Here is a 144,179-nt window from a genome sequence, read left to right on the forward strand (position 1 = left end):
AATCTAATTTTGAAAAAATAAATTAAGGTTAATTTTAGTCAGATATAGGTGCTTTCTTTTATAACAAATACTTAATGCTTATATCTTACAATAATACAATTTTATTTTTATAAATTTATCAAAAAAATATTAAATATTTTTTTTTAAAGTGGGATAAATTTATTTGTAATAAAAAATAAATTTTTAAATAATTAAAAAAACAATTTTCTAATCATATTAATTATTAATTATTACAAATCCGTGGAAGAAATGCAAGTCTGGCCAGAATAAAAAACAAACATTTATTTTCAATTTTCAATTTTCATGCATTTTTATTTCTAGCGTACTATTTATCAATATGGGCACACATATTAATTCGATTGTGAAACAAAGAAAGACAATAAGGTTGAAATCATAAGATATAAGTTCTGATATAATTTCATAATTAAAAATAATTACGTCTTATTTGTATAATCCTTTTATACACAATTGTGAATATTACAAAGAAAAATTTATTTGTACCATATATTAGGAAACTAAACGTAGCATAAGAGCATCAATAATAGGAATAAGTGCTTTTAACTAAAGAATTTTTTTTAACAATGAACACTATATATGGTTGAAAGAATATTACACTTGAAGAAGATTTGAAAAAGAAGCTCAAAATAGATTATAAAAAATAAAAAAAATAGATTTCTGCAAACTTATCGCAATATAAACAAAACGAAAATCTGAAACAAATTTAAATTATTAAAATTATCAAAATAGCATCCAATATAAATTCAATAATAATAACGTTACGAATGCCAAAGTATAAAATATCAAAAACTAAAAAAATAAGTTTTGCTAAGAATAATAATAAAACAATAAAACAATATACACAATCATTCGAATAGATTAGGATCAAAGCTATTATAATCTATAGAATATAGAATATATAAAGGATGTCGCAAGAAGTAATTTTGATAGAAAACATAGATTTATAATTAAAAATTGTAAATTTTTTATTGATTCATAAAGTATATAATATAGGATTATTGTTATGTATGGAATAGTATATCAAGTAAAATTTGATCCGATGATATCTGCATATCTAAAATCAGTGACATGTGAATGCATTTGTTTTTCAATAATCACTCGTTGATTTTCTAAAATGTGACAATTTTGTCGATTAACCAATCTATCAAGATGAAAATGAACCTCATCGCTAAAGATTTTGTTCGAAAAACTTTTATAATTTTTAAAATATTGATCAACAATGAAAATGCATTGTTTTATCGTATAGCGCTTCATTTTTAATCATCCTAAACATCAGTTGTCATACTGTTTTTTTTTCATTGGCAACATTTTTTAGCGCACAAATGACGCAAAATTCAAATCTTGCATGAATTTTGGGATATCCTTTATTAAAAAAAAAATCTAAGATTTAAGGTTATATACTCAGCAAGAGAAGCAGAAAATATTCAATGAACATAGATTCTGCAATTGATTCTTTCAATATATCGATTTATTTTTTTATAAACTTAAGATTTAATTCAATTATTACTAACATTATCAATATTAATTAATATTAATAAATATTATTTTATTATGAGACTTTGTCTTTTTGCAATGATCTTTCATTTGAGATTATCTATTAAATGAATGATTGCAGAAATTTTTTTAATAATTGAGAGATAAAATCAACTGAATTGTTTGAACTATATTTTTTATTTCAATTTGAATTTCTCGATTAATAACAAATGTCTTCTCTGTATTAGAATTTTCAATCAATGAAGAATAATAAAATCAATTTATGAAATCGGCTAAATAAAATTTACAACGCTTATTGGATGACTATAAATATGTCAACAATGACGCTCCACATAATTTTAATTTTTTAACTGTAGAATAATTATAATTTTATTGATACTACTTTGAATTGTGCTGCTATCAAATAAAATTGATTTGATCTGATGTATCGATCTGGTCGAAAATAAACGCATATTCCGTATGTTTTCTCACTAACATCGCAGAAATCGTATAATCCAATTTTTATTGTTAATTTAATTATGACGTTTTGTTCAAAAATAAATGGAAACATAGATAGTATATTGATCCAATATAACGAAAATTTACAGATAAATTTACAGATTTTTATAATTCATATTTATATTTCAAACATATTTTTTGAAACATTTTTGCGAATATAGTCAGAAAAGAATCATAAATTTTTGCAATTTCAAAATGTTTTTGTGATATATAAAGGAAACTATTATTTTTATTATTATGTGTAAAAAATAGAATTCGTTAAATTCTACAATATTCTGAAAGTTTTTAAAATAGTAGATTTAGTAAATTTACTGAAATACTACTATTGATACTTTCTGTTAGCAATTAACTTAAAGAGAAAACTTTTAATTTCTTATTAGACATTGTTAGATATTCAGATCAGCTAATTTAAATAGTTGCATTAACTTTTTCTATAATGCAGTCTTTATTGAAGCTTAACATAATATTAATAATTTTTATAGAAGTTATGCAGAAAAATGTGGAGAATTAAAAATTATTTATCATCTATCAATTTGGTAAAGCAGTTATAAAGATAAAGTATTAATATAAAGTTAATAATCAAATATAATGTTTGATATATATGAAATATAATATAATATTTAATATTTTAACAGTAAGTTTTTATTTATCTATTGTGTTATATTATGTGATTTTCCGAATAAACCAAAAATTATCTATATTTTTTCGATGTCGCTTATAAGAATATATTAATGTTCGAAATCGAAGAAAAATGTACAAAAGGTTTTCTTGTTTTTTTTTTTTTTGAGTCCTTATAGAAGATAAAAAATATTTTCGAGATATTTTATGCAAAAAAAAATTATATTATTTGTTAAAAATTATTTAATTTTTTGTATGACTTATATTGACTATTCCATGATAAATAATAATTATCGTGACAGAAAAATGTCGAATATGTGTCCAAGATTGAAATATTCCAGCATTACTCTTTAATATTTCTGTCACAGATTTTCAACTGCACTATAATTTCATTGAAACACAAATAACACAAAAGTGGAATGTTGATTTATTTAATTAATTTTTCAATTATGAAATTAATTGTTGCATTTGTACTTAATAACGCTCTACAATTTATTGTTGTTAATTTGAGCAGATCGTTGTTTAATAAATTAATAACAAATATTTTTGTTATTAATAATAATTAATAACAAATTTTTTGTTCTCTTGTTGATCGGAACCATTGGTATAATTATTGATGCAAACTGGTTATTCTAATTGAGGTTTTTCGGTTCAAAATGAGTTTGATCAAAGATTTTATTCTATCTTATATGATGTTTTCTTATATATTAACTGTATTTCTGATAATTAAAATGCTATCAAGGCATTATTTGCATGAGTTATAGAATAAATAAAATAAACATTAATTTTTCGATATATTATGATTACATGTATATAGTTAAAAAGATGGATTAATTGCGTTTATCGAAAAATCCATGTATTTTATGAATTGTAGATTATTATATCTATTAATTTTTGAACTCAAAAGACACGAGTTGCGTTATTATATTTTTTAATTATTTTTGTATTTTGTATACAACTATTAGTTTTTACAAAATCTTTTTTAATAGATTTGCTTACCGGATAATACTTTAATTTTAATAACTAAACTTTAATTTTATATATTTCTTATATATTTCTTCAATTTATTAATATTTTAATTGATATATTTTTAAAATTCATAATATTATTGAAATATCTTGCTATTTTTGTTATTGAAAACTCTTTTTAATATTTAGTTTATTCTATTAAAAAAAAATAATAAATTAGCAAGAGTATTTTATAAGAGAACTTATATTTCTAATTTCTCTAAAAAAGATAGATAAACAATCATCTATTAATTTCAGTATTTATAAAAATATTCTAAAATTATTCTTTGTTAAGTCTAGACTATTTAAACGATTTTGAATATTACACAAATAGTGCTTGAACTGATGCTATTTCTACTGTTATAGGACTATATCATGTTATAAGTTTTGAGTGAACGAATGATGATTTAATTGTTTGCTAATATTTGAGCTAATTGATGACTATAATGATTCTAACTGTACTTTGATATAAATTATATCATTGCTATATTCTATTTCTATTTTAACTAATGTAATCTAAAAAACTATTATGGCCTTTGATTTTTTCTCCAATCATTTTTCATGAAAATGCAAGAGGGATCAATAAGAGAGAATTAGAGGGACAGTTGATAGTACAGAAAGATAGTTGGAAGGCATTGGAAGGCAGTTCGGTTTCGAAGGATGGGAATTTCTTGTAAAGTTGCATCGCAACACATGAAGATCAGGATCTTTGCGCTTACTTTCACAATGATCCGTCGCAAGGCATGCAAGTGTGACTGAGATGACTATTATCTCTATTTAAATTGATCTAGAAAGCATTAGAGAATTGTACCCGTTCATAAATTACTGTTAAACTTGAAATTGAAAATATTTGAGCTATTGAAAATAAAATTCAAACTACCTGACCGCTTCATAAGTTTTGTCCTTAATATTCTCGTTATCTAATGCCAAAAGAAAATGAAAATCTCATTTTAATTATCTATATATTAATTAATTAAAAAAAATAAAAAAAATTAAAGAATATAAGAAAAAATAACCCAATATTATTATTATATTTTTAATTTATATACTTCGAGTTTAATTATACAGTTCAAGTTTTATATTAATTTATAATTATTTTTTTATTTTATTTTGATGTTTAATATAATTAATTTATAAATAAAATAAAAAAAAATATTCTTTCTATTTTTTATTCTTTCTTTCTTTTTATTTATTTAAGAAATTAAATATCCAGCATTAGGAAAATTTTCTTATGTACAAATGTTGTTAATTCTAATCAGTGATTTTATAAAAATATTTGAAACAAACAGATTAATGTCGATTCACTTATTAATTCACTCATATTTTTGCAAAGAATGGAAATATATATAATAGTGTCCTTTATAAATAAAATATAACATAATGAGATTATTGAAAATTTTGTGTAATGAGAAATTTTGAATAAAGTGTATAATCATCGATTTTTTGTTGATCTGATTTGCCAGATCTATAAATCTTTTTAAATTTTATTGATTTGTAAGTTCTTTAAAAAAAACTATTGTGCTGAAAGAGCACAAGTTCTTTTCTCTAAAAATTTCAAAAGATGTTCATACAATAACTTTTATTTTTCAAGGTTAACTCTCATTGCTATGTCGATAGCCATCTTTGAAAGTCATAAATATTCCATGATAAAACCGATTTCCAAATTTCACAATATATGAAACTGAAAATAGCTTTTCAAATCAAAATTTTTAAAGTAAGCAAAATATTAGAATGTAGTATTTTTGAAATTTTCATCCTATGATACAACGCTTTATAATCAAGGATTTTTCAATTCAAATATATAGACATTTTGAGGAAAAAATTATTAGTCTAATTTATTTGTTTAATATTTAACAAAATAGAATATCTTCATTTTTTGCGTTCACGTTTATTAAACAAATTGTAATAAATTATTTTGCGGAAGAAACGACGATACATATATTTTATTCATGATGATGCATCACTACATTTTTATTAAACCATTTCGAAATCTTTTGAATTCGTATTTCGGAGGATTGATAGAAAATCTATATCACATTTATAAAATTTAATTTAAATTTAACTAAATTTTTTTCTTTACGATACGATTAAAGATATGTATAAATCGGATTAATAAATAAGAAATATAATTAATAATAAATTAACCAAAATGATTTTATTTTTTGAATTTTTAGATGAACAAGACATAGAAAATAAAAATTTTAAATTCAAATATGAAAATATTTTGAACAAAATTCATTTAATTAATGACGAAATTTTAATATAATTTTTCAAAAGAACATGGTTTGTGACCCATAATTTCTTTGAAACTTTTTATCTTTACAATAAAAAAAAATTTGATCTTGAAATTTGATCGTGCTCAAGATCAATTTTGCGGAAACTTTTTTTACAGATCTTTACGGATCCAAATAAAATAATGTTTGTAATAATTGTAAAACATAATATTTTATATATATTCTCTATAAAGAAATGTAATATTTGAACATAATAGATCTTAAAATCTCCCAACTTATTTTATAAATTTCAGAAACTTTTATGCATTTTTTTTCATAAAACAGATTTAATTACATTTTGTAGATCTTTTTCAACCAATTTTATTTTATTTTTCTTATTATTTATTTATTTATATTTATGTATTATTAAAAAAAAGAATTTATACTATTTATAAAGTAATAACTTATACACATTAATATTATTATTAATTTAATTAGATTTATTAAGTAATTTAAGATAATTATTTTAATTAATTTTAGATAATATTAAATATTATTTAAATAATTAAATAGAATAGAACAGATTAGATAATATAAATAAATTTAATTTTATACATTATATTCTACAATTCATAATTCATGTGTTTATTCTATTTTACTGTGCCCATCTCATACAAAATTATTTTTATTTAAATATATAAATTTTTAAATAAAAAGAGAAAGTTATATAAAATAAAATAAAAATGTTAAATTTCATAAAAATATTTATAATATTTCAAACAATAATTATTTATTAATCATATTATATATTTATTTATTAATTATAAATATTATAATTGTAAATATTAAATTATTTATTTTTTTTTATAGTTAAAAACTCATCAAAATCGAATTTTATATCTAAAAAATTTATTTTAAATAATTTTTTTTATGTATCAATCGATTTTTTTTTAATTTCTTTTAAATTTATTCGTTCTTTCAAAACAAAATATTTAAAAAAATATTCAAAAACATGATATTTTAAAAAATTTTTAATCTATATCACCGCTATTTTTCTATTATATATTTTTATATATGTATAAAATATGAATTGTAAGTCATTTAATTTATATAAATAAATTCAGTAATATTTTGTATTAGTTTGTTTTTTATTTTTGATGTAATAAATTGCTTTAATATCATTAATAGATAAACATGAGAAGCATTGCACTTGATTGCATATCATCGTATCCAATTTTGAAAAAGTTCATTTTTTTAAAATGTCAAAGAAAATTATGAAATATTCAATAAAAAATATTAAAAATGATATTCAACATAAAAATATTGAAATTTCTACTATAAACATATTATCGAGCAAAAATGATGAGAATTTATTTTCTCTTTCATTTAACAAATACAATGAAAAATTATATATAGAGACAAAAATGTTCATAGGCTTTTTTAAATCGAGTAATTTTTTTAAAATTGAACCAAACGATTTGAATTTTTTTGATATGTTAAATAATTTACTTTATAACATGTAACATATGTAAAAAAAATTTTTAAATTATTAATCAGATTATGAAGAAAAAAAGAAAGTCATCATTTTTACTCTTTTATTTGAATTTGTAATGATTTAAAATAAAATCAATTTCATCAAAATCAATTGTTATGAGCTACCAATAATGCTTAAATTTATGATTTTTTTATGATTCTCGATCTATAATTATAATAAATTTAAAAAATTTTATATTTTTCGATGCTTGTAATTTTTTTATGTCAATCGATTTCGATAAAACTATATGTATAACTTATTTAGATCTATTATTAGATCTATAAAAAATATTTTTTAAATCTTTATTATAAATTTAAATTTAAAAATGCTTTAAATTTAAAAATTATGATTTTTATTTTTTTCACAGCAATTTTTTAAAATTTTAACCAGTAATTTTAAATTTTTTTTTAAATTTTTTTATCGAAAAAATTAAAATTATATTCGGCAACTTAACTAAGAGATTCGAGTTTTTTGTTAATTATTAAAATCCAATGATTTTGAATATTGTACAAATGAGAAATGAACTATGATATTACTCGAAGAACTTACAGTTATAGGACTGTACAATTCATGAATGATTTACTTTGTTTGATGGACTGACTGATTAACAGCTTACTGTGATGATTCTAACTGTACTCTGATATGAACTGTATCATTGTTGAATTGTCTTATTCTAATTGATCTGATTTAGAAGACTGTTACAAGTCTTGGTTTTTCTTTCAATTATTCTTTTCTGTGAAAATGCAAACTAAGAAGAAGTTAGAGGAACTAATAATCGCGTTGGAAGATTATTATTTCTAAGGATGGACTTATGTTTGCGTGGAGGTCAATTATAATCGCTTCAGTCAATTATAATCATTTCAGTCCGTTGCTAAGTGCGTAAATATAACTTGTAAAATGACTATTGTAGTTGCATTTCCATTTTAATTATATAGTAAGGATCTGAAAAGCGTTAGGGAATTGTACTCATTTGTAAATTATTGCTAATTACTGCTACTGAAAATGGAACCATTGAAAATAAAATATGAATTGTCTGATCGTTTCTCAGTTTTATCTTTAAGTTTCGCAGTTTTATCTTTAATAAATTATATCTTAGAAAAAAATTGAAATTATCTTTGATTTTTTTTATGAAATTAAAAACAAAAAATTTAAAAAAGAAACTTAATTATCTTTAATCTAAGGAAGAAACTTAAGAATCTTAGATTTTTAAAATTAAAACTAAATAATCATATCACTAATAATTGAAATATTTATATAATGTATTTCAATATAAATCAAATCAAGATTATACTTTTATCTCATCTAATATATATATAATTGTATATTATATAATTATATTATAAATATTTATCAACAATTATTAAAATTTATAAAATATAACTGTTGCATTTATTACAAATAAGCTTAATTCAAAATCAGTAATAAGAGATTATAATAATATTTCATATATATTTTATGTATCCAAATATTTATATAAATATAATTATCCTAAATATATTTAGGAAACACTTAAAGAATAGAAAATCTAGATTTATTAAATATAATAATCAACTGAATATTATAGAATTAATTATAAGTGATATAATTAAATCAAATTTATTAACTATTCTATATTCAGTACATAAGAAAAATATAATTGCATGCACTATTTATATATAATATATAATATTATATAATATATAATATATATAATAATATATTATATAATATATAATATATAATATATAATATATAATATATAATATATAATATATATTATTAATTTTTTACTATCAGATATTATACTATCAAAATATATTATAATCAAAATATATATTATACTATCAAAATATTATTGTCATTTAAATCAACTAAAAAAATCAACTAAAAAAAGATAGCAAAATTTGATATATTTGATTATAAATTTTATATATGCATTATTATTTAATTTATTATAAAATAATTGCATTAAAAATATTTGTTACAAAAATGTTGTATTTTGTTATTTGTAGTCTGCTTCTATATATATATTTATCCTTATAATGATGTATTCTTTCTCATTTTTTAATTATATTTCTCGAATTCAGTAATAAATGAAATAATTTTTTTGTTTTTTACAAAAAATAATTTTAATATTTTACATTATTTTTCAGATATATATTATTATTATTTATTTATTTATTCAATAAATATAAGATATAAGAATTAAGCAATAAAAAATGCAAAAAGTTAAGATTTTCAGTTTATAAAAAGAGAGAAAATTGAATTATTAATTTTGCTGAATTATTGCTAATTTTATTGAATTATTAATATTAATATTGCGATATTATCATATAAAATATCATTAAAATATAATATATTATATTATATTATTATGATATATTAATATATGTGCAATATATCTGTGCAATCAAATTTAACTTATCACTTCTAAATTTAAATGCAGATATTCATAATGATTTTTCTCATTGGAAAATAAATTACAAGTATAAATATGGTATTCTAATATATTTAAAATCATTAATTTTACACATGAATAATTTTTAAATCAATGAATTTCTAAATTTAAAATTAATATTTTTGGACTCTACTATTAAAAAATTATTAGCAATTCTTGATACTCCAAAATAATCTTAATTTAAATAATCCTTAATTTTTTTATATATTAAAATATTAAATTCATTATATATATATATATATATATATATATATAATTATAAAATACTAAAATTGCAAGGATAACAATCGCCTGGATCAACAGAACTAATATATAATATATATTTATATTTGAATGTTATATGTATAACATATTAATAATGTGTTTTCTATTTGCAGAATAAATTCATTATTGAGCATAGGATTTCTAACTTCAAGATGGGTGTTGTACAATGATTATATTTTTCTTCATATTTATAATATACATAAATTACTATTTATCTTCTTACAATATTATTTTATTACAATATATCTAATCAATATTAATATATTTTATCTGATTTTTTTTTTGGTTTTTATGATTCATCAATTCATAGTAAAATAGAAAAAGTGAAATAAAATATTATATCATTTCAAATATCATTTAAATATATTACTTCTATTCACTATAATATTTATACATTATTTATATATATATAATTATTAAAAATAATGTATATATTTAATTTTTTAAAAAAACAAATTAATTGTATTCTATATTATATTTTCATATTTATTTCTTATTTCATAATGCCAATTGACTTCCGTTATTGACAAACACAATGTTGGCAACCATGACTTGTAGATAATTAAAATTAGATGTGATTGCTGTGATATAATATGGTAATTTTTAATTTTTTTAAATTTTTATTATATAGTTTTATTTATTTTAGTGACGTATAAATTAATAATCATCAATATAATTCAATATAATTTCAAGTTTATATTAAAAACTTTAAAATTAAAAAAATAAAACTTAAATGATCAATTTAATCAATTATTTCATTTATTTATTATGAATTTTATATTACATAAATTAAGAATTATATATTTTTAAAAAATTACAATATGTTTGTAATGCACTAATTTACCAATATTATAATATATTATATTATATATTATAATTATATATTACATATATTATATGTAATAACAAACAATATTGATGTATTCAGAAATAAATTTTTTTAAAAATAAATTTTAAATAAATCTTAAGAAAATAAATAAGTAATTTTAATTAAATTACTTTGAAATACAAGAAATATAATAAAAAAATAATATATATATATTTTTTTAATTTTTTACTTCTTGAGAATCTTCAGTCTCCCAATCGCTTAAATCTTCTTCCCACCCATTATTTTCTTCAACTGTTCCTAATTCATTTAATACTGTCACATCAAATACACTTTTTATTATTTGTGGTTGTTGTACATGTAAAATTTGTGTTTTTTTTATCACAGGTTCCATATCTGTGAAATAATTATATTCTTCTTTAATAGAGTCAATTAATTTTGAATTTTTAATATCAAGTTCTGAGATATCAGATAAAATAGACGATTTTTTTGTTAATTTTAATTCAGTAGTTTTATTTTTATTTTTATTTAATACCATATCTGTAGTAATTTTCAATGTTGAATTAGGAATTGAAATATCATTAGATTTTGATTGGGATTGAGATATTTTCTTGGAAGGTTGTAAAATTTTAAGAATGTCTCCTGTTTCTTGTATATCCCAATCAGACCATGTATATTCTTCTTCGATAATTGAAGATGTAATCTCTTTTTTATCTTCACCACCGTCTGGAGATGGCCTTTCAGGTAAATCAATTATTTTTTGAATACTCATAGGAATAGTAAATTGAGCAATATTTATGCTATTGTCAATTTCGTTGTTATCTTTTAATTTATTTGGCCGTCCATCTGTAAATAACTTTCCTCTTTTTCCACCAATTACAGTTGCAGCACCTAGGATGGGAACTATATCGGCTAATGCTTTTAATGTTGCAGAAACAAGATGATCATTTGTATCTTTAATTCCAACAAGTAATTCAGGAAGTATTTGAGATTTTAATTCATCATCTTGGAATGTGTAAACAAATGAGTTAAAATGTGATAAAAGCACTAAACGTATTGATACATCTCGTATACAAAACATCTGCAACAATTTGGGCACCAAATAGACTTTAAATGTAGAAATCGAAAATAAGTTACTACTTGTCTTGTCATTTCCATCTATAAATAAAATATATGGAATCTTTTGAATTACATTAAATATAACATATTATTACTTAGTTTTACCTTTTGGTTTTAAAATAAATGGTAAAAGCTGTTCTTGAGCTGTTATGTCTAATAAAACCATTCTTGAAAGCAGTAAACGACCTAATTGTTCTGCAATAATATTTTCAGGAAATATTTTCAATTTTTTTATTAAGGTTCTGTAATATAATTAAAAATTTTAATTCAAATATAATTTTATGGAATTAATAATAATTTGTTTATACTTTTATAAAAAATATTTACCTAAAAAATATTTCTTTTTCTTGGCTATTTTTTAAAGGTAATTCATCTAAAAATGCATATATTTTCATAAAATCATGGGTGAAAAATGGATGTTGAAGTACATGAGATAATTCAGTTCGTAAAGAAGGATCTGGATTTTGCAGATTTTCTTTACAAAATTGTTTAAATTCTAAAAGACTGGGTACATCAGCTAAAATAAAATAAGATTTCCTATTCATAATTATTTTAGATAAATTACAATTTAAATTCGTATATCATTTACCTGGATCCTTTAATTTCAGTATATCTTCTGCTAAAACTCCAAATGCATATACATCAATTGTTTTAAAATTTTTTGAAATGAAAATTGTATCTTCATTAGAAGATATTGCTTTTTCATATCTATATTTTCTTATTCTTTGTAAATAAAAAGAAGTTAAATCTTTAAATTTACATAAACATTCTAATCCACCAAGTTTCCAACATCCTTCTAATGTAACATAAATGGAACTTTCACAAAGATTATTGTGAGAAATATATGCTTTCTCATGAAGAAAAACCAATGCACGTAAAATATTATATAGGCCCATGCATATTTGCAAAGTACTTTGATTTTCTATTGATTGAATTAAAGGTTTAACTTGTTCAGTAGCTAGAAAAAATTTACTACCTTTCGACCATGAAGAAACATACTTCAATATACAAGGATGTCTATATAACATTAAATTCTGAAACATATGTCTATTATTATTGTAAACAATAATTATTTATTTAATTAAAATAATATCATTAAAAAAAAACTAAAAAATGAATGTATATAATATTTATGTATAAAATTCTATAATATATGCAAAGTAATTAATATATTAACGTTAACCTTTGCAGCTTTTTCTAAAGGCGATGGACTTCCAAAATTTGCATTATAATGCAAAGATGGTTCACTGACAAATACTGAAATATTTTGTATATTATGACCATTCATATAAGCCATATAATGTATCCAAAAATCTGTTATTTCCACAGGTTGTTCATCAATTTTAAGCCCATTAAGGGCACTTTTTTCATTCCCCATTAATTTTGTTGATTTCTTGAGAAAAGGAATTTATATACACTAATTAATGATTAAAAGTAATAATTAAATAAGAAACATTTATTTTTTATTATAAAAAATTTCCTTATGATTGTTTTAATTTTTAACTTTAAAATATTTCACAGTGACGAATTATGATCAACTATTTTTGGTCTTTATGATACGATAGATGTCTCATACATGATGACTATAAGAAAATCTATTTCATCGGTTTTCTCCGTTATATTTTAAAAATATATACTTTTATTGAATTTACTATTTATTATTATTTAACATTAAAAAATATTAAATAAAACATTTTTATTTGAAAGTTATTAAGATAAATTATATTGATATAAAAATTTTTTAATTTTAAAAATATAAAAAAATCTAAAATTAGTTATCTTAAACATTGCTAAGTATTGAAAAATAATTTATAAATAGTTTATAATATTCGTTTTATTTTCATTTTTAATTATTTATATAAATTAAATTTTCAATATAAATGGATGAAAAATTATAAATATTCTATAAATTTAAAAATAGGTAGCGAGAGTCCATCATGTTATATTATTGTTTTTTGCATTTTTTAAATTTACATAAAGTGATTTATTGAAAGTATGTAATTTCATCAATTTTTTATAACATATAGATATAGTATTTAATAATATATATAATTTTGTTCAATAATTTAATTTCAAATACTGTATAAAAATACACATGCATATATTCAAAATAATAAAAATTATTATTATAATCACATTTTAACATATATTATTGTAACATTTGTATATGAATAAATGTTTATTCATCTTTTTTTAATGTTCGTTTCTAAAATATATAGCACTTCCACAAATTTTATGTTTTTTAATTATAAATAATTATAAATATATGTTAAAATACATATTTTTTTTTATTATTGAATATGATATATATATTTGTTTATTATTATTATTTAATTAAATTGTAACCGACAGACCCTTGCTCCTGCATTTATTCATATTTTTCATATAAAATCCAAAAAAAAGACTACATCGCAAGATTAAATGACAAATAGATAAATTAAATAAATTATATGTAAATTTTTAAAATATTTTCAGATATTTGCATATAAACGATTTCTGTATTATCATTTTACTTACTTATACGTCCTTGATTTTCTTCGTCATTCTTGTGTTGTCTAAATATTTATTGCTAAATTTTTACTTGTAAAAATATTATTTAATCATTACATAAAATGATAATATATGTATCATTATTAATGATATTAATAATGTTAAGAATAAAAATATTAATGAAAACTATAATGATGATTGTGATTATAAAATCGCATATTATTAATAAAAAAAATAGTGATATATTAAATTCATAATTAAGATGATAATGGATTTAATGAAAACGATTATAATGATGATTAATGGTTATTTTTTCAAATAATATCAATGTAAATGTAATGCAACAAATAAAATAGTAATATAAAATAAAATTAATAATGATATAATATAAAATAAATAATTAAAAATAATTAAGAAATTGAAACAATATTAATAAGAGAATATTATCATAATTAATAATACATTATAATAACATTAGCAGTAAGAGAAATAATGAAAATAACATTATCTGATATATTGTTGTTATGAATCATTCTAATTTAATATTAATCTTATTAATTAATAACAGAGTAATGTTATATATCACATAATAAAAAATAGAAAGATTTATACTATTATCATTGAATTAGTATCATTGAAAGATCAATTAATTTCAATGAATAATAATAATAAATTTGAAATAATAGAAAATAATATATCGTAAAATATAATTATTTCTTTTAAATTATTTTTTTTTCAAATATCTCAAACTCAATATTTAAAATTATTGAAAGAATACAAATTAAGCATATTCTATATATAAATTTTCAAATATATGCCTTTACACTGATAATACATTTCAATATATATCATTTAAATCGGATCATCAAATTTTGTATAAAAATATACAAATAAAATAATTTAATCTATTAATTAATTATTATATATAAAATATTTATAATCTATTAGTTTATGTATTATTTAATTTTAATTATTTAAACAATATCAATATATTTTAAAGGAAATAAAAATTTTTATTGATTTTTTATAGAGTTATAAAAAAAAAAAAATAAAATGCAATAAGAATATGCTATACAAATAATGAAATAGATTTGGCAGTTTCGTTTTTTAGAGTTTTTTAGAGTTTCTTCAATATAATATTATATTTTAAATATTAAATAGATTTTAAAGAAATATCATCATTCTAAAAAATTGGTAAATATTAATTTCTGTAAATACTATTATTTATTTAAAAGATTAATTTGTTTATTAGTTTCCTTTTCTTTAATAATATCATTATTATTAGGATAAAAATATCATATAATTATGATGATGATGTCGACAAGGATAATAATGATGATAAAATTGAGGTAAAATAGTTAATAGATGTAATACTAGTAATGATGATGATGATGATGATGATGATGATGATGATGATGGTGATGGTGATGATGGTGATGATGATGATGATGATGATGATGATGATGATGATGATGATGATGATGATGATGATGATGATGATGATGATGATGATATTAACAACAACAACAACAATAACAACAACAACAACAACCACAACAATAATAATAATGATAACAATAATGATAATAATAATGGTAATGATAATAATGATAATCATAATGATTATAATCATAATGATAATAATGATAATGACAATAATAATGAAATAAAATTAAAGGAAACTTTTCTGGGCATTCACATAGAATATAATAATAAAAATAATAATGTTATCAATATTAATAATAATCATGATGATGACAACAATACTACTACTACTACTACTACTACTATTACTACTACTACTATTACTACTACTACTACTATTACTATTACTACTACTACTACTACTAATAATAGTATTAGTAATAGAACTAGTGGTAGTAATAGTAGTAGTACTAGTACTAGTACTAGTAATAGTAATAGTAGTAGTAGTAGTAGGAATAATAATAGTAATAGAAATAGTAATAGTAGTAGCAATAGCAGTAATAATAATAGTAATAATAGTAGTAATAGTAATAGTAGTAGGAATAATAGTAGTAATAGAAACAGTAGTAGTAGTAGCAATAGCAGTAATAATAATAATAATAGTAGTAGTAGTAGTAGTAGTAGTAGTAATAGTAGTAGTAGTAAAAGCAATAATTTTGAAAGTAACTTTTTTGCTATAATAATAATGGATTAGTGGTAATATGTGGTAATAAATAATAACAATAGCAGCGGTAATAGTAATAACGACGGCGATGGTGATGATCATATATTATATATGTTGCAGTATAGTAATACAATAGAAATAATGATGATGATAATGATGACAATAGTATTACAAATAAAATAAAATTAAAATAAAATAATAATAGTTATCATAATAGTGCTTGAACCGCAACGAAAGCAGAGAATATACAATTCTTTTTCTACATATGTACGTTGCGACAGACAGTATTGTGATCTAGTGGAATTTTACTATACGCAAAAATTGGGCGCATTTCAAACTTCTGCAAGCGATACTTCTTGTAATTTCTTCATTTCTTCTAATAATTGATACTCTTTTTGAGAGTGGTTAGGTCATGACAATATATTCAGTACTACAAACGATTGTTGCACTATTTATTTTTCACAAGCTTCACCATGACCGCACAATATATCAATAAACGATTAATGTACACGAACTTTTTTAAATGTCACATTATATTATGGGCAGAGTCATGCAGATCTATACGACCATCGCATGAATATCCTTTTTTTTTTTGTAATTTTGATATACACAACAGTCTTCTTTATCGATCTGATTTTTTTCTTTCTTTTTTCATTTTAATAATGCTCTACAAATAGTAGCAACGGTCGTGCAATATCTTTGTTGAACTATATTTCATAAAAATCTGGTTTTAATATTATCGTATACCACAGACCGCCGTCGTGTCCATACAGAAACATAAGTCTTGTGCACGTATCTCATCTTCACAATTGATAATGTAATTAATTGGTTCGCATGATCGATTGACATCGAGTGAATATACGTTGTGCGCGTCAGTCTAATATTTAACTTTTTTAATTTATTTATTTATTTATTTTAACTGAACAACGTGTTTGTGTCCCTGATGAAAATAGTAATCCATTGGGACTTTTTTTAGATGATAACTATCCTCGATGATATCGATCAAATTTTGTTTTATTCTGGATATTTATCCTAAATCCTTGACATTTGCTGCCATTTTGCTATTTATAGTATTTTTTTCGAACAAAAACGAATGTTCGATAAAAGCGATTTGTTTGTTGAGAATTCATAAAATGTAATACATTTATGATAGTTAATTCGGAACCTTGTATAATATTACCTATCTTTTCCTTTTCAATATATCACGATTAAATTATTTTAACTAGATATGATCAAGTTATTAATACGAATTCTAAGCTCGCAAGCCGCTTTAAATCGAATATAACATCAGTTGGAATTCAATTTGCTCCACGCGTATAGTTAATCATTATCATTTACCTTTCAATCGACGTCACACCATAATGTATGATTGTAAATTGTATTTTTCAAATAGTAGATCGAATATTGTTTTTCACAATTCATTCATTTTGTTGGTTTACTTCTTCCTTATTGTCATTTTCTTGTGAATTTACGTTTGGTTTAGCGCTTCCTTGTTGAGCACCGGAATTACCATCGTTGATTTTATCATTGTGCGAATCTGTTTTTTCATTTGTATCCATTTTGACATTTCCTAAAAAGCAAAAATAAAATAATATAAAAATTTGCAATTAATTTATTTTAATTTGATTATTACTTTGATTGTTTATATAACAATTTGATAGACACGAACCTTGACCAGAATAATATTGCTGTTGCATCTTCATATTTCGTTGTTGCTGTTGTTGATGCAAATTCGATCTATGACGATTGATTTGAGATTGTTGTTGTTGTTGTTGCATGCAATTAGGTTGTTGCTGTTGTGTAGGATTATTCGGATTTGGACCCGGGGTAAATGGAACAACTGGTCTTTGAATAGGTGGTGGATATCTTTGTTGTGATGGTTGAATTCCAGCGCGAGGAGGCATACCCATACCACGTATATTTTGTTGTAAAATCTATAATAATTTTGTCAATTAGTCTTTTCTTTTCTAAATTTTTTCTTTTTTTAAAATGAATATTATATGTATATTATCTTTTTGTTAATTATTTTGTGTAATTTAAAAATCTATTATTATCAATTTTACTAAAAATTTCTATTTTTTATGATACTTTTTTTCTTTTAATTTATTATTATAGAATGATTTATTTGATTTATATGCATATTTATATTTGAAAAATTGATTTTATATAATAAAATAAATAAAAAAAATGTCAAATAAACATATGTATTTATATGTGATGAAGAGTTCAAAAAAGTTCTGCCTATGAAGAATGTGAATCTAATTGATTGTTTCTAATAGAACATAATATAATCATATAAATAAAAAAAAGTTCAAAAAAGTTCTGCCTATGAAGAATGTGAATCTAATTGATTGTTTCTAATAGAGCATAATATAATCATATGAATAGATATGTATTTCGATATAAATATATTTATTAATAAAATATTTATAATAATTTTTAAGATGTTATAAACTTCTGCATTGTTGCATTATAACTTAATTTTTAAGTTAATGATTTAAAAAAATACCACAATTTTTTTATTTTAACATATTAGATTTTTATTTTTTGAGCCATTTAAAATTTATTGCGTATTCAATGCAAATGAACGTGTACGATTTGTGAACAAAAAATGGATTTGAGATCAAAAAATATCTAGTACTTTTAAAATACGGAATTTAATACAATGATGTGGCCTATACATTATATACTAATGTGTATTGAAGTATAATACGGATCAAATATTTTCTTTAAGATTTTGATTCATGTCGAGTATATAAAAATTGATATATAATTTTAATAATTACATAAAAATTATATAAAATACAAAAAAATAATATAACGAATTATTTTAATATATTTTCTGATTCTCATAACAAAAAAATCTTGAGTGAAATACTGAATAGTAAAAATAGTACACGCAATTTTTAGGGTTGTTTAATCATCTATAATCGAAAATTAAGATATATATATATATATATATATATATATATATATATATATATATATATATATATATGTTCATATTACAAATTTTATTTATTTTAAACTATAGATTTATCGCTTGAAATATAGATATATATTTATGAATTATTCTGTATTTGTAACTTATTATATACTATGAAATAAAATTATTTTTCGTATAATGTTAGTATTGTGGATACAAGAAATATATTTATTATTTATGATTATATTATTGATGAAAGGCACATTTTCTTACCAAAGTTGATTGATTAACACCTTGATACTGTTGATATTTATGATGTTGTGTTGGACTAGGTTGTGGTTGTTGAGATGAAGATTGTTGTTTACAATTTCTTGATTTTGGAGATGGTATTTGTGGTGCTGTAAAATATTGTATATCATGTAAAATATTATCTATTGATATATATATATATATATATATATATATATATATATATATATATATATATATGATAGAAATATTTTTATCAAATATTTTTTTTTGATAGAAATTGTTTGATAGAACAGATATGATTTGACTTACTAGAACTGAAAACTGATGCAAGAACATCCTGCTGATTTCCCGATGGACTTTTTAATTGTCTAGGTTGTTCTTGTGGTTGATGTTTGCTAAGAAAAGTGGGACCTGCATTTGCTGGCCCAGGAAGTCCTCCTGTTGGATTACGAAATTGCTGAGCTGCTGCAGCTGCAGCAATTTGTAAACCTGAACTAGATAAAAAGCCTGAGCTGAAATTTTGAAGTCCAACAGGAGTAGCACTGCCAGTTGCCAAACTTTGGCTATGTTGTCCAAATCCCTGAAGTCCGTAATGAGTACCAGTCTGTTGTGTAGCACCTCCTGGCTGATAAAAACCTGTTTGTGATCCGGGAAATACATCTGAAATAAATATAATAATTATGTTAAACAGTAGCAAATGAAAACATAATAATGACAATTTGTGTATAGGATTTATTATGTAATGTACATTTCATTACTTACCAGCTGAAGTTGCGCTATAATAACTATTAGCTGAGGCTTGTACATTCGGACCAGGTCTCTGTACCAATTGGGAATTGCCCATATAACTGCCACTCACGCCGAGTACTTGATTTGGATCATATGGTATGTACGTTAACTAAAAAAAAAAAAAAAAGAAAAAAAAAGAAAAAAAAAGAAAAAAAAAAGAAAAAAAATAAACATACATATCTTGCAAATAATCTAATAAATAACTTCGTGCAGAAATTAAATAACTATTAATTATACGTTGTTTGATTAAAATAAGACGTACTGGATTTGGTTGAGGAGCAGATGGTGCTTGAAAATGAGGAGCTTTAGTTCCAATAGCTCCAATTGGTTGAGAAGATGGCTTAACACTGGCTGACATCAAGGAATTTGAAGAAGAGCTAATAAGAACTGTATTCGGATTGTTACTGAGTTGTTGACTTTGTCCAAATGGCGGAGCAGCAGCTGCTGTCTGTAAAAAATGAATGTTTTTATAATCAAATATTTGTGTATTTTAAGAAATGAAAAGAAGCACCAGAACAAGCAAATTATCAGTTCAATTGTATTTAAATATCATATTGTAATATGATTTTTTATTATATATTTGCTATATATTTTTATTATAATTTGATAATATTTTATAATATATTTTTGTATTCGATTTATATAGAAATAATCAAACTATATTTCCTATGTATCTTTTTTCTATTTTTGAATATTATTTACATACAAGATATCTCAATATTTAATAAATATTTAATAAATTTTAAAATATTAATATATAATATTCCAGAATGATTAATACAAGCGAATAATAATTGTAAAAATAAATTAGAAACAATGATATTTTATTTTACATTTCTTTTCTTTAAGTTTTATTTTTGAAAAAATCAAATTTAGAAACTTTTTCAAATATAAGTAAATTGATAGGAAATTATATCAATATGAAAATAATTAGAAAATGAAATTAGAATAAAAATTATTTAAGTTTTTCTTTAAAGTAAAATAAAATCGAAATATATATATATAACATTATATACATATATATTACATATGTATATAAAATATATATATTATATATAATAAATATATATATATAAAATATATAATATAAATAGTTATATTAGGCATTACAAAAATATAATATAGTTATAATATAGTTGTTCTATCACTAATCAAGTGATAAAAAAACAAATTTCAATTTAAAAGATCAAAGAGGACGATAAATTCTAATTAAAATATTACGATTTTAGAATCATGTTATATTTATAATGTATTTAATAAATTTTCTCATGATTTTTTCGAAAACGATATTATTAATTTTATAGAATAACTATCTATTGATTTTATATTCATTCAAGGATATAATCAAATTTATTAATTTACATATTTAATAAACTAAATAATATTTAATAAGTTATATATTAAATAAGTTATACATTTATTAAATTTCTAAATTATATATTTTTAAAAAAATATTTTTCTTTTTTAATATATTTTTGTATATATTATGACTTATTGTTCCATCTTAAAATATTTTATATATTTTTGTTATTAAATTAATTTCACTATAATAATTTATTATATATAATTGTTCTTCTATAATTTATTTATATAAATTATGATATAAAAGAATATTTTATATTCGATTTGTTAATTATTAAGATTTCTTTAAATGCAAGATAGATGTTTACTTACAATGCGATATTGCGAAAGATTGCTTTGATACATATCCGGAGTGGGTGCATTTGGCGCGTGCGGCGGAGGAGGCGGAGGTTGTTGCAAATAAACATTCTGTTGACTAAATGAATTTTGAAGAGATGGCGCATATGGTGGCGCATATTGTGTGAAAGGAGAACGGCTTTGATCTAATTGAAATGCTCCATAAAGACCTCCTGCTTGAGCTGGAAGTTGACCGGAACCAGTGTTAAATAATACAGCTGGCGGAGAAGGTATTGCAGACATGCTACCATATTGTGCAGCTTGAGAACCTGGATATTGAGGAAATTCCTGAAAAATAAAAATAAAATAATATAACTAATAGAACAACGAAAACAAAAAAAATAATATAACAAATAATATAATAAAGCATATTAAATAATTGCTAGATAATTATCTATTTATTTATATAATACAAAATTAATATTATATAAACTATAGATTCCTAAATATATATATATATATATATTTTCAAAATAATTTTGATCACCTGATAATTGATATGAGAAGGTTGTCCCGTAGAATTGAATGGAGGTGGGCTCAATGGTCCTTGAAGACTAACAGGAGGATGTCCGATAGGACTTTGACCTGCTCCGATAGAACTCGGTCCAGGAACTGTTGAACCAGACTGGCTACTACTGCTGCCCGAGGATTGTTGCTGCGGCTTCACCTGCGGGGGAACCAGCTGCGCATCAGGCAAAGAGTCAGCATCTTCCCACAGGGGACATGGTGTTTCGTTATTTTTAGTTTTCTATTTACATCACTATCAACTGCTATTTTAATCGATGCTGACAAAACAATGTGAATTTTGTGATATGATTTTCTCTTCCTTTTAAAAATTTTTTTCTGAAGTTTGGTGAAAATACTTAGGTTCATTGCTAATCGCATAAGTTTAATTAAGTAAAAAGAATCAATGATAAAAAAATGTTATTGATCAATCGAGAATGAAAGATTATTATTTAAAATCAATGATAATATAAATAACATGGATAATCTAGGAAAGAGGAAAAAATCACAATGAAGATGATAAATGACATCGATTATGAAAATGAGAATAATTGATATATAAAAAAATAAGTATTTGCTTGATATTTATATTTCCAAATTTACAAAAAAATTTAAAAATAAAAAAAGTAAGAAAAAAATGATTTTCTAATAAATGAAATAAAATTAAAATGATGCGTGTTAGCCACTTACCTTTCTGATTTTCACCATGATAACTATTATAAGAAATATTTATTTCAAATATGAACAAAGAACATTCAAATCGGTGAAAATAATAAAATGAACAAATTATAAAAAATTTTCTTAAATTTATAACAAATTTATAATTTAACATCGAGTCAATTTCTAGTGATGTAATAGTTTAAATATGCATGCATGATAACATGATATAATGTTCGCGAAATGATTTCTCACCTTGCACACATTCGTCGAAGTAGTTATTTCATTTTTCATATTATTTTGATTGTATTGTTGATGAGGGCTGTAACTATCATCAACATCTGTACTTTCAAATGCTTGAGGGAAAGTATTAGCAGTACTAACAACATTGCCATCTTCGTGTTCGACCACGGTTGGCATAGGAGGTGCATTTTCCCATACTTTTTTTACTGATGCAATTTTTAAATTAAGTTCTGCTGTAGAAGGTGAAATAGTATTTTGGCCAGTAGCCATGTGTATAGATCGAGTCATTCCTAAGCTTTTGTTTTTGTCTTCTGTTAATTGAGAAAGATCAGAATCAAAAGTGAAATCCAATTTCATATCTGCATTATCTTCATTTTTATTAAATGAAAGAGGCATTTGAATTGGCTCTTGATTTTTATCTTTTATTAAATCATTAGGTTTATTTGAAAATGCTACAGGTAAACTTTGTTGCTGTTGCTGTTGTATGGTAGTGGCGGTATTACCTTCTTCTTCTAAATCTGTACGTTTCTCAACGCGTTGCTGTTGAGTTTTCATATGATTCGGAAATTTAGTCTTTACTGCTAAATCGGAAGGACCAGCCTTGGTAGTTTTTGAATAATTTGTATTCTCAAAAATTAACGTTTGAACAGGAGGTGAAGATACGTCAGAAACTGAACTTTTTTCTAGAAGTTGATCTTTCAAACTTTTGCCAATATTTTTTTCACCACTTGGTGAATTTCGTTGACTACTATTACCAGAATTTGTTTGTTCGTTAACTTCGTGACTATGAACGTGACCATGTTCATTTTGTGTTGACAAACCTGATATCAATTGGATATCAGAAGAAACTGTTGATGGAGAATTTGATTGTAACTGACTCGTAGTGAACGGTTTATCCCAAGCATTCACAGATGGTGGAGGTGCGGGTCCAGTTGATGAATCTTTACCGAAATTATTTGATGAATTGTTAATTTTGATTGTATCATTCGCATCGGATGTGCATATTTGTTGTTGTTGTTGCTGCTGCTGCTGTTGTTGTTGTTGTTGCTGCTGCTGTTGTTTAGCTAAACGCTGTTTTTGGAATCTAGGTGCAAGTTTTTGACTTCTCGAAGTTCTATCATATTGTTTTTGTAAAATATTTGTAGGTTGTGGAATGGTTTGACCAAGCAATGGCGGTATATTTTGTACTTGTTGCAAAGAAGTTTGCTGCGAACCACCATTTGCTTTTGACTTTGAACGGTCGCGTTCTCTATCTTTTTCCTTTTCACGTTTTGCAGGTTTTGTCTCTTCTTTTGAGCCATGTCTAGATTCTTTTACGTTTTTCTTTGAACGAACTTCCTGAAAGCCATCAGAATCAACTTTATCTTCAACAATGTTAGGAACATCCTCAATACAATTATTTATTTCCATTTCACAATCGATCATTGGCTTCTTCTCTTTTCCTTGGGATCTTTTATTAATATCATTAAGAGCTTGACTAACTAAATTAGAATCGCTTAATTTTATTTCATCTAAACGATTCACTGTAGTATCTTTTGTTATCGATTTATTTGAAATCGATAAACTATTTCCAGAAGTTTGATTTCTCGATCTTCCATTTTGTATTTGAGTGGTTTGTATCAACGGCGGAATATTGTTGGAATGATTCTTCTGATTTGCGAAACTGGAATTCTGTAGATTTCGTTTTTCTGCGCCAGGGGCTCGAGATGCTGTATTGGAAGACTTTACATTTTTTTCACGATTGTTTCCTGCCTGTTCATTTCTACGTGAATGCATATTTGACGCTACAACATTTTGATTATTACCCGTGTTTGAACGAGCAGAAAATTGTTTATTACGACTGTTACGTGATTCTTTATGATCCTCTGTGTGATCTTCACTGTTCTCAGATGTAGTTTCCCAATCTTCATTTCCTAAATCTGAAGATGTTTGCTTCGATACATTACTACCACTGCCACGGTAACGTAATTCTCGATTATCTCTACCCTATAAACATAGAATAAAATCAAATATAAATTCATTTATATTAATTCATCATATTAATGAATAACATTATAGTACAAATCAAATGTTTTAACAAAAAAAATATTCAAATTATACACAATCATTTATCTTAATATTTTTGAATAAGAAATTTTGAAAGAATATTTAATTCTTATATTTTTTATCTACAATCACATCTAACGCATGAAAATAGCTTTTAAAATACGATAAAAATACGATATATATATATGTATATATCTATATTTAAAAAAATTTTTTTAAATATAGATTATGAATGCACTTCATTTTGTATAAGCAATAGCATTCCTATAGTCTAATCTAAACAATAAAGCATTCGCTATCACAACACATATATATAATAACATATATAATCAAGTAATAACTATTTCTTGAAAATTTCGAAAACTATAAGAGAACGCTAAAATTATAAGAAAAAAATATTTGGAATAACATCTTGATACATTAAGGTCACATACAAAATCATCGATATGGTGTCGTTTTTAAAGTAATTATATGAGAAACAATTTAATGTTAACCTAAACAAATATTAAAAAATTTAGAATTTAAATAGAATTATATCTTGTAAAAAAAAAAAATGAAATTAAAATAACTTTCAGATATTAAAAATCTAAATTTAAGTTAAATTTAATTATATTTTATTGCTAATTATTGTAAATATTTATTATCACTATTCAAATTTGTCAAAGCTATTTCTTATTATTATAGCTATAAGAGCATTATTATTTTGTTTAATTTAATAATAATAATAATTTATTAAAAGATAATCTATAATATAATAATAATATTTTTTATAATATTAATTGAGTTGAATAAAAATATGATTATATGATTAAAATATACAATAACAAATATTATGTTACGTTTGCTTATAATAACTTAAAAATCGATTGTTTTTCATATATATAAAAAAAAAAATTATTCAAATCGATAAATTAATCTAATTTTTTTTATTAATTTAACTCTATCGGTGCACGAAATTATTATGTCTGTCATGACATATTTCAGACGCAATATTTTGTAACGAAATATCTTTTATGTAGTATGAAATATTTATACAAATAAAAATTGTTTTGTAAATCTAAAAAAAAATTAGAAATATTTTGCTTTTCTCAATTCATTTAATTTTTTCGATAATATAAATGTTATTATTACTATATTATTATTTATTATTATTAATAAGGTTGCGATTTTTATTAAATTATTGTTAAATTTTGATAAAATCATGAAATTTTTGAATAATGAATTCTTTAGAATTTGAGAAAACTGTCGTAATGCGAAATTTATATGAAGAATATTGCATTAAAAGAAATCTCATTCAAAACATGTATTGACATTATATCAATACATATCAAATATAATCCATCGATAAAATATTGAAAATGAATATTCAAAATCATCTGATTTATATTGTGTTTGATCTTATTTTTATCGGAAAAATCTTAAAACACAATTTATTAATACACTTAGAAAAATAAGATGAAAATTAAAAAATTAAATTTTGCAATTGAATCTTTCATTATAACACGGCATTTCTTTAAAAATGTTGGCTATTTGATATCACCGCACTTGATCAGCTACTGATCGGCTTTAGCATACATATATATTCATAACTATCATTCATTTCACAATACACAGCAGATTGATACAGGTATAGCAATTTTTAGTTATCTTTAGATGAATAAGATATGATATGTTTTGTTAATAATGAGAAATGAATAAACATTCATTGTCATTATAGAAACTAACATCGACGATCATATTTTAATTAGCAAAACATTCACGTTGCCAGAAAGATGTATCGTACCAATTTTGAATTATTAACATTAAGTGGATGCATTTCTATTGAAATGCATATAATTAATATGAATATATTAAGTGATAATTGCCGATCATTTGTGATATTTATCAAGTAAACGATTATTTTTAAAATATTTATAAATATTATAATGCGATATATCATTATTTGGTCTATTATAATATCTGTTTCTGAAATAAGAATAATTATACTTTTTTATAAACTAATGTTTTTATAAATTCGTCAGAACAATGAAATAAATAAATTCTTATAAGAATAGTACATATATGTTTTGTTTTTTAAATAAAAAATTTATTGTTGTCAGGATTTTTTAAATCTTAAAAAATGGATTCATTATAATTGCAATTTAAAATTTTTACATATTTCGCAAGAAGAATGCAGACATATAAATGGCATATAGATATTTAAATGGATATTATACGCATTTATAGAGTATTCCAAAAATATTGGAAATTCCATAAGTAACATCCATAATTTCAAGTAACATTTTCCTTTGCAAAAATTTTCATTACATCTTTGTTAAGTTGTTGAGTTATTAACAAAAAACACTAGTTAATCATAGAATGCATAGTTTAATCAAATCATGAGTAGTGTTGGCTACATGCTGCTGAGCATAAACAAATCTAAGCAATATATATCGTAGAAAATATGTTGAATATAAGATATATATAGAAGATATTTTATCGATAAAAAATTATATCGAATTATATCACAAAAAAATTATAATATTCACATCTTCTTCGATTTAGATTTGATCGTGCTCGTTGCCGACAACGTGGCTCGACTTGGTTATATTCTGTGATTGTTAATCGTTAACAAAAAAGTTTTTGCAAAAAAAAAATTTTTAAAATTAACTCAAGAATCTCCAGTTTACGAATGTTCCAACACTTTTGGAACTATATGTATTTATATATATAATATATAATATATAATATATATATATATATATATAAGCAAATAAATACACGGTTTTAAAGAATACGGATTTTTCACGATTTTTGATATCGCTACGATAACAATATAATGGAAATAAAACTTTATTTCACTTTATGTGAAGCAAATTTTAATTTTATATATATATATTTTTTAATTATAATTAATGAATTTTAATTATATTAATGAAGGAAAAAAATTTTCAGGAAAAAATTTTAAACATGTATTTTTTAAAAATTATGAAAAATAAAAAAATTAAAAATAATTAAAAATTAAAAAATTTAATATATTCATTACCGTATCGAATGTATCTGAAGAAAACATAACGCTATAATTCCTTCATTCATCAAAATTATTTTCTAATTTTAAATTTAATAAATATAATAGAAATTTATAAAAAAAAAAAAGAAATTATAAATGGTATTTTAATTCCATAATGAAATAATGAAATGATTAATACATCAAAAAAAAATTTGTGTCTGTTTCTAAAGATAAACAAGATTTAATTATCAAGATTAAAACCATATCGCAAGATCTTATGCGCGTATTGTGTAATATATATACCTTAGTCAAACGAATTGAAATTTTAAGAAAAAAAAGAAAAGAAAAAAGGAGATATAAAATTATGAATATAAAATTTTAACTTCAAGTTTTTATTAGTTTTCAAGTTATTAATAAAAAAGTTTTGATGCAATATATTGAACTTCATCTACGTGGTACATCTTTAATAATATATGCATCAATCCGGTACGATCATTTATCTATTATTTTCATAAACATACAGCAGCAGAGTCCAAAATGTATATAAAAATGTCAAAAACTTATTTTTTTATAATCGAAATGATGAATATGAATATCAGCATCTTGATATTTATGAGTCATTCAATTTGTTTTATATTTTATTTTTACATTTCGTGAATTCGAAGAATTATCCCCAAGACATTTTATTAGATTTAAGACATTTTAAATTTTAATTAATTCTCATCATAAATACATTTTAAATTATTTCTCGTCATAATTCATAAGGAAATAATCAATCTATTCATCATAAATTTTAAATTACAATATAGAAATAATAGATAAACAATCGCAATATATTAACGTATACATTACCAAAAACTATATGCAGACGTAGAATATATTATATTAACACGTGACTACCGCGTCCCATATTCGGATGACGCATATTTGATTATTTATGAAAAATCTTTGTAAACATTTGGAAAAATATTCCATAGGATATATTAAAACTATTAAATTATTTATTATATATTTATTATTTATTTTTATAATTAAATAATTTATTTAAAAAATTATTTATAAAAATAAAATTTATTAAAAAATTATTTATAAAAATAAAAAAATAATTTATTAAAAAAATTATTTTGAATATATTTTGAAAATTTTAAAACATTCTATGCAAAGCTGAAGTTGATCCGGATAATTTGAACAAAAAGTTGTTGTCTTTTTTAAATTCCTTCGTGCGTTTGATCAGTCCATTTGTCGTCTTTTATCTGAATAATATAATTTGCATGCACATCTAATACTTATACTAAAATTATTTTTCTGAACGGTGATATTATGTTGAAGGTTTTGACAAGATTTTGTTGTATTTTCAAATAATCCTAATAATTTTGCAGCTAATAATTCTCTAAATTGTCTAAAATCTCCTAATTTTTATATTTTTTTTGTTGCAATTTTGTAAACTATTAAAGCATTTACAACTGAAATCCTAAAAGAAGTTGAATATCAAGTTTTCGATACCATTTGATCCCTTTTCTAATTGTATTAGCATAAGAAACTATCATCAATACAATTACTATTATCGATATTTCTATTGCAGATGCAAACAGTAATAATGAAAATAAATGATGCGTGACATCATTCTTCCAACCATCAGCGCGATTCGCATTACTAAAATATCGGTAGAAGTACTAGAGTACACTTGATACAGCGGCGCGCATGATTTGAACAAGATTTCGTTAGAAACACGCGCGGCAGTTAACATATTAAAAGTTTTTTATTAATATCTCAGAAACTAATAAAAATCTAAAGTTAATATTATATTGAGGATTTCTTTCTCTCTTCTTCTGTTTTTTCAAAATTTTAGTTTATTTAGTCAATAAGATCAAGATACATTATTTATTTATATCATCACTTTTTAAAAATTCACTCATTCATAAAAATACTAGTAAAACAAATTTTATATTGCCTTTATTTTTGTCAACCATATTTATTTATTATTCATATTATAAATAATAAAAAACAAAACTTTGTTAATTCGTTAATTCAAAAATTCAAAAATTAGCATATAGATGCTAGAAATGAAAATCAAAAATGTTAATAAATTAATTATTTTGATAAGTAAATATTTTAATAAATATACATAATTTTTAATAAGTATATATATATATATATATATATATATATATATATATATATATATATAACAAAAATATATTTCTAATATCAATAAAAAAATTTGTTTTAAATAATTTTGTATTTATTTTAATTATCAAAATTAAATATATATATTGTATATAAAATGTTTTTTTCAAATTCTATGCGATTTTCCATTTATGCGAATAATTAGCAGTTTTAACATTCGCGTTTTTAAAAATATTAATTATATTTTCGAGAACGGATTATTATTCTTTAATATTTAAAAAAATATTAAAGAATAATCAAAATTTATATTTTATGATATAATATTAAAAAAATAAATGAAATTAGAAGTTAATAAAACAAAAAATTGAAAAATGTTGATTTCAAATAATTATATAAATAAACACATAAAAGACAAAAATTCAAAAATAAAAGTCAATATTTACATTGCACATAATAAAAAATTTTAAAACTTAAAAATATTAATTAATATTTATATAAATCTTTAAACTGCTTTGATTTCATAAAAAATAATTACATACTAATATTTATGAGATCATTTAAAAAATTGAATCTTCTTTCATATCCTTAAGTTAAATTTCCTCGAAATTCATTTTACATTGAAAAAGTGAATAAAAAAATAAGGATTAAAAAAAAATTAAAAAGACTCTAAATGTTTAAAAAATATTTTACATAAATAAAACCATTATGAATTTAAAAATTGAAACATTATAAATATTTTAAATATCTTGTTGGGAACTATATTTTTATACAGATGATATATTCTTATATAGTGCTTTTTTATTCAAAATGAAATAATATGATAGAAAATATTATATATCAATTTTTTAAGAGATGGTTATAAAGATATAAAAGTATAATTTAATTTTTAAAATGTGAAAGTTATTGTACAACTATTTTTCACAACGTTACAGCAGTTTAAAAATAAATTTTTTGATGATATTTACAATTAACAGTAAATAAATTTCTGAATATTAATTAATATTTTTATTACATACAATATAGTTAATTTAATTAACTAATTAAAATTTAATTAACTTCTGTAAAAGTTTAAGTTTTTGTTTTTCATATATACATATATATATGTATATATATATATATAATAATTGCAGATTTATAATTCTTTATAGTTCTTTACAATCTAAAGATTAATCCCTAATATTTTAAATGTCTATATTCTCGAAATTTTAACTATTTTTTAACATCCATTTTTTAACTTTTGTTATTAAATAATAATAAATAAAATTTGTTATTAAATAATAATAATAATTCTCCTGTAATTATTTTGTTGTATGGATAGTTTGTATTGTAGTTGTTGTATTATATGGATAGTTTCAGAGACATTGAAGGAGATGTTATTTTTCATTCTAACTTTGAGAATTATTTTCATTCTCTACATTTATACAAATGATTGTCAATAAAAAAATATGAATCAATTTATATTATAATTATTCTTTTTTATCTTAAATTTATCTTTTTTAACTTTTATAACAGTGAAATATAGATATATTCCAAATATCATATTTTTATTATAATTGATTATATTATTATAATTGAAAATAAATTTTTACACAATTTCACTACTTTATTATCTATTACTTGTTCATTCTTAATTTAGGATGTAAAAGAATTTAATTAATTATTTTTTTTTGAATTAAATATTAAAAAAAAAAGAATCAAGCTTAAACAATATTTTTCCTATATAAGAAATAAAAAGATAAAAACTTGAGATATGCATATAAAATAATTAATACATATACAAAACTTTTAAAAAATATAATTTTTTTAAATATATGGTTGTATAAATATATATTTATATATTTAAAATAATATAATATATTTATATATTATAAATATATTTATAATATAATTATATTTATATTTATATATATATTTATTCTTTTATCTAATATTTTTTGACAATTACAACAAAAAATGTTGAATTCGAGTAATCGTACTCTGAATTTAATTTTTACGATTCTGATATTATAAAGATTTAAATGTTTAATTAAGAGCAAGTACTCTTATTTAATTATAAAATAAGAAAGAATGAAGGAATAAAAGAAGAAAGAAAGAGAATGAAAAATAGAAAATTGAATTTTTTCTTATTATTCGAAAAACTTACCCTTCTGCTTCCACTGCGAGTTCTTTTTGAGCGCGATTCATCTTTTCTTATAACTTGTATCTTTTGAGAAGAAACATTGTTGCTCGTATGATTTCCATCTTGTTTATTACAAGATTGTTGAGTTTGTTGAGATTGTTGATTCGGAGATTTTGCACGTTTTCCAGTTATTCCAGCAGTAAGTGCTTGTTGTTTCGCTATAATTTTATCATCAGTAGATTCGTTTTGTGATGATATCAAAGAATTTATTTCTTTTTCTGGAGTAGGTGTTGAAGGATTTTGTCGCAATTTTTCAGAATTTTGTTTTTCATCAATATTACGTTCAGAAGAAAAAGGACTTTTACAAGATGGAGGTCCATATCCTTCCATACGATTACCAGTAGTAGTTGTGCTTCGAATTCGAAAACTGCCTCCTCGGCCACGACGAGATGGTTCACCCGAAGGTGCAAAACCTTCACGACTCACTTTATTATCATAAGTTCGTTTTTCATTACGTTGTGATTGACAATAATCGGTTCGTTTTTCATCTCGATTAGATATTATTGCTTCACGATTACGTTCTTCTTTTTCTGTTTTTTGACTAGGTTTTGGTGATCTAACCGATTTCTTTTCTTCTTTACCAGATTCGGTCGAACCAGATACTTCATCGGCACTATTTTCTGAATCTGTATGTCCATAGGAACCACTTCTAGCAGAAGCTGGTCTAGCGGCAGTTCTAGGGCCACCTCTTCGTCCTCTTGTTTCTGGACCACGCCAACCTCGAGCATATACACTGTATGTGCTTCCCCATTGACGACCACCTCGAGAATCTCGCACTCTCGAGCTTGATCCGCCACTGCTAGTTCTGTTTCGAATATTTTTTTCTCGTTTTTCTTCTTTCATTTGTTGTTCTATTATTACATCTTCACTCAATGTATCTTCTCTTTTATCTAAATTTAATTTATCAAAATTTTGTTTCAAATCTTCCGACTCTTTATCGTTTTTAATAGATTCCAAAGTTTTTTCTTCTTCTTTTTCAAACGTTGGAGAAACAGCATCCGCCCATGCTTTTGGAGAATTATCACCTCTTTCTATTATTCTATTATTTTCGTTAACTCGATCAATTTTTCTATTCCAAACATCCATTTCTTTTTTTATCTCTAAAGAAGGTTCTTTAGCTTGATCTTTTTTGTCTTGATCAGAACTTGCCCGTTTTAATTGAGTTAAATTACGTTTCTCATTTTTTAATTCATCTGCCTCAATTCTTTCTTTAGTTACAGGCCCTAGTGGTTGCCTTCTTTCTTTTTCTCGTTCTTTTTCTCGAATATCTTCATGATACGCATCACGTTTATTTTCTTCATAATCGGCAACTTCATTTACCCAAGAAGTACAATCTCGTAATTTATGTGAATCTTCATCTCGTAAAGATGTTTTCGATTCTCGAGAAGCACGACTATCGCGAGAATCTGGTCTCTGTGGACGTTCATTGCGTTCTATTCGTTCTTCTCTCTGGGTATCGCGACGATTATCGATTATTCTGTCTTGAATGATACGTTCTTCGCGCCATTCTGAACTCTCCGATCTTTCTCTTTGATCACAATCACGATCTCGATCTCGATCTCGATCTCGATCTCGTTCACGTTCACGTTCACGTTCACGATCACGATCACGATCACGTTCACGTTCACGTTCACGTTCACGATCACGATCACGATCACGTTCACGATCACGATCACGATCACGATCACGATCACGATCACGATCACGATTATCAAAGGGATCCTATAAATAAATATAAAATATATTAAAAAAAATTAAAACAGACATTTATTATATTATTAATACATTATCAAATAAACAAATGTTATAAATAATCATAAATTTCGAAAATTTAATTAAATATTATTATATTTATTATATTATAATAATAAATTAACAAAATGATATAAAAAATAATAAAAAATTATGTACCTTTAAATAATTATCGTAATCCTTTTTGTCCTTATTATCTCTTTCTCTCACATCTCTAGCATTACGATTATCTCGAGTCTCCCTGATATCTCTAGATTCTATGTTATCCTTTAACTCTCGATCCTTATTATCATCAAAGTATCTTTCGCGTTCCCAAGAATCACGAGAATGTCTATCATCATAATCGTGATCTCTACAATTGCGAGTATATTCATCGTAATATCCGCCTGTTTTGCGTATGTCATAAGATCGATGTGTAGAATGACGATATCGATCATCTCGAAGTAGAGAGCCACGATAATCTCGAGATGGAGTTCGATCATCATCTATTGAAATGAAAATATTTGAATCTGTTCTATTTTAATGTTGTGATGCAGCATGTGATGTTATCATATTGTTGTCTACAAGTTACATTGAATATAATAAAAGGAATTTTTTTATATATAGATAGAAACAATGAAAAATATTATTTGATATATTATTATATCAAACGATTCAAAGTGAAAATATTAATTAAATAAGTGAAATTTAATTAAATTTTTTAATCACTTCAATTTTATGAAGAGCTTAAATTTGTAAACTTTTTTATATTTTCATAAATTTCAATATTTAGAATTTGAAAAATGATAAGTTTTTATCATTTAATTATCAATATATTTTTATCAAAATATTTTATATTTATATTTATATTTTAATTATCAAAATATTTTTATCAAATTTTATTGAAAATAAAAACAATATGCGCTAAATTCAAATTGATTTTCGAAAAAATTCAAATTGTATGATAATGTAGGCATTATATTATGATATAATTAATCATCTTATGATGATAAAAATTAAAACCTAATCTAACCTAATTTAAATTTTATTATGATTGAATTCTAAAATAATATCATGATGATAATTTTGCATATTTTTTTATGCAAATATAAATTAATAATAATGTATCTTTATTGAATAAATATTTATATAATTTATATAATATAAATATTTATTGTTCTGTTATGTCAATAATAAATAGATTATGATTCATAAAAGCAAATCGAAAAGAAAAAAAATTTATTACGTAATAATTAAAAATATAATAAAAAATAATTACGTAAGTTTTTAAGAAAATAGAAATTGAATATAATATATAATCAATCGATAAATTTTAAAATTTTTCAAAATTTTTTCAAAAATTAATTTTTAAATGAAAAATATTTATTTCATATTTTTTTATATTATTCTATATTTTATAATTATTTTCATATATAAAATAAAATTTTATCAATAGTTCATTTATGCATCGTAAATTAGTCAATTTTTATATTCAAAAAATTTTCAAACATGAAAACAAAATCTTGAATGAAAAAAAATTTTTTTTTAAATTTATTCTTTCATAAAAAATCTATCTTTTATATTATAAATAATAAAATATTTTGTATATTATAATATTAATTTTATCATATAAATTTTTATATCAAGAATTTTTTAATTAAAAATTAATTTGAATGATATTTTAATCCTTTAAATATTTTAAGAATTCAAGAGTTCAATCATTAAAAAATTTCTAAAAATGGGAAATTACATATAGATTAATTTTGAATCATTGAATTTCATTAAGAGCTATTTTCGATTGTATATGCTAAAATCTATAAAAATATATAAAAGATTTTAAAAATTTGAATCCCTCAAATTACAATTCAACTTCTTGTAGTACAACAAATATTTGTAAGTAATCCATATATTTTTCCAATATAAGAATGTGTGTATATATATATGTATAAGTATATATAATATACTTATATTGAAAATACATATATAGAATATAAGATTTAAATATTTTGAAAATTGTTGTTAATACTAAAAGATATAATAATTATTAAAAATAAGATACACCTCACTGATTTCAATGATATATGTTGTTAAGGTCAACATTTTAAACATCTTTTCCTTATATATAACTGCTGCTTGGTTTGAAGAACTTTTTTGAAATAATAGTAAGAATATTTTTAATATCATTTATAAGTAATTATATAGTTCAAGGGATCAATTCCAATGACTTTAATATATGTAGAGGCCATTCTCTCAATTAGGTTTTAGTCATCGTTCATTGTTTATTACTAAAAGATAATATTATATTTCATTAATATTATATATTTTTCTGACACTTTATAAATTAAAATATTAAATTTAAGTTAAATTATATTATAGTTTAGTTCTATAACGAAGACAATCTCATAGCGATCACGATTTTTATCTAATTATTTTTATCTAAATACTATTTCATGGAAGATGAATCAGGACTTTCAAGACAAATTATAAGATTATCTTTTATTAAATTTTATTAAATTAAGTTTTGATTGGATTAAAATATAGCTATACGAACGTTAAAAATTTAATGTATCTTAAAACTATTATAGTTAAAATATTTATATTTTTCATATATAACAATAAATATAATAATCAATTTGTTGAAAAGTTCTGCTTCTCTCATTAATTGTAATCAAAACTTAAGCTAAATGTATCGATGTAATGTAGGCCTTACTTCTCTAAATCGTAAATTGAATATTTCTCAGATTTTATAAACTCAAATTAATTTAAATTAATCCAAATCTAACTCAAATCCGAACATAAGCCCTAAAAAATATGTAATATTAAATAAATAGTGTCAAGAATATTTTTTTCTGAAGACTGGTGGGAGATTAACAGAGAAAAACTATTCAGAATATGATTTTGCCAACATATTTCAAGGTCACTGAAATCGATCAAATGCATTCTATTTCGATAATTAATAATATTTCAAATATTAAGATTTAATAATTTCAAAGAGTAATAATATAAAAATATTTGTCATTATTATTAAAAATATTTAAATAAATTGATTTTAATTTGCATTTTAATATACATCTTTTAATATCGTATACACAAGAAATATATCTCTAGAGGATCGATTCTAAACAATAAATTGATATATAAAAATGTTAAATGTTCATTTTTAAAATTATAAACAGTTTTACTTTACAAACCTGTATGCAGATAACATAAATAAATCTTCAAGTAGTAGTAAAATTTATAATAGTAAAATTTTGTATTTTTTTAGACTATAATATTAGAAAAATATGCTATACAAATGATAAAACTGAACTGCATTTAATTTAATAGTATAATGATATCATAATAATACAGTGTTCCATTAAATTTTTCGTTAAAAAATTTCAAAAACTAATAAAATTAAAATTAATAGGATAAAAAAATTTTATTTTTGACTAAACATCAAATATTGATATTTAAAAAATAATATTTCAAAGGAAGGAAAGAAATTACTTATTAATAAAATTATTTTTACATTGTATTTGAATTTATTTTAATCGAAAGAGTTAATGAAAATTATAGAAATATTTTTTTTTATTGCATAATCATCTTTTTTTTAAAGTCTTGACAGTTATTGTTGTATTTTCGCTTCTTTATTACACGTATATAATCTATCCTATTTTATTTAATAAATGAAATTATCTTTAGAATTATTCGTTATTAAAAAAAATGTTTCAAATAGAATTGGTTTGAAAGAAAAATAATTTATTATAATTTGTTTATATGCAAATGCATGAAAAATATATGAAGATCATTATTATAATTTAAGAATTATTATTTTTGATGCATTAATTGATGCATTTTATTTTTTACAAAAAAATATTAACTTATTTATATCAACAAAATATTAATTAAAAAATATTAATTTAATATTATAATTTGAAATTTGTATTTGTATTGTATTTTCAATTTTAATTTTTTTTCATTTAATATTTAAATTAATCTATATTATTTTATTTTTATGATTGTATTGAAATTAAAAAATAGAAATTTAAACTTGTATTTCTTCCAAACTTCTTTTTAAAAATAATTGAAATTTCTATGTATATATCAGATATAAATTGTATCGAGGAAATTATTCAGATATTTAGTTTTTACTACAGTTAATAATTTTTTTTTAAAAATTAAATGACATAATAGAACAGTTATATTTTAGTGATTGGATAATTTATGTATTAACCATACTTTCATAATCAATGATCATTTTTAATTATCATTTTTAATTACAACTAAAAATTGAAAGTCTAAAATTTTTTGGATATGAAAATATATAGTTTGATCGAAAACTTATGCTTTAAGGATAATATTTAGTAATATTTATAATCTGAATTGCGGCAAATTCATAGTTTTCGAAATAAAATTCTTGCTATTATTATATTAAATTTTATCTGGATATAAATCTATAATAAATCATATGCATCAATATGCAATCGCTACATTTCTATTATTTATATCAGTTATATCATGACAATCAGTACTCAAAATATACTAATATCACTAATATAACTATTTAATTCTATACATATCTATATGTATCAAATTTGAATATTCCACGGATTCTTCAAAATCTTCAGAAATTATTTTGAATAAAGTTATAATAATAGTGATATTAATCTTGTATTTAAAATTTATTATTGTAACTTTGATTATAATTTCAGTTTTTCAAAGCTTGTTTTATTTGATCATTATATTTTTATTTTATTATTGCATTTTGCGAATCTGTGCTTAAACTTGTTATAGATGGAAAATTTTATATAATAATATAATTTGGCAACATGACTTGCTCCATTAAACTTGTATAATGGATATATAAGTTTATCAAATATACAAACTTAATAGGACAATCACAATATTAATATTTGATATTTTCAATCGATTAGTCTTTTGTATTTTATACATTCAAATAATCGATAAAATATATAACTTGTTTCTTTTTATTTCCTATTAAATATTAGTTTTTTTTTTATTTTAATTTTAAAAATATAAAAATTAATTATAAAAATATAATTATAATAATTATAAAAATTTTAACATTTTAAAATAATGTGGCTTTTTAAGAATATATTAAATATCGTTTATTGAAAATTCATCAAAATGACGTAAAATATAAAATTTAAAAATTAGTTCTTAGAAATAATAATAAAAATATAATTGAAAATATTTATCAATTTACTTTCTGCATGATAATAAATAAGTTTTCATCAATATATGTTTTAATTTTGCATGAATAACTTTCTTTTAATATGCATATCATTTCAATAAAATAATAAAAAATAATATTATTTATTTTATTCAAATTATTATTAATTCTGGCTAATTAACTCTTCATAGACAAGTATATTTTTAATAATTATTATTTTTATTATTTTAAATTAAATTTTCAAAAAAATTTTAAATAAATATTGAAGATTTTAGTATACTATCATTTATCTCATCAAATATTTAAAAAATTCTATTTTATCCATCTTTGAAAGCAAGATCTAATTTTTATATCAGAAATAATTTTCACGCAGAAAGATATTTCACGATTAACAATTTGTTGTTCCAATAATTAAATCATATGAAAGATTTTGATTTATCCTTATGGATTTTTATGAATAAACAGACTAAATGTAGTATAAAAAATTGATCTACAATTTTTTATGAAGTATGGCACATTGAAGTAATCCAGTATAAAAGTATGATTAAGATACTGAATGTAATTAAAAATTTTATAAATAAAAAATAAATTTTTTTTATAATAATATATATATATATTATGCCTAATTTAAAAAAATCCTTTGAAAGCAATGTATTCGATTATTTTAAAACAAATATTTTATAAAAATAATTATACATATTACTTGAGTATCTAATATCAATAAATAAGATAATATAATGTAATCGAAGAAATAGATTATTTCTCCCAGAATGCTTGTGTTTAAAGAATTTCTCAACAGTATATAATTTTTTTATTTAATTTTTTGGCATAATTTTTTAGTTTTTATTAAAATATGTTGATTGTATATTTGAATTAATATATATAAGTTATTTCAAAAAATTTTAATTCAGGAATCTTACATAATTCTAGAATATATTATTAAATATTTTCTACCATTCTATCGTTCGAATAGCTAAATCAGACATATATCTAAAAAGTGTATTTAATGCAAAATTGAATTACTTATAATTTAAAAAATAACTTTATATAAAAACGTATAGTTATTAATATTTTTTTTTTGCAAGCACTAAATTTAAAAAAAAATAATAATGAGAAATTAAAAATTTCATCATTATTTTTGATATGCAACATGATGAAAGAATATATTTTTTACAAATAAATTTACAATAAAATTTAATAAAATAATAATATAATTTTTTTTAAATTAATAGTAATATTTCTTTTATATTTCATAATATCGATTCTCTTAACGAATTCAGTAAACGATCGTTATATTAACTTTATAAAAGTTAATATGTTCTCAATGGATGAAGATCAAAGTTTTCAAATGTCGAAAATTTTTATAATTTATTCGTTATTGAAAATTTATCAACAAATTACGAACAATTTAATATTTTTATTTTTTTCCCATTATTATATATTATACATAATTATGATAGATTATTGAATTTAACTCGATTAATCGAATAAAAAAAAATTTATCAATCTAAGAAAATTATGACATTGTCATTTCATAATTATTATAAATTTAAAATATTTAATCTGATTATCATCAAAAAATGATAAAACTTTTGCTTTTTTTCTTTATCTACTGCTTAAAAAAACATGAACACATTGTATATCAACAATTTTATTATTTTGATGTCTAGAATTGATCCTTTAAATATGCTATATATCTTGCATATCTTCTAATATCATATAGATATGGTATTCAGATGAAATAGATAAAAAGTTTAAAGAGCGATTCAAAATGACATGAAAAATCAAAATGAGAAAAAAAATAAAAAATACAAAAATTTCATTTAAAATTTATATGAATGAGATAGAAATAAAGAATTTATTTATATATTTAGTTTATATAGATTGATTTAAATATCATAGTATATATATATATATATATATATATATATATATATATATATATATATATATATATATATATATATATATATATATTTAATATATTTTTGTTAGAAAAATTTTACTAAAAAAAAATAAAAAATAAAAAAATTCTTTTTTTTTTTTTTTTTTTTTTTTTTAAGAAAAATGATGAATTACATTGAATATATATAACTTTTATTTTTTATTAATATTTATGAATTTTATATGAATTTTTTTTTATAAAAAAATAAATACAGCTTATACATAAAAAAAATAAATTTAATCTTTTTGATCCGAAATTTTATGAATGAATTAATTCTCTATTAATTAATTCTCATAGATTTTGACAAAATAAATAAGTCGAATGAATTTTAATAAATTCTAATTAATAAATTAAATAAATTTTATGATTTTAAATAAATATGTAATTTTTTTTATAAACAATCGCATTATATGCATTTATTTTTTTTTTCCTACTTATAAGATAAGCTATCAATAATCTTTGTTATTGAATTTGAAAATTACTATAATTTCCATTATTTTTTATTTGTGTTAAAGAAATGCATCTAAGAAAATTTTTCATATTTAATTTTCAATAATTAAAAAATAAAATATTAAACAAAATTCTTCATTTTTGTCTCATTTTGGTTTTTCAAATCATTCTTTAAATTTTCTAATTATTTCTATTAATTTTCTTCTTATTATTATCTAAACACACTTGTATACACAGTATTAATATGTTCGGATATCTTAGAAAACTCTATTTTAAAGATTAAAACAAATATAAAAATTGATATATAATATAAAAATATTAATTGAAGCTTATTTATTAGATTACAAACAATTTAAATTCATAGATAAAGAACAAAATATAATGGCGACGTAAAGATAAAGACATTCAGCTTCATTCTACTTCTATTTTGCTTCATCTAAAACTTCAAATGCTTATAACTTAATAAATAAAAACTAATAAATTTTAATCATATATCAACTTTTGTGTTTGTTTTTAGAATTGAAATAGAATTTTTAGAATTGATTCTCTAAAAAAATTTCACAAATATATTATTACTTTAGATATTTGTATGCAAAATTTTCACTGAAAAATGATTAATATTTAAACTTTTATAACTTTGTGAAAAAAAATTGAAAAATTATAACAATTTACTTAGATTGATTTTAAAACTCTACTTTTATATCCTTGATTTTTTCAAATTCTTTTTTATTGCAAAACAGAATGCGAAATTACTTTTTTCTTTTCTTTAAAAATTCAAATGACTCTAGACTCATGAAATTTATATTATTTTAAGATCATTTTATAAAAAGAAAAATAAGATTTAAAAATACAATATATTAAACACATATATATGTACATTATGTATATATATTTATGCACACAAATAAATATATACTATACAAAGTATAAGTTTTATCATGCAATCTGATAATAAATTTTAATGCCAATAATTCATTTTCATTTAAATTATAATAAGATATAAAAAAAAAATCATAGAAAAAAATTAACTTCAGTTTCATTCTTCAGTTTTGCAATAAAAAAAAAATCTTTAGAAAAATTAAATTTAGAAATGTGAAAATAAAGATTTCACCTTTTAAAATAAACATACAGATTATATTACATTTTTTTTTCACAAAGTTATAATAATTTAAATTAATCATATTTTAACGAAAATTTAATATTTCTTTAATTTTACATGCGAGTATATTTAATGAAATATATTTAAAATATATTTAAAATATATGTAAAAGTATTATATAATAAAAATATATAATAATGCCTTATTAATTATTATAAATATTTCAATTCCAAAAATTTTTTAAACTGCTTAAATGAAGCAATATTATCTTTAATCCATAATCATAATTTACCTTAATAATAAGTCATAGTACTAATAATAAGTCATCAAAACAAAAATAAAATTTCTATACTTTAATATGTCTAATATGTTTAAAATTTGTTCAATAAAAATAATATTAAATTCAATAATATTTGAATAAATTTGAATAATTATACGATAATGTAATAATTAAAAAAAACAAATATCATAAGAATAATTTTTCTATTATATTTCATGTTTTTTAATAATTCAAGAGATGAATAAAATCAAAAATTAACAGCCGATAATTCTCGAAATATTTATCTAGTATAATAATTGTTACATTTCTCTATGATAGTTAATGAGGCAGTACTAAATATGATTATGCATGCATACATTTGTATATAGTTAGTAGAAGCGATATAGTGGAATCTATAGGATGTTAATATATTTGTGGAATATATTTGAAAAATTTAGAAGTCAAAACAAATAAATGTTGATATATAAAAATATCGGTTAAATCTCATTTATTAAATTATAAACAATATAAGCTAAGAAAATTAAATAAAACAAGATAGAAATAAAACAAGATAGCAGTATAATATTCTTATTTTATCTATCTCGTTTTTAATGCAAACTTCAATTACTTTCAACTTAATAACTTTAATCAACATTTTTATATATAAATTTTTGTTTGTTTTGATTTTAAAATCAATTTTTCAAAGATGTTCCACGAATAAATATATTAATATTTTATATAAATTAAAAAAACAATACTACATTATTAAAAGCATTGTACATCATATAAAAAACAAATTGACATCTAATTTTAAACGAAGTTACTAAACATGCAAACTTTAATATCTGATTAAATATGATTATATATATGACTTCACTATTCCTTTCACTGATTATAGCTATTTAAGTTAACACCAAATGATTATTAAAAAAAGAAGAAACGAATAAATATCACTAAAATTGCACTTACTTAAAGAACTGTGATTATGAACCCATCTACCAGGATCATACTGCTGAGAGAATGGAACGGATTGGCTAGTTGATCTTTCAGTATTAGGAGAAACTCGATTAAGACCAGCATTAATTTTTTCTGCCTGTTGTTTTTGAAATCGAGGTGGTAAATTGGTTTTATAATATCGAGAAAATGAAGCATGTAGCTCACGATCTCTGATATCCCTTTGATCGCGATCTCGCTCTCTTTCACGTTCATTACGATTACTATCTTGTCTTGTAAAATTTTGTCGATCTGTTTGTCGAAAATCAGACAGTAATTGATCACGCGAATCTCTGTTGTCTTTTGGACCATCTCTACTTTCACGCAATTCACGTATATTTATAGATTTTTCATCTTTTCCTTCAGATCGTTCTCGTTCTCTATTTTCCTTTTCTCGTTCCCATTCAGGAACTGGAATCGGTACTGGTGGAACACTTATTAAACCTTTTGATTCATTAGCTTGTTTCTCTTTTAACTTTTGTTCTAAATCTTGCAATTTTTTAGCTGCCGCTTGTCTAGTTGATTCCTGATATCGTTTCTCTTCTTCTTCTTTCCGTTGTCGAGCGCGTTCAACAGCAGATGCTACTTCAACAACTTTTAGTCTGCGTCTCTCGTTCCATGCTTCATCATCTTCTACACCTGTTTTCAAAGTGAAGACGAATGTCATGAACAAACTTATGAGATATAACACAATACATAACTGGTATGAATGAAAATGAATTCAACTCTATAGATTTGCACCTAAGTCACGTAAATGTTCTGACCTCTCAAAGAATGCACCGAATGCAGTTGTGACTGACCGCTATAACTACCAGACCCGTTGGAACCACGATAATCACGGGATAAAGAACTCTGAGTCCATGAACGATGAGTTGCTTGATCTCGGGATTCCTTCAAATCTCGATTATCGTGATTATCACGATTATCACGGTTATCTCTTGTTTTTTCTTTGTCATCTATTGAATTTTCCTCTATTTTTTCTTCCTTATTGTCCTTTTTTTCATCTTTCTTCGAAGGTTCAGGATCAGGTTCATCGTCACTAAAGGTAAGTTTTTGATTATAATCAATATCATCATGTGCTGCCCAGCCAGCATCACGAGAAATATCGTCCATTCGAGTAAGATCTTCTTCTTTAATAATTGGTCGTGTAATAATTTCTTCTTCGGGAACGCGCTCGCGTTCTTGTTGACGAACAGATGGAGGAGGAAATCGTTCTGAGGGATAATTAAACCGAGGTCTAGGCCCACTAGAACTTGTGTTTGTCGGAAATTGAGAAGGAAATCCACCAGAAAAGTTCCCTCTGTACATCTGTATGTGTATTTAATATATTTATAGTTAATTCATAAAACATAGATAATATATCACTAATAAAATATATAAGCAGAACTTACAAATGGAGGAATAAGTCCTCTATAATGATGTAGATTTGGACCAACTTGATGAGAATTAGAACTTAAAGCATTTTGACTGTTTGAAGAACTATGAGGAGGGCCTCCCTGGGCCATACCCATATTGGGAGACTGGACCAAGTTCTGTCGACCGCCTCCAGATAAGTCGGTATGTCCTCCTGGTCCAGTGATATTTAAAGGGGGGGCCTGGACCCCTGAATTCCCACTTCCAGAACCAGTAGTTCCTATTCCTGCACCACTGGTTGTACGACTTCCACCTTGTATCCAACTTCCTTCCGCTAATATAATATTTATTTTATATAATATATACTTAATCTTTTCATTGTATATTATAAATTGTAATAATACAATATTATATGATTTATATATAATCGTACTTTGGGGTCGTAAACTTGGACCAGGTCCATATTGTGCATTTAATTCCCGACTTGTTGTTTGTTGTTGCTGCTGTTGATGTGACTGTTGTTGGCTTCCTACTGCAGTTCCTGAATATCAACACAAACCTCATTATGACTACATGATCATTAATTCAATATTTTATCACTTAATTTAAGATTTATAACTAATAAAATTAGTAATAATACATTATAAATTTTATCTATTATAAAATATAACTAGTTAGTAATTCTCATTGATAATATTTAAAAAAAAATTTTTTTTATAAATTAAATATACAATTAATTTTCTAATATATTATATATATTCATATTTTATGATTTTGAAATATTTATTAGTATTTTGAATATAATATTTAAGTCTTTTTTATTATATATTTTATTTTTAAATTTATTTTATAATGAAATAATAAAATTCATTTCTATTTTATTTATCTTCCTTTTTCATTTTAAGAAAATATATAAAAATGTTATTTATAACATTTAATATATTACGTTATTAACATTTAATATATTATATTATTTATAACATTAAATATATAAAAATGTTAATAATATAATAGAACTGAAAAAGAAAATTATATATAAATATATTATATAAGCAATATAAAATATTATATATTTCTCTTTATAATATGTATTTTTCATACCATCTCCAGATCTGCTCATTATTGCACTCCATGACGATTTGTTGTTTACATCGGAAGAATATGAAGACTGTGAAGTATTTTGTTGCCCTGGGAGTAATGGATGTAATGATGTTGTTGTGATAGTTCCTGCTACACATTGTGCTGTTGAAGAATTTGCCTGAGAAAAAAATAAATACATAAATATATTTATATAATGTATGAATATATATATGAATATATATATAATGAAAAAATATAAGATAAACATAAAAAAATAAATAATATAAAAAAAAAAAATAATTTTTTATGAATAAAAATTTATATGAAAAAAATATTGCTAATATTCATCATAACAATATTATAAAATAATTCTGTACATTTCTCTCATATCAATAAATAAATACTATATGTCAAAAATTATTTATCAATGTTAGAAAATTCACTTAATAAATGTTTATAAAATTACAGTAGATGTATCTGATGTGGTTACAGCTGTAGTAGTTGTAGTGGTAGTGGTAGTTGTCGACTCTTTGGTAGTAGCCCAACCACTTCCTCCACTTGGTACAAGACTGACAGCTGGATCGTTGCTGCTGTGTTCACTTTTTAAACTAGGCAGATTAGCTGGAGGTCGCCGTGCCGAAGGCACTTTTCCAAGACTTTGCATTCCATGTTTACGTGGCAATGTGTTTTTTTGTTGATGTTGTTCTAAAGATTCACCCTATAAGTACAAATCGGATACCAATTCCATTTTTCTTTAAATAATTATTTGATTTTTAATATTTTTAATATCAATAAAGATATATATATAGTAATATATACGATGAAAATATAAATTATATATACAATTAAAATATAAATAATAAAAAAAATAAATATATTAAAAAAGATAAGAAATGGAATATATACAGTAACATCCTGTTAATTGTAAAATAAAAACTAAAATACATAAATACATAATTATTTAGGGAGATATTTTGAAAAATATTGGCTTTTTTTTTTTATTTCATTTATTTTATTGAATCATAGAAAGTAAAAGAGAAAAATATTTTTAATAAGTGAAATAAAAAAAAAATGTATTTTATTTAATTTTTATTTTATGATATATTATATTTTAAATTTTTAAAGTATATATACCTCATAAACTGAAATATCAATTTCAGGAATTGTTGGAAATAATATATACATGACAATTAAACAAGTAAAAATTAAATAAAAAAGTTAATAAAATATTATTGTATTCAATAGAATTAATATATATATGTAGTATATATATTATATGTATATATATTATATTATATATATGTATAAAATTTAATATTATTGTATAAACATATATATATATATTATTGTATAAAAATCAAAGAAAAAAGAAAAGAAATGAAAAAAAATAAATTAAAAGGAAGAAAAAAAAGAAAAAAAATATTTGGCCAACTCACCCTACTCACCCGATACAAGCTATTGATGTCTAATGATTGAAACTTGGATTTTCCTTTCTCCCCCTTCGACACAAGCCCTGACAGAGTAGACATGCTGTCTGCAGGCAACCATTTAGTACCAATCAGACCCAAAGAACGAACCCTTTGTCTGAAATTATAAATAATATTTATATAGCTAATTTTGTTAATATGTTTTTATATTTTTCCAATTTTCATTATTTCATCAAATTATATTTAATAAAATAAAAATAAAAATCATATGAAAAATATTTTAAATAATTCTTTATGAAAAAAAAATGTATCTAAAGAATGAATTCTTTATCTATATGAATATATTTACTTTAAAATTCTGTATAATTTTAATCTGTTTAAAATATAATAAAAAATTTATTAATATAAATTTTTCAACAATATATAAATATCACTTATATATTAATGATATTTTTCTTCATTTAAAAGTATTTTAGATGAAAAGATTAAAAGTTTTTTAAATGAAATTATATAATTTTTTCCATCATAAATTGAAAAATAGATTGAATAAAAAATATTATTACTATTACTATTACTATAAATCTAATATTAATGTTTATAAATTTAATAACATATTTTATACTTCAATTTTAATGTCTTTTATATGATGGAAATAAAATTATGTGATTTAATTCAAAAAATTCAAGTTAATCTCTTGAGTTCATTATGAAAACAAAATATTTTTAAAATATATATAATTATTATACATCCATATCCATTTAGATGAATTATAATTAATAATTTTTTTTATGTTATTATGTTATGTTATTTATATTTTATTTATATTTTATTATGTTATGATTTATAATATTTTTTATATAATTGCAAAATTATGCTTAACATTTATAAATATTAATATATAAAAAAATATTTAATATAAAGAAAAGATATTAAAAATATAAAGTTAATTTTTTTTTTACTTTCTATATATATTAAAATGAAAATGTTAATTTATTTAAATTTTTCTCATTTTAAATTTTAATGTTTATAATTCAAATATATATATATACAATAAACAAAAAGTATAAAAAGTTCCAATTAATTAAATAAGAGGTTAACAATTGAAACAAAATTTACAAAAAAATATATATAATTTTATATATGTGTGTATATATATATATATGTAAGAAAACAAAATTAATTACAAATAATAATCATAAAATTAGACAAAAAAATAAGTGACAAATTGCTCTTCATAAATTATTAAAAAATATATATATATTAATAATATAAATACATATAAAAATAAAATTGATTGGAATAATATTTGAATATTACTAAAATAGAATATTATTAAATGAATATTATTAAAAGAGAAAAGATAACTCAATGCGTGAAATGCAAGGTAAGATGTAAAGTAGAAAGCGGACAAGTTTCACTAACTTTTATTATGAGAAGAAAAGAGATGCACGGAATATAAATTGATAAAAAATAGATAACAATCTACAAAGTAATGAATTATTTGAAATGAAATAAATAAAAATTATAATTAAAAATATATAGAATAATTGGAATATAAAGATTAAATTTAATTCCAAAATTGCGATGTCAAAATCATGAAAATTCAAAACAAAAAGATTCACGTCAAAGTGTATGTAAAATTTAATAAGAAAAACTTAATAAAATTAATAGCTTACTAAAATTTAAAAGATATTATATTATTGATATAAATCAAAAGAGAGTTTTTGAAATTAATGATCAGACGACAAAGTTAGATATGTTTCTACTTAGAAAAAAAGATTTAGACGAAGAAGTAAATCAAAGAAATATGACTTGCCTTGGTCCGCTCCAAATGGGTTTCTAATTCACAAAAGGGTTAATTCCCAGTTAAATTAATTAATGTCCGGATTGTCACGGATTACAATTATTATAAGTGTACCGCGCCTGCGAGACACAGAAACTTCTTTTCCACAATTCGTTCAAGATGGCGAATGCGCGACTTTCGGCTCTTCTTCCGCGATCAATACAATTACGTCATGCAACCAAAGAGGAGCCGTTTGCACAGACGCGCCACTCGTCTAGGTTTTCTTGTCACTCTCTTTTGTAATAAATTTCACAATTAAGTTTTTTTCTCACTTATTATATAGAATATAATTTTATATTCAATTTAAATAATATTACATATGCTTTTTACAAGTTAAACCTGTGCCACAATATTCGATATCTTTTTTTACTTAACCGTTACTTGTAGTAAGAAATGAGCGGAAGATTCAGCAGAAATAAGTGGCGCTGCTATGATTCCTTACCGTTTTGAACCAAAGTCAAGTTGGTTACAAATATTTGAATATCTTTCATAAAATAGTTTATATTTTTTATAAATGATTCAAATATATTTCTTTATTTTAAATATTTTTCAATTTTTGTTATTTTTTCTGTAATTTATTTAAATTAATATATTAATTTAAATTTAATTTCATTTATAAATATATTCATATATTTGATTTCGTTGGTAATTCTATAAATTTTCAATATGGTGGTCTTAAGTTTGCATATATACATATGTATATTTCCTTTTTTTTATATATAAGAATTTTATTCTCTAAATTAAATTAATGAATGATTACATTGAAAATGGTATGAATGTTATTTTTCTGTTATTGATTTAAATTAGTTTTCATAATTATTTTATATATATATATATTATATATATACATACATACATACATACATACATACATACATACATACATACATACATACATACATACATACATACATACATACATACATACATACATACATACATACATACATACATACATACATACATACATACATACATACATCATACATACATACATACATCATACATACATACATACATACATACATACATACATACATCATACATACATACATATATATATATACATATGTATACGTAATAATCAATTTTTACTTGCAGAGTGTAACGTTACATACTGACATTGGAGATATAAAAATTGAATTATTTTGTGAGCTGTGTCCAAAAACGTGTGAAGTAAGATTTTTTTCTTATTTTGTAACAATTTTCTTAAAATTATTTATATTGAAATAATTTTACAGAATTTTCTTGCCTTATGCGCTAGCAATTATTATGATAATTGCTTATTTCATAGAAATATAAAAGGATTTATTGTGCAAACTGGAGATCCTACACATACTGGTAAAGGTGGAACATCAATATGGAATCGTCCATTTGAAGATGAATTTAAAGAAGAATTAAGACATAATGCAAGAGGATTTGTTTCTATGGCTAATAATGGTCCAAATACAAATGGAAGTCAATTTTTTATAACATATGGGCCTCAACCACACTTAGATTTAAAATATACTTTATTTGGAAAGTAATTATACTTATTTTTAAATTTATATTAATTTTAAAGTTATTTAAATTTATTATATTTATGTAATTTATATAATTTAGTTATCAAATTAATTGTTATTTTTTAGGATAATAGATGGTTTAGAAACCCTTGAACAACTAGAAAAATTGCCGGTAAATCCAAAAAATTATAGACCTCTTACAGAAACCCGAATAAATAATGTAACTATTCATGCTAATCCTTTAGCAGGATAAATGTAAATGTATTAATTAAATTTTATAATTGTTGATTATATTTATCTTAAACTTTATAAATAATTTTTCAATAGAATTATATATATTTTAAAAATAAAGATTCATTATATATTGTTTTATCATAGTTTCAATCTCATAACTACTACATTAAAGATATCCTTTATTATATTTTTTTTTTTGAATGTTGATATACTAAAATTAATATTAATTATAATTTTTTAACTTAAGATCATTTTATTTACATATAATATATATTCATATTCTATATAAATAAAATATTTTTTATATTTTGCATAAATAAGACATTTATTTTTATAAATAATTTCTAATAAAATGAAATTATGTTATCAATATCATTTTATTAATAATAAGAATATAAAAATTATATTATAATTATTATAATTATATTTTGGAATATACCAATCTTTTATATAGATATGCAACAATTTCTCTTTATACCAATTTTTCATAATCGATTATGAAAACTATCATTTTTTTTAAATAAGTGCCAATATTATGACAATTTCAAGTTAGTTTCTATTGAATAATACACATATATAATATATCATTTTTTCTAAAATTTAAATCACAAAGAAAGATATAACTATTATTAATGTTAATAATATATAGTTATAAAATAAAAATTAATATTTTTTCGCTATTATATTACACATATTCTTTTTTAATAACTGAGATTATAATACTAATACTTAATATTTATGTTCCATTTTATATAATCCACTACAAGTTTTATAAATCAGCTGGCAAGATTATTTTAGAATATGTAATTCAAAACCAAATTCTCTAACAAAACTAAGTCTAATCAAATATATAATTTTGTTTTTAATTTTTACTATTTTAATTTGTAATTGAGTGATTTGAAAAATTCTGATATTTTATCTTCAATTAAAATTTCTATTATATTTTTGCTATAAATTATATATTAATATCTAGATTTTAATAATCTAAATATAATATATTTATTACCTATTTTTCCTTGCATGGATAAAATATCGATATATTCAATAATATTGTATATAGATATATTAAAATCTTTTTCCATTTTATTACTTTTTTCATATAAACTTATAATAAACTAACATGTTATTTGAAAATAAAAAAATTGAAAAAATACTATTTCATAATAGTATATCATAATTGTGTATATCAATAGTGATATTACAATTAAATACAAAAAATAAGAAAAAATATCAATATAAAAGTACTTTTCTTTAAATATTGAATTTATAATTTTATTTAATCCAGATTTTAAAGTTGTCACACATACAATCTACTTCTACTCTTCCAGTATAATTTAACACATGCAAATATAAATTGTTTTATTATAGTTAGATTTGTATTTATTTTGTGAACAAATAATCTGTTGCTTTTTAAATATCAGGTTCCTGAAGATAAAATTTTTTAAGATGAGACATGTTGAATAAAATAACACTTTTATAATAGCTTTTTCTTGAATCTAATAAAAAATCATTTAATATTTTTTTTTATTTTTTTGATATATTTATTTACTATTTTATTATATGAAAAATATATTTTTTCATATTGCACGATACTTATTATTTTGATTTTTTATTAAACCATAATATTCATCATAATTATACAATACAATTTTTATTTTGTTAGTTATTTTATTTAGTTTTATTTAGTGCAGAAAACCATATCAACTTTGACATTTCTCCATAATAATATTTTTTTCAATAAGTAATTGCAATAAATAGATTATATACAATAATTTATTCTTATCTATAACATATTCATATTAATTTAATAAAATTAAGTTACTTCATAGAAAGGATCCATTTTTAAATTTCTTCCACTTAATGATTCATATAGGAATATAATATTATAATTTTTGTAAATTCATAAAATCTTTTAGTTATTCAAATCAAATTGTTTCTTTCTGGTAGAAATCTATGAATCAATAAATAAAAATAAAATTTAAAATATTATTAATAGAATAATATTAAAACAAAATGATAAATTCCACTTTCTGATATAGTAATTGAATTTGGCTATCCATTAATTATTCAATTTGTTCTCCCAATATCATTCTAGTATTATAAGCACAAAAATAAAAAAAATCCAGAATAATGAAGATCTTTTAAATTCAATAAAATAAAAATCAAAAGAAAATGAAAAATAAAAAATACGCAATATTGATAATAATAGATAATTTTAAATAGTTATAATTGGTTTATGACCAAAACTAAAACTTTCTAATCTATATATTATAATTTTTATTTCAATTATTAATAATTTAGGAAATAATTGAATCATTAATTCTATATTGAAGATATTCCAATTTAATTCATAAATAGAAAATATTTATAAATTTTTTATATAAGTAAAGTATATTAATAAGTTTATAAGTTATCTTATATATTATAAAATTATCTTTCTGATTAAATTATAATTAAGATATTGATTAATTATTTATTAGATTTACAGATTGCAATAAGATTTTATTCATAACCAGCTACAATCATTGAGTTTCCTTAAATTCAAAAATATAAACTTATATCAAGATCTTTAATATTTGAAGATTTTACAATCCTTTTATATGTTTTGTAATAATATATGCATGCTTCATTGATATTAGAAGAATGTTAGTATTAATCATCTTTATTACATTTTTGAACAAAATTAATAACATTAAGAACAATATTTGTTTTTATATATTGTCTCTACATCACAAATTTTTTACTATTTTTAATATTTTCTGTTGTGATTTTTTTCAAAACTGGATCTTCAATAATTTAAATAATTTTAATTATTTCATATATATTTTTTATTGATTATTGCTCTTATTTGAAAGAATAAAATATATATTAAATAATTTTTATCTGACAATCATTTTTTTGTTGATTTTGTCAAAGTGTTTATTAATAAAGTTGAATCAATAATTGTTTCTTAAATATTCTTTTCATTTAATAAAAGAAATAATTTTTTTGCTTCTTAGTTAAAAATTAAATTGATTTTAATACTGAAAACTTTATAACTAGTAATTAGTCTTTTATATTCATTTAATCATTCCTATAATATATATATCGAAATTACTAATAAAAAAAATATATAATTGAATAACTAATATATCAGATAAAAAACTGAATTCAAATTTATTATTTATAAATGAACGAAATTAAAATTTAATTCCAATGTGAGTTATTTAGAACTAGAAGTTTTTTTGTATTTTGCCGAATATACAAAGAATAATGAATAAAAAAAAAAATAATAAAAATATAAAAAAAAAAATATTAATTTCACGATATATATAAAGAAATTTTCCATATTTATTGCATTTATTTATTTATCCATAAGTTAATATTTATCCATCTATATTCTATATTCTATATTCCATATTCTATATTCTATATTTGTCTCGTGTTGATATTTAATTATTATTACAACAATAATAATAAAATTAAATATATATACATATATAGTGGCAAAAATATATTAATGTAATGTTTTTATGGAATAAAAAAGTAATGAAAATAAAATATTAATAATTTTAAATATCTGTTATAAAAGTTATACTTATATTCAATACATAATAGTTAAAAAAAATAAAGAAAATAAAAAACTGAAATAATAAATATCATTCTAGAAATCAGTGCTTATATATATGCTCATATGCTTAATAAAAAAATTCTTAAATAGTTTCATAACTTAATAATCTTAGTTGAAAATTATGGCTTAGTGATTATGAAGAAAAAAATGCAATAAGAATGGATAATATATAATATAATAAATATAAAAACGAATATTTATATTAGAAAGTGCAAATTATAAAGATTATTATTTTTCCAATCTTATATTTATATTTTTCCAAAGATATATTATACATATGTCTTGTAATATTTAATAATTCTGTTTCAACATTATTTGAATCACTCTATATAAAATACAAGACCAATAATGTGCCATATGTAGATAGTATAGATATTAATTTCAATTTGTCTAATATAATAGTATTAGCATTATATTTTCCTAGATAATAAAGAGCATTACAACCTGCATTACCTTTACCTGAAAATAATATTTAAATTATTTTCTATATTATGTATAAGATATTTAATAAATTTTATTATTTACCTATTATTACATCTGGTAATTTTGTTGCAGATAAATTCAATCTCGTATAATTAATATGCAACTAAAAATTTAAAAACTCTAACATAAATTAAAACAAATACTTATTGTTAGAAATACCTTGTGTTATATTAAACAAATTATATTTTTAATGAGAAAAAATATGAATTTATATAATATTTTTATAATATTTCAATATTACATTTCATATTGTAAAAAAAAATGTTTTCATATATATTTTATCGTTTTAATGATCATGAATTTTATGAAATATTATCAATTACTCATTAATCTTTTATAATAATGATTTGTTTATATTGATCCGCAATTATATAAAAAAAATTCAAGAAATAATATTTTTATTAAATTGATATAAAAAACGCAAAATACTTTTATTAATTTATATCTTTATTTTATAATTTAAGAAGTATAATCATAGAAAAAAAATTATTTTATTTTTCTCATATGTTGTTTAATGAACACAATAGAAATTATTTATGATTAGTTTTTTATTTTCCGAAAAAACAAAATTTAATTTTTTATCATATCAATGATATTAAATTTAATAAAATTTCACATATATAAAATGAAATTCTATATCTAATACACGAAAGTATACAAATAATTATATTCAAATATAAAAACAATATATACAGTTTTCTAATTATACAGATATTAATATAATATACAAATATAAAATAAATAATAATATTGCATAACATGCACAAATAACATATACGAATAATACACTAGAGCATTCTTTGATAATAAATAATTTTTAATAATACTTTAGAATGTCAGAATATTGTCGATAGTAAGCAATATAACTTTTATAATACAACTTGAATTATTCATGCGCGCATATGTGAAAAAAGATAAAAGAGAAAAAGTATACTTCTTAAACTTAACAAATTAAATATCTTATTAACAGATTATATCTTATTAAATATCTGGTTTGAAACTAAATTTAATGGAGAAAAATTTTTTTTGGTAAATTATTATTTAAAAAAAAATTAATAAAAAAAATTTAACGTATTTAATTGTATGAAAAAATAATTGCGGGATTAATTTCTTTAAAGCGAAATATATTCTTCGCTAGCAAGACTATCCGTTTCTTCAGTATCTGAATTGGTTGCAGCTTGTACTCTAGCATATTCATCTGTATCAATACTCTTACAAAAATGTATCGCATATTTTAATTTTTGTCGTAATACTGCTTTACAAGAATATCTGGGCATTTTCAAGAGAAAAAAACATGTATAACTTTCAGGAAGAAAATGATCTGGTGGATTATATTTATCCATTACCTAAATAGATAAGAAAAAATAAGAATAAATAGCAAATAATTATATAAATATGATGAAAATATTTTTATAAATACTTGTAAGACAAAATCTCTTCCTCGAAAGTCCGCAATTGTACGTGGTAAACGAGTTCTACCCCAAACGAATCGTAGAAATAAAGATCTTTCTTGATTGGAAAATTCTTCCATTACTTCCCAAAACCATTGTATTAAAGGAGCTGTTGCTTCGATCCCTAAGAAATAAATATATAATGAGAACTGAAAAATTAAATTATATTATAATATATATTGTTGCTTATACCTTTATAAGTTGCAACAGATTTTAATAAAGTGAGTGGAATATCTGGACTGCCACAAACCATTGTTTCCAATTCAGGTCCACTAAATAATGCGAGAAAAGGTACAGGTATAACTTTTGACATTCCTTCGCGAACGGCAGATACTTGAGTATCAAATTCATGTAATCTATAATTTAAAGCTAATTGGACATATTCATGTTTATTTTCTGGAGTGATTTTTCGATATCTGAAAAAAAAAATAATAATAATAATTAATAATAATAATATCGTTCTTACATAAGTTTAAGCGAGCAATTCTAAAATGTCATTTTTTAAATTTTTATATAAGAAAAACAATACAGGATGTAAGAGTTTTTCTATAATTATAGATTTTACACTTTCAAATAAATAAATATCTGTTAAAAAACTTTTTACAAAATACAAAATTAATCTTGATCTCAAAATTCAAAACCAAAATTTTTTTTATTTCATATATTATATATTATTATTTATATAATTTATTATTTATATATTATTATTTATATTTTATACTATTTATATATTTATTTTATTTTTCAAAAGAACCATAGTTAATTTGAAAGTTAGTTAATAATTAATTAAATCATTTTTTTTTAAATATTATTAAAATTTTATTATTTTTTAAATAAATTTTGTTTATATTTTTTATATATTTCGAATACATCAATCATAGTGAAAATTTACATTTATAGTAAATTATTCACATTTTTTTTAATTATTATAATATGTATTATTATAATATATAATTAGTATAATATGTATAATAAGTAAAATTTGATTTTATACAAAAGAAATTTATGTATTAAAACTTGCCCAACACATTAATAAATATTATTTATAAATTTTTAACATATGCAAATAGAAAGTTTCATCTAAAATAGATAATAAATAGTGCATTACTGATGAAATAGCAAGGAATTATTTTTCACGTATACGAGTATGTGAATCATTATTATATATAATGTATTATTGATATAACTCTGATAATATAAAATAATATTATTTAATTTAATTATAAATAAGTATATATATTTCATATTATAAATAATTATAATTAACTATAAATAAGTCGATATTTCATATTAAGGAATAATAGTTCGATATTTAATCGATAATACTCAAATAAAGTAGTTTATATAATAATCAAAATAATAGATCATAATAGTTAATATCATAATTAATATTTATGATCTGTCTGGCTGCAAAATATAATTATATCATATATAATTATATAATCTTTTTTGAAGAAAAGTTATAAATCATGATTTTTTTTATTTTAATAAATTTGATTCTTATAATGAATAAAACGCGAAATAAAAAAAAATTTTGGCCTTGAAATTAAAATCAATTTTTTAGAAAATTTTTTAAATAGATTTCCATCAATTTGAAAATATAGAATCTATTTATATTAACCGACAAACTTTTTTTTATATTCTACACATATGTTCGGTTTAAACATATAAAACATAAAATACATGATTTTTTCTGTAAATATTAAAAATATGAAAAAATGTTACAAATTAAAATTACAAGAAATATTTTGTCTAATCCTGTAAGGATCACATTTATATTTTTTATTTTTAAATAAATTTCTATATTTTTTATTATATATTATTGTAATTATATTTATATTTATTAATTATTAATATTTGAAGATAATCAATAATTTTTTTTATAAAATTTTATTAACGATTCTACTTTTCGATGAGGTATATTGTTTTTAAATTCTATAAAAATCAAAATGCAAAAAGAATTGATTTGGATTTGTTTCAATTGAAATTTTATAGCTAATTTAATTATAATTGATAAAAATTTTAGCGTTTTGCGCATGTTTGTATACTTTTGCATTTTAAACATTTATAAGGTTTTAAGAAATTTTGTTAAGAAAATGTTTAGAGTTTATATTATTGATATTTGAGATGTATATACTATATAATAAGCTCAAGAATAATATAAAATATTTTTTATTTGTAATTTTAATATAATTATAAATTGAAGGCATTTTTAAATAATTGTAATTTCGTAAAAAAGAATGCTCCTTTAATATAATTTCTTTTTTTTTTTTTTTTTTTTTTTTTGAGAAAAATTATCATATTTTCTAACACAAGTTAAAAATAAAGAAAAAGTTTTATCGAATATAAGAACAATAATTTTATAGAAAAAAATGTCAATTAAAATAAAATTAATCTAACATATTAAATAATAAAAAATTTAGATTTTAATTTGCTTTTTATCACTTCATTTTTCCAATTTCTATAAACTTATCTATATATATCTATATATATCTATTATGTATATTTATAGAATATTATAAAATTTAATATTTTTTAGTAATATTTTACTTCAATTTTTAGATAAATAATAATTTAAAATTTTAATACTTGATTCTTCTTAGCAAATAATTATATTTTTCAATATTTTTGTTTAAAAATTATAGAAAAAATTATACTTGTGTGCATTTAACAAATAAAAAAATTTTGAAGTTTGATACATTTCTGTTTTTATCTTTTTGATTTCAATAAAATGGATTAAAAAGATCAAACTTTAAAATGACTTTTAAAGTTTTTATAAATTTCAAATGAATTTTAGCAAACTTATCACAGTTTAAAGATTGAGTAAATTTAAAAAGAATTTTATCTGATTTTTCGATGCAAATATTATAGATTATTGAATTATTAACTATTATATTTAACTATATTTAACATACTGATTCTTTTAATATAAATGGATTAAACATAACAAATTAGTATTATGATCATCTAAGAGAATCAAAATTTTCGCTATGATTTTTTACTATCAGATTTTTTACTTAAAATAAATAGTTTTCAATATACCAATTATTAGTATAATTTAATTTTTATTTAATTTTTGGTCACATATAATATATGAAAATATATGGAAAAATAATTCCTGAGAAGAATGTAAATATTGTATAAATAATGTAAGTATAATTTTTATATAAGAATATAAATTAAAATAATATATTCTATTAACCAATTTATACTATATTATTTTGTGAAATATATAAATTCATAATGTACAAAGTCCGAATAACATTATCGTATTAACATTACTGTTAATACAACAATTAATAATTTAACAAATGCAATACAAAATATGCAATTTATGCATATGCAATTATTATAATTATTTTAAAAATACATTATTTTAAAAATACTTTATTTTAAAAATACATAGATAGTGTTTTCAAAATATTTTTATGTTAAAAATATTTATAAAAATATACAATAAAAAATATAAAACTTTACTCTATTAAAAATTTATAGATATTTAACTGTGATTTATACAAAATTATAATAAGATCAAATATTATTATGATATATGTCTTTTAATATCATAATTATCATTCAATATATTAATATTAATTATATTAATATATAATTATAATTATCATCTCAAATATTTTTCTATATTTTTAATATTTGGAAATATTATTAAATCATCAATCATTAATAATAATAATTCAAAAGAATGATTTTAATATATATGTGTGCACACATATATGCATACACAAATATAATATTTTAATTTATTTATTTAAATTGTTAATTTATTAATTTTTATTTGTAAAAATTATTTCTTATAATTGAGATAATCCTTTAATTTTTTTTCAAAACAAATCTTTCTTATTAAAAAACTTATTTAATATTAATTTTTATTAATATTTAAAAAATTAAAAAATTTTATAATAAAAATAATAGATAATACTTTTTTTAGTGTTGATTAAAAGAATATAATGAATTTAATATATATTTAATTATTCATTGAATTATAATGAATTTAATGCATTGTTTAATTTTTGTTATTATTACTTTCATTATATATGGTCATATATCAATGTTTAGATATTATCATCATTTGAAAAAAAATTATTTATAGTTTTCAAACAACAATTCTTTATATATCAAAGCTGGATATTGTTTATTTAATTCTTATCTAAATTATTTAAATCTTATCTTCTTATCTAAACGATTTAATTTAAAGCGTATATATGTTATTAATAAATGTTAATGATTCTTTGTAACTGAACTTTTAACATTATTTATGGGATTATTTAATAATTATATATTCAGAATATTAATATATTTATGTAATTTTGGAAAATCGATTTTCCTAAATCATAAGAATCAAAGTTTGCATTAAACGAAGCAAGATGAAAATAAAATCAAATCAAATTATTTCTGTTACATTATTCTGTTGCACTCTATTTCTTTCTCTTTTCATCCAACTTAATGTGAATTTAAATTATTTATAACTTAATAACCAATATTTTTATATACGAATTTTTATATTTGTTTTGATCTCTATAATAGATCTTCTGAAAGTATTCCAAAAATATATTAATATCTTTAATATATATATTTAAATATCTAATTTTATTAAATATATTATATATATTATAAATATCTTTAATAATATATATATTTAAATCGAACATAAATGTTAGAATTGATAGAAAAAATAATATAATAATATAAAAACCTGCTAGACAAAGATACATCGTGTCCTATAGCCGATGGCGTAGAAAATGGCATTTCAAGTGTTTGAAACATTTTTTCGTCAGGATCCATATCTCGAATACATAATAATCCGGGAACATAATCTCTATCAATTTCAGTTAAATCGGCAGGCGTTAACGATATACCCGCAAGTTGTTTCCACACAGGTTCTGCCAAATTCAAACTCAATGGGCTACCAGTTCGTATAGCTATACCCATTAAAATTCCAAGAAATCGAAACATGTTCATATGTAATGGTGAATCAGCTATTGGATTCAAAAGAAAACAATCTCTATTAGTGCCATTATCATCTCGACCATTTGGCGTTGGTATAAGTAATGGTAAGGAACCATTTTGTAATTCATCACACATTTCTGCTATACTCTCGCTATATCCGCCACCGCAATCATCTACGCTCTCTCCTGTTGAGAATATGAGATAATTTCATTAATTTTTTTCTTAAACTATTTTTAATTTTTTTTTCTTTTCATATTTTTCTTTTTCTATTTTATATTTATTAAAATTTATTTATTATTATTACTATTTTATTTATTAAAATTTTTATTAACCTACCGATGAATTTCACTTTCCAAATTCTATGAGGAAAAAAGAGAACATCCTGTGTTAATAAAGATATTTTTGAAACCATTTGACCGAAAACAGATTTAATACCATCTGGTCCAGCTAATCCGCCTTTGCTTCTAGCTCGTTTTACTTGTATTCGATTTAATTCTATTACTGGTCCGTGTTGTCGATCTCTGACCATTGTTGCTTGAACCACTTTACGGAAAGTTGCTTCTTTGATGCTGTATACTAATATGGGTGCTAATTTACTCAAACTAACAGGGCCAGTAATTGGATACATCGGCAAACATGGACAAAGTAATTCAGCAAAATGATGAAGAAGCACTAATCGGTTGTGCAACACAGGAAAGGGTAAATCTTTTACTAAATCATACTCCATTGGTGTAGTGGCAGGCATTTTGCTTTGAGTAGCTTTCATTGTACTCCATGCCAAAGTATGAGCACTACCACAAGCAACTCGAGTTATTTTTTTACCCTGCAATGCATGAACTAATCTTGGTCTCTGAAGCGCACTTGTTGTTCCATCACCCAACTGGCCTTCATCATTGTCTCCCCAAGTAAAAACTTCTCCTTTATCGGTACATGCTACACAGTGTAACGAACCAGTTGCTATAGAAATGATTTTTTTTCCTTGAAGTGCTGCCACCTTACGTGGCCTTCGCACATGATCATCTGTTCCATGACCCAAACGATGATAATCTCCTTTACCCCTGTTTATGTATAAAATTTGATAATCATTTATGTAATTATCTAAAAATAATTTAAATGTAGAAACTAAACAAAAAATAAAGAATTAGAATACGTTTTTTGTTTTTTTTTAATTCTTCTTTTTTAATTCCTACTTATATAAATATGAACTTAAATAGATATGAAGATTCTACATACAAAAGAATTTAAAATCATTAAAAAATTGATCATTTGAATTTTTACCATGTATATATTGCTCCTGATCTTGTCAATGCTACCGAGAATTGACTGCCGCATTCAACTTTAATGACACCAAGTCCTGCGAGAGATTCGATCTTCATTGGAATTTTACAACCATCGCTACCTCCTCTACCTAGTTTTCCGTAATCTCCATCACCCCAACTCCAAACATTATCATCATCAGTAACACAAAGAGTTTGCGCATCACCACTTCCACATGCTACATCAATTACTTTATAATCTTGTAAAGCTTCGATTAATTTAGGCGTCAATTGATCTTCACTATCTCCATGTCCTAATCGTCCATATCGACCTAAAAATCGATAATAATTATATATATGTATATAATTATGTATATGTATACTTGTTTTTATTTGTTTTCTTATTATTCGAGTTATTTTTAGTTTCCTATCCATACCTTTTCCCCAAGTATAAAGCCAACCAGCACTAGTGATTGCCGCGCTATGATGACCACCACAAGCTATATCAACAATTTCGGTACCCAATAACTCTTCAATTAATTTCGGTCGATCATATGACAATCTATTTCCATGTCCTAATTTTCCGTCATCTCCTTCTCCCCAAGAATAAACGTGTCCCTCAGAACTTAAGGCAAGGCAATGTTTACCTCCTGAATTAACAGCTACTTTTTTAACGAATACATGTTGAATGGATTCTAAAAGCGTGGGTACCATAACAGAGTCCGTTCCTCCAATTCCTAGACGTCCAACAGCGCCATATCCTATTCAATGATAAACAAAAGTAAAATAATAAATAAAACAAAAATTGAATCAAAAAAAAAAAAGAGAAAGAAAAGAAGAAAAGAAAATTTACCAGTTGCGTAGACTTTTCCATCGGCAGTAACTGCAAATAAAGTTTGCTCTCCACCAGTAAGCTGGACAGGTCGAAGTGCAGACAAACTCTCGCAAAGAACAGGTAGTTTCACTTTTGCTCCTTCAAGTCCACCTAATTGTCCGCGATGATTATGACCCCAACCATAAATAGCACCAGAACCATCCCATGATAACATCCAATCTTCCGGCCTACGATTTAACCATTGTAACAGTTGCTCATCATGTTCCTGTTTGAATAACTCATGATTCTCGTGGTCTTTGGTGTTTCCTTCTTTGTCTGTTATCATTTCGTTAATTTGTTTGGTAACTTCAAGACAGAATGGTTTTGGAAGAGACGTCCGATTTATAAGAGATTTGGCAACCCGTACGGAAAGACAATATCTTCGAAACCAAGACCATTTGTGAATTTCCGAACAACATTGCATACCGTCCAATTCAAGATCGCAGGCAAGAGCTACAAGAACCTTGAAAAAATCGCTATGCATTAATTGTTTTCCACCACGGACCAAAGGATCTTCATAAGTATATTGTTTCAGTAGTGCTTGAGGTAATGATCCGAGAAGTGATGAAAGTGCGATTTCCGGACGTATACCTGGTCCAGAAGAATAGACAACTTGTAATTTTTTTAACGCCCACATTCGTTGTTGAGCAGATAACACGCTTAATTGACTACATTGAGCTAAGGTAGTTGTTAATCGTGTCGCGATATTTCTATCCAATGTGATCAAAGTGTTATCCAGAAGAGATTCAGCAAGTGCAATAGAAGGTTGCGATAGAACTGCTCTATCCGAGATTAAATCATGCGGTGCGAGGCTCGCAAGCACAGGATATACTGTAAATCGCCATCCCCAACCATTCACCGATCCGTCCGAAGAAAATCTCCATCTGAGCTCATCACCTGGAATTCGAATCTCAGCAGCCCATTCACTCCATTCTCTACCAGACTTCACAGCCACCACTCGATTATTACTATCCATAATAGTAAGTGGATCATGGCGTCTTTCGGTGGAACAACGTCGATCAAATTCAACTCTAAGAGCTTCTGCACCTGATATTTTAACATGACCAGTCAATGTTGTACCATCTATGTATGGATGTGGACTTTCTTGTACTATCGGTTGTGGTACATTGCTTCTATTATTCGAATTCGCTACTGTATCCTCCAACTCTGTAATACAAATTTCTAGCACTATATTACGAATCGAATGATTTACTTTTGCTAATGCGATCAATACCGAAGATATTGTCTCTTTAGCTCCTTTGCATACTCGATTAGCAACAGCTAATTTTAATAGATCGATCAGCATCCTACCATCCTCTTCAGTCAGACTACATGTAAAATCATCCAAATTACGATCTGAAGTGACTCCTTCGCCAACTATTTGCGCGTTAGATGTAAGAGTTGCTGCAATTACGCTCATTGCGCTGCTTGACATTTTTGAGGCACGTGAGGATAAACTAGCGGAACTGGACATCGAAGGAAAAACAGTTGCTAATGGATAATCTTCAGATTCGGGACTTGTTCGCGGGCTATTATTTACTAAATTAATAAGTTCCGCATTTGCAGGTGCTTCTCCACCACCTTGTGCACTATCTCCCACATTCTGATATACATGATTATGTCCTCCACCAATGATATTTGATCCAGTAATTGTTCCATCTGGCACCATTATTTCAGTTATCGGACAGCATTTACTATTATTAATATTGCCATTGCTATTAGCTAATTTTAATGTTGAATGGCTTTGCAATGCTGTAACTACAATGATTCGAGCTTGTATTATACGAAGTGCATTTATCACATGTTGTAATGCTTGCTGTTTCGCTACATTACTTTCCAATGAGAGAATAATGCTCGAGAGAGAAGGTCTGTTGCCGGAGGAAAAAGTGGACATGTTAAGAATTATGTCACCATTATTGATGATATCACCGCCGTTTATTTGAGAAACAGTAGATGTTTTAGAGCAAGAAGGAATCGGATAATTGCTTAAATCAGTTTCCAATCCGGTGATAGTGCTTTTAAATGTAAGCAACATTTGACCTAGTGGATCTTTTGTAGTCGGAAATGTAACTGGTTCTTGATTATTAATCGCTGGTTGATCGGTCAAAACCCAAGCAATGCTATGACTGGAACCACAAGAAACACGATTTACTCTTGCATCATCAAGTTCATGAACCAATGATGGCTTCTTGTTAACGATTGTTGTACCGTTTCCCTGTTGACCATGATCGTTATCGCCCCAAGCATATACTTGTCCGATATCCGTTACCGCTAAACAATGAAGAGCACCAACAGCGACGTGTATAATTTTTTTCCCACGAAGTCCTTCAACCAGCGTTGGTTTTCGAACATGATGATCGTTACCATGACCGAGTCGAAAATAATCACCTTTACCCCAAGTCCATACTTCACCATATTTAGTTAATGCAAGGGAAAATTGAGCTCCGCACTCGATTTGCACTACTCCCAAACCATTAAGTCGATCAATCAATAATGGTGTATAACAACCGTCACTGCCTCCTCTACCTAGTTTACCAAAATCTCCATCACCCCATGAATATACCAATCCATCTGCTGTCAATGCCATTGTTTGTGCATCTCTGCTACCACATGCAATCTGTATTACACGCTGACCAACCAAAGATTGTACTAATTTTGGTTTTGATTGTGTTGCAGTATCACCATGACCCAATCGCCCATACTCGCCTAAACCCCAGGTATATAATTCTCCACTACTAGTTATAGCAGCTGAATGACCCGATCCACATGCAATATCTCGTATTCTTTTTGATTTTAAAGATTCTATTAATCTTGGTTTATCTAAAGAAATGGAATTTCCATGGCCTAGCTTGCCATCTTCTCCTTCACCCCAAGAGAATACTTTACCATCTTGAGTGAGAGCTAATGCATGTTTTCCTCCTGAATGTACAGCCACTTTCTTGATTACGTATTGACTCAAAAATGGGATAGGCTTCGGTTCGCATACATTGCTATCATCTCCAAGGCCAAGACGACCATTCGTACCTTCTCCGCATGCATATAGTTTTCCTTCTTGACTGACAACAAATAGAGTTTTACTACCACCAGCTATGTGAACAGGTTTCAATTTTGAAAGAACTTCGCTGTAAACGGGTAATTTAATCTTCGATCCTTTTAATCCTCCGAGTTGATCTTTGTCATTTAATCCCCAGACATAAACAGCCGAATGCTGAGGCTGTGGTTCAGATCCACGTTGAGAGTTCATTTGCTCTTGAATGATCTCCCAATCTGAAGCTAGAAATGAAATGGACGTTGCTAATTGATTCTCAAATACTTTTCTTTTGCCGATTATTTGAAGGCCGCGTATCTTACAATCTATACCACCGTTTCGACATTGCTTTATTGCTATTTCGATACACGGATAATATTCTTTCATATCTTGGAGTAAAAGTACACTTGTGTCAGTATGCCGTACGCTGATTGTTGCCAATTCTACTAAACTGTTGAATGATTCGCCGACATTTATTGCAATTAGCGATGGCATATAACTGCCATCTTGTGGATTTACAATTATTTTCAATGAATGAACTAATATGCCAGACAACATTTCCATACGAATCCAATGTTTTCCCTGAGGACTCTGCCAATATAGACCAGTTCCATCAAATAATCGTGTTGCCCAGCTTTGTGGGGAAGAAACTCTTAATGTTCTTATACATTTAGACCAATCATCGATTAGAGATGATTCTATATAATCTTGTCTATGATACCTTCCCGGTTTACCGGCATATACCGCTGCTGAGCCTGGCTCGACAATTCGATTGAAGCCATGTCGATGACATCGTTTCGTATAAAAACAATTTTCACAGAGATTATAATTTTCGCAATACTTGCATTTAAAACGTGGACCGGATATTGGTAATAAGTGACAAGAATTACATGAGACTGAATGATGACAGGAGGGCACTCGCTCCATTTCTATCGCACAACCAGTCCAATTATTTTGCTGCGGAAAATCAATAGCCACATCTTTCCCATTGTTTATTATACCTGTAACTATTCCAATACTTTGATGATTCACTGAACCCCATTTGTATTTAGGCACAGTCACTGATGCTTTTACTCTTACTTTGTCACCAATTTTTAGTGTAGCTGGGCCTGGAATTATTGGCGGATGACCAAGAAGTTCAATATGAATAAATCTTACCCAATAAGTTCCTCCTTTGCGCTGCCATGCAACTTGAACATTCAAATCGTGTAAACCTTCCGGATCAATTTTTATAACTTGACCAATATCGCCATATTCTACTTCTTCATAGCTTTTGCAGCATCTTACTAACATACCTGGTATCAAATTATCTCTTACATAAATCGCGTATTCATCGACCGATAAGAAATCGGAACGTTTCATATAATTTGGTGGTATTATTGAAGAAGAAATAGCTTCGTGCGTCGACGGAGATTCATCAATATTTTCACTGGTTGAATCTTCAGGATCCGATAATCCATATATACTTGATAACGTTTCACTGTCACTTAATGTAGCATCCGGATTTTCAAGAAGCCAAGCTACCACGCTTTCTGCTGTAATAAATCCAACAGCTGAACTCAAACTTTTAATTGCAAATTCTACACTTTTTTTTGGAAAACCCATCTCTATCAATTGAGTAACTAGTGGACTCATTGGTAAAGGACTTTTCCTTCCAGTACTTTTACAATGTTTTTTTTGACTAGATGTCAAAGATATCAAAGAACAATCAGATACAGGAGACTCAGGCTCTGAAAATGGACCTGCAGTTGTTGCCACACCTCTTACTGAAGCTGATCCTGATGCTGTGCCCGTAATTATTATGTTTGTTACTTGAATTAAAGAGTGTTTTAGTTCAGAGGCCAAATATTGAGAAACTGTAAGTGCAGCCTCTTCCAATTCTTTATGTTTGAATATAGGTTTTAATGGTTGTGGTTTTGTAGCTCGCGTCAGCATTTCTTGGAATAGAGTTGTTCGTTTGTTACGACAATCTTCTCTACCATCAACGTTAGTTTCCTCATAATTATCCTCGCTACTTATATCTCGATTAATAACATTACTAATTCCATGATTTTCAAATTTGTCATCATTATTATTATTTTTGTTTTTATCATTGCTATTATTACCATTATTTCTCGTACTGTCAATTACAATTACTCTCGCATTGTCATCTTCATCGTCGTCGTCATTGTCTTCATCATCCTCATTTTCTTCTTCATTTTCTTCAATATCGTTATTATCATTGTTTTCACCATGATCCTCGTAAGCACGATTGATTCGATTAATTTTATCCCATCGTCGACCATCAACCTCGCAATTATTCTCATCATTGATATGATCACCAATGTCAATCTGACGCTGATGATAATGGTGACGATAATAGTAATGGTGAGAATAGTGATGATTCTGTTGGTTATGGTTATTATTATTGTTACTATTATTGCTGATATTTTTGTCGATTATATATTTTAATATTTTTCGTAATTTTGTTTGATAATTTAATATAATTTTTCCAGCATTTAATGCGGCGAGTTGTTGTTGTTGATTACGTAAAATGGATGCATTTACTGAACCAGCTATTACTGGCATACCATTTGGTCTTTTATCCATACTTCGATGACCCAATAATAAATTAGCCCAAGTAGAGATAAAAGAATCAGGCATAGGCATTCGATCTAAACGAAATTTTTCGCTAAGCTGTCTCACTCCAAAAAATGGAATTTTCTTGCGTGTACTAGCATTGTTATCATCATGTATTTGTACAAGTATTTTTGAATGTTTAGTAAATTTGCATATAGTACCTATATGACCATCGATTTCGATCAAACCACCGATCCTTGGTCTGTCATCAAGACCTCCAATAACGATAAGAGTTGCCATCACTGTATCCTGAATGTTTATACTGTTTTCACCTCCATTTTCATTTAATTGTATATGAAATAATGGGCCATCACTTAACAAATCAGAAGCGAGTGATAATTTTGAGGCGAGAAAAGAATTCAAAGTCGCATTCCACTTTGAAAGAGAATGCAGATATCTGATTAGTGAAATCAATTCTTCGACTACGGTAGAACTATAGGAAGCAGTTAATGAAACGCGACATTTATTCGAATAAAGTTCAAAGTTAGTACCCAAATCGCAGTTAAGCGCAATATGTCCCAATATACGAAAAATTTTTTCAAGAAAAGACATTTGACTAGGATTGTCAGTTGACCAAGATGGTAGAACAGCAGTAAGTAAACGTACTGTCATTATTTGCTTTTCCAAATCTGGATTTCTTTGTTCAGCTATTATATTTAAAAGAAAATCAATCCATGCCTTGGTACTCAGAGATTTACATAGTTCAGTAGATTTAGCAATAGCTCTTAATAAGCCGAGAGTTGCCCAAGTTTCATGATGTTCTTTTGCAAGTTGAGAATGTGTATTAAAATCGGATTTATACGCAAGAGATAAGATATCACGCAATACAGAAGCGAGTATCTTTATAGCAGAAGGAGTAACTCTATCAGCTTCGATGCCACAACAAAGTAAGATAACACGAAGTACGGTAATAGAGGCGGATTTCAGACAAGTAGTCGGATGGACATCCACAAACTCATTTCCCTTATCGATTTTAGCCAGATCCTGTGGTGAATCAATCTCGCTATCGGTTTCTGGTGGCGTCGGTGGTTCAGCTAATTTTAAGTCATATTTTCCTTCTTTACCCATACGATATGAATTGGTAGTACCATTATCCCACTGTACACGAATCCAACCGTCTTCTCCAAGTTCTCCGATTACTCGGCCTTCACCCGGTGGAGGCCCATCTTGATCTCCCCATTTCCAATCAACGCCGCGTACTACTCTTGTACCTATTTTCATCAAAGCCGCCAATTCAGCACCAGTTAGTTGAACAGTTTGCGGTTTATTCTTTTCAAAATTATCTTCGTATATGACATTCACTGGTATATCTTTTGGTTTTGCATCTATATTCATATCTGTATCTACGCCTGGCTCTGTAGACATTGATGGCCCAATCTGTCTAAGCAATGTCAAAATGCTTGACACGCAACCGGAATTTATTAATAATCCAATCTCATTTGCATGCTGATAATTGCTTAACATTCCTAATATTGTTAATAAAAATCTTGCTCTGGGTAATTTTCGCAACCAAGTATATGTTCCTTGATTTAAACTACTTTTGTCGCTTATTTTTGGTTTAGTCGGTATTTCTGCTTGAATAACATATGCTCGCAAAGCTTGCACTGCCCAAGAAATTATTTCCGCCTCGGCTAAAATGATCTTCGACTTTTGATATGGTGTTACTGACTGAATATTTTCAAGACAATGCATTATTCCATTAGCTAAAGATTTATTCTCGTGAGAAAAGCCAAGCCAGCCGTTTAATAACGAATATTTTACCGATGTTATCAAATAATCTTTCTGTAATAATTGTTGCATCATTACAATTCCTTGTTCACGTAACTTTGCTCGTTGCATCTGACAATACATAGCTCGACGTAAAGTTTCGACATCTCCACTATCCTCAGTAATTACAAAATTTATAATATTTATCATTAATTCACTCGAATCAATATTCAAAGTTTTCTGTTTCATTTTTTCAATTATTTTAGCAAATGTTTTTTTGTTACCTGATAAATTTTCTAATTTTGGTGAAATTGACGAATGTTTTCCGTTCATTTCTTTCTGTATTGAATTTTGAATAGGAATCGAAATTGGAGTTAAAGTTTGCATTGGTGTTGACATTGTTAATGTAGTTGTTGGTGTCGGTGTTGGCGTTGATGTTGTTGTCATTGTCGTTAACGTCATTGTCATTGTAGTCATCGTTGATATAGTTGTCGTCATTATTGATGTCATCATTGTTGAAGCTATAGTTGCCATGACTGGCGTCGATGCCATTGTTGTTGTAGTTGTTGTTGTCGTTATAATCATTGTTATGGATACATCTTCATCAGATTTATTTTTCATTTTCGCATTTTGAATCGAAGCATTCAAAATATCTTCCGGCTTACTTAGTGAGTCCCTATTTTTTCGAATATCTCTGATTATTGTTTTAACAGTTTTCCGAAATTTTGCAACAGTATATAATAATTTTAAATCATGTAGTCCTTTGATTTCGTAACTTGTCGCTGATCTTACCTCGTGTAAAAGAAATCTGCATTTTTCTTGTGCTGGAGCACATACTTCTTTATAACTTCTATTTTGTTGTTGTCTAATTCTGATTAAATTCCATTTTGTTTGATGAATTGTTCTGATCATTTCAGCCAATTGTTTCGTGAGTTTTGGACTGTTTTCATTTCCTGTTTCTTGATGATCGATCAAATTTATCACCTGATAACCCAAAGCAAGATGTTTTATTATAACTGCCATTAAAAGTCGGCTAACTTCTTCAACTGGATGATCACCGCAAAACTCAGTATGTGCTAAAAGATTGTTCGCTTTTGAATATTTATCAATAATCGTTAAAAATGACTGAACTTGAGCATCGGTTTTATGAGTTTCAGCTAAAGCATAAATAAATGCTGTAACTCGATCATCTTCTCGACGTTCATTTTTTTGCAATTCGTTTTTTATACGCGTAGGAAGTGGAGGTTCTGTGGGTGAATTTGCAGCTGTCGAGGTATTACTTCTCGCTTCTCCTTTCTCTTCTTCATAAGGATTTGGTGGTTGTAAAATTTGTAATCCACCTCTGAAAAAATTCGCATTTAACCAGCGACCAGCTTCCTCTTCAGCAGTTTGTAAAGGTAAACTTTGTCGCATTCTGTGAGCATGTAAGCCTAGAAGAAAGCCTAAAGCTCTTTCTGTATCAAGTAAACAAGAACACACGTCCATTACATCGATTTTAACTTCAGTATTTTCTGGCTCAGAATGACAATAATAACCAACAAAATAAGAGTCCATCATATTTCGCGATACTTGATCACGAGAAAATGATACATTCGTTTCACCACCGGAATTAATATCCCAACTAGTGGCAGTTCTTTGAAGACCTTCCAAGGAATTTGATCTTTCGTCAAATCGAACATCTTGAATATCATATACATTATTATTCACTACTACCCAAAGACCGCCATCACGATTGTGATTTTCTAGATCAGCCCAACGAATAGTAGTAGGTTCGTCTGAAATTGATATTTTATTACCATGCTGGGGAGCTATGATACCTGGCCAAGAAAGATCGTCTGTTTCACTTTTCTCAATTGTTGGTATTAATTTATTAAATCGATTGAGTGCATCTAATATTGGTACCATTACTTCCATCCAATTCATATTAAGCAATAATAATGGATAATCGTGTTGCAACAAAATAAGACATGTAATCAATTCAGGTAACAAAACACTTATAATGTCACTTTTTAAAACGGTAGTAACTAATATAAACTGTTTGATACAAGTATTGGCTAATTCAACCGCAAACGACATTATTTCGGTTACATGAATACATATTTGTGAAAGATATTTTTTTAAAAGCAACTCTGCTCCAAGCATCTCCTGATCATGTAATTTTTTTGTTCCAACGTCATCGATACACTCATATAATTGTGCAATTAATAATCGTTGAAATTTTAAAAGAAGATTCAAACTAGGAGAATTATCGCTTCTTTGCGACTCCTCGAAATTGCGAGCTAATTGATGAGCTATTAATAATTTTGATTGCGTAATACAGGTACCATTTTTGATCAACTGTTTCACCAGTTGTAACAATGATATACTTGTATTATTTTTTTCCGAATTCAATTCTTTTGCTTGTTTTGTATCGGTTGATTTGCTAGCGTTATTATTCACAGAAAATTCTTTTTCGTCAGCAAGCTCACTTGTTTCCGCTTTTACAGCAATTTTTAATGCCAATTCCAAGCCACCATCTGCCATTAAACTAGATACTAGCAAATCTGCCATGAATTGTTGACCATTGTTACCGTTTATTTGTTCAAAATTATTATAATTCGTTTTTGACAAAAAATTCGATAATGTTTTTGCGCGTTCATTCGCCGTCGGTAATAAAATGCTCCACCCAGTTTGTAAAACAGCTTGAGCTGCTTCTTGAATTGTTGCCAAAATATCGATGCTACTTGCAAGCATAACGCATCGCTGTTTCAAAGAATTTAATAATGGTGTATTGGCCAATCCCACTGATTTACTATCGATATTATGTGTTATCATAGTGTGCAATTGCAATCGAATTAAATTCAATGTGGCAACTGCTAAACACTCGCGATCTTGAGTAGGTGGTCGTGTGCTTGGTAATCCTTCGCATGCCTTGTTCAATAATGTATCTAATAATCGAAAAGTTTCTTCGCAAATATCTACAACAAATGCTACCCTGTTCGCTACTGACCAAGCTGCTGTACACCAAGCAAAACTTTGCGTTGGTCCACAAGCTAAACCAATCACATTTTTCCCAGAAAACGTTGGACATAAAGTCGGTTCGGGTACAATAGTGCCTAATGCCGGATCAATTTGACCATGATCATTTCTACCCCAACCATATACCAATTGATCTTCCGTTAACGCTAATACATGCAAGTGTCCTATATATAAGTCTTTTATTTTTTTTGTCTTCAATATATCAATTATTTTCGGATATCTAACGTGATCCTCATTTCCGTGTCCCAATTTATAATCTTCTCCCTTCCCCCAAGTATATACTTCACCATATGCGGTTAAAGCTGCTGAAAATTGTTGACCACAATAAACTTTTGCCACATTTATATCCAATAATTTATCCACTATCTTTGGTGTTTTAGATCCATCGCAACCTCCTCTACCAAGCTTTCCATGATTTCCATCACCCCAGGAAAATACTATACCAGAAGCTGTGACACATAATGTTTGAGGATCTCTGCCACCACCACACGCCACATATACGACCATGTGCCCATTTAAAGCAGTTACTAACGTAGGAATCATTACGTCCTTGTCTGAATTTCCATGACCCAATTTTCCATAATTTCCTCTTCCCCAAGTGTATAATTCACCATTTGAACTGAGAGCTGCCGAATACGTACTTCCACACGCTATAAATGTAATATTCTTTTCAACTAGAGCCTCAATTAGCTTTGGTTCATCATACCATGTCATATTTCCATGACCTAATCGTCCACATTCGCCATTTCCCCAAGAATAAACGGAATTATCTTGGGTTAATGCCAAATAATGTGTACCATCTGAATGTGAAGCAATCATTGTAATCGGTTTTTCCGAAAATCCATATACTCTTTGAGTTTCTGATCCATAATACATCATATAAACATTTCCATTAACCGAAAGAATTATTACAGCTCTTTCGGTACAACAAAGTTGTTTAATACCAAGTTCAGAAATTGTATCATAATAAACTGGAGAGGGTCCATTAAAGGTCACTACACTTCCCCAAGCTATAACTTCTTGAAAAGTTTGATTATGATTTTTCTGAAATCTATCAGCAATAATAGGAGGCAAAAGAGGAACAGCTAATCTGTTCAAATTACACATTATTATAACTGCAGCTTTTCGTAAATCTACGGATGTAGAATCATCTTCAGGAAGTCTTAAATATTTAAGTAAAACTTCACAAGGACCTGGTGCAATATTTGTATCTATTCGATATGACTTAGAAGCTGGTATCATATTTAATCGTCTTAATAATGGTACCAACGGTGCCATACTTCCAGGTGGCATTACTCGGTTATCTTGATGTTTATGTTTACCACTCAGATGAAGTAGCAAACATACAGAATCTAATAAACTTGACAATGTAGCTCTCTGTGTCACCAATTCTAATAACAAACAAAGAGCAGTGTGCTGATCAGCAATTGGAATAGGACACCATGATCTTCCACTAACTATATCTCTAAAAACAAAGATAATTTTCATGTAACAAAAACATGACAAATTAATAATAAAATTTATTTAATTAATGATAATTAAAATAATGAATTATAAAATACCCTGTAACAACTTGTCTCAAAAATTTCGCTGATCGTTCTACAACTTCTAACCATACTTGAGAAACATTAGTTTCATCAAAAAGCGTAGCTTCGGGTAATGATTGTAAGGCTTCCAATGATTCAGATAAAAGTTCACTGCAAAATTCTACATCTTCTCCTGATCTCCAAGCTCGTCTTAAATATGCAAATGAAAAATTTAGTGCTGCACGAGATCCTACACGTGCTAAACCTAATGTAGGCTTCTCATTCGATCTTACACTGAAATTATATATATTCTAAGAATACTCATTTATGATATATTGATAATATATATATATATTTAAATATAAAAAAATACTAATTTAAACAATATATAATTAATAATCAATCAATTAAAATCATGCATATATACATGCACATAAATTTTATAATCTAAATGCATTCATGATATTTAAGATATTTTATAATGTTTATTGTATAAATAAAAAATATTCTAATAATTTCTATTTTAATCTTAATATTAATTATTATACATTTTTTGTAACTTGATAGTAGGTTTTGATGTTGTTGAAATATCTTTAATTTCTTGAGGTTTATGACGAGAATGAGCCATAAAATATCGTCGTGCTATTACCAAACGTTGTCTTAATCTTATAGCAGATAATGTATTGTTTGCAACTTCATAACATAATTTTCTTTGCTCCTTAATTAGTAATTTAATACATGTTGTTAAATCATGAATAGCTGAAAAATTGATATAATAAAAATACTTAAGGACCTAATAATAAATTATATATTTTAATAATATTTAATACAAAACATTTTTATATATTAAAATTCTTTACATGGCTGAGAACCCCAAAGCCAAGAATCCATTACATGTTCAGCTATCATATTTTTTTCTATAAATGCACTTGTTCTTGCTGCTTCTTCTTCATCTAATTTTTGACATGGTCCACAATTACATCCATGTTGTGGACCACAAATCCCATTGCAACAAGGACATGTTAATACACCCATATTGCAATAATAATGTCCACTTTCACCTGAAAATATTAAAATAATATTTAATTAACCAATATTTAATTGATGTACTATATTTTTTATACCTTTTCTAGCTATTATCCCTGCTGTATTGACTAGGCTGTCACTAAAAGAACCTATAATTTCTCCATCTCGTACCATTTCATTCCAAAGTTCAGCTAAACCATCTCGATAAAGTAGACGTTTCAAATCTGTTTTGAGCCATTTTGCATCTAAGCGAATTTCTGGCCTCATTGTAATATCCAATTGAATGTTCATATTAATCTTTTATATATATCATTAAATTTTCAAAAATCAATGAAGTTTAATTTATAAAATTCTAAAACATACATTTTGAGATTGAACTAAATATTTTATATTATAATACATAACTAATACATATATATTATATACAATTTTTTTATTGCTAATCAATATATAAACTCATTTATTTTCTTATAATTTTCTATAATTTTCTTTTTTTTCCGCTTTTTCTTTGAAATAAGTTTCCAATTTAATTTTTAAATAAAATGAAATTTTATTTTTAAAAAATTCCCAATAATTCACAAAACTATTTTTCATAGGTTAATCAAAATATGTATTTTTGACTTTTTTAAACAGGTACATTTGGAAATTTGTAACTTTGTCTTATGATAAGACAATTGATGTTTATTGAAATCAATAGTTATCTTTGATATTTTAATAATAAACTGATTTTGCCTAACAAATTTACATATGATTTGAATTGCTTAATAATATCTTAAGTTTCAATATAATTCAATATTTGATCGCGACATTACCAAATTTAATTTTTCATAAAAGATTATATCTTTGTATCGATCGTAAAAATATAACTCAGACAAAAGATACAAAATCGTAATAACAACGAACAATGTATATATATAAATACTTAGATACTATATGAAATTTATCGCTAATTTCTTTGGAAAAATAGTCACATTGTGATTGTAATAACAGCTTAGAATGGCTGTATTGTATGTGTACAATTTATGAAAGTACTACACAAATCAACTGTGTATTTATAATGCGGTGTGACATATAAGTTTTATTTATTTTAAGGTGTATTAAATAAGAAATTTTTAACATATTTAAATGTTTTATTTAAAACTATATTAAAATGTTTAATACTGTGAAGAATTCTGTTAAATATGAGATTAAAAAATATGGTGAGAAAAAGAAAATAAAAGTAATAATAAATTATAGGTTATTGTTTCAAAATTATAAATGCAAATAAAAATTATTTATATTACTCTAATATTAATTATAATTTTAGGACAACGGACATATATACGACATTCATTAGATATAATTAAAAATAATTTAAATCGACAAAAAATTAAAGAATCATTAAATATTTTTTATCGATCATGTGGCCAACCAACAGTAACTACACATCCTCATTTAATAAAAGAAGGAGAAGTAGTACCTGGTATTCAACTTTGTGAATTCAAAAAGCGACGAAACAAATTGATAGAGAATATTATTTCACATGCTTATATCACAAATCTAGCCAAATCACATATTGTAATTATTCCTTCTTCATCCAAAGTATACATGTCTGGTAAAATTCCATATGTTTTTCGGCAAAATACAGATTTTCTATATTTTACTGGTTGTCAAGAACCCAATAGTATTTTGATAATTACAATAAAAAATGAAAATTTTGTAACTACTTTATTTTTAACACAACAAGATGAACATTCTGAACTATGGGATGGACCTACAACTAAAGTTGAAATAGCACCTGAAATGTTTGGTGTAGATACAGCACTTCCAATAATAGAGCTAGAACAATTTTTTATTTCTTTTATGACTGAAAATAAAAATAGTGTCATTTGGTATGATACTATTGATGTAACACAAACAAACTTACACAAAAAATTATATGAATTAGTGAAAATAACAAATTGTCAAATTCTTTCTCCAACAAATATTATGCATAAAATCAGATTAATTAAATCACAATCTGAAATAGATTTAATGAAAAAAAGTTGTAAGATTATTTCAGCAGCAATATCTAAAACTATAAAAATATCAAAACCCAAAATAAATGAACATCATCTATTTGCAACTGTGGATTATGAATGTCGAATGAATGGAGCAGAATTTTTAGCATATCCACCAGTTGTTGCTGGAGGAAAAAATGCTAATATTATTCATTATATTACTAACAATCAAATAATTCAAGATGGAGACATGGTTTTAATGGACGCAGGTTAAAATATTTATAAATATTCTGTTTTTAATTTCTTTATTGTTTAAAAATTTTTTTAGGTTGTGAATATCATGGTTATTCATCTGATGTAACCAGAACATGGCCAATTAATGGAACATTTACTCAAGAACAAAAAATTTTATATGAAATAGTATTAGATATTCAAAATATTTTAATTCATAAATTAAAAGAATTACCTTCATTAGATCAATTATATCATGATATGTGCTCTTTATTAGGCAAAAGATTACAAGAATGTGGATTAATACCAAAACATTTAAATAAAAGAGAATTATTTTCTACAGTTTATTCTTATTGTCCACATCATGTAAGTCATTATTTGGGAATGGATGTGCATGATACAGGAAAAATTTCTAGGAATTTAAAACTTCAGCCAGGAATAATAATCACAATAGAACCTGGTAATATATCTTAGAAATATCAATTTATTTATAATAATTAATATTTAAAATAATTTTACTTTTTATTATTTAGGTATATATGTTAATCCTAAAAATCAATTTGCTCCACCAGAATTTGTTGGTTTAGCTGTTCGTATTGAAGATGATATTTTAATAACAGAAAATGGTCCAATAATTCTAACAGAAGATTGTCCAAAAGAAATTTTCAAAATAGAAGCTTTAGCAAGTCAATAATTATAATAATGATTGTATATAATTTTCAAATATAATAAATGTAACATATTTAATTTCTAAATATATTAATTTAATATAACTATATAATAATTGATGTATAAATCATTTTATTTTATTTCAGATTACATAAGAATTGTACATAAGAACTAATAACATTAAAAGTTATATCTGTAATCAATAAAGAATAACTAAAAGGAATAATAATATAGATAAAAAAACATTAATATGAATATTTATATAAAATTCATATAAATTCATGTAAAATAATAACTCTAATACGATTAATAAAATGATTACTATAAATTTGTAAAAAACAATATAAATAATATTGAATAAAAAAAAAAATTTAATATTAAATACTAAATTAGCAACTAAATATTTATTATATATTTGTATGAATAATTAATATATTGTAATATGAATTATTTAATACTTATTATATTTTTAAAATATAATGAAATTTTGAAATGTGATTCATAAAATTGAATCGTAAATTAATTAATATTAAATTAGTATTAAATAATTCAAATCTTTTACACAATAAGATTCTTTAAATTAATATCAGCTTGTTTTAAAGCAATATAATTTTTTAACTGCTTTACTCGTAAACATGCCCAAACTAAATGATCATGCAATGCATGAATTTGAGCAGCTGCTAATGCTGCACTTTCAGGATAGATTACTGTGGTGCATCCAATTCCTAAAAATTTTAAAAATTCTATTTAATAATATATATTTTATGATTAGAAAATATAATTAAATTATAGTATAATATTTAACAATTCACCTGATGGAACATTGATCGATGACCATAAATCTTGGGAAATATTTTCTGGTTTGAAAGGTGGACAATTAATAACAGGCAGAGATGTATTTCCAGAAAGGACTGGACCTAATCCATTACTTCTCCCTGCTACAGCTATTAACACTATCTAAGAGAAAAATGTATATAAAAAAAATTTATGATAATTAAGAAATAAATATTATATATTTATTAATATCAGTTTTATTGTTTTAATTGCCTATTTTTTTAATGATTAAAAATTTCAAAATATATGTATATATAATATGTTTATATATATTTATATATATATCCATAAAGATATACAGATATACATATACAGAGTATATGTTCCATTTAAATTAATCTAGGTAAATATTTACTAAATTATTTTGACAATATAATTTTTATTTGAAAAAAATATTTTAATATTAATATAATATTATAAATGACATAATTAGTTTTTTTATAAATGAACATATATAAAAAAATAACCTTAATTTTTTAATGCAATCATATAATTTTTATTGCACTAATGAAGCTTATTTTCTACAAAAAGTACTAAATTATTTATATCAAAAAATTTTTAAGAGATATATTAACTTTAAATTTATAAAATTATCATATAAAAAATAAGATAAATATGCAACATAATATTCTATTGTATATTATTTTTATAAATTTTAAAATAAAATATTTTTTAAATTAAAGATTTTTTAATAATAACAATACTTTTTTAAAAAAATAAAAAGCTGCATTAATTAGTGCAATAAAATTATATAATTTCTTTTAAAAAATTAAAGTTGTTCTTTATATAATTTCTATATATTCATCTAAAAAAAAATTAATCATTTATATATTCCCTAAATCATTGAATTTTTATTTAAAATATTTTTTGTATTGTCAATAATTTGACAAATAATCAAATTTAATTTAATTGGAATACTATATAATTGATTATGAGTTCAAATATAATTGTTGATATATATAATAAATTGATCTTTACTATTATTGTTATAATTATAATGTAAATATTTAATACATTTTAAAAAAAATTTTTTTACAAAAAAAATATAAAAATAAAAATATAAAATATTTTTTGAATTTTTTGTTATATTATAAAAATGTATAAAAAATATATAATTAATAATATTTAATTGTTATAATTTAAAATATTTAATTATAAAAATTATTATTAAAATTTATTTAAAAAATAAAAAAACATAAATTACACATAAAAAATACTATATATAAAAATTATATATAAAAATATATATATAATTCATTTTTTAAACTAATAATATATACCTTTTCATAAGTACCTTCATATTCTGCAAGAATACGCAATGTTTCTTGAGTACCTTTATGAGCACTACATACACGAAATTGAACTTTTAAACCTAAAGATTTTGCATGTTTTGCTATTTCTTTACAATGGCTTTCATCAGAAAGTGATCCCATTAAAATAACAACAAGACTACTAGATAAAGGAAGAAGATGATCAAGTTGGTCTTGTATCCATTTAAAATTACATTTTATAGTGTTCAAATCTTCTTCAGTAACAATATCTAAATTTCTATATACCTACAAACAAAATAATAAAATTAATAAAAATCAAGAAATAACCAAGATATAATAAAATATTATATCTTTCTTTATAGGATAATTTTATTAAATACCTGTTTATCTTTCATTAATCTTTTATCACCAAATGGCCAAAGTCTCCAAGAATCACTATCAATTATATCTGCTACCATAATTTCATTATTTACATTCACACCAAATTCTATTTTCATATCTATAAGTGCACAATCTCTACTAGCCCATGTTCTTTCTAAAATTTCAAATACAGTAAGTGCAATATGTTGCATAATATCAAATTCATCTTTCCCTATTACGAGTTCATTCAATTTAAAACCAGCAGAAATAATTTGTTCCTCTGACCATTGAGGATCATGATTAATATCATCTTTAAAAAATGTTTCTTGTAAAGGTGGATTAAATCTATAACCTTCAGGAACACCTAAATAATAAAAAATTAAAATGAAGCATTAAATTTTAATATTAATATTAATATTAAAAATAAAAATTTTTTTCAAGATTTATTCTTATTATTTTGTCATTGTGTTTATCATATTGTCATTGTGTTTATATTGTCTATTTATATTATACATTATATTATATACCTTGATATCTTTTTAAAAAACTACCAGTGGCTAATCTTCGAGTAACCCATTCAATTGGTACCATTTGACACTTTTGGGCAACAAAAACAGTATCATTTACCAATTCAACAAAAGCTGTTTTTATTCCAGCTTTATTTAATAATTGAAATACTTTAGCTGTAGTAGCTGTACTAATTGCAGCTTTTCCTTTTAAATTATGAAATTTTTTACCATCTTCAGCAGTAATACAATCCTTACTTTGTAAAAGACACAAAGTAGAATCATTTAGAACTTCATATACCTTTTTGGTCTTTCCTTCAATAATGAGTTTTCCATATTTATATTCTAATTAAATGGAATATAAAATATTAATATTAATAAATTGAATTTTTAATATTTTTAATTATTTTTAAATTGAATAAAAAAAATTACTATGTTTAATAGGAATTTTAAATTGTATTAGTCCAATTCTTATATAAATATCATAATAATACAACATAATATATTAATTAATATTAAATTTAAAATAATAATAAAAAAATTATTTATACATATTTATTTATATAATAAATATATATATTTATTTATTTATATAATATTTATATATATTTATATATATAATATAAAAATATAAAGATATTATAAATATCAAATCATTTTGTTACATTTAAAAAAATTTTATATAATTTCACGATTAATGATATTATTGATGTTATATATATATATACACACACACACATAATCAAATATACATATATATAATTATATTTTTATTAAATTTTATTTTTTTTAACTAATTAAAAGTAATATCAAGATAAAGAATTCATCTATTTAATAATATAAATTTTAAATTAAATTTAATTTTATAATTATATAAAATTAAACTTCTAAAATACAAATTGTAAATATTTCAAATACAATAAAATCTTTCACTTATCACATTAAATGAGATTGTAATTATAACTTTATATTTTAATATATATCTTAAAATAAACATATAATGATTATAAAATAAAATCAATTATATATATGAATATATTATTTTTGAAACAAAATATTTTGAAACTTAAAATTAATATTTATAACAATTAAATAAAAAAAAATTATTTCATTTTTTATAATCATATCTTTTCTTCTTTCTTTAAATACAATAAACTTGGTCGTTTTTTAGTGAATATAAAATCTATTATATTATATACTATCTATTGTATTATACTTACTATCCATGTTTCTCGTTTAGAATTTACTTTAAGAATATTATGCAATTTTTCAATTCTCGAATAATTAAGGTCTTTAACGATCCCCACTTTCAAAATTCTTCTTTCTTTGATTGGTGCTTATTCGTTATTGCCAGTTTATTGGTAAATCATATCATATAAAGAATAATTATCGAAAAAATCATAAAATTAAAATACATTGAATAACTTTTCTAAGTTATTCTTAAAAAAAATTTCAAAAACTTTAATAAAACTTTATTAATCATTGTAAAAATATAACAAAATATTTATTTTAAATATTATTATTGTAATATATTTATTTTAAATGTACAATATATATTAAAATGAAAATTTTAGTTTATTTTTGAAAAGTTTATAAATAATATAAAAAATCATAATAAAATTAATGAATTCAAATAAATTTTTTACAATTATAATATATAGAAGATATTATAATATATTCTCATGTAATCTTGAATTTATGTTTATAGAAAATTTAGCTTATTTGAAAATGATTGAAAAATTCTAAATAATTATAATATAGAAATAGTTATAATGACTATTTTAAAAAAACAAAAAACAATAATTATTCAGATAAATTAGATACACGAAATAAAAATAATAACAACAACAACAACAACAATAATAATAATAACAGTAATAATAATAATAATAATAATAATAATATAGTACATTTATTATTTAAACAATAGATTATTATCAATTTTTCATAAAACTTTAAAAAATTATGTTCAATATTTTATTAAATATAAATTAGTAGTTAAAGAGTTTAAAAGATAATAACTAAATAAGTTAACCCCTCCAGTTAAAAAGAGATTTTCATTGGTCTATGTATTCATTTGTATATTTAAAGTCAGTTGAGAAACATATTTCATGCGGATCTTCTTCGAATTGATAGCAAACATCACGAACGTTTAAACCTTTGACGCACGTGGTACGTACTAACATACGTAATTTAAAATTTGTATACTTAAGAGAAAATGTTTCGATGCAATAATTGATTCTAATGATATTATTAAAGAAATATAATAATGGAAATTTAATTAGTAAAAGAAATAATGTGAAAAAATGTATCTATAATCTTTTTTCATATTAATTATAAAACCGCCAAAAATCTTATTTAACAAGTGGGTACAGTCTGTAATAAAAAGATCCCAATCATAGCCTAGTTAATAACTTAAACAGTTTAATTGATTCAATCTTTATCAAATTAATAAAATTATTATTATAATTAATTTTAAATAAAAATTATTATTTTTCATTTTTATTATATTTATTATAATTTTTTTCTATTAAACGAATTCTTAATTTAATAAAATAATAAATATATATATATATATATATTTGTATATATATATGTATATATTCATAAACGCATGCGTATACCGTAAAAGAACGTAAATTTTAAGATCTAAAAACTATATTATAAATTGAAGAAAAAATATATTTCTTTTTTTATTTTTTTAAATATTTTTATTTTTTTCTTTTTTTTATTCAAAATTTTTACTATAATTTTAATTAAAAATAATACAAAAATTATTAAAATATTAATACAATTACTAAAATATTTTACAATATTGCATTAAGAATAATAAGATTATTTTATAAATATTTTCTATATATATTGATATCAGTATACATACTGATAAGTTAGAAATACAATGATGAAATCAATTGCAAAATATTGATTAAGCAAGTAAAAAGAATATATATATATAAAATATAAAAAAATTTATCTGTTTATTAGAGGTCAACAGTCATAAAGGGTTATTATTGATAATTCAGAAGAAATCTCAGGGGGGTCTACTATGTTTAATAATATAATGAAATTTTTTTCCATTATTATATAATACTATATAATTTTACTTTAATTTATTTTTATCTTTTATAATTAATTCAATATATAATTAAAAATTTAATCACAATAAAATAAATGAATTTTAATAATATTATTTAATAGAAATTTCATAATATTTAATAAATATAATATTTTTCAGATTATAATTAAAATATTTTGCAATATGCAAACAAACTCTTGTAATCGGATAATATCTCAGGAAAATAAAAGAGTTAAAGCATTCCAAAATAAATTGAGAGATGAAATAATAACTGGTCTTACACATGAATGTGGAGTTTTTGGATGTATTGCTGCAGGTGATTGGCCATCTCAAATTGATGTTGCTCAAGTAATTTGTTTGGGTAAATTTAAATTTTATTATAATTTGGATTTTTAGAGAACATTTGTATTATAATTATTAATTTATATATATATATATATATATATATGTACATAATATATCATACTAATATATATATATATATATTAAAATTATTATAATAATTAAAAAATACAATTAATATTAATATTAATAATAATAATATATATGATAATAAATTATATATACATATATCATGTTTATTTAGGTTTAGTAGCATTACAACATAGAGGTCAAGAAAGTGCAGGTATTGTTACAAGTGAGGGTGTATGTTCGAAATCTTTTCATGTCCATAAGGGCATGGGTATGATTAATAACATTTTTAATGATGAAAACATGAAAAAACTAAATGGAAATCTTGGAATTGGTCATACTAGATATAGTACAAGTGCAGCAAGTGAAGAAGTTAATTGTCAACCATTTGTGGTTCATACAGCACATGGAGCATTAGCAGTTGCTCACAATGGAGAATTAGTAAATACAGAATCATTGAGAAAAATGGTAATTAGAAAATATCTAAAAAGTTTTATATTAATTTAATATTTATTTTTAAAAAAATTTTGCTGATTTTAGGTATTAGGACGTGGAGTAGGTTTATCAACATATTCAGATTCTGAATTAATAACACAAGCACTTTGTTTAAATCCTCCTGAAGGTGAAGTTAATGGTCCAGATTGGCCAGCACGAATAAAACACCTTATGCAATTAGCACCATTATCATATTCATTAGTAATTATGCAGAGAGACAAGATATATGGTGTTAGAGATCCTTATGGAAATCGCCCATTATGTCTTGGAAAAATTGTTCCTATTGGTAATTTGGGTATGTAGAACTTATAATTATAATATATTTTATAATATATATATATATATATATATATATATATATATTCTATAATTATAAAATATTTTCAATATTATTATAATTTGCAATTATAATTTAGAATAAAAAAAATATTAGGAAATTTTGTTTTACATTTAGATAAATTTCTTTTTATTATAATAATAATAATAATGTTATAATAAAATTATATTATAAATAAAACATATCATATTAACAAATTTTTTTTATATATCAGGAAATGAATCAGATGATGATGATGAAGCTGAAGGTTGGGTTATATCATCTGAATCATGTGGCTTTTTAAGTATTGGAGCACGATATGTGCGTGAAGTATTTCCTGGAGAGATTGTAGAATTGACACGGGAGGGTATAAAAACTATTGATATTGTTGATAGACCAGATAAAAAGCCTCAAGCATTCTGCATTTTTGAATATGTTTATTTTGCACGTAGTGATAGTATTTTTGAAGGTAACATATAAAAAATATATCATATAATATATATATGTCAATAAATAAAAATTTACTTTATTTTACATAATAGGACAAATGGTTTATTCTGTTCGAATGCAATGTGGTCGAGAACTTGCTTTAGAATCTCCAATAGAAGCAGATATAGTTAGTTCAGTACCTGAATCTGGAACTGCAGCAGCACATGGATATGCCAGACAGGTGAATGTATTAAAATTTTTTAATTATAATAGTAAGTATCAATAATTATGAATTATTTAATTACAAATGCAGAATATAAATTTATAATAAAAAAAACAATCTGATAAATACAAATTACTTATTCTCAATATTAGAAAAAATTATCCATGTCATAAAAATTCTATGATTGAACAATATAACATGATTCTAATTTAAAATTTTAAAACCAATGAAATAATTAAATTTTTTTATTTTTTATTTTTCTTTTAATAAAACTTTTACCAATATATTTATGAATATTTTCTAATTAAAATAACATCAAAAATAATATATAATTTGAAGGAAGTTAAGAGCAATATTCATTTTTTATTAATTGATTTTGATAAATAAAATAACAATTTTCAGAAATTTATGTATCAAAATTGTGTATTGATACATGCATGTTTGATGTTAGTAACTACAAATAAGACATATGAAAAATATTATTCATAATAATGATTTATAATAATAAGAATTAAATATCCTATACTGATGGAACTATATAAAATATACGTTTTTGATCTTCTGTATTTTAAATGATATAATTGTTAATTAAATTTTTATTGAATTCAAGTTTATTTTATAATTAATTTTTGATAATTGTTTTATTAATCTTATCCAATGTAATTTTTAAAGATTGTTTTCAATTTCATTATTTCTATATCTAAAGTAATAATCTAAATTAATATTGTATTATATTAAAATATTTATAATTTTTAATATCATGAATTTTTAAAATCTTAACAGATGAAAAAAATTAATATTGCTTATTAAATAATATTGACATTAAATGATATTATTTTAATCAAAAAAATTTTACAAATATGTTGATAAATTTATTACAAAAAATTTATAAAAAATAAAGAATTTTAATTGTTATATTAATTTGTATTATTTAAATATATATTTTTTTCAACTATCTTTACTTTTGCTCTTCTTTTTTTTCATTCAATAAGATATAGAAGAAAAATTCTAAATTGAGTTCAAATTCTATCAGAGAGAAGGCTTTATTTTAATAATTGCAGCTATTGAATTTATAACTTCTGAATTTTTTTATCCAATTCGTATTTATCTAATATTTATTTTATATGGTATAAGTAGTTCATAAAAATTGATTTAAATGTGCAATTTATTTTAACATTAAAAAATTATATTAATATATAATTTTTTTTTATAAATTTTATAAGCAAATAATATCTTTAGAATAATATTATTAATTTGCAGTCTCAAATACCGTTTGCGGAAGTATTATGCAAAAATAGATATGTTGGTAGAACATTTATTCAACCTAGTACACGACTCAGACAACTTGGTGTAGCAAAGAAATTTGGAGCTTTATCAGAAAATGTAAAAGGAAAAAAATTAATTCTTATAGATGATTCAATTGTTAGAGGAAATACTATTGGACCTATTATTAAGTTACTTCGTGATGCAGGAGCAAAAGAAGTAATTTTTTTTTTTTATAAAATTGATAAAAAAATTTATTAAGAAATTTATTAAATGGTGTTATTAAATATTTGTCTTTGCAGGTTCATATTAGGATAGCTTCTCCTCCATTAAAATATCCTTGCTATATGGGAATTAACATTCCAACTAGAGAAGAGTTAATTGCTAATAAATTGGATAATGTAAAATTAGCAAAACATGTTGGAGCTGATAGCTTAACATATCTTTCAGTAGATGGACTTGTAAAAGCTGTAAGATTTGGTATGGATAATCGTGAAAGCAGTTATATTGGTCATTGTACTGCTTGTTTAACAGGAGATTATCCTGATGAACTTCCTAGTAATTTAGATTGGTAAAAAAAAAAAATAAACTGTACTTATATTTATATATTGTTAAATCATAAATTGCATTATATGGTTTTAATATAAAAAATCGTGAAATTTAATACAATTTTATATTTTTCTATGCATATTAAATCATTAATTAATACAATATCTAAAAGTAATTCAGTATTTAAAGATTAATTTAAATAAATGTTGTGTTATATTAATAAAAATTAGTAATATATAATATTACATTAAAAATTACAGTAATATATAATATCACAATATATAATATGTATAATATAATATAATATAATATTATATTATATTAAAAATTTTTTAAATATTAAATAAAGGAAAGTTCTTATTTTATTATAGAAATATTTTTATATCAATGAATTTGATATAAAATAATTTTTATATCATATATATCATATTATATCATATGAATTTAATATAATTTGATAAAAAATATTATGTTAATTTTTTTATTAAATTAAAAAAATGAAATCAAATAATATATACTAAAAATTAAATAAATATTATCAATTCATATCATTCGATCATTAATCAATTTATTTAATTAATCATAAAGAATTTTAAAAATAATTATCAATCATTTATATTATTTTTCTATAATATGTAGAATTTTAATGTCTTATATTTTTATATAAACATATTTTATATTATGTACAAATTTTTAAAAAACAAATACTAATTATTAAGAAATAAAATGTCATATTTTGTTTTTAATTCTGTTTTGTGTATCCCAAATTATATTTTTAAATTTTTTTTCACAATATTTTTAGTATATATTTTTAATTAAAAAACAGTTTATTGTTTATTGTTTTTCAAAGTAAAAATTTATTGTGTTCTTTTATGTATATGTATATATCTTCTTTAAAATATTAATTTTTATTAAATTAATTATCAGAATTAATTAATCCTTTTTGTGAATCAACATGAATATGGTCTGACTTGTCTAAATTAAAAGTTTCTTCTTTATGCTCATATATAGCAAATGGATTATCTTCATCAGATTCAGACTCTAATATTATGCCTTGAGATTTTTTTTGTTGTCTGATACGTTGTTTTTCTAAATATGAATGTAATGCATTTAATCTATTACTTCGCATAGTCTTCCAAAATAAAAGAGCTATAAAATAATATATCTTATAATTGGAATCACAATATAAACAAAATTATTAAATAAATTAAACTTTTAATACCTTCTGCTCGATATTGAAGTGGTATTCCTGCTTGTTTAAGTGTATATGAATTTGGAATACATTGATTATTTTCAGAATCACCAAGAACTTCTGTTCTAGATTTTATGAAGATTCTTTGCATTTTTAAAAATTTTTTAGTTTTAGCAAAATATTTAAAATTTGGAGCAATATCAAATACAGGATCACTCATTGCAGAATCATTAGTTTTTGTGAAAAACATATAAGTACCAACAATATCTTCATAAGTACCCTCATAAAACTAAAATTATCAAACAAAAAAAATATTATACAAAATCAATAAAATATTAATTTATCTATTATTTACCTTTCCATTAATTTGCATTATAGGATGTTCTGTATCTATACCAATCATATCCAATTGTAATTGTTTTTCATTAAATACATTATCATCAAGTACTTCAAATTCTACATATACGAGAATTTCTTCGCTATCTGATACTTCATCATTTTTTTCCATTATGATTATATGTTATATAAAATGTTTAATGTCTACTATATTTAATATAAATATTTAAAAAAAAAATTGTATTGAAATTTCATATTTTGCAATGAAATTTGAAATGTATCACTTACTAGAGTCAAATGCAAAAGATTTCCTTTATATCATAAAGGAATTTATCCTATCTGAAAATTTTGATTTTATCGAAAGTTTATATGTAGAACGTAATTATATATGAAATAGTTTTTTCGTCGATAAGAAATTTTTGAGAAAGTGAAAACAATTTTTAAAATTCATTTTTTCAATTTTGGATACAATTTTATCTATATTATATATAATTTTTTTTATTTAATGTAATATTTATTTAATAACTTGTATTCATACACCATATAGAAAAATAGTATAAATGAAAAAAAATATTTTTTTTTTAAATATATTTTATTTATATTTATTTTACATAACAAAATTCATTTTTATATATTATATTTATTTACGAATTTTTTTATTACTTAAAAATACTAAAAATAAAAAAAGAATGTTATAATTTGTTAGCTTGTTTAAACTTGTATAGCCAACATATAAATAATATACATTTTAGGGAATTTTTTTTATTACAAGGCGAAATTTCTGTTTATTATACATGAAATTCCCCTTCATTATATATGAATTATATATAAAAGATAATTGGCAATTATTTTTTTGTTTTAAACAATACTGATCTATAGTATTATCGATTAAATAGATAGAAAAAGTAAAAAGATTTTCATTGAATTAAAAAAAATTGATTATAAATCATTATGAAAATGGAATAAGCAAAAAAATTAATTAAAATAAATATTATTGAAAGAAACCAATCAACTAGCTTTAATACATCATAACAAAATATATTCAATATATCATATAATATTAAAAATGAAATAAATAGAGAATATATAGAAAATAAATAGAAAATAAAATCTATAAAAAATATTATTAAACATAAATAAAAAATATAACTAAAAAAATATTTTTTCATTTATATTTTCCTATTATGTATAGATATGTATAAATATGAATGAATAATATATAATTATATAATATTTATTATATTTAATATTTTTTACAATAGAATAATACAAACTATTTATTATTTACAATAGAATTATTATTTACAATAGAATATTAGAAACTAAACATTTAAAATTTATTCTATATTCTATTATTATAAAATTATGTTGAAAAGAATGAAAAAGTATTAAAACTTTAAATGTTAATTTCATTATATCCCTAGATATCCCTAGATGAAAAATGCTGAAACATTTGGTATTTAATTTTATTCTGAAAAATAATTGCTTTATATGTAATTCATTATGTTCTATACATATAAATTTTCAATAAAATAAAAATTTTCGGAATGTTATGAAAATTTATAATGTAAAACGAATACTTTGCATCTAATTGTGTTGCTATTTATATAGAAATATTATACGTTATTTTATTTAATAATAAATATAAATAAATATATTTATTTATTTATATAGAGTAATATATAACTATTATTTTTTTTTATTTTTTATATATATAATTTATATATTTAAATAATTATTTATCTTGTTTATATCTAATAATTAAAAAGAAACGCCATAAGATTTCCTCCATTTTCTTAAGATTCATTCTTAAGATTCTTGAGATATTAAAAGAACAGTTTTATTTAGAAATTTAAATGGTAACTATAAACTGAAAATATAAATTTTTTATCTTTCAATATAATTATTTCCTTTTATTTTATTTTAATTTTATAAATTAAATTTTTATACTTTAAATAAATAAATTTGTTTAACAATGTTCAAATTGGTTATTGGCTTACATTATATAAAGCACGTGTATAAAATATTTTTTTTACTATTATATATACTATTATATATACTATTATATATTATTAAATTATATTTATGAATATTAAATTATAAAATCAAAGAATTAAAAAAATAAAAAATATTTAATTTTATTTTTTATGATCAAAGAAAATTACTTAAAAAATTATTCAATCATTATGTTGTCAATCGTTATCATTATTATTTATCTATGTTAAATATATAATTTTCTATAAATTATTTAGAATATAATAGTAATATATTTTAAACAAATTGAATTTATTTTTATTTATTAATTTAGATGAAAAAATGGTGAGACATAATAATCGTTTACCAGAGAATCTTCCACAATTACAAAATCTTATTAAACGAGATCCTGAATCTTATAAGGAAGAAGTAAGTTTTTTAAATTAAAATATTATTTAATAAAATTCGATGTAATTTTTTATAATTTTTCAGTTTCTTCAACAGTATCAACATTACAAATCCACTTTGGAAGTTTTTTGTTTAACACCAAATAAGTTTAATAAAAATCTTGATGAATCAGTCATTTTTTTAGCACAGGTAACATTTTGAAAATTAATATAAAATAATTCATATAAGTCTAAAAAATTAAATATGATTTTGTTATTATTTTTTATGATTATATGAGATTTTTAAATATTAGAAAAAAATTTTTTTTTTACAGGTATAATTGACAAAATATATGAAAAAATATATTTAGTAATATTGTATTATTTATTATTAAGGAATTTTTAAAAATAATTATGGAAAAATATTTGGAATATATAGATGGAAAAATCATATGTCGCAAGAAAGTAATAATGCAATTATATTCATTAATTGGTTATTCTGATGAACCAATGCCTTATAGTATATTTATTTATGGTCATGTAGCTACTGGAAAATCTTTAATAGTGCAAGATATGCTTTCTTATTTAAAATATAATGTGGCTATTATTAATTGTATAGAACATGTGAACAATAGATATATATTTGATTATATTTTAAGTGATTTATCATTGAATTTTAATAATTTATCAACTAATAAACAAACATATTATAAATGTGATAATTTTTTGGACTTTATAATAAATCTCAAAGAAATTTTTATAAAAGATACTCGTCCAATTATAATAGTACTTGATAAGTGTGATAAATTACGAGATAATGATGTTAATTTATTATCTGCATTTTCAAAACTCAAAGAATTATCAAATGTCAATGTTTGTGTAATATTTATAAGTGATATAGTGTGGGAAAAGTTTTGTACTAAAATAAGTATTTATAATCCTATTAAAATTTATTTTTCACAATATACACGAAACGAATTTATCGAAATTTTATTTTCAAATAAATCATATGATCATGATAGTATATTTTATAAAAATTATTTAAAACTATTTCTCTCTGTATATTTTCTATTCTGTCGAGATATTAATGAACTGCGTTACATGGCCAAAATAAATTTTTCTAAATATGTAAAACCTATTGAAATTGATCAGACTAAAAGAAATGATACTGTTTTCTTATGGAGAAATATTTCTGCTACTTTTAAAGCAAATCTAGAATTTATTTATTTACGAGTTTCTGAAAAATTTACAAATTCTGATCAATTATCTAAAGATATTGAATCAACAATGAGATTAGCATTAAGTTTTGAATTACCATATTATGCAAAATATATGTTAATTGCATCATATCTTGCTTCGTATAATCCTGCAACACATGATAAATATCTATTTATGAAACAAAAATTTAAGAAAAAAAGAAAAATTATTAATAAAAAAAAGATAATGTTAAATACTTTTTGTGGACCTTATAATTTTCCAATATCTAGGATGATTGCTATCTTTTGTGCCATTCTTATTGAAAAAGTTGATATAAATGCTAATTTACTCTCACAGATTCCATCTATGTGTCAACTTGGTTTGCTATCAATTGTTGGAAATTATAATTTGAATGAGCCTAAACTCAAATGTTGTGTATCATATGATTTCATTCTTGTCATATCTAAAACTGTTGGATTTAATATTCAAAACTATTTGTACAATTTTATATGTTAAATTGAAAATGTATTGACTTAAACATTTTTGATTATATAAATTTATTTATTTTAATTTTATGTATTGATTAATTTAAAAAAAAATAAAATATTAAAATTTATGAAATATTATTTTTTTTTATAGATACATGTAACAAAATATATAAATGAATTTAATATATTGCATATATAAATTATTATTATTTTATTTAATTATTTTATCATTTCTAAGCATTATATTATTTTATTGTATTAATACAGGTGGCTCATTGTTATCCATATGTGTTAGAATCATTTCCTCAAGAAATTATTGATGTACTCAAAACATATAATATGGTACTTGATAATGATATGCGACTTGTAAGTATAAAATAAATAAGTATAAAACTAATAATAGTTAATAAAAATTAAATTGACTTTCTTCTTTATAATTAAAGTAAATTTTTTTTGTAGACATTTTGTAAAGTTTTAATACAACTACGTAATAAATCTCTCTTAGAACCAACTGCACTTTTGAGTTTATTTTTTGAACTTTTAAGATGCCAAGATAAAAATTTAAGGCAATTTCTTGAAACACATATTATTACTGATATTAAAAATGTGAATTCTAAACAAAAAAATGCAAAAATTAATACAACTTTACAAAATTTTATGTTTTCAATGTTAAAAGATTCTAATGTAAAGGCTGCAAAAATGTCTGCAGATATCATGATAAAATTGTATAACAAAAATATTTGGAATGATGCGAAAACGGTAAATGTTCTAGCAACAGGTTGTTTTGTTAAAGCAACCAAAGTTATGGTTACTTGCTTAAAATTCTTTTTGGGAACAGATTCAGAAAAACAGATAAGTGAGGAAACTGACAGTGATAATGAATCAAATATTAAGGAAATTATGATGGCTAATAGAGTAAATAAAAAAACAAAAAAACGAAATAAAGAATTAACTAGAGCAAAACGATTGTTAATGGTAAGTCAATTAGTAAATCATATAATTAAATAATTATTATAGATTATTACAAATAACATTGCAATTTGTTAATAATGAACATTTTGAATTTTCAATATTTTAGAAATCTAAAAAAAAAGAGATGAAAGCACCGAGATTTAATTTTTCGGCATTACATTTAATTCATGATCCACAGGATTTTATAGAAAAATTATTTAAACAATTGGAAAAAAATAATGATAGATTTGAAATTAAATTAATAACATTGGATGTAATTTCAAGACTTATTGGTTTGCATAATTTATTTCTATTAAATTTTTATCCTTATTTACAAAGATTTTTACAACCTCATCAAAGAGGTAATTTTTTTTATTATTAAAAATTGTATCAACTTTCTGTGCTAAATTTGAATAACAATGAATATATAAATAAATATGATATAATTGTCTGTCTTTCTCTTTTAGAAGTAACAAAACTTTTACAATTTATCGCTCAAGCATCTCATGAACTTATACCTCCTGATATATTAGAACCAATTTTGAAAACGTTAGCAAACAATTTTATTACAGAACGTAATTCAGCAGATGTCATGGCCATTGGGTATGTATATTATGTATACGTGCGTGTATATTAAGTAAAATATACATTAAGTAAAATATAATATATACATATATACATATATATATACATTTAATAAAAACATATATATATATATTGTAAATATGTATATATATATTTATAAGAGTTTAATGTTTTTGAAAATTATATTATTTCAATTAATATTAAATTATTTTAACATTACTTATAGATTAAATGCTATTAGAGAAATATGTATACGATGTCCTTTAGTTATGAATGCAGATTTATTACAAGATTTAGCGCGATACAAATATTATAAAGAACGAAGTGTAATGATGGCTGCACGTTCTTTGATTGCTGTATTCAGAAATTCAATACCTGAATTATTACATAAAAAAGATAGAGGACGTCCTATAGAAGCAACTATTACTTTAAATATTCCAAAATATGGTCAAATGTGTACTAATGATTTTATACCAGGAGCTGAAGTTTTATTTGACAATGAGATTGACAAAGTTAAAGAAATTTCAAAAAATAAGATTAAAGACAATGTAAGATATTAAAAATAAAAATTACTATTAATTAATTAATTATATGTAATTAATAATATAATAAATTAATTAATAATAATAATAAGAAATCTTATTGAAAAAATGGTTTACAGATTAGAGAGGATGATTGGATAAATGTAAGTTATATCAATGATGAAAACTATAACAATGATGATAGTAACGATGATGATGATGATGATGATAATGATGATGATGGTGATGATGGTGATGATGGTGATGATGATGATGGTGATGATGGTGATGATGGTGATGATGATGATGATGGTGATGATGATGATGATAACAACAGTGATATCGATAATGATAATGATAATGATGTTTTTTATAATAATGATGAATGTGGCAATGATAATAATGAAAAAAAAGAAAAGGAAAAGAAGTTGGAAGAAAAAGAGGAAAAAAAGAAATTAAACTTATTTGTAAACAAAAATGATAATGAAATTTTAGATATTTATAATATTAAATCTAATATGAAAAATACAAATAATATGAATAATAAAAATGCTATTGATATTATGAATGAAAACAATACAAGTAATATGAATAATAAAAATGTTATTGATGTTATGAATGAAAACAAAGATATGGAAAATAAATTATGTACAAATAATGATATATATATAACTAATAATTTTAAAATTAATTATACAGACATAGAAATTGATAATATTATGAATCGAAATCAACAAGAACAATGTAAACTGTTAACGAAATTTGAAAAAAAACAATTAAAAACAGAAAAAAGAAAAAATGCAAAATTGAAAAAAAAAGATATCACAGCAGAAAAAAGAGAGAAGGCAGCTTTGATATCTAATGAGCGACTATTAAGTGATGAAGATTTTAAAAAAATAGATACTGCATTAGCAAAACAACAAATAACATATACTAGTTTAAAAAGACTTCATTCTAGTGAAAGAGAACATGGGGATTTTGTTAAATTGATCGATATAGAAAATATTTATAAAAAACGAAAACACGATAAACAAACTCGGATTGAATCTGTGAAGGTTAGTTTTAAAATCTCGAAAAAAAAAAATAGAAAAATTTCGAGCGGAATTTCAATATTTTATTCTATCATACAGAATTCTGAATCCCATTTTGGGACTGATAATGTTTGACTTTGTATAGATAGATTCAATAATATTCAAAAATTAGACACAATCAGTATTATTTATATATATATATTTCATTAAAAGTTTTAATCATCAAAAGTTTTAATTTAAAATTAGATTATTGTTTATGTTTTTGTCTCAAATTTCAAGATTATAAGTATTGTAAGAATATTAAGATTCTATCGAAATTCCATTCGAATTTTTGCAATTCATCTCAAAGTTCACGATTTAAATTATGAAACAATTTTATTTTTAATTTTAATGTTTTTTTTTGTTACAAACTATGAAAAATTAATTCATATTTTTGTATTTTTTATTAATTATTATTATTACTAATATTAAGTTAAAGATTGCAGAAAAACTTTTTGATTTCGATAATTTTTAAATATATAGATGACGAGATTTTGAACAACTTTTTCTTATAAATATAGTTAGTTTACGAGATATTTGTAAATTGATCTTTTAAAAAAGATTTTTATAAATAATTAAAAGAAATTACAAATAATTAGAACAGTAGAATTTCACCTATACATATATATATTTATTCATAATAAGTATGTCACTACTTATTTTTCATTAATATAAATATATGATGATAATAGATATTAAATACTTGTAAAATAAATAGATCAAAAAGTTATTTTCTCATAAATTATGGTGAATTTGAAATATTAACTACTAAGTTTAAGTATTTTACAAATTCTTTGGATCCGTGAAATACGAAAAAAAAAAAAAATATAAAAAATTTTTGGACAATCGAAATTACAATGAACTGAAAGTTTTTTAATATCTTAAAAATTAATGGATATCCAAAGTTAAAATTTTATATTTGAGGTTTATCCTGCCTTTTTTACAATTTTTCAAAATTTTATGTTGATTAATCACTAGAATTTTTAGATCATTATCCAAATTTTTATTTCAGAAACTAAATTGAATTGAATTTATTTATTTATTTTTTTCATCTTAATTAGGAAAAAATGGATTTTCTAAATATATTTTTTTTCGAATTACAAAATTATTTTTTAATTTTAAAATATATATAAATAAATTTTTATTTTTTAATTTTCAATTTGAATTCGTTTTTAAAAAATCGAAAAAATTATTATTATATTCTTTGAAGTTTTTTTTATAAAATAGTTATCTTATTTTGGTATTATTTCAATTAATGGAGTAATAAATTGGAAAAGACAACGATTATTTTTAAATAAACTACATTTTCTTGATTGATTGTATTATTATTTTTCTATTATTCTATTGTATTATTATTTATATTTATTATTTTTATTTATCACTTATATTTATATATATTTATAATTAAATTTTCTATTCTATTTTATGCAAATTTAGAAAAAAATTATACTTAAACAATTTTTACAATGTACTATTTAAAATTGTTTAAACTTAGATGATTTGAATTTAAAATATTATCCTATGGATTTTTTAAATAATATTATTACAAATTATAATAATATTTTAATATTATGTGAATTAACCATTTCTTCTTGTTTAGAAAATCATTTTTGGCTTGAATAGCAATATTTATAAGCAATTTTTTCGGTTATATTTACATAATAATAATATACATAATAAGCATTATTTTTAAATTTTGAATCCACCAATTAAATTTATTATTATTTTATGATTTTTTTGTAACAAGTTATACTTAAAAAAATTTTGCAGATATGTAATAATATTGCTAGAATCAAAAATTTATATTTAAAAAAGGAATTATATTAAAATGAAGGAATTTTTTGATAATGAAAAATTTAATTACTACTAGTTTTCCTAAAAATTAAGGATGAAATATAAAATTATCATATTAGAATAATAAAAATAATTATTCATTTTTTCGTAACATATAATAAAAATTAAGTTAATTATAATTTTATATTAATTTCTGAAAATTTATATCACGATATAGCTGTTGTTCGTTTATTTTAAAAATTTTTTTAAACATTGAAGATATTTTCTTCTCAGAAAATAAAAAAAGAAAAGAAAAATAAAAAGATAATATAAAATTTTTCCAATTATATAGTATAAAAATAAATATTATTGTATAGTATAAATATACAATTTTATAAATTTATTTCATCACATTAATGATTTTGCTATTAATGATTGCATATTATAAAGATAATGACAAAATTGGAAGTGAAAAAAATTTGCACACAAGTTTATAAAAGTCATTGTATAATCAAATATTTATACAAAAATTATTCGAAACGTAAATTATATAAACATATTATTTACAAATATAATTTTTGATTACATAAAAAAGAACGATTAAAACATATTGCTTATAAATGTTTTATAGTAAGTTTAATTCTTTTATAGCAATATTGTATCACAATTTAACATTAGAAATTTCCATAATTTTTTTATCATAAAAAAGATTTTTATGTAAAATTTATTTATTCAATGAGAAAATATAATAATATTGTTTTTTGATACAATGCAATAATTTCGTTTTTTTTTATACATATGTAGCTTTTAATCTTATTATTTGAAGTTTTTTTTTTAATGTTTTTTTATTTTTTTCTTGAATGGATAGAAATAATTTATCATATTTTTGTATTTTTTATAATTTAGTTATATTTTTTAAAATAAATAATATTCATAAAAAAATCATACTACAAATTTAATTAGATATAACAAAATATATTATTAAGAATGTTAAAGTATTAAGAATTCATAAAGTTTTAAAAATATAAATGACATTATTGATAATAATATAATTTTAGAGCTTACCTAAAACAATACATAATAAATAGAATAATAATAAATATTCTCTATAATTCTCAATTTTGATTTTTTCAAAAATTAAGATATAAATATTAAAATTTTATTTTATATTTTTTACTTATTTGTATATATAAAATAATGCGTTATCAATAATTTACTTGTTTAATTGAAAATTATCCAAATTTATTTGTTCTTGAAAATTTTTAAGATTGATTTATTTGATTTATTCGAAAATGAAATTTAAACAAGAAAATCTCCATTTTTTTTTTGATTCATTTTTGTATATAAAATTTTTGTGTATAAAATCATTTTCCTGTATCTTTTGTTTTAAAACACTTTTATTTATTTGTTTATTTATATACTTAATTTATTTTTTTTTTTTATAGAAAGGACAAGAAGGAAGAGAAAGATTCGGTTATAAAGATGGACGACAAAATCCACTTTGTAGTAAAACAAATCGCGAAAAAAAAAAAACCAAAGCTTTTCAAATGTTAAAGCATAAAGTAAAAGGAAAAGTAAAACGTTCTTTTAAGGAAAAACAAATTGCTTTGAGAAATCATTTATTGAGACAACGAAAAATGAAATAATATATATTCATAAATATTATGTTGTATGTATATAAAAATATAAATAAATAAATATATATATATAATTATTATATATTAATATATTTATGGAATTCTTTTGTGGGGACTCTAGAGATTAAAATAAATACAAAAGAAGCTATGTAAAAATGTAAGTTAAGATTTATTTATTAAGTTAAGTAATTTAATGTTGTGAAATGAGAAGAAACGAAGTATAATGATAATATAACGCAAATATTGTCATAAGATATTGTTAAAATAATTTACTGATTAAATAAAATCTGACTATAAATATATATTTAATATTACAATTTATTATTTGAACTTTATAATTTAAACTTATTTTGCAGAGCTGTATAGAGCTATATAAGAGTATGTTTGATTTAATAGTAAAGAATATATTAATTTTATAAATATAATTACGACAGAAAATCCGCGAAATTAAATCTTATATTTATTTCTTCATAGAAATATAATTATAATTGAGATAGATTAGAGATACAATGTATTTCTTTATTTCACGATTTTGAAGCTCCAAAGTTCTTATTTTAATGTTATCTTAATGTTATTGATTCAGCACAAAAAATTAATATTAATAAAATAAATAATATTAGTTAAAATTAAAATTATAATAGTAATTAAAATTCAATATAAAATCTGAAATAAAGTATAAAATAGATTGTTTTATAAATTTAAACGAAATATAAAATTTCATATTGGAATATATTTATTCTGTAGAAATAGAAATTACTATAAACTAATAGTTAATTGAAACGATAATTTTATATAGAAAATATTGTGTTTTTAATTTTTTATATTTAATGCAATTGTAATATATTATAATTATAAAAAATTTATATTTTTAAAAATATCAATCAAATGAATATTATTTTATTTTTACATAAATTTAAAAAAACTAAATAAATATTAAAACAAAAAATTACTTTTATCATAAATTATGAATATATTTTTATTTTGCAACTTTTTATATAAAATTGTTTTTAACTATTTGATCAAATATTTAAAATAATTTAAATTTATAATATACAAATTTTTTATGCATAACTATAACTATTGTGTTTTATCTTGTGTATTAATTTATTTTACAATTTTGATCAATGTGAAATAAATTAATTTTGAAAATTTTATAATTTTGTAAATTTAAAAAAAAATGATATTTTCAATACAGTTATACATAGAATAGCATATATATAGATATTGGCCTCTATATTATATTTCTGTACCGTATCTAGTAAATATTATTAATATTAATCTCACAAAATTCAATCTTAAAAATGTTAAATTGTAGAGATTTCTAAGATAATTTCAAACAATTTTTTATATTCTATAAATTTTTATTTTGATTTATTAAATGAATTAATGAATTATTAACAAAAAAGATTAATTATTGAGTAGATTTGTTGTGATACTGAATTATAATATAATATTATTGATATATGGATATATGCCACTAATTAAATTTGAACAAGAGTTCAAGTAATATATGTCGAAGTAAATGTATCCAATATTTATTAAAATTATTTCTTATTTATGAATAGTGGATTAATTAGTTATTATTCGTATAAGACGAATGAATTAATTGAAATGATCGAATCATTTAAAATAAATAATGCAAAATTATAATACAAAAAGGTGAATATCGAAATTTTTTAAAATGAATGATAAATAATATTTGGAATAAAAAAATAAATAATAAGTTGTAATCTATATTAAATTAGAAAATATCATTATTTTTAATTAGATTCAACTATCATCTCATTTAATTACAATTTCAAAATAAACTGGATTATTAAATTAATTTGATGGATTTGCGCATAATATTATATATATATATATGTAATATATTATATATATAATCATATAATATACTTATATCACTTCAAAAAATGAAATTTTTTATATTTTTATTTATACAAATTAAAAATCTATTATTTATATATCTAATAATTTATTATTTAACAAAGACTTATTTCGATTATAAAAATATCGATCATAAATTATAATAAATTCCATTGTACATAACATGATTTCATTTTCATTTTCAAGTCATAGATAAATCATTGTTAGAATTATCTATTTGTCAAATCTATAGGAACAGAATATAATTCTCATAAGATTTCGGATAGAAAAATTGCATATTTTAGATAAAAACTTACTTTTTTAAATTATTTTCACATATACAAGAAAATTAATGAATGATGAAATATTTGAATAATGAAACAATTTAAATTCCACAGATAAATGATAGATTATGATAGATTATAATAGATTATGATAGATTATGAAATCATTGATAAATTTTTATTTTTATTTCAATCATTCTCAATATTTTTTATTCTAATACAAGATTACTAAATCATAGAAAAATAATAGTCAAAATTGTTGAATCTTGCATTAATAATACGAATTAATATTACATGTTTATGTACATTCACAAAAAAAATGTTTTGCAATTATTCTTTTTTATGAATATATGAATGAAAATTCTTTAATTTTTTTTATTTTTAATATACTTCATTTATATTTATGAGTATTATATCACTTTTATTTCTAATATGGAAAAAGCAAATTAAAACAAAGATAAAGTAATATTGCCTTAGCAATTAAAAAAATTGTTGATTTAATTTTGCATTTTCCAAACAGAGTTAGAAAAAATTTGACTAACGAATGATGAATAAGAAATAACATCACATTCAACATAATATCTAATATCGAATAAATATTTATAACTGAATATAATATATAGTTGAATGTAATATTGAATAAGTATTGAAAAAATACATATCGAATAGTGTATAATATATTTAACGTATGTAGATCACAATATTTATCTAAGAAAAATTTTGTGATTCAATTCTGTATTATGAGAAACTTGATTATTGATATCAAATGATAATAATGCAAAGTAAAGTAAGTATTCTTTGATATTAGTGCTATATTTTTAATAAAAATAAAAAAAGAAAAATAAATTGCATAAAAGAAATAATATTGCAATAACAAGAGAAATATATATTTTTCTTATATATATTTGCTGCTATTTTAAACATTATGTACAATTATGAATGATAACTTATTTCGATCTAATTCATTTCAATCGTATTAAAATCAAAAAATAAAATAAATCTTATATTGAAATTTGTTAACAATACAATAATAGTTTATATTTTTTAATAATAGTTTATAAAAATATTATTAATAATACTTTTAATTTTTTCTGTATAGAATTTAAAACTGATAATACAATAATAATATGCTTCTTTTCCATTCTAGATGACATGTAAAGCCATTACTAATGATGCTAGACATTGCAGTGTTTTTGATATACTATACTATACTATATACTATATCTACATACTATACTGTACTATATATGTATAATATATACTATATATTACTTATAATGTACTATATATTATATTACAAATCTTGTATTTCTTATATTAATGTTTAATCTTAATTCTTTATGTAAAATTTTATTTTCATGAATTTTCTATAATGAATTACAAAATTTCATTTTGATAATACCAATTCAGAATATGTTTTAATACATTTTACATAATTTCCGCAATTTTAGAATTTTAAAATTTAATTAAACATCATACATAATATAATTATTATCAGTTATATAAATAACAACAATGTATCATTATTTTTTAATTGCCGCAATGCAATCAATTATTATACATAAATTTAAATTTAAATATATATGAATAATAAATATTAAATATTATGATGAACACTGTCCAATAACTAGAATGGAGAATACATTATTCTTATTGTTAATATATAATTTTTATTTCTTAAATATCTGGTATAAATGCCTAATATAAATATCAGTAATTTCTCCATGTTTTATCATTTTTGAAAATAACAAACAAAATACTTTTATAAAGTTATTGACATTGTTTATAATTATTATCACAATTTTATTTATATAGGATTTAAATTAAATTCTAAATAAATTCAATAGAGAATATCAACAATCTTATCAAAATTGTGTACACTTTTAAATCTTCTAGATATCAAAATTGCTAACTGTCATTCAAATATAAAAGAATTGGTACAATGATAGCAAAGAAATTTCTCCTTTTGGTAGACTATATATCAGCTGTAATAAATATATGTTAATTGTTAGTTTAATCTATGATCATAAATTTAATATACAAATATATTTCATTTATTCGCTTTAGAGTTCCCATAGATAGAAGGTATTCGTATAATAATAATCATCCATTATATCATATAGAGTAATATATATTTGTAATTTCTAGATTTTTCTAAAAATATATCGAAAGTATACATCATCTATAATTGATAAAAATATATGTTATATCTACATTGAATTGTTTTTGTAATAACTATTTCTTTGTTTTTTGTTTTTTAAGACAGTAAAAACAATATTCGAAATCTCTTTAGTTCGTTACACATATACATTTATACTATATATATATATATATATATATATATATATATTTACTTCATTTAATATAATATTGTATCATGTTTTGGATTTAAATATGATATGTAGTTAAACATTAAAGATTTTTCTATATATTAAAATTGATAATTTATATAAATTACCACTTCATAGAGCATCATTGACAAATTTCTCTGATATTAATTTAAAGAATTTACATTTAATTATTAATTTCATTTAAATTTAATATTTTACTATTTAAAATCTTCAAGATTGTTATTATAAATTAATATAATTATTATAATTACCTTTATTTGAATTATTATTGATCCTATTCGAGTAAATAATGATATATTATTCATAAATAAAAATAAAATAATTTTTTATGAATAATGAATGATTATTAGTCAGATAAAATATTCGATATATATTTTCGATTCTAATACTTCGTGATATATTCTCTCTACATCTGCTGACATAACATACTCATGTTGACAAAACCGAAGTAAAATAAATGGTCTTGAATGGTTGTTCCTATCTAAATATTATTTAACCCATATTAGGCTCAATAAAGTTCTTGTTAATCCATCTTGCCGTTCGAATTTTCATAATTGTGCTGCGCTAGCTTGAAGATGGTGGAAGATAGGTAGTATGAATAATCTTTCTTATGTTAAAAGGCAATTAATATATCGAATCATATGTTCTAATTTTTCATACTTCTGCCATAAAATCCTGATATTGTGTTTACAACTCCAGTTGTTTAGCTAATTTATAATAATTTTTTTTCAAGCGAGTTCATCTTTCTACCTGACCGCATGAATTATCCAATTGAATCCAATTATATTATTTCAAAACAGTATATTAATTATATAACGTTTGTCGTTGTTGTTTTCTCAAAAATAGATTTCACAATTTTATTTTTCGATCGGACGTCGCAAATATATTCTCTATAATTCAAAATTTGATAAATCACTTATTTATCCAAATCACTATTTTTAATTAAATAGCATCCAATGCGTATCGGATTCTACCATGCGAACTGAATACCACCGAACATTTTAACTGGATCTTCTAACATTATAAACCAAAACTTATCCTATGTTGACCTATACACAACTGTTTAAACTACTATACGCAACATAAAATGCTCAAAATATGCCTACTCTGAGCATATCTATTTTCTTACACCGATTAAATTAAGAATAGACTAATGTGTGACAGTATTTCTAATTTTTCTTTTGCTAATAAAAAGTTCGGGCAAATTTATAGTGATTTTATCTATAACTAGACAAGAAATACTGATGTTAAATTTATTATATAATAAATATTGATAAAAAAGAAAATTGATGTGTTCTTAAGAAGGTGAAATCTCTGATATCCGAAATATTTTATTTTATTATTATATACTAATATAATGGTATTCCATATTTCCATTTCATGTAATTTTTCCAGTACGAGAAGATGATTTTTTGTGTCATGAATTCTTTTAATGCGATGGAAAATCTGTTTTTGATCGATGCATCAGATTTAAAAACGTGTCCACATGATAATAGCGAAGATTCATGGTTTTCTTATATCATGTAAACTCTCTCAAGCTAACCTATAATTTGTTTCGAATACATCCAAAAATTGGATTGCGTGAGCATGATAATCAAATCTTGTAATAATCTAATAAAGATTTATTATTCTAAACTATTATTCAATGAATAAACGTATCTCTGATTTAATCCAATCCTTAGGAGTTCTTTAGGAATTCAAAAATTGGCAATTTTATTTGCAACAAAATTATCAGATGCTACTGCTGGATAATAGCAGGGAATGCGATCGGTCATAATAATGAAGGAAGATTTTTTTCTCTTTTGAGCGTGCATCTTCTACCGTGGCTGTTATGTTAAAATTTTAAAATTCTCGAACTGCGTGATGTTTCTAACTCAATACCTGTGACAATTTGTTTTATGCTTTCTTGCATATACATTTGTCATATAACAACCTACGCCTCATATCCATTTTTTGAGTGCTATAAGCATTACTATACGATAGTTCGAATTCTTCGAAAAATTTCTTAAATTATGTTAATGAGATTAAATATATATACTCGCTAATACTTTTAATTAAGCTTTCATCTCTGCCAATGTAAGGACAAAAATTTGTTTATTGAAATTAGATGGAAGAATATATCAACGATGCTAAAATTGATAGTATTTAGAATGCTGGTTGTTACAAAGTCGGTCATGATGCCGTTGGATCGAGAATTTGATTCAACTTCACAAGCTGATGATTGCATTGATCTTTGTTCTTTCAGATCGAATCAGGAATGCATTGGCGGATCTTTAATGCTAAAGTGAATTCTTTTTTAATAATAATGATTCTTGATTGATGTCCACTGGATACTGAATTCACTTTTAAATATTTATCTTTTGATTGTATCCGATTCAAAGGACTAAATATTAAAGTCTAAACTAAATGATTTTGAATATTGCAAATGGAATATCTGAACTGATAGTATTACTCGATTTACTGTTGTAGAATTGTACAATCGTTTGTCTTATAAAAATAAACGAATGATAATTTACTTTAATTGTTTACGGGTTGATTGATGACTAATTGTAATGATTTTAATTGTACTAATGTGCTACATTGTTGCTGAATTCTATCTAATTTAAATTTATTTTATTCAAATTGATTTAATCTAGAAGATGTCTTGTCTTATCTTTTTCTCCAATCATTATTTTCCGTGAAAATACAAAAAACTAAAAGGATGTTAGAGAAACCAAGAAGGACGATTTCGAAAGATGGACCCTCATGAGATCGCGTCGCAGTCCGTGGAAGTTAAAACTGCTGCGATCGCTTTCATAATTCATCGCAAGACATTAGGAGCGCAAATATATCTTGTGAATTATTTCTAGAATATTAAAAATGCTTATGTTGTTGAAAATAAAATCCAAATTATCTAATCATTTCACAAATCTTGGTTTTGTCTTTAATATATTCTATATATTACATAATATAAACAGACATAAAGTCAGTTAGAACACATTGAAATAAAATAAAGATTAATTCATATTATTGGGTTGGCAACTAAGTAATTGCGGATTTCACTCATAGATGGCTTCAGTTGAATTTTTAGGTTTGCTGGCGTAGTCCAAATGTAAAACACATTTTGTTATTTGATAGTTGGCAATTCAGCTGTCAATCAGTAAAAAAAGTTTTTTGATCGGTTGCGTAGTTTTCGTTTGGCATTCATTGAAAAATGGAAAATCAAAAGGAACATTATCGTCATATTTTGCTTTTTTATTTTCGCAAAGGGAAAAACGCATCGCAAGCTCACAAAAAGTTATGTGCTGTTTATGGCGACGAAGCCTTAAAAGAACGGCAGTGTCAAAATTGGTTTAACAAATTTCGTTCTGGTGATTTTTCACTCAAAGACGAAAAACGCTCTGGTCGTCCAGTTGAAGTTGATGACGACCTAATCAAAGCAATAATCGATTCGGATCGTCACAGTACAACTCGTGAGATTGCAGAGAAGCTTCATGTATCACATACATGCATTGAAAACCACTTAAAACAACTTGGCTATGTTCAAAAACTCGATACATGGGTTCCTCACGAACTGAAAGAAAAGCATTTAATGCAACGCATTAACAGCTGCGATTTGCTAAAGAAACGTAATGAAAATGATCCATTTTTAAAACGACTGATAACTGGCAATGAAAAATGGGTTGTTTACAACAATATCAAGCGGAAAAGATCGTGGAGCAGGCCACGTAAACCAGCTCAAACAATATCAAAAGCTGGTATTCATCAAAAGAAGGTGAAGAAAAGCGGTCCGAATTGACAAATCGAAAAGGTGTTGTATTCCATCATGACAATGCAAGGCCACACACATCTTTGGTCACTCGGCAAAAATTATTGGAACTTGGTTGGGATGTTTTGCCACATCCATCATATAGTCCTGATCTTGCACCATCTGATTACTTTTTGTTTCGATTTTTACAAAACTCCTTGAATGGTAAAAATTTCAATAATGATGATGATATCAAATCGTACCTGATTCAGTTTTTTGCTAATAAAAACCAGAAGTTTTATGAACGTGGGATTATGATGCTGTCTGAAAGATGGTAAAAGGTCAATTGATCAAAATGGGCAACACATTACAGAATAAAGTTATTTAGTTCCATGAAAAAATTTTGATTTTCTAAAAAAAATCCGCAATTACTTAGTTGCCAACCCAATAAAATAAGAAGAAAAAATAAAAATCATATGAATCATCCGATTTTTCATTAATAAAGATATTTTTTTATATGTATTATATATATAAAACAATGATTCTATTTTAAAAATATTTTTTTAGATATATTGCTGATAATTGATTGATTAAATAAATAGACACAATGAAACAAGTGAAAATAAAATAAGATAAAAAATAATGCGACAAACAAATAAGAAATAATGCGAATGGAAAAAAAATTATTTTATTATTTAAACAAAAGCAAAAATTGTTATTGTTTTTAAATTCTGTCCACTTTTCTGTCGTAATTTATGAAATGCCAGATTTTTCATGTAATTCACGTGTCTATCATTACATAGATGAAACTTAAAACAAGAATGCCCAATCTTATAAAAATAATATTATATATAGAAATAATATTTCACGAAAATCTAAAGATATAAATAATTTTAAAGATATAAATAATATAAAATTCTTTGTTATAAGAAAATATAAACAATTTTTTTAAAAACAATAAAATAAACTTTATCTTTTTTTTTATTTATAATTAAATTTATAATAATTAAATCTATTATTTTTTTGTTTATTTTATTTCACAAAATCTTCTAAAATTATAAAAAAAGTGAAATCAATTTATTTTTACTCATTAAAATTCCATTTTATTCAATTATTATATTCAAATTCAATTAAAAACTCCGTTTTATTTAATTTTAAGATTGTTAAAAAATTTTTCCCAATAAACCAATATGATAAATCTTTCAAAAAATTAATTATAAATGATAATTTAAATAATAAATGAAATGAGATTCAAAATATAAATTAATTTAATATTCTTGAAGTTTTTCTTTTATGAAAAAATGTAGGATCAAATCATAGAATACAAAGATATATTTAAATATTTCCAGAATTTACTTGTTTAATATGTTATTGACTTCTCCGATGATTAATTGCTATTATTTTTTATATTTTTTTTTTCTTTATTTCTTGTATTTAGAATTATTATAAAAAGTAACATTGAAAAAAATTTTCGGTACAGTAATAATTTTTTTGTTCAGGAACACTATAATAAAACACTATTATATTTATTATATTATATTTCTCATTTTTATTTCATATATTATATAAATTCTCTCACATTTCTATTGATCTATTTATTTATTCATACCATTATTTTGCTTATCTATGAGTTGTCTACGTTAATATTCATTGGAATGAATATAAATCAATATAATGTAATATAATTTTTTTGACTGCAATTTGTAATTTAATAATTCATAATATATGATAAATAATATAATTGAGAATTATAATCCATAATTGGCAATTTATATATTTTGCTGATATAGTTATTTATTATTTAGTTCATAAAGTTCAATTCTCTTATTTGAATAATAGATCTTATTTGAATATGATTTTTTTTTTGTTTTTTGAGTTTATATTAATGTTTGATTCACATGTTGCCGAATGTTCAAAATATATATATAAACCAAAATTATTATCTGAACGATTCATTATATATAATTTCGCATGAATAAATTTGTTGTTAATGTTAATTTTAAAAAAATAAAATGATTTTTTCATTTGGAATCCAATAACTTTAAAAAAAAAAATTTTCATAAGTTAAAATATTTTAGTTTATAAATGATAATAAAAGTGATTTTGGTTATTTAAAATTGTTATTTAAATTATTGATTTTCCGAATATTGCAAAGATATGTTACGATATATCTTTGGCTAATGTAACAATAGCAATAGGGATAATGTGACGTATTTTGCTCTTACAAAAATTCATTAAAAAAGAATTAAACTACTTTTAATAATAGAAGAAATAATATTTCTTCTCTATCTGGCTTTCTAAAAATGAGAATTATGTTGTTTGTGATTGCCATAATTGCCAGTATAATATAATATTTCTTCTACCAAAATAAGTTAATTCTTCCTCTTACGAATTTTCACGGAAAAAAAATATAATGCAACTTAGCTTTGACTAAATTCTGATCACGTGATATAGAGCTGTTTAATCTACTAATGGTACGAATAATATGATGTATTCTGCAAAAATTCGCTGCAAAATTGAACCATTTTTATTGAAATATAACATAATTATTATTTGTCCAACAATCGTAGATTATATATGACATGACTATATAATAATGCGACGTAGATATTGAGTAAGAATAAAAGTACGTGACATGATTTGTTCAAGGAATTTTTGTGGTAATGTTGCGCATGCGCAATCTATTGTAATAACAAGTTTTCATCATTAGTGGCTCAAAAGTAGAAAAAAATTAATAGAATATATTTGTTAATAGAGCGAAATCTGATTTAATATTTGTCATGGAGTTATGGAAAGAAAAAGATCATAGATTTAGAAAAGATAGAAACTTTAAAAAAGAAAAAATGTTTACAAATAGAATATTTTTGTATCTCGAACAATTAATATATTACGAAATAGTTTATAATAATAAATAATTTTTGCAATCAAAAAGTTTGATTTTTTGCATATTTTATCCAATAAAATGGGAAATAGCATTCTATAAACATAAACAACTTATGCCGAATAATTCTTTGATCATTAAATATATATAATATAATATATATTTTTTTATATTATCATATAAAAAAAAATGATTTTCCTAGATTTTGATCATGTGATTTGTTTATTTGATGAATTCGATTCAGTGAATAATATCTTTTAAAAACAAAGTTTAATGCGAGATTTATATTTATAAAATAATTTCTAAATATATGATGAAATAAATCTATAAAGAAAATTATTTATTAATCATCTATTAACAGTTTAAATTAAATTTAAAATAATATTTATTTAAATAATTTAAAATAATAGATAATAACAAAGTATATTTTATATATTTTTTATATATTATAAAATACTAATATTATCTTTTTTATTTATATAGTTTAATATATTATAATTTTATCTAAATTATTAAATTATATATTGTAATTGTATAAAAATATTTTTGTTAAGATATATTGATACTATATATATAATTGATAATTTTCATAAATTATGAATTATAATATATTACAATTATATTTAAATTCCTTTATATCTATAGAATTCACTTGAAATATCTATAGAATTAGAAAAATAGATTCAATGTTTAATATTTTTGAATACATTTAATTTTTCAATTAAAATTTTCAATAAGTTTTCAATAGATCATGTCATTAAATATGTTATTTGCTATTCTTATAGCATAAAAGTAAAAAAATATCTAATATGCAAAAAAGATTTTATAATTAGAAATTTTTTTATAGAAAATTTGACTCATAATTTTAAAAGCATAAAAATCTGATAATTCAATTTTTTTTTCAATAAAAATAAGTGACATAAATAATTCTAAAATCCATCATAATTTAATATAGGTAACTCTTATATAATTATATGAAGAGAATATTTTAGTACGATGCATTTCATGTAATAATCTTTATATAACATAATTTAAAAAAATGATATATTTATATTTATATAAAATTCATAATAAATTATTTATGGTAAAATTCTATTTATATATGTTTACCAAGAATAAGCAATTTATAGTTCAAATAATTGTTCATTAATTTCTTAATTACTTATGATCTTCAAATAACTGAAATTCAAATTTAGATAATTTAGATTCAATCATAAATCAATATCTAGCTTATATTTTAGATTATATAATACATTATATTATATTACATTTATGTTTTTATATTATGTTGTTTGTTACATTATGTTTCTTAGCTAATGTTAATAATTATAATAATGATCAGCATTATTTTAAGTAATAAAAACTTGGCTAGAGTTCACTTAATTGAATATTAATGAAAATTTTATTCCAATAAATAAAATTCTAGTGTTTATTTTAATAAATTTCTTTTCAGGTACTACAATATAGTTTATCACATTAAAAATTATCTTTTCACATTTTTTGTATAACCTGGATATTATTTATTTATCTTTTTAATTACATTTTTAAAAGTATTATTTATTCTATTGCTTTGATAAAAAAATGCACTTTTTGTCTTAGAATAAGAATAAATACAAAATCATTCTCATTATAATTTATATAAATCTTTGTAACATTTCTTTTGTATAACGATTTTTTATTTCACTAATTTTAATAAATTTGTGCTTATATGTAATTGATATTTTGTTAAGAAAAATTTTTTGAATTATATGAAACTTTTCTTTTTATAAAATAATTAAAATTTAAGAGAATAATCTTGAAATATAAAGCAACATATAATCTCAATTATAATTCTAATATAATGTTATTTTTATAATTATATGTAATTTAATATATGTTATATGAGAGTTACATATATTTTTTTTTTCCATAGAAGATAAGATTGATATATCATTAATAATAATTTTGACCTGATGCATTATTAATACATGACGTATAATAATTATATATAATTTTTTATTTATACATACCTAAACTATTTTTTAAAATTGTATAATAAATTTTCAGATTATTTTATTATATATATTTTCACTTATATCATTTATGTAATAGCTATTAGAAAATCAATTAAAAGATATGAAAAAGAAATATTTGTAATATATTTTATATATGAAAAAAAAAATTGAGAAAAAATTTTAATTTTTACATAAATTGATTTTGGAATAATTAAATAATGTTTTTTGACATAAACAGATCTAAAAATTTGTAACAATTATATTTAAGAAAATAGAAATATAAAAGAATAGCAAACAACTCATTCTATTATTTTATATCCATATTGTGTTAGTTTATGTCTGTTTAAAATATCAAATAGATGATTTATAGAGCACTTAAGAAGATACCGCAAATATACATTTTATGAGGTATTAAAATCTTTATATATCTTTTTTCTTTTTCTTTTTTTTTTTTTTTTTTTTAGTATTCTTGCACTTTCACATGCACATTTAACATTTAAATGTAAAATATTGATTATTAGGTTCAATTAAGATAATATTTTTTAAAAAATGTATAATAAATATTGATATATTGCTAAAAAATTATGATTTTGCATTTTATATCAATATAAGTTTGTTTTTTGTTAATATTATAATTTATAACAATAAAGAATTAATTATAAACATACAATTCTACATATATTAATTTATCAACAAAAAAATATGTGAGATCATACTTGAACATGAAAATTATTTGTTATAATATAGTAAAATGGTAATATTAAGTTATATAATATTAAATTATTAATAAATGTTTATTAATAAATGTAAAATCAAAATTAATAATTTATAATAAAATAAAATTAATTATAATTTTTTAATATTCAATGATTCTTTTATTTAAAACAGATAATACGTTACTGTAAAGAAAATAAAGAACAAATTTCTCTTCGCATGCACAAAAATGAAATGTCTCAACTGAAGTCAAATTATTTGAATGTATATTAATAATAATGTCATAAATCTAAGAAAATCTCAATATTATTAATTTTTCAATACATGTTTGCAAAAAAAACGCACTAATATATTCCAAAAAATTATTTACCTTTTTTCTTTTCTTTTTAAATAACTACATAAATACATAAATATTCTATAAAATACATAGTTTTTTGCTTTTATATTGCTCTATTATATTTATATATATGTCGGTAACAATATTTAATATAAAATTGATTAAATTATTAAACTGCCAAATTAATTTCATAATAGTTTATATATAATGTATTTAAAGATAATCAGAAAATTTAACTTTAATTATTTTGACAAAATTACTTTTATGTTCATTGCATTTGCAATTTTTACTCATTTTTAAAATTATAAATGCTACTTCATGCTATTAAAATATATTCCCAAAATTATATTTTATATTAATTTTATCAATAAAAATATAAATAAGAATAATTTTTATATTGTTGTGTGTTTTTCTTCTTTTCCATTTTTCCTTTTGTTTATAAAGTTAGAATTATTTGCAAAAATAAGTTGTATATAATGCTAAATTATAAAATTAATTGAAATCTTTTTCATTCTATGTAAAATATGTATCTTTAAATTCATAATTATTAGCAGTTAAATGATTTATGTATAATATTTTTATAACTACTCATTTATTGATGATGAATCATTTTATCATTGAATATCATTTTTTTAAAGCAGCACAAATTAAACATATATCTAAATAGATTAGAAAAAAAACATTTTTCTTTCTTCTTTCTTTTTTTTTATTTTTTCACTTTTTCCTCTTTTTTTAACTTCATCGCGTAATGTCAACTACCAGAATAACTTCGGTTTCTATCATGCGCGCAACAATTAACATAAGTAATTAACATTTATATATTTCTATACAATGCGTTTCATAACGCTTTGGACGTGTATATTGTTCGTTTTACATAACGAACATCTAAACACCTACAAAACCTCTCACTAGATATTGTTTTGTAACAAATTTAATAATTTCATCAAACGATCGATGGAATTTATTATGATACGTTTTGTTTTGTTTAATCCCCTTGGTTATTTGCATCCATAATTTGGATATATCTTTTTTCAATATATTTCGATATAATCTTATATTGCTTTCCTTCAGGTACCTCCTTCACGTAATGATTTTTGTTGTTCTAAAAGTCGTTCCAAGGGAGAGGGTCCAGGTCCAAACCATAAAGATTGTTGATTAAGCCTAGTTTTTGTTTGATCTTGATTTGATACATTACAATTTTGTGCATTAGATCCCCATGCATTATTACTGCTAAATAGTGAGTAAGTATTTCCTATGCTGATTGATTGATTTGATTTGTTGTCTATCTATAATCATATAAATGAAGATTTTTATAATAGTATTCAAATATGTAATATAACATACATATATAGTATGCAACATATATATATATATATATATATATATATAAATAACGAGATTTAACTACATAACACATACCTCTAAAGATTTAGAACTATCAAAATTGTTTCCAGTATTAAAATGCTTCATATGTTTAGAATCTGATGAATAATTGTTTGAGGTTTTCAATGAAATTTGTGGTATCATATTTCCAGAATTGGAAGAATCTTCCCACTTATGATAATTTTCCATAATAGATGTATCTTCATCATGCAATTGTATACCTCTATTTGCTGAACCCCAACAAGGCACAGAAAATTGTGAATGGTGAGTATCTTTCCATAAACTGAAATTTGTAGTTTCGTAATTTTGAAAAACTGGATAGTTTGTTGTAGATTGAGATTGATTCTTGCCCAAATGATTGGATAATGAAAATTCCAGAACATCTGAATTTTTATTATATATTGATGATGATAGTTGTTTTTGTGGTATTTGATTAAAGGCATCTTGATTAAAATCATTTTGCTTAAAATTAAACTGAAAATTCGGATTTAATGAATTACTTGGTATATTTGATACATTTGGTATCATAAGCGCAGCTTGATGAAGTTTCTTTTGATATGTATTTAATGTTGACAAAGTAGAAACATTAGCAATAGTTGAACTAGTTAAAGTAGCTTGATTATGTAAAGATATTGTGTTTGGTCTAAGGTTATTTTTCATAATATTTTGTTGTTGTACAGCCAAGTTATGATTTTGTTGAATATTTAAATTACGATTTTGTTGCAAACCAATATTTCCTGTCTGTTGAGGATTAATATTCTGGGAAGCATTTATTGATTGTGTTGAAGATAAAATTCCAAGATTTTGATGTAACAATGTATTCTGAGATACAATATGAGTTCTCTGATGCATAGTTCTATTTTGATTGGATGTATGTAAATTTATATTTTGCGATTGTGGTGAGCCAGTAAAATGTCCTTGAATTGGATAACTTGATAGATTTCCAACTTGATTCGTAATGTAATTTTTTGTAAATTGTGGATTTTGTACATTAAAAGTTGGACTTTGATAACAAATATTTCCTGCACATTGAGATATTCCAGATATTGAAGTTAAAATCCCGGATGTTTGCTGTTCTTTTATAGAGAGATGATTAATTTGAGTAGATTGTGACATAGTATGCTGTAATTTTGTAGTTTTTGTTAAATTTTGAGAAGATATGATTTGATTTTGCATAGCTGTTGTGACAGAAGGCATCAATGGTAATCGATTTTGAACTGTGATTGGAGTAGTTGTGTTTGAAATATTATTCAGCTTTGATATTTCTCCAACAACTGATATATTTTTATTTCCACTAGGAGTAACACTTTTTGTTGGACTTATCGATATTCCAGTTACTTTAGGTTTTTTCTCAGTCTCCTCTTCTATGTTTAATGGAGACACATTCTTGAAAGTAACTTGTTTTTGTTCATTTTCAGCCCGTCGCATTATAGTTTGCATTGCTATATTTTGTCTTGGTTTCCTGGGCTGCATATTAGTGTTTTCAAAAGTATTAGATTCCATAGCAGTGATTAAAGTTGTATCTTTACTTCGTTCTAATGAACCTTGAGGTTTTAAGATACCTATTCTTTTATCTAGAGCATGTTCCAAGATATCAACATCTGTAGAACCTTTACTACTAGCAGATTCTGAAAGAACTGGACTAGTAGATATAACAGACTGTCTTCCTCTATTTAAACTGAGTTCTTCTAATTCTTTCATCAATTCATTGCTTAATCCATTTCCTTCACTTATAGAATTAAATCTATTCTCACCTTTTTCTTCTCCTAATGTAATAGCAATTAATGCAGTACCGTTAATTCTATATTGTGCTAAACAATGGCCTAAATGAAGGATACGAATTGCTCGCAATTTATTGGAAGCTTCAATATTATCTTCTAAATCAGTACTTGTAAATTTTAAACACTCAAAACTTTTTTCTAGCGGTAAAAATCCTTGAAGATCACGATCCTCTGGCAGTGGTACTTTAATATATTGATCATATGTGAAATCGATTACGCAATTCTGCAAGGCATTTAATAATACGCACAGACTGGGCCAAATTTGAAGTCTTGATGTAAAAGCTAATTCTTCCAAAACTGTGGGTTTTGTATGAATCCAATCAAGGCACAGTTTTATAGAAGGCAAAGCAAAATACTCAATAATAGAATTTTTTATTGTATAGACAGGTAACAATAAGGCAGATAAACTTCCAGCTATAAGATCCAAAATACAATCACGAGCAATTTTTTCATCAGATGTTAATTCCTGTTTTAATGGTTCAGTACTGCTAACAATGATACTTGTATGTTCTAAAGCATACAAATTAATTACGAACATTTGAACAAGCATCCAAGAGCTAAAACTTTCTGTTGCAACTAAAGCTGTTAATGTTTCAGTTAATAATTTCGCATATGCAGAAGCAATTTTTAGATCTCCAAGATTATGAATAACACCATGAAGCTTTAAAAAAACTGCTATATATTCTTGAGAAGTTAATTTTGTTTTTCCATCTATATTAACTGATGTATCATTTAAAGCAGAAGATAATGTTTTGGCCAAATTTGTTGTGGCAACAGGAAAAGGATGTTTTACCGCAACAGATCGTGTATAATGAAATACAGTTGCCAATTTATTACCACGCGATGCTTCAAGAAGGGCTAATTGATTATATGGTTGACCACTGGATGGTGATAATGATACTGCATGCCTATAGAACAATTCAGCTTGTTTACTCTCATTTCTATAACGAGCAATGTCTCCTAAATGCACAAGACAGTATTGGCATGCATAAAAACATGAGGATTTATGAGGCACTGATAACTTTTCAGTAGCTTTCCATGGTGATGTACATCCATAAATATAACCCTTCCTAAAAAAACATGATGATTATAAAATTTGTTTCTCCATGATTCTTTATGTAAATAAATTTAAAAGATTATAAAGTTTTGAAAATAACTCTTTAAAATTATTATATATTAGTTTTGAATTACCAAAATAATGTTATAATAATTATATAAAAAGATTTCAGTTTACATATGATTTTAATTTTACGAAATATTATTACATTATTATATTGATTTCAGTTCTAAAATATCATATATTATATATGTATAATTATAATTAATGCATTGTATAAATAATATACTAATAATTGAAATTTATTTTCTTTGCACAAATCAAACATACAGATTCAAATTGATTTCAGAAGTAATCAATAATATTATTTATTATTTTATATTTATTTATATTATTAAAATAAAAACTATCAAAAATTATTATAATAATAAGATATCTAATAATAACAAAGTTTATTTATAAATAAATAAATTTATATTATAATAAAATTTATATTATACTTAATTTAAACTATATTAAACTTATATTATAAATAAATACTGATTTAATACTAATATTCAAGCAAATATATATATCAAAATCAATATAAAATTATTTTAGAACTGATATAATAATAATTCTATGTGAATTGAAATCATAATTGAAAGGCTAGAATCTTTTTAATCTATTTGTCATATTATTTTGCATCTTCATAACTATTTTAAAAACTATATTCATAATTTTCAATCTTTAATTTATATTTTTTAAAAAAAATTAAAAACATAAGCAATACATAAATAACAATTTATTTTATTTAATTACCTTCTGAATGGTAAATCTAAATCAAATGCAGTACAAATTTCTTGTAGTAATGTTAAATAAAAACCACTAGCTGCTTCTAAGCACCAACTAAGTAAAGCTTGAGATTCTCCACGTTTAGGATTTTTTCTGTCTTTTGCTTGAGATTGTAAAGTTGCTATATAATTTTTAAATCCAAGATTCCAAAGTTCTTGTTCAACTTTTCTATCAAGAGCATACTCCAAATCTAATATCAAAACTTGTTGATATATTTTCTGTAATTGTTGTTGGCATACCCATGCATCGCTATCATTTAAAAGATCTCTACAACGTTGTACTTTATCCTTTAAAGGCTCTGCTTTCCTAATAAAAATAATAATCAAATAAACTTTTAACAAATTTTAGATAACTATTTTTTTATAATATTTAAAAATAAATTAAGTATTAAAACAATATTTTTATTTTTAACTTACTTTAAAGCTTGTACAGCTGCGTTTAGGCCCATAGTCTATATACCTTAAATTTCTGATATAAAATGTTTTATCTATGAAAAAGAAAAAACTAAATACACATACTATTATTCAATTTGTGAAAATATTCAATATGTAATATATTAAATATCATATTATAATCATTAATATAATAATATTATGATATTATGATATTATATGTATTATATTATACATATGTTATATATTATATGTTTTATATTATTACATATTTAATATTTAATATATATTATTATGTATATTATTATTATATATCATGAATAAAAATATGTTAAAGAATAATTTATAAAGGTTAAATTCATAATTATGTTAAGTATACAAATAATTACATATAAACTTTCACATATGACATTTATTTCAAATTATATGGACAAAATTGTTAATTAAATAAATAAATATATACTTACAATATTTAAGATATTGAATTTTCAAAATAAAATAAAATATTATCAAATCTTATATATAATATAATTTACTTATTATATTAAGGACAATATATCTATGTATATATATATATATGTATATATATATATATATATATTACGACTCAACAGTTAGGTTAATTATAAGCCAATGATGATGTGAATAGTAAAAAAGTTATAAATAATATTCATAATATTCATTTTTAATTCTAAAACGAAAAACTATATAAAATGAAGATTAATTAAAATGTCTTTGAAAAACAGAAAATAAGACTTACTTTCACATATTTATGTTAAACTCAAATTATACCGCATTACTGATATGTATTTCGTTTTAACGAAAAACTGCACTGCCCTCGCATTCAACATTTATGTTAGTTTCAAACAGAAACATTAAAATTTACTATGAATGTAAACAAAATTTGTAAAAATATACGATCAAACCATATATCAGCAAATTGTTAATATAAATCTTGTAATAAGAAAAAATTGTTAATATTCATATACTATATTCTTGATATATAAAAAAGAGATTTCTCAATGATGAGATTCGTAATGTCAAGTAGAAGAAAGATATTGCTAGTTTTGTGAAATAAATATACTTATTAAAAATGTTAGCATTGGCATTTACCAAAATTTGTATTCGTCTTCAACGAAATCGTAATGAAACAAATATATATCGATCGTTTTCATTAGTACGTACATTTTTTTTATAATATACAATATTTTTCATATTGTTTAATAATTCGCTATTATTTTATTTTATCAATTATATGTAAAAATCGTTATACATATAATATTAATAATATAATTTTATGTGAGTGACAGTGTTTATAACAAAGCATTTCAAATATTTCTTTTTTTTTTGTTCCGTAATTTTATAATAATTATTTATTTGTTTTGCTTTAGAGTCGTTTTATTTTTTTAAACGAACAAAAAAAGAAAGAAATAAAAATAAAACAAAAAGAATTAATGGCACGTGGTCTTCCAAAAGTGAAACCTTTAAAAGGTGTTAAACAAATCGTTATTGTAGCATCTGGAAAAGGAGGAGTTGGCAAATCAACAATTGCTGTAAATTTATCAATCGCTTTAAAAACTATCGAACCACAAAAATCTGTTGGTTTACTCGATGCTGATATATTTGGTCCTTCTGTGCCGTTAATGATGAATATACGACAGAATCCCATGATTAATAATGCAAATCTTATAGAACCTCTTGTAAATTATGGTGTAAAATGGTAATAAAATAATATTATTTATTTTATTTATATTCTTATTAATATTTTTAAAATTAAATTTTTATATATATAAAATTTTATATATTTATATATATATATATATAGCATGTCTATGGGCTTTTTAATTGATAATAAGTCTTCTGTAATTTGGAGAGGATTAATGGTAATGAATGCTATTGATAAGTTATTATATCAAGTAGCATGGGGTCCGTTGGATTATCTTGTCGTAGATACCCCACCCGGAACAGGAGACACACATCTTTCAATTGTACAAAATCTTCCAGTTGCTGGTGTATTATTAATAACTACACCTCAAACAACAGCTTTAGAAGTGACTAGAAGAGGAGCTAACATATTTAAACATCTAAATATTCCAATTATTGGAATTGTGGAAAATATGAGCAGTGTTATATGCCCACAATGCAATAATGAAATAATTCTTTATAATGATGGAACTCGAATGATTGCAGAAGAACTTGGTATTAAAGTTATGAAAATTATTAATATAACATTAATATATATATTAATTTTTCTTTTTTTTTTAGGTGTGCAAATTTTACAAACTTTTCCTTTATCAGAACTTATTATGAATAGTTGTAATAGTGGAAAACCAATTATATTATCTGCACCAAAAAGTATACAAACTGATATGTATAAACATTTGGCAGAACATGTAATTTTTTTTTTAACTAAACAACCATTAAATATGAAATAATAATTTTATATTTTATTTTAATTATTTATTCCAAGTTAATTTCAAATATTAAAAAAAATATTCTATTATTCATTTAAATATATAAAATATTGAAATAATTATACAAAAGATATTCAAATCAGAATATTTTGATTTATTTATTATTATTAATAATTATTATTATTATCATTATCATTTTTATCTTTCTTTATATTTTATCCCCTCTCTAAACATTTCTGATTCATTTTATAGATGACTTCATAGTTAATTTATTTTAGCCTTTTGAAAGTAGGTAATCTTAATTTATTTTAATATATTCTATATTTATTTATATTACGAAAATATCATATATATATATATTTACTTATTAATTATATTGTAAAATTAATAAATAAAGAATTAATCTTGATATATTAAAAATAAAAACGCATATTTAAATAATCAATAAACATGTTAAACTAACCTAAATATATATATTTTATTTTTTTGCAATTCTTTTATTAATATTCATATTAAGTAACTTGTATTATACAAAAGTATTTGTAAAAATATGTTAAATGTATAAATCACATTTTTAATTTTTAATTATTATTTATTAATTATATTATCTTATTTATGATTAAATACTATATCTTTAAATACTATATCTTTTATTTTATTTTATAATTTTTTATTTTAGAATTTAAAATGAATATTGAAAGTTCTAATAGTATTCATTCTGATATAAATGCAGAAACTTATGATATCCCAATGAATATACTTATTCGACCTATTCCTCCAATTATTAATGAAAAAAAGGTTCAAAGTTTAATAAGTACATTAAGCAATCCTGAAACAGAAACATTTGTACCACCAATCGATGTTTTATGGATTAAAGGAAGCGAAGGTAATAAGAATTTTATTTTCTTTTTATAATATAATTTTTTATAATATATTAATGAAATAGTAAAAAAAAATAATTTTGCTTTTGAGTTAATAAAAAAATTATATTGATTTTTTGATACTATAAGATAAATAATTTCATATAGCTTATACTAATACTATCAATATTTATGATAAATTTATTTTATAAAAATAGAATTCTATATTTATAAAATATCTTATTTTTGTTTATGTTATAACTGTTTATGTATAAACTGTTATAAACTGTATTTTTATTACAGCAATTACGAGAAACATTTTGTTAATATTTTATTCCTTGAAAATGTCAAATATTTTAAGTTTTTTTCACATTTCTTATCAACAACAAATGTCACCTGTTTCCATTCAAAGCAATAAAGATCATAAAGTTTACAATAACTCATCACAATGAAAATAAATGCTCCTTTACTATATATACTTTATCATCCAATTTGCATTTTTCGTTTCTTTTTTATTTATTTATTATTTAATTTTAATTTTATTATTTTTTATATTTTTTTATTTTGTTTATTATTATTATATAATTTCTTTTACTAATAAATAATAAGTGAGTGACAAATTTTTATCAATCATCATTAATAGTTTGAAATAAATTAATTTCAATGTGGACAATCTGTGGAAAAAATAAATATAGTCTTGAAATAAAATTTAAATATTTCTATTATTTTATTATTTATATTATTGTTTTAATGTGAACAAAATATTTTTATAAATAAATGTTTGTTATAAATATTTGGAAATATACAACAATAAGAAATGAATTCTTTGATTCTGCTTGAATGAAATAATGAATTTTGTTTTAGAAATCAATATATAATATATCACATATAAAAATATAATGAATATATATTTATATATTATGTATATCTATATTCTATATATAGTTATGTATTTATATATATCTATTTTCTATAATGTTAATTTTAATATTTAAAAAAATATTTTTTTAAGTATAAAAAAAAAATTATTGGGAAAAATCTCATAACCCTAAAATTTTACAATATATATTATTCCATATATTTTTTGGAAAGATATTATAATATAATAATTAAAAATTATTAAATAATTAAATATGAAGCTTAATTAATCTGATATGGTAGTTTGGAGTTGTATATCTGTTGCTAAAATAGATAATTTGGAGAAATATGAAAAATAAATATTATTGTTTAAATATTTAAAAAAAAAAGATTGAAAAATAGTAATGAAAAATTAGGAACTTTAAATAATTTTAATTAAATAATCTTAAACATATCATTATACTATTAAAATAGCTGTTATACAATAAAATTATATAATAAAAGCTGTTATAAAATTTTAAAAGTAAATATATTCTTCAATCATACAATTTAAATGTCAGAAAATTCAGAATTAATTAAAAATTAAAATATAAATATAAATTTAATCTTTTTCATTTAAATGCATATAATTTTAAATAAAATGATTTAAAAAAACCATTAATAGAAAAGATCGAATTTGATTTTACAAAAAAATTGGTAAAATTACTATTAAAATGATTGTCTAATATAATTAAGATTACTCAACAATATATTAAATTTTTATTTTAAACAAAATTTAAAATAAATTTCTATACATTTTGTTTTATATTTAGATTGTTTTATATTTAGAAAAATTCATTCTTTTGCTATTATTACACAATAAATATAAATATATAATCATAATAAAAATATAATCATTTTTATTATTTATTTATATAAATATATATATATATTTATATTTATATATATGATTATAATAATTATATTTATTTTTTTCAAATTATCTTTGAATTTTTTAATCATATGAAACATATTTTTGTGTTTTATAAGATTTTAGTAGCTCGCAGTAGATTAAGCACTTCTAACAATTAAAATATGTTATTCAAATTATATAAATTTAGAAAAGATTTAAATAAAATCATTTTAATAAAAATATTTTTTAAAATGATTTATAAGATTATCAACATACATAAAAAATATAATAAATTCTCAAAAAATATAAAAAACATTTACTGATAAACTATATAAATAATTATAAATAATAATAATTTTATATTATATAATATTATATTTTAAGTTTTGAGATATTATATAATATTATATAATAAATTATAAAAAAATTTAAATAATTTAAAGATTTAAACATATAGAAGATGTATGAATAATATTCATAAGATAATCGATAGTTTGGAAAGTTTATTTTAAAGATAAAAATAAACAAAATATATATAAAAATATCAATTGAATCTCATTTATTAAATTATAAATAATTTAAATTCATATTAAATGAACGAGATAAAGTATAGTAATTAATGGAGATAATGGAGATAAAGAAATTTCATTCTGTCTTTATTTTATTGTATTTAATTAATGTAATTTAGTAAATAAATTTATCGATATTTTTGTATAGCAATTTCAATTTCTCAGAATCGTTGAAGTTATCTTATAAATATATTAACATTCTATATTATTGTAAATTGATTTATTTCTATCATAAAACCATATTACTTTTCTAAAAATTCTAATTTTGTATAATATAATTATATTTTTCATTATTTTAGGCGGTGATTATTATTATTCTTTTGGCGGATGTCACAGATACACAGCTCATCAAAGACTTGGAAAATCATTTATAAAAGCTAAATTAATACAATCTACAATAACAGATTTAAAAACTTATCTAGGAGGTTCTATGCCAAATTTAAAATAATCATTATTTTTTAAAATAATCAATATATCTTTAAATTTTATATAAATAAATGTACATAAAATAAAATATATCTGTTTATTAATTTTTATGCAATAAAATTTTATTTTCTATTAATCTTTAAAAGTCCTTTTATTTTTTTATTGTAAGTAATATATATACATTATTTATATATGCTCAGTTTAACTGAAAGTATTCAAATCTGAAAAAAATATGAATGATGCAAAAAAATATTTCAAACAAAAGTTGGTTTGCATAAATACATTAAACTATTATGTAGTATTAATATTTTTTCTATAGATTAATACATAAAACTTATATAAAAATCAATTTTAAATGGAATTGTATTTTTATTTTAATTGTAATTTTTATTGTATTAATTGATGCAATTATTTCTTATAAAAAAATATTTATTTGTTAATATTAGTATATTTGTTAGTATGTTGAATATATGAAATTGTATGAAAATAAATAGTTTAATAGTTAAAAAATTGTAACTCAAAATTTAATTAATAAAACTTATTATATGAAAGTCAAAAAAATATGTGAAATGATATTTTATTACTATTCTTGTCTTGTCTATATATATAATAAATATTATATAATTATACAATGTATATAATTATACAAATTATATACAAAAATATTATATAATAATACAAATTTCAAATATTTTCTAAACTAAAGATTTTTCGACAAAAATAGTTTAATATTTTTTTAAAGAAATAATAAACTTCATTAATTAATATTGATTAATAAAATTATATAGTTTCATTTTAAAAAATTAAAATTGATCTTTACATGATTGAATTTCAATTTATCATTCTATAATTCTCTCAATCTATAAAAAACTATTAATATTTTAAACTATTAATATTATTATTAAACTATTAATTTCTTTATATCAAACAATTTTTGTTTAAAACATATTTTCATATTATTTATATTTTTTTAAATATTTAAGTTTGTTTAAACTATATATACTATATGCATAAAATTTTTATTTTGTATTATAATTGAATAAAATTTTAAATCTTGATATAAGCACATTTAAATTGAAATTACTGAATTTTAATTAATAAAATTTGATTGAACAGAATATTCTATGTACTTTATTATAAAATCATATTTTTTGCAATATATACACAAAAAATAAAAAATTCTGAATAATACAAAATAAGAAAACATATATTTTTAATTTATAAATATTCTTAGTCATTTCATATAAAATAAGATATTAATTTATATATTGTATGTTAATATTTATTATCATTAATTTATATATATATATATTTATATGCATTGAGTGTGTTTATACATGTAAAGTTTAAGTAAAAATTTTAAATAAAATTTTTATCTGTATTAAAATATATAATAGATATGAAGAAATAATTGATATCAAAACATATTATAGCATTATTTGATTTTGAGATGATGTTAAAAGTCTTGTAACTTTCAGTTTTCAATTTTCAATGAGACATTTCATTTTTTATTATTTACATTATATTTTGATTAATTCAATTTCTAAATATAAAATGTTTTTAGTATTTTTTGATATACAAAATGAAATATAAAATAATATGCAAAATAGTATTCAAATTTTATGAATACAATTATTCATAAAAATAATTGTATTATATTTGTATATTTCATAAAAATATCCGGATATTAATATATTTAACTTTAACAATAAATCTCTGTTAATTATAAAAGAAATACTCATTTAACACATATCGAATTAAGAAATTTTTTATTTTTATTTGTTATGTATTATACTTTTGCAATATTTTCTGCAATATTATACATATCTAAAAAATAAAAAATCCTAATATTGTATTGAATAATACAAAATAAACCAAAAAGAAACACATTTTTAATTTAAAAATATAATCAAATATATTTAAGTTATCAAATTAAGTTAATAAATCTTTATAAAATATTTTTATGCAAACAATTAAACAATGAACAAAAAAAAACAATACACTAAAAAAAAAAATGATAAATTTGTTCAAAATAGGAATAAAATATATATAGTAAGTTGTTAATATAAATAAATTAAAAATTTTCAATATTTTAGATTATTTAAAATGTGCTATAAAATTAAAAAAATATCAAAGTTAATTTTTATAAAAAAATTTCTATTTTAATTATTTTTATAAATTTTTAATATATTAATATTTGAATATTTAAATATTTAATATCTGAATATTTTTGTGACAAAAAAATAAAAAATATAAATATAATAATTATAATTTTTAATATTATTTTATTATAAACTAAATTTATCAAATTAATTAAATAAGTTACTTATACTTATATAATAAATATTTTTATAAAAAATAAATTTTATTATTTCTATTCTTACTTCTTACTTTTATTTAAATTTCTTTTCTTTAATTAACAAAGATATAAATCAATAAAGATTATTAATATTGTTAACAAGTATATATTATATTATAAATGTTTTTCTAAAAAAATAATCATGATTATAATATAGTATCATAACATAGTATCAAAGTTAAAATCTCAATAATGAAATTTTTTTTTTCAAATTGTTACTTCAAAAATATATTTGCTACAATCAATATTATTTGCTGATTGTTTCATTTTTTTAGAAAGAATTAAAAAAAATCAAAACATTTAAATGATATTGATTTTTAAAAGCATTATAATATGATCGAACAATTTCATCATTGTATATTATAATATAATATAATATTATTAACGCATGATATTTTGAAATTAATTTATACAATAAATATATATATATATATATATATATATATATATATATTTATTTATTTGAAAATATTTTGATATCAGTTATAAAAATATAATAAAAAAATACGAACTACTTTTAAAAACAAAAAAGTGATCTTTATAGACTTTTTCAGATCATCTTAAGATTAAATAAATATCATAATATAATATATTCCTTAATATATTACAATTTTCATATCAATTATTTTTTTTTTTTCATATCTTTCAAGATATTTAATTGTTATCATTTGAAACATACATACTATAATATATATTATAATATATAAAATATTTTTAAGACATATATGAAAAATTATAAGATTTGATATAAATTTGATAATATTTGATAGATTTTAAATCTATATTCAAATATTAAATAAAATTATTAAGAATAAAGTGTTTCTCATCAATTAATAACCTTTTAAAAAATATATATAGTTTATTTTTATATTATATTATAATTATAATTCGTTTTTATATTATATTACATTTTATATTTTTTTTTTCTTTAAGAAAAACTTTTTTTTATATATATCACTATTTTAGATATCCATAAAAATATTTTCTATAATTGAGAAATATCATAATTCAAAAATTTTTAATAAATAAATATAAATTTTTAAATATATATAAAAATTATGACATAATAGAATTTTTGATTTGATTCAAATTTATACATATATATAATATGTATATACTATTATTCAGTTATATATTGTCTGTATGACTACCATGGATCACCGAATAATATGAAAATGGTTAAATAATATTTTGACTTAAATCTAATTTAAATTCTAAAATAGCGTTTTCGAAAAATATAAATAACCAATTGACATAAAATTTGAAGGAAATGATGATTGATTTAATATGAATCATTACAATTCAGTTATAATTTTGATCGTCGAGAGTCTACATTTTATTTTCCAATGATCCTTTGGAATATTCAAATTCGATATGAATTAAATTTTAATTCAAAATCTAATCTTAATTCACATATCAATAAATCACATATTATATTTTTCAAAGATATATTTACGGTTATTTAATTCAAAAAGATCAAAACTAAAGCAGTTATATATTATGGAAAAATTTAGAATTCAAAAAAATGTTGATTAAAAATTTATTTTTCAAATTATAAATTATAAAAAATTTAATTTTATTTTAGAAGTATATAATAATATATAAGTATATAATATATATATAATGAATAAGTATATAATATATTAGTAGTATATTGCATAGAAATAAAAATATTTTTATAAATAAAAAATTTTTTAATATTATTCTATTTTATATTTAAAATGAAGATATTAATCTTGAAGATATTAATCTTGATTGAAAGATTTGACTAGATACAATACTATGATATGATATTGCCAATAAGTTAAAATTAAATCATTTATAACTTGAAAAATAATTTCATATCAACAATTTCAATTTTATACCAACTTTTATAATTATTTTGATGCATAAAATCGATCCTTAATAATATCTCATATTTTCAAAAATATCCTATATATGATTCTTAAAATATAAAATATAAGAAATATATAAAATACATGAATTCTTTTTAAGTTTTTTAATATGTATATTTACTGTTTTAGTAGTTATGTAATATTATATATGTATATATTTTTTATTGTTAAAAACACAAACTTCTTTTTTAAATACTATAGCTATTATTTACTTCCATTTTTTTTTGAAGGCATAAATTTTGTACTAGAATCTGTTTTTTTTAGATCTTTGAGCAGTTCAGTTTTTACTTCTTCTAAATCGAATTCAGAAATAAATTTCTGCTTCAAGATATAAGCAATTGACTTATTATAATTTTTACTATCTTTATTAACATATATATCTTTTAAATTTTTTTTATGAAACATTTTGTGATTAGTTTCTTTGATAAAATATGGTTTGTAATTTTTAGTTACATTCGCAGTTACTGATTCATCATCTGATTGATGTGTATGATTTTCAGTTTTATTAATATTTTTTAAATGATCAGGTATGATTGATTGTTGTAAATGTAATAATTGGGTATTAGTAACTTCACAATCAATTTGCATCATAGTTATATGTTTTGCAGGCGTTGAAAATGTTTCTAAAAGAAATATTGAATGAATTTTTTTCTATTTCATAATACATATAGTTTAAGTAAAAAATTATTACCATTCATAGAAAGTGTAGGAAGAACTAATGACATTCTCGGTCTGCCTGAACTATTTTTACTTGAAGCTGGCAAAAGCAAATGTTCTCCACTAAACCAAACTACATAAAAGGTATCATCTCTCCTTCCTAAGGCTTCGAATAAAGAAGCATGTTTTTTTATTATAGGAGAAAATATTTCTACTGCATTTAATATTGATGAGTCAGTTGTCTTTTGAAGTATTTCACGTTTACTTTCTTCTGATATGTTATGTTTTTGTTTAATTTTAGTTTTCATTGCATGAGAAGATGATAAAAATTTTCCTATAAATTTTGTATTCAATGTAGTCCAATTATATTGATAAGATTTTCCACCAATCCATCGTCTCAATTCATAATCTAAACGAATTGATTCACTTTGATTAATATGCATCAGACACATTGATTGTGGAATTGATATATTTTTACGAAAATTATCTTCATTTTCTTCCTGAGTTTCTTTGGATGACCAAAGTAATGTTCTTCCATGTTTTGCATAATGTGTACTGATTGGAATGTCAGTAGGTAATATATCCAACTGATTACTTTGTAAAAATATATCTCTAAAAAATAGTTTTTATATATTTTTCTCTTAACACTAAATTTTCGATTTTATACTTAAAAATTCTGAATATACAAATATTATTCTTTAAACATTATATATTAGTTTTTACATAATGCAAATATAATGCAGCAAATATATATTTCTATTCGTTTTTTCTGGAATATTTATATTTTATTCTAGATGTTGTATACCTATTTTTACAAAAATCCGTCAATTTGACGGGTTAATTTATATAGATTAATTATTGTGAAATAACAAAAATGAAATAATAATAAATTAGAAAAAAAAACACCAAACAAATGATGATTGTTTAACAATATAACAATAATCAAACAAGTTGTTTATAATTGTGATATGATAACACATATGAAATAATTCCTTCAATAATGAATTTTGCAGAAAAAAAGAAGTAATTTTTGTAAGTAAATCTGTCTTATTTTATAAAACAAATAAATTTATGTAACAGATAATTTCAACGATGCATTTTATAAAAAAAAAAAAGTGCTATTTGGAAGCTTAGCAAAAATTTATTTTCGTTTTAAGTGAAAATTTGAATTTTTCAAGATATTTTCAAAATTTATTCAAAAAAATATATTTTTTTACATCCATATTATTATAGGAAAGACATAGAATTAATAAAAAAAAATAATAAAAAGAATAATAAGAAAAATAAAAAAATAACCAACATAAATGAAAACCAATCTGGATCAGATTCTGATATAAACAAATTATGTGAAAACGAGAAAAAATTTGACAATATAAACAAAATTGAAGATAACAATGGGAATGAAAATTATCACAATATATACTGTAAAAGAAAAAGAATATGTATTATTTCAGATATTGAAAGATGATAAAGATGCTGAAGAAAATACAAAGCAGGATTCCATAGATGGTTCCTTCATGTGTTTTTATAATTATTTTTAGATTACATAGACATCAATGCCTAGATTATTATACAAGACTATTGAAATAAACAAAATTCGAAAGAATTTTCTCTTTCAATTAGCCGAAAAATTGAGCACCGACTATCATAACGAATAAAATACTAGCTTCAATTCAGTGTCAGGAGTCTAACTATTTGTATTAAATCTAACAAATATGTATGCAGAAAGTATACATCCAAGATAGACTACATATAAAAAATGTATTGAAGATAACAATAAATAAAAATCTATAGATTTTAAATAAATAATTTACAAAAAATTGCATTTCAATATACCTATCAAAAAGACGGATTTCAGTAAAGAAAGATATGTAGTCAATGTCCGTAAATTTAATGTTAAATTAAATTAATTTGTTCATATTATTCATTAATTATCTATATTATAATTCTTAATAATATTTGATAAATAAATAAATAAGAAGTTTATTATAAACTTACTTAAAACCATTAACATTTAAAGATACCATAAAGATCATTCCTAAGAGAATAGCAACATTCTTTTTATTAGCATTGAGGTTTAGATTTTTAAGTTTATTATTAGTAGTTGTATGTTCCAATGATGAAAGTTTTTGTTTTAAAGTTGTATTTTCCTAATAATAAATATAATTTTTTTACAAAATTAAACATAATTTTATTAAATATAATTTTCACTATGCAATTTTTACCATTTTTAATTGTTTATTTTCTTGTTGTAACTCATGAATTCGTTTCTCTAATGAAGAGACATATTCTTTCTTTTTTTTTCGTGATAGACAAGCTGATTCTCTATTTTTTATCATTCTTTGCTGTCTTTTTAATGCTTTTATTTCACATTCCTGTCGTCCAGTAAAATTAACATCTTGTATTTCATTTTTTATAACAATTGGAGTATAATTTGAATTTTCGGTTTTAATTACTACTGGTCTAGACACAGCTGAATCTTTTTTTATAATTATAGAAGTGTGTCCAATTTCTTCATTATTAAGAACCAAAGGTGTATCAATCATATTTATACCTTGATTTGTTTCTGATGTATATATGTTGTTTACACTATCCATAACGTTTACATGATTTTCTTGTGGTAATTGAATTTTATTTGTTTCCGTTTTTATCTGCATTGATGGAAATTGTACTGAAGTTCGTTTATTATTTATATTAATTGGTGTTATATGTGTCATATAAGGATATGATATATAATTTTGTTTAATTTTTTGAGTGAGTGCAACAAAATTTTGTGTATTAAAAAATATAGCATTTTGAGGCTGTGCTGGAAAATATGAAGTATATAAAAGAATAACATGTGATTTAAAAAAATAAACATTACAAAAATAAAATTAATTAAAAAATTTTTTTAAAGGAAAGTTTTACCATCAGTAATAAGTTGAATATTATTTTTTGGTTGAACCCAAACACGTTTAGCAAAATTTTTTTCAGAAAGAATAAATTTTGTTTCTTTTGTATCTTGTGATTTAAAAGGCATAAGTTTTATTTGATTTGCAATAGTTACATTTGAAATTGATTGTGGTGATATAGGTGGGGATATATTTTGTGGAGGAGAAATGGGTGGTGTTTCTAGAATAGTCTACAACAAATTAACAGATATAATATATAGATATTATAAATTATTTCAATTTAAATAAAGGTGTTTTTACTATACCTTAAAATCACAAAGAGAAGTAGTAGAATTTTTTTTAACTTGAGATTCTAATTTATTAAATTTATATTGATTTGGTGTAGGAGATAAAGATTGTCCATAAGAATTTGCAGATTCCAATTTAATTTCCATTTTTACATCATTAGCTATATGTAAATCTATAACCATAATTTATTAATTTATAGTTAAATTATAACTATATAAATAAAAATAATTTATAAATAATTATAATTTAAAAATAATTTATAAATATTATAGTTAACAAATAAAATCAATAAAAAAAATGATATACCTGAATTTTGATGTGAAGTAATATTTGATTCTTCAAAATTATTTGATAATTCTCCTATATATCTATCTTTTATAATTTGATTATCAACATTATTATCTATTTTTTGAGGTATTTCATCATCAAATAATACAGGAATTCCTAATTCAGAACTTAAAGTTTGAAATAAATCATCTGAAAAAAACAATCATAAAAAATAGTTTGTAAAAATATCCAATAATATATAAATTATAATATTTAGACAAAAAAAATTATTTAAAAAAAATAAATTCAATATAATAAATTTATATTATTATTATTACAAATATTAATTTTTTCAAATATATAAATATATAATTATTTTTTAATAAATCAAATTTTTTTAATTAAATAATAAGTTATAATAATAAAAATAAATTATTTAATCTAAAAATATATAAAATTTTTTTTTCAAATGTAAACATTGTAATAATAAATGAAAAAATATATTTCACTTAAATTATATATTATATTTAATTACATAAAAATAATTTTATTTGCAAGTAAAATGAGTTTTAATAAATTTATTATTCAATAAAAATAATTTGATAATTAATAAGAATTATATAATATATATATCATTTTTATTGTATTTATCTTATAATATAATATAATATATATAATTATATTTTTTGTTATTAAAGTTTTTTATAAATAACAAGCTTAATTAAATTTAATAATTAATTAAATTTTATCGAAATATATGTAATTATTAATATATATATATATATATATTCTATATTAGATTTATATTAGATTTGAAATGTTTATTATTGCTACATTGTGATATTATATTATACTAGAATAGAAATATTATATAATATTATAATATTATATATTATAATGTACACACAGTAAACATTAATATTGCAATAAACATTAATATTTTAAAATAATATTACGCACCCATAACCTCAAAATCTGAAAATGTTTGTTGAATCTCAGATTCTGTACTATCTTGATTTATCAACATTGTTTATAATTTTTTTTATTTAAACAAAAATATTAATAATTTATAAATCGATTATTAATTAAACATTAATATTTTTTTATCTTGAACAATATAAAATTGATTTTACCGGCATCGAATTATATAAATAGTTTGCAATATATAATTGTAATGAATAATCGAAACTCACTAAAGCAACTAAAGTCAACTTCAATATAAAAATGATTGCATCGCTTTTATTATATTGATAACAATAATGACATGGATCAATTCAAATTGTAATTGTTTATATATAAAAATTATTAACATTGTTATTTAAAATTTAATAACATTTATTAAGATGACATCAATATCATTGAAATTATAAAGAATTTTATTTTATTTTATTATGTATCTATCTCGATATACCATGAATATAATTATTTAAATTGAGAATTAATTGAGAATTTATTTAATATTTTTAATATTTTAATAAAAAATCATTCACAAAATATTATTTTTTTTGTTAATCGTAATTAAATAAGATAAGAAGTAATCTAGCAATAAAAATTACTTATAATAATTATTAATATATCAATTCTTCAAAGTGATAAAATAAATATTATATATTTTATTAAAAATTCAATAAATTTAATTATTATTATTTTATATTACAAATTTTCATTTCAAATTATTTTATAAAATTATAAATTTATGTTATATTAAATAAAATAAATTCAATTTTATAAATAAATAAAATTTAAGAAAATTATTTAATTTAAAAATTTGTTTGTTTAAAAATTAAAAAAAAATAAATTTATTATTTAAAATCACAATAAAAAAACTTTTCATTGTCTTAAAGAATGTTTTCATCTAACAGAAAATTGTGATTTATAAGATTCAATTACATATTTGGTATAATAAAAACATGACTTTATATATCATGATATAATAAACGATTTATAATTTATTATATTTAATAATATAATTAAAATAATAAAATAAATAATATTTAATAATATATAAAATTTAATTTTCACTTTCAAATTTAATTTAATTTTATATAAAATTTAATATTAAAAAATTATGAATTTAATGTTATAATCATAAAAGTTATAATTTATTGTTGTAAAAACATATCTTACTGAAAAAATGGCTTAAATAATGGTAAGTTGGTAAATAGATATAAATTCTATGGTATAATAGAATCATGTAATATTATTAATGAACAATTTAATTTACTATCAATATGTATATCAATGTGCTTATATTCTATGGTTTCTTCTCTACTCTATATTAGTTATCTCTCTTTTTATATTTTTAAATTCATGGTGATCTTCAATTATTACAATATTTGTTATAACTAATTAATTACATTTCTTATTTTAATTTAATCTGAAAAATATAATTATTTTTATATTATATATAAAACGATTTTTCATGGATAAATTATTTTTTATAGATCTATAGATGATAATTTATGTTGATAATTTTAATCTTAATATAATCTAAATTTGATAATTTAATTGGATCGTTGTGATTCGAAAGTTTTGTACGTGTTGCATTTCCATTTTTTGTTTTTGCTATATATTATATATATATAAATTTTCTTATATTTACGTATTCAATAGCTTTATTTTTGTTCAAAATAAATATGAAACAATAAAAATAATAATAAATAATAATTATATATAATTATATATACATATAAGATGATGTGTTATGGAAAATTTATATATTTTACACGCTCGGAAACTTTATTGTGCAAAAGGTAAAATAAATTAGATTCAAACAAATATTATAATAAAAAATTTTATAGAATTATTTAAAAATAGTTCATGAATGAATCATTTGTCTCTCGGATGGAAAATTTATGATAAAATTTTTGTTGACAATTTTATTAATTTCTATTTTACATAATAATATCAATAATATAATTAATTTTAATTATAATTTTTATGAATTTTTCTTTTTGTTATTAATATATGTTATTAATAAATGAATTTTTCATTGTTTTAGAAATTGTTTATTAAATTTCTATCAAAATATATCAAAAGGTGTATTAAAATATATAAAAGAAACAATTATTCCATCAAAACCAAAGAAACCAATATCTCCTTTTCTTTTATATGTAAAAGATATTAGTCTCAAAATCAAACAAGAAAAACCTGATACAAAATATTCAGAAATATTGAAAAAAGCATCCAGAGGATGGGCAGAATTAAATCCTGTTGAAAAAGAAAATTTTACGAAAGAATACATAAAAAACTATGAAATATATACAAAGCAATTAAAAGAATATAATAATTCTATTACTGATGAACAAAAGCAATTATGGGAAGAAAAAAAAAAAGAATATGAAAACTCTAATAAAAAAATTAATAGTAAACAGGTACTTATAATGAATATATCAAATTATATGTTAATATTTTTACTTATTATTAATTAATCTAAACATTAATTACAGAAAAAACTTGGTAAACCAAAAAAACCACCAAATACATATTTGTTATATTTATTATCTAAAAAAAATGAAAAAGATCCAAATATATCTTTCAAGGTTTGACAAAATAATTTCTAATTATATTTCAGATATTTTATTTATTAATAATTAATAAAAAGAATAATATTACTGATTATTTAATTATTTATTTAATAAATTTATTTTTTTTTTATTGATTTTCATTAGGATTGGTTAAAGTCAATGACAATAAGTTGGAAAAAATTGCCAAATATAGAGAAGGAACCATATGTTATTAAAACTATGCAATTAATATCCCAGTACAAAGAAGATTTAGAGAAATGGGAAATGAAAATGATAAATTCAGGTCATTCTGATGTTGTAAGACTTCAAACTTTATTGAAATATAACCTTCATAAAAATGAACATAGAAATAAATAAAATTAAAATATTTATTTGACTAATTATTTTCATTTAAAAAATTAATAATATAAATTAATATAAATAATATAATAATATAATTAATATAAATATTAATATAAATAATATAAATATAAATTTTTTTTATAATTATATATATTATAAATATATATATATTATATATATATATTATAAAAAAATATATTATTTAAAATATTATAATTATAGAAAAATACATTATATTTAAAAATTACAAAATAAAAATTAATAAAATATTTGTAATATTTTAGATGAATTTATAAATTTGTTTTATTAAATAAAATTAAATTTAATATAAATAAATTAAAAATAAAATAAAATTTATTGTAATCTATTTCTTAAATAATTATATCAAAGAGTTATGTTATTTTAACTATAATATTCTTTTATCTAAATAGTTACTATGATTGGCAATTAGTAATATGATGATATGTAAATTTCTTTCGTATTTAATTTGTATTAAATTTAATATATTAATTTATATTTAGGAAGTTATTTATTTAGACTAGAGAATATAATAAATCTCTCCATGCTTTAAGTTAGTAGATAATTATTGAATATTCAAGTTACAATAAAAATATTCATAATATTTTTTTAAAATATAATAATTTTTTCATTATTATTCATTTTTTTCCATAAATATCATTTTTCATTTATTTTTCATTGATCCTTGACCTTTCATTTGTTCACAAACAAATTATTTTTTTTATAGAATATTAACATATTTATGAGATATATCTTTATATTCTAGAAGCTAAAACAAATATAAAATATAAAAGTATATATATATATAAAAGTTGCCATGCAAAATATCAATTGAAATTTGTTTATTAACATTGTTATAAACATTGTTATTAACATTGTTTATAAACATCTAAATGTTAGCAAAAACTAAAAAAAAAAATGAGAATTCTGTACTGTCTTGCTTTATTTAATGCAAATTTATTTATAAATATAATATATTAATAAATAAATCTTATTCAATAAATTTTTATGCAATATTTTAATTTTTATGTTTTTAAAATCAATTTTGCAAAATTATCTTATAATTATCTTATTTTAAAATCCAAATATTTTGTTTTAATTTATATTATTTTTCAAATAAATTTTTAAATTTCTCTTAAAATACATTAGTTATTAAGATTTTTTTCTTTTTTTAAATATGTAGTTTATAAATATGGATGATTAACATAAATAATTACAATAATTTTAAAAATATGTAACATTAAACAAATATATAATTAAATAAATGTAACAAGAGGATAGAATAAATTTTATTTTATCATTGAATTATATTCTATATTTTGTTTATTATTATTATAATTATATACTATAAAAATTTAATTAAATATATGATGTATTTATATTTTAAAAAGATTTATATTTTAAAGAAAATTGAAATAATTTATTTATATATATTTCATATATAACTTACACAGTTAAAGTAATAGGAATATCTGTGTTATGTAAATAATAAAAGAATCCATAATGTATTAATGTAAAACTAAAAATGTATAAAGCTAAATCTCCAAGTATCATACGACTTATTGTTACTAATTTTTTTAATCTATAAGTTAATTCAGGATTGATATTGCATAAAATCAAAGCAGTATATAATAGATTATTTTCTTGCATTTCTCGTGTATTTTTATAATTATATAAACGTCCCAACATGATTGGAAAATATGGTATTGTAATTGTCTGTAATATTTGAATTAGAATTTAATATAATACATTGTAATAATTTTCATTTTGACAATATATGTATATATAATTACCTTTCCAAATAAATGATCCAATTGCAGTATTAGTAATATGTTAACAATAATAGCTAATAATATATAATTTATACGATTTGTTAACAATAAAGGTGATGAATTTTTTGACCAATTAAAAGTATTGTCAATACCTTTAAGTATAATATTAGAATTATTAAATTTATCCAGAAAATAATTTCAAAATTTATATATATATATATATGTGTGTGTGTGTGTGTATTACCTGATATTTCATTATTTATATGTAAAGATGAAGTTTCTTTTTGTATATCTTTGACAATGATTTGAGCTAGAATAAAATAGTTTTAATAATTATAAAATTATTAAAAAATTAATGAATATTAATTGATTATTTGAATAATCAGTCTGTAATATCTATTTTATGTACAAATAATTGTAATTAAAATAATATCTTGACAAAAAATAGATATACATAATTTTTATTTCAATAAATTTATCAAAAATATTTTCATATTTTCAATAATTATAAAACAAAAAATATAAATTCGTCATTTTGATAAGTTCTTTTAATATTAATAAAATGAAAGTATTTTAATAATTTTGTAATATATGGGATTGATAATTATTTTGATCAATGTTTACCTTTTGATTTATTATCGTCTTTGCCAGTAATTTTTAATAAACGTTTTTCAGAATTTTCTAAAATTCGTCTTCTTCTAGCATTTCGTTTTGCATTGACATCTTCCATGTTATTCTTGTTATACTTTGTTTAATTAAATGTTAGGAACGAAAATTTATGCTATTACATTGAATTTATGCAAATTCAATAAATAAAATTTACTTCTTAAAAATATACAGAACAAATAAATTGAGAAAAGTTAATAGTAACCTTCGAAATCTACAAAATTTTTATGTTTGAATAATGTATTAATTTATTATATTATATTTGTAAAATTCATTTCTATATCAATAATTAATTCTAATTGCTTTTTTGCTATTAATTATTTAATTGAATATTTATAATAATACAGAAGATAATAAGAAGATAAAAAGAGATTATTTATTAATTTAGTAATTAGAATTTCAATTAAATTATTAAACACTACTAAATATCATAATTTTTACATAAAATCGAAAACCATTATCAATATATCATATAAATAATAATTATTGTATATATTATATGTATTATTATTATACAATATTATTATTATACAATAATATAAATTTTATATAAAAAATAAAAAAAAATAATAAAATATAATTATTAATAAATTTTAATATTTAATTTATTTTTATGATATCGAATTAGATATAAATAAAGAAAATTATATCAAATAATTAAAATTTTTTACGCAATTTTACATAATTTTTAAATATTTAAATATAAATAATAATATATAATATTAATATAAATATAATATAAAATGTTTAATTTAAATATAAGTTAAGCTATGTATCGCATAAAATTTTGAATGATGTAATGAAAACGCGGCATACATTTTTAAGCAAGTATGTACTTTTACTTACACTTACGTTTTTAATGAAATCTGGCTAGATTTAGCGGTTTTTGGCGGGTTAAGTATACTATTAGTATTGAATTTTCATTAAAATATAACAATGGGAGATAAAGATGGTGGTAAGAATATTAATTACTTTATTATGTTTTCTAATTATTTCTGTAATTATAATTGTTTATCGTTTTAAAGAACATTTTCGTATTATGATATAGCGACAAAGTTTTTTAAAATAAATTTTTAAGAAATAAAATTTATTTATTCTTAAAATATCATTTAATTTGTCAACAATATTTAGTTTTTGTCTATGTATGGTATAAAATATTTTTATATTCTAATCTATAATCTATAATAGAATTATATTGATAGGTTATATTATATCACAAAAAGAATATAATTTTTATTAATTTCATTAATTAAAATATTGATTTTTTTATTTTTTATATAATGCGTTCTCTTTTAAATGTATTGATTGAATTACTGATTGATTTATAATGTTTTTATATCAAACTATAATAAAAGATATTTGAATTAGGTAATTTTTTTATTTCGAATATTTTTTTTACATCGCATGAAAATTTTTTAACTAT

The 144,179-nt window shown here is 21.7% G+C and overlaps 16 protein-coding genes and 3 long non-coding RNA genes across 31 annotated transcripts in view; 10 read left to right on the top strand and 9 right to left on the bottom strand.

Annotated features, from left to right (window-relative positions):
• Positions 1-10,583: 10,583 nt before the first annotated feature.
• Positions 10,584-12,100, top strand: LOC100576120. Its single transcript, XR_412287.3, has 3 exons — positions 10,584-10,679; positions 11,477-11,653; positions 11,792-12,100. It is a non-coding gene; the product is annotated as an uncharacterized LOC100576120 (long non-coding RNA).
• Positions 10,828-13,620, bottom strand: LOC727415 (protein-associating with the carboxyl-terminal domain of ezrin). Of its 3 annotated transcripts, none has more exons than XM_016917249.2 (6): positions 13,212-13,618; positions 13,005-13,062; positions 12,618-12,653; positions 12,356-12,545; positions 12,134-12,270; positions 10,828-12,067 (listed from the first exon to the last, which is right to left on the bottom strand). In XM_016917249.2, the coding sequence occupies exons 1-6, from the start codon at positions 13,404-13,406 to the stop codon at positions 11,130-11,132; spliced, it is 1,554 nt and encodes a 517-aa protein (XP_016772738.1). In that variant the 5' UTR covers positions 13,407-13,618; the 3' UTR covers positions 10,828-11,129. The 3 variants fall into 3 exon arrangements, with proteins under 3 accessions (XP_016772738.1, XP_001123124.3, XP_026295330.1); XM_026439545.1 differs by having other exon boundaries at positions 11,134-11,305; positions 11,445-12,067; positions 12,618-13,062; positions 13,212-13,616; XM_001123124.5 differs by having other exon boundaries at positions 12,618-13,062; positions 13,212-13,620.
• A 3,421-nt stretch (positions 13,621-17,041) lies between these two features.
• Positions 17,042-50,850, bottom strand: LOC409242 (protein PRRC2C). Of its 4 annotated transcripts, none has more exons than XM_003251775.4 (19): positions 50,407-50,850; positions 48,600-48,747; positions 47,630-47,881; positions 47,185-47,341; positions 46,517-46,624; positions 46,122-46,417; positions 45,495-46,038; positions 44,707-45,369; positions 34,989-35,314; positions 33,042-34,799; positions 23,749-25,722; positions 22,820-23,014; positions 22,309-22,620; positions 20,897-21,082; positions 20,608-20,743; positions 20,155-20,505; positions 19,867-19,991; positions 18,337-18,601; positions 17,042-18,237 (listed from the first exon to the last, which is right to left on the bottom strand). In XM_003251775.4, the coding sequence occupies exons 2-19, from the start codon at positions 48,690-48,692 to the stop codon at positions 18,086-18,088; spliced, it is 7,893 nt and encodes a 2,630-aa protein (XP_003251823.2). In that variant the 5' UTR covers positions 48,693-48,747; positions 50,407-50,850; the 3' UTR covers positions 17,042-18,085. The 4 variants fall into 4 exon arrangements, with proteins under 4 accessions (XP_003251823.2, XP_006571924.2, XP_006571926.2 ...); XM_006571861.3 differs by having other exon boundaries at positions 17,864-18,237; positions 48,609-48,747; XM_006571863.3 differs by having other exon boundaries at positions 17,864-18,237; positions 45,531-46,038.
• Positions 50,851-51,087: 237 nt separating this feature from the next.
• On the top strand, positions 51,088-52,226 carry LOC551723 (peptidyl-prolyl cis-trans isomerase-like 3). Its single transcript, XM_624111.6, has 4 exons — positions 51,088-51,203; positions 51,535-51,609; positions 51,675-51,955; positions 52,062-52,226. The coding sequence occupies exons 1-4, from the start codon at positions 51,186-51,188 to the stop codon at positions 52,186-52,188; spliced, it is 501 nt and encodes a 166-aa protein (XP_624114.1). The 5' UTR covers positions 51,088-51,185; the 3' UTR covers positions 52,189-52,226.
• A 5,139-nt stretch (positions 52,227-57,365) lies between these two features.
• On the bottom strand, positions 57,366-78,748 carry LOC411536 (E3 ubiquitin-protein ligase HERC2). The gene is made up of 13 exons (XM_026439735.1): positions 78,545-78,748; positions 77,831-78,084; positions 77,567-77,767; positions 77,255-77,465; positions 76,743-77,000; positions 64,788-76,645; positions 64,372-64,695; positions 63,957-64,266; positions 63,015-63,736; positions 62,425-62,863; positions 57,906-58,129; positions 57,683-57,837; positions 57,366-57,608 (listed from the first exon to the last, which is right to left on the bottom strand). Exons 2-13 carry the CDS (start codon positions 78,021-78,023, stop codon positions 57,375-57,377), a joined length of 15,129 nt encoding a protein of 5,042 aa, XP_026295520.1. The 5' UTR covers positions 78,024-78,084; positions 78,545-78,748; the 3' UTR covers positions 57,366-57,374.
• LOC100576296 (xaa-Pro aminopeptidase 3) lies at positions 78,737-80,860 on the top strand. The gene is made up of 5 exons (XM_003251776.4): positions 78,737-78,931; positions 79,039-79,980; positions 80,040-80,402; positions 80,476-80,676; positions 80,758-80,860. Exons 1-4 carry the CDS (start codon positions 78,883-78,885, stop codon positions 80,634-80,636), a joined length of 1,515 nt encoding a protein of 504 aa, XP_003251824.1. The 5' UTR covers positions 78,737-78,882; the 3' UTR covers positions 80,637-80,676; positions 80,758-80,860.
• LOC551966 (multifunctional protein ADE2) lies at positions 80,727-84,941 on the bottom strand. 2 transcript variants are annotated; one of them, XM_624348.6, is made up of 6 exons: positions 84,803-84,940; positions 83,604-83,927; positions 83,097-83,440; positions 82,726-83,001; positions 81,424-81,568; positions 80,727-81,336 (listed from the first exon to the last, which is right to left on the bottom strand). In XM_624348.6, exons 1-6 carry the CDS (start codon positions 84,807-84,809, stop codon positions 81,170-81,172), a joined length of 1,263 nt encoding a protein of 420 aa, XP_624351.3. In that variant the 5' UTR covers positions 84,810-84,940; the 3' UTR covers positions 80,727-81,169. The 2 variants fall into 2 exon arrangements, 1 of the variants encoding a protein (XP_624351.3); XR_412288.3 differs by having other exon boundaries at positions 81,034-81,336; positions 82,740-83,001; positions 84,803-84,941.
• Positions 84,942-85,616: 675 nt separating this feature from the next.
• LOC412619 (amidophosphoribosyltransferase) lies at positions 85,617-90,380 on the top strand. 2 transcript variants are annotated; one of them, XM_396074.6, is made up of 8 exons: positions 85,617-85,754; positions 86,818-87,019; positions 87,245-87,537; positions 87,610-87,859; positions 88,116-88,349; positions 88,423-88,550; positions 89,793-90,014; positions 90,098-90,380. In XM_396074.6, the coding sequence occupies exons 2-8, from the start codon at positions 86,842-86,844 to the stop codon at positions 90,368-90,370; spliced, it is 1,578 nt and encodes a 525-aa protein (XP_396074.2). In that variant the 5' UTR covers positions 85,617-85,754; positions 86,818-86,841; the 3' UTR covers positions 90,371-90,380. The 2 variants fall into 2 exon arrangements, with proteins under 2 accessions (XP_396074.2, XP_026295323.1); XM_026439538.1 differs by lacking the exon at positions 85,617-85,754 and adding an exon at positions 86,498-86,516.
• A 698-nt stretch (positions 90,381-91,078) lies between these two features.
• On the bottom strand, positions 91,079-92,276 carry LOC100576506. Of its 2 annotated transcripts, XM_026439540.1 has the most exons (4): positions 92,161-92,276; positions 91,892-92,079; positions 91,567-91,825; positions 91,079-91,493 (listed from the first exon to the last, which is right to left on the bottom strand). In XM_026439540.1, the coding sequence occupies exons 2-4, from the start codon at positions 92,042-92,044 to the stop codon at positions 91,261-91,263; spliced, it is 645 nt and encodes a 214-aa protein (XP_026295325.1). In that variant the 5' UTR covers positions 92,045-92,079; positions 92,161-92,276; the 3' UTR covers positions 91,079-91,260. The 2 variants fall into 2 exon arrangements, with proteins under 2 accessions (XP_026295325.1, XP_026295324.1); XM_026439539.1 differs by having other exon boundaries at positions 91,892-92,218.
• A 1,904-nt stretch (positions 92,277-94,180) lies between these two features.
• LOC552280 (protein SDA1 homolog) lies at positions 94,181-102,756 on the top strand. The gene is made up of 10 exons (XM_026439713.1): positions 94,181-94,275; positions 94,339-94,443; positions 96,185-96,283; positions 96,377-96,892; positions 96,996-97,230; positions 97,336-97,471; positions 97,680-98,001; positions 98,115-98,428; positions 98,555-99,029; positions 102,263-102,756. Exons 1-10 carry the CDS (start codon positions 94,189-94,191, stop codon positions 102,461-102,463), a joined length of 2,490 nt encoding a protein of 829 aa, XP_026295498.1. The 5' UTR covers positions 94,181-94,188; the 3' UTR covers positions 102,464-102,756.
• Positions 94,240-95,983, top strand: LOC113218653 (origin recognition complex subunit 5). The gene is made up of 3 exons (XM_026439712.1): positions 94,240-94,275; positions 94,339-94,443; positions 94,568-95,983. The coding sequence occupies exon 3, from the start codon at positions 94,647-94,649 to the stop codon at positions 95,943-95,945; it is 1,299 nt and encodes a 432-aa protein (XP_026295497.1). The 5' UTR covers positions 94,240-94,275; positions 94,339-94,443; positions 94,568-94,646; the 3' UTR covers positions 95,946-95,983.
• Positions 102,757-106,359: 3,603 nt separating the features above from the next.
• LOC113218654 lies at positions 106,360-108,140 on the bottom strand. The gene is made up of 3 exons (XR_003304384.1): positions 107,616-108,140; positions 107,207-107,523; positions 106,360-106,589 (listed from the first exon to the last, which is right to left on the bottom strand). It is a non-coding gene; the product is annotated as an uncharacterized LOC113218654 (long non-coding RNA).
• LOC113218655 lies at positions 108,124-109,864 on the top strand. Its single transcript, XR_003304385.1, has 2 exons — positions 108,124-108,260; positions 108,351-109,864. It is a non-coding gene; the product is annotated as an uncharacterized LOC113218655 (long non-coding RNA).
• Positions 109,865-117,290: 7,426 nt separating this feature from the next.
• Positions 117,291-122,947, bottom strand: LOC409556 (protein SMG7). Of its 3 annotated transcripts, none has more exons than XM_393064.7 (5): positions 122,816-122,947; positions 122,080-122,150; positions 121,631-121,969; positions 118,028-120,842; positions 117,291-117,894 (listed from the first exon to the last, which is right to left on the bottom strand). In XM_393064.7, the coding sequence occupies exons 2-5, from the start codon at positions 122,109-122,111 to the stop codon at positions 117,676-117,678; spliced, it is 3,405 nt and encodes a 1,134-aa protein (XP_393064.5). In that variant the 5' UTR covers positions 122,112-122,150; positions 122,816-122,947; the 3' UTR covers positions 117,291-117,675. The 3 variants fall into 3 exon arrangements, with proteins under 3 accessions (XP_393064.5, XP_016772735.2, XP_006571932.2); XM_016917246.2 differs by having other exon boundaries at positions 122,080-122,167; positions 122,816-122,893; XM_006571869.3 differs by lacking the exon at positions 122,816-122,947 and adding an exon at positions 122,523-122,541.
• Positions 122,916-128,210, top strand: LOC551442 (iron-sulfur protein NUBPL). The gene is made up of 6 exons (XM_006571868.3): positions 122,916-123,232; positions 123,447-123,775; positions 123,881-124,254; positions 124,321-124,489; positions 125,153-125,355; positions 127,948-128,210. Exons 1-6 carry the CDS (start codon positions 123,149-123,151, stop codon positions 128,094-128,096), a joined length of 1,308 nt encoding a protein of 435 aa, XP_006571931.2. The 5' UTR covers positions 122,916-123,148; the 3' UTR covers positions 128,097-128,210.
• A 3,778-nt stretch (positions 128,211-131,988) lies between these two features.
• On the bottom strand, positions 131,989-137,629 carry LOC412432. Of its 2 annotated transcripts, XM_026439714.1 has the most exons (8): positions 137,392-137,629; positions 136,471-136,641; positions 136,182-136,336; positions 135,893-136,106; positions 135,211-135,791; positions 134,984-135,135; positions 133,020-133,597; positions 131,989-132,951 (listed from the first exon to the last, which is right to left on the bottom strand). In XM_026439714.1, exons 1-8 carry the CDS (start codon positions 137,456-137,458, stop codon positions 132,533-132,535), a joined length of 2,337 nt encoding a protein of 778 aa, XP_026295499.1. In that variant the 5' UTR covers positions 137,459-137,629; the 3' UTR covers positions 131,989-132,532. The 2 variants fall into 2 exon arrangements, with proteins under 2 accessions (XP_026295499.1, XP_026295500.1); XM_026439715.1 differs by lacking the exon at positions 135,893-136,106 and having other exon boundaries at positions 135,211-135,636.
• Positions 137,630-138,885: 1,256 nt separating this feature from the next.
• LOC102654682 (transcription factor A, mitochondrial) lies at positions 138,886-140,329 on the top strand. The gene is made up of 4 exons (XM_026439716.1): positions 138,886-139,184; positions 139,433-139,805; positions 139,881-139,973; positions 140,103-140,329. The coding sequence occupies exons 1-4, from the start codon at positions 139,126-139,128 to the stop codon at positions 140,313-140,315; spliced, it is 738 nt and encodes a 245-aa protein (XP_026295501.1). The 5' UTR covers positions 138,886-139,125; the 3' UTR covers positions 140,316-140,329.
• Positions 140,330-141,732: 1,403 nt separating this feature from the next.
• Positions 141,733-143,026, bottom strand: LOC100576930. The gene is made up of 4 exons (XM_003251800.4): positions 142,715-143,026; positions 142,335-142,400; positions 142,112-142,242; positions 141,733-142,034 (listed from the first exon to the last, which is right to left on the bottom strand). Exons 1-4 carry the CDS (start codon positions 142,818-142,820, stop codon positions 141,765-141,767), a joined length of 573 nt encoding a protein of 190 aa, XP_003251848.1. The 5' UTR covers positions 142,821-143,026; the 3' UTR covers positions 141,733-141,764.
• A 528-nt stretch (positions 143,027-143,554) lies between these two features.
• The window catches only part of LOC552200 (probable histone-binding protein Caf1), a 2,347-nt gene continuing 1,722 nt past the window's right edge, over positions 143,555-144,179 (top strand). For both annotated transcript variants that reach the window (XM_016917328.2, XM_624577.6), the window contains exon 1: positions 143,555-143,711. In XM_016917328.2, coding sequence (XP_016772817.1) covers positions 143,693-143,711 — 19 coding nt within the window. In that variant the 5' untranslated portion in view covers positions 143,555-143,692. The remainder of the gene's footprint in view (positions 143,712-144,179) is intronic.

The sequence above is a fragment of the Apis mellifera genome, linkage group LG3 (assembly GCF_003254395.2).
Source record: "Apis mellifera strain DH4 linkage group LG3, Amel_HAv3.1, whole genome shotgun sequence".
Lineage (NCBI taxonomy): Eukaryota > Metazoa > Arthropoda > Insecta > Hymenoptera > Apidae > Apis > Apis mellifera.

Coding starts and splice junctions, on each gene's coding strand:
- LOC727415 (XM_001123124.5), bottom strand. CDS start 13,406: ATGGGGAATGAAAAAAGTGCCCTTAATGGGCTTAAAATTGATGAACAA. Junction 12,271..12,355: donor GAAAAAGAAATATTTTTTAG/GTAAATATTTTT, acceptor ATTATATTACAG/AACCTTAATAAAAAAATTGA. Junction 12,068..12,133: donor ATTTATTTTAAAACCAAAAG/GTAAAACTAAGT, acceptor TTTTATTTATAG/ATGGAAATGACAAGACAAGT.
- LOC409242 (XM_003251775.4), bottom strand. CDS start 48,692: ATGTCTACTCTGTCAGGGCTTGTGTCGAAGGGGGAGAAAGGAAAATCC. Junction 35,315..44,706: donor TCATAATCACAGTTCTTTAA/GTAAGTGCAATT, acceptor TCATTTCAATAG/ATGATGATCGAACTCCATCT. Junction 19,992..20,154: donor TGCATCAGTTTTCAGTTCTA/GTAAGTCAAATC, acceptor AATATTTTACAG/CACCACAAATACCATCTCCA.
- LOC551723 (XM_624111.6), top strand. Junction 51,610..51,674: donor TGTGTCCAAAAACGTGTGAA/GTAAGATTTTTT, acceptor ATAATTTTACAG/AATTTTCTTGCCTTATGCGC. Junction 51,956..52,061: donor AAATATACTTTATTTGGAAA/GTAATTATACTT, acceptor GTTATTTTTTAG/GATAATAGATGGTTTAGAAA.
- LOC411536 (XM_026439735.1), bottom strand. CDS start 78,023: ATGAACATTCAATTGGATATTACAATGAGGCCAGAAATTCGCTTAGAT. Junction 62,864..63,014: donor TTGGAAAGTGAAATTCATCG/GTAGGTTAATAA, acceptor TATTCTCAACAG/GAGAGAGCGTAGATGATTGC. Junction 57,838..57,905: donor ATCTGTTGCAACTTATAAAG/GTATAAGCAACA, acceptor TTTATTTCTTAG/GGATCGAAGCAACAGCTCCT.
- LOC100576296 (XM_003251776.4), top strand. CDS start 78,883: ATGTTTAATACTGTGAAGAATTCTGTTAAATATGAGATTAAAAAATAT. Junction 79,981..80,039: donor CATGGTTTTAATGGACGCAG/GTTAAAATATTT, acceptor AAATTTTTTTAG/GTTGTGAATATCATGGTTAT. Junction 80,403..80,475: donor AATAATCACAATAGAACCTG/GTAATATATCTT, acceptor TTTATTATTTAG/GTATATATGTTAATCCTAAA.
- LOC551966 (XM_624348.6), bottom strand. Junction 83,441..83,603: donor TTTTTTAAAAAGATATCAAG/GTATATAATATA, acceptor TTTATTATTTAG/GTGTTCCTGAAGGTTATAGA. Junction 83,002..83,096: donor GATTAATGAAAGATAAACAG/GTATTTAATAAA, acceptor TTTTGTTTGTAG/GTATATAGAAATTTAGATAT.
- LOC412619 (XM_396074.6), top strand. CDS start 86,842: ATGCAAACAAACTCTTGTAATCGGATAATATCTCAGGAAAATAAAAGA. Junction 87,020..87,244: donor TGCTCAAGTAATTTGTTTGG/GTAAATTTAAAT, acceptor ATGTTTATTTAG/GTTTAGTAGCATTACAACAT. Junction 87,860..88,115: donor TGTTCCTATTGGTAATTTGG/GTATGTAGAACT, acceptor TTTATATATCAG/GAAATGAATCAGATGATGAT.
- LOC100576506 (XM_026439540.1), bottom strand. CDS start 92,044: ATGGAAAAAAATGATGAAGTATCAGATAGCGAAGAAATTCTCGTATAT. Junction 91,826..91,891: donor TAATGCAAATTAATGGAAAG/GTAAATAATAGA, acceptor TGATAATTTTAG/TTTTATGAGGGTACTTATGA. Junction 91,494..91,566: donor ACTTCAATATCGAGCAGAAG/GTATTAAAAGTT, acceptor ATTATTTTATAG/CTCTTTTATTTTGGAAGACT.
- LOC552280 (XM_026439713.1), top strand. CDS start 94,189: ATGGTGAGACATAATAATCGTTTACCAGAGAATCTTCCACAATTACAA. Junction 97,231..97,335: donor TTTACAACCTCATCAAAGAG/GTAATTTTTTTT, acceptor TTTCTCTTTTAG/AAGTAACAAAACTTTTACAA. Junction 97,472..97,679: donor GCAGATGTCATGGCCATTGG/GTATGTATATTA, acceptor CATTACTTATAG/ATTAAATGCTATTAGAGAAA.
- LOC113218653 (XM_026439712.1), top strand. CDS start 94,647: ATGGAAAAATATTTGGAATATATAGATGGAAAAATCATATGTCGCAAG.
- LOC409556 (XM_393064.7), bottom strand. CDS start 122,111: ATGGGCCTAAACGCAGCTGTACAAGCTTTAAA. Junction 121,970..122,079: donor GCAGCTGTACAAGCTTTAAA/GTAAGTTAAAAA, acceptor TATTTTTATTAG/GAAAGCAGAGCCTTTAAAGG. Junction 120,843..121,630: donor TTAGATTTACCATTCAGAAG/GTAATTAAATAA, acceptor ATGTTTTTTTAG/GAAGGGTTATATTTATGGAT.
- LOC551442 (XM_006571868.3), top strand. CDS start 123,149: ATGTTAGCATTGGCATTTACCAAAATTTGTATTCGTCTTCAACGAAAT. Junction 123,776..123,880: donor GTAAATTATGGTGTAAAATG/GTAATAAAATAA, acceptor ATATATATATAG/CATGTCTATGGGCTTTTTAA. Junction 124,490..125,152: donor CAACCATTAAATATGAAATA/ATAATTTTATAT, acceptor TATTTTAGAATT/TAAAATGAATATTGAAAGTT.
- LOC412432 (XM_026439714.1), bottom strand. CDS start 137,458: ATGTTGATAAATCAAGATAGTACAGAATCTGAGATTCAACAAACATTT. Junction 133,598..134,983: donor TTAAATGTTAATGGTTTTAA/GTAAGTTTATAA, acceptor ACTATTTTTTAG/AGATATATTTTTACAAAGTA. Junction 132,952..133,019: donor TCCTACACTTTCTATGAATG/GTAATAATTTTT, acceptor TATTTCTTTTAG/AAACATTTTCAACGCCTGCA.
- LOC102654682 (XM_026439716.1), top strand. CDS start 139,126: ATGATGTGTTATGGAAAATTTATATATTTTACACGCTCGGAAACTTTA. Junction 139,806..139,880: donor AAAAAATTAATAGTAAACAG/GTACTTATAATG, acceptor CATTAATTACAG/AAAAAACTTGGTAAACCAAA. Junction 139,974..140,102: donor ATCCAAATATATCTTTCAAG/GTTTGACAAAAT, acceptor GATTTTCATTAG/GATTGGTTAAAGTCAATGAC.
- LOC100576930 (XM_003251800.4), bottom strand. CDS start 142,820: ATGGAAGATGTCAATGCAAAACGAAATGCTAGAAGAAGACGAATTTTA. Junction 142,243..142,334: donor TATAAATAATGAAATATCAG/GTAATACACACA, acceptor TTATACTTAAAG/GTATTGACAATACTTTTAAT. Junction 142,035..142,111: donor TGGATCATTTATTTGGAAAG/GTAATTATATAT, acceptor CAAATATTACAG/ACAATTACAATACCATATTT.